A 127,767-nucleotide genomic window follows, 5' to 3' on the forward strand; every position below is an offset into this window, starting at 1 on the left:
TGTCTTGAGCGCGTTCAGGTCCAGGTTGTTAAGACTGCATCAGACAGACAGCTGTTGAACCCCCAGTCTGTAAGCAGACTTGTCACCATCCTGGATGAGGCCGATCAGTGTGGTGTCGTCTGCAAACTTCAGGAGCTTGACAGAGGGGTCACTAGAGGTGCACTCATTTGTGTATGAGCGATGGGATGATGGTGTTAAAGGCAGAGCTGAAGTCCACACACAGGATCCTCGCATAAGTCCCTGGTCTGTCCAGATGCTGCAGAACATGAGGAGCATGAGGTGACTTCACACAGCTCCAGTGATCGGTTGAAGATCCGTGTGAAGATGGGGGCCAGCTGATCAGCACAGGTTTTCAGACAGGCTGGTGAAACGCTGTCTGGGCCTGGTGCTTTTCTTCTCTTGTTTTTTCTGAAGACCTGGCACACATCATCCTCACTGAACTGAATTTTAGGTGTGGCAGAGTCAGGGATTACAAGAGGTGAGAATTGGGCTTTTTCAAACCTGCAATAGAACTCGTTCAGGTCGTCTGCCAGTTGTTGATTCACCACAGTGCTGGGGAATGGGGTCGTGTAGTTGGTGATGGCTTTCAGACCTTTCCACACTGAAGCTGAGTCGTTAGAGGAAAACTGAATATGTAGCTTTTCAGAATAATTCCTCTTTGCCACTCCGATCTCCTTTTCCAGTGTGTATTTGGCCTGTTTGTACAAGATTCTATCCCGATTTCAATGAGCATCTTCTTTGGCCTGACAGAGCTGGCTGGGTTTTGAATGTGAACCATGGTTTATCATTGTTGTAAGTTAAGTGAGTCCTGGTAGGAATACACATATCCTCACAGAAACTGATATATGATGTTACAGTCTCTGTGAGCTCATCCAGGTCGGTGGCAGCAGCTTCAAAAACAGTCCAATCAGTGAGAGAGAAACAGGCTTGTTTCTGTATGGCAGTTGAAGTAATGGCATCCAACAGTATAGTGAAAGCACGTGGTTTTCAGCCTTATGCAGGCAGATTAGAAGGATACAAAAAAGTCTATATTCATAAATATGGGAGTGTGTTGGAAGCAGGAGATTTAAGGAGATTTGTCCGTTCAAGAAACCGCAAAACAGTTGGATTTATTTTGTTTGTTTTTGCTTGTTTAATTCTAAAGCTGTACATGCACTGATACTTGGGTTTGATGGACTGTACCTGTATTCCCTCATTTTTGTAGTGTGACGTCTCTGAGTCTGGCCTATCAGGATCTGGAGCTCCAGAGAAAGAAGGATGAGAAGAAGCTGTGTGGGCTTGACAGCAAGAAGAAGGAGCAGGCAGAGAGGCTTGGAATGGGGTTCTCCAACAGGAGGTCAGGGATTTTTATTCAAGCAATCATCCTTATATTTGGTATAGATTTTCATGCAACAAAGGTGTGGCGTTTTTAAATTCTGTACTACTGGAGGGTTTTTTCTTTTTTTTTTTCTTTTTTGCAAGTTATTTGCAATTTACTGATCTCTAGACAGGTTGGCGACAGAGTATTTTTTTTTACTTAACTAGGAGTTGAAGAGCAGTACCATGTTATTTATATGTATGGTTTTTTTTCTGAATTTCTTTCCTTTTTCCAGTGGAGTATCTCACTCTGTTCTTGCGGACATGCAGACAATTCAGCAGGAGAATCCCACTATTTCCCAGTCCTCCTCCCGTTCCAGGAAGTACAGTGAGGATGATGATGATGAAGAGGGCTACTTCTTCATTAGGTGAGATTTAAGTCACTTAATTCACAAAAAAAAAGTCCCATGAACTTGAACTGAGGTTTAATTTTCTACAGCACATTTGTAGTTGACACACTTGAGACAGAATTATGATTCATGGCAGGATTCAATTGAAAATAGCTGTTCAGTAATATTGCCTGTTTATATGCTTCTACATCGGATTCGGATGGCAGTTTAGGATTAAAGATTTGTAAAAGCTGGCTTTTTAGATATCTATCTTGCGATACTCAGACTGATGGCTTAATCAGCAAACCTTTATTTGTACATCTAATTCAGAATTAAATGAACTGAGTCCAGTCTCACTAAAAATGTCTGTCTAATTTAGCAGGATGTATAATCTTCCCAATTAAAGTAACGGGATTATTCTCCTTTTGAACAGTTAAATAAATAGTTTGATGCTGTAGAAACATTACAGTGATGCCTCGAGATACGAGTGCTTTGACATATGAATTTTTTGAAATTCGAGCTGTGATTCGAGCAAATTTTTGCCGTGAGATACGAGCAAATTTTTGAGATATGAGCATCCGAGCCACCACCGCCGAAACAAAGATCCCCAACAACCACGTGTGCTCTGTTTCCCCCGCCTCAGCTTCCCGTGTCTCACTCGGTTAAAACAGCCTTTCCACTGCACACGACAAACGACGGCCGATAAAACGGAAGTCATTCATTTCCTATGGAGAGTCACAAAGGCACTGTGTGAGGTGCCGACCATCTGCGAATCCGTAATTTTGGATCCCTTTTGAGCGTTGGATCCGTTAAAAAATTTTAACTTGTGCGACTACACCGCATCCGATATGCCGACCAGACGGGTTTTTATTAAAACGACCGGCAGATGTTAGTGAGGAAAGAGTGACAAAAAAGGCAAAAACAAGTGAAGAGAAAAGTGATGAAGAAAATTAAGCAAAATTAATGTAAATAAAAAAGAAATTGTAGCAATTAAATTCAGTTAAGAGACTTTCAGTTAAGTTCGTTAATTTTAGTGAAGTTTAGTTAAGTTCCATTTAAGTGTAAAGTAGCAGTAAGAGTGTACAGTAGCGAGAAAGTGAACGAAAGTGAAAGTGACATTCCTCCTGTTTAATTCTCCCTCAACCTCCGTGCGCCTCTTCCGTAAAGTAAAACCAGTAAAAACTTTCTCTTTAATTAATGTATGTTTTATACAATATTTGTCATTTATAAATACAGGTACTGTACGTTTTTCATATTCAAAACACACAAAACATCTGGAGTGGAATTTTGTGAGTTGGAACAGATTAATGGGATTTCAATTCATTTAAAATTGTTTTGAGATACGAGCAATTTGAGATACGAGCAAAGTCACGGAACGAATTAAACTCCTATCTCTCGGCATCATTGTACACATTACATTATCATTTATAATTGTGATGATCTCCACTGTGATCTTTTCCCTTAGGACTTCTTCCAAGTATAATAATGTTGAGCCCCAGTCAACTGATCAGTTCTTCTCCCAGTGGGAGGACATCAAAAAGAAAGAAAGGAAGAAACCAGAGCCTGATATTTATTTGAGCTCCAAGACTTCATCATTTGAAGACAGGTTAGCGCTTTCTTCAATATGGCCACTGTAAGGAATTTTCATGCTTTAGTGAAACAGTCATGTGTGCTTTTATTTTAATTACAGGACTACAGCGAGGAGAAAAGCAGAGCCAGGGCAATTACCTGTCTCCGATGATGCCCAGAAGAAATTTGGTGGTGCAAAAGCCATCTCCTCTGACATGTATTTTGGTAAACAAGACGACGCTGAGGTAACATCAGATTACAAGTCACTTTGTGTGTTTGTCACAATGGTTCAGTGGAAAGTTGCCGCAATGTTATGTATTAATAATGAACATCTTGTCTCATTCAGTATGAAGCAAGAACTCGACTGGAGCGTTTCTCCAACAACTCAGCCATTAGTTCAGCAGATCTGTTTGATGAGCAGAAGAAACAAACTAGTGAGTGAAATAACACAAACAACAGGATATATTCATAATTAGAAAATATCTCTGAGCTCATTAGAATCCCAGTTATGCCACAGAATGACAGGAGAACAAAACTGACATGCTGGTATTACTCTCTCTACCCTGACATTTAGACCAACACTAGCCCACTGTGAGCTCATGTATGCAGAAGGCATTGTTTTTAAAAAAAAAATCTAGAAGATGGCTTCATGCTTTTTGGAGGAAGCACATGATTGCGCCATTTTTTTTAGCTGGTAACTTTTGTATGATGGTGGAGATTTAGTTAGTGAGTTGCAACTAAAAAGCTCAAACTGCAGTTAAAAATTAGCACTGTGCGAAAAGAACAGACTTTCAATACTCCTGTAAAAATGCATTTGGCAGTGTTACAAATGATCACATTAGTTTGCGATCAGCTTAAACCCATCTTGTCTGAGATAAACTAATAGAGATAAACTGAACATAGCACAGCTCAGACTGGATGTATCTTTCATCTTCCAGGTTCTTCATACAGCCTGAGCAACGTGCTGCCCAGTGCTCCGGATATGGCCCAGCTGAAGATGGGTGTCCGCTCTGTGGCTGGCAAGCTGTCCGTCATGGCCAGTGGAGTGGTTTCAACTATACAGGTCTGTTCCCTTTTAAATTACACTTCTTAATCCCAGGACTACTATGTGTCTCTGGCAGATCAAGACTGCTTAATGCAGAAATTCCTGAAAGCATCGTTGTCCAAAGATCATTGTTAAATGAATAGAGGAAGCGTTAATGTATCTATCTTTGGTAATGCAATCTATATATCAATAAACTTTTTGCAAAATGCTCTCATGAAACTCAACATTAAGCAGTTGAAGATCCAGGTCTGTCTGTGGCTTTGTGCTAGTCCTGTTTTTTTATTTTTTTTATTCTCACAACCTTTTAGCACAGAACATTCTCATGTTCATCATATAGTAACAAAGAGGTAGGAAATCTGAACCTGGCATTATGTAAATTTTAACCTTTGAAGAGGAGATAAACCATGGATACTTCCATGACAGCATGTATATTATTACATACATGTGTGTATATGTACATATATATAACCAGCTATGAAAAACAGTGAATTTATCGTTTGGTTAAATTTTTAACTCTTACTGTTGTGTACGTTGATTGATCTAAAGTAAATAATACAAACTATTTTAGTGTAATCATTTCATATTTCATTTCATATTCACAATTTCATATTTCATAGTGGCAGTCTTTACTTAAGCAATATCACACAATCAGGGGTCAAGCATCAATCGCTTATTTACCACTAACATTTTTGATGTCATTCGTTTATGATCGTTCATTTTGTACTGATGATGTTTGTTCTCTTTTGCAGGATCGCTACACATGAGCATATAGAGTATAGGGAAAGAATCAGACAGCCTCTCAGTATAAAGGAGAGCAACAGTATGCCAATGAGTAGGTCCCACATGCATTACAATCAGATATAATGCATATATTGTATGTAGCTTTATTGAGTAGATATGTAGGAGGTCAATTATCCGTAGAGTTAAACCCCTAGCTCTATTGGGAACCGAAGCAAGGGGCAACACGAAGAGCTGCAGGGTTTTTTGTTTTTTTTTAAATTGGCATCGCTTTTTGGGCACTTTTTGTTAAATGATAAAAAGACAAAATATTTTTTTTGCTTTTGTAAATATTTTTGTATTGTTTACATATTGCTTTTGACAATGTTACACAAGGATTATACCAGATTTGTCATTTTTAAAAAGAAAGCTGATCAGAATGGAGCTTTGTGGGATTAAACAGCTTTATTTTTGTAGGTGTTCCTATATCTGTGGATAAAAGGGAAAACTCAGTGCTAAATATGATTGGATATACATGTTCCAATATTTAATGTCTATTTATGGCTGATAGACAGAAGAATCCAACTGTGGTCCTGTCAAGTCACAAGTTCAATTCACTGAGAGCAGATATACAGGACTAGAGATGGGTACTCTGTTTATGGATTTATTTTGATTTAAGATAACACAAATTGACATAACAGAGCCTATTTACACCTGCTTTTTTCCTTGCATTTTGTAAATGAGTTGTAACATATTCACGTGATTCACACATTGCCAGATTTTCAATTATCCCGTTTACGTTGTCATGCAATGTTATATCAGTTCACATACACTTGTCCACCAGCTTCATGTGTCATTTCTTATTTTTAGTTCTTTCATCCAAAAGATATCTGCTGTTTGCAAATCATAATTTTGTGAGCTTTTTTCAGCCCCACAATTGGCAGCTATTGATCACTTCTGTTTTGTATTAGAAATGTATTGTAACGGATTAGAAAGGGTTTTGTTTGTCAAATTTAATTTGGGGAGGCAGATATATTTACAATTGCACAATATCTAACTTAAATACATCTCAGACTTTTTTTAACAGATCTCATTTAGACACATTTATGGTTTAGACACATTTAAGGCTTTCATTTGCATGTAAAAAATACCAATCAGGAATATAAGATTGATACTTCAGCTGTGTGAAATAACCAAGTGTAAATGTGCTCTTTGTCAACTGCCCTTGTTTTAAAAGTGGTGAATGTTTCCGCTTTTGCTTGCCTTACTATCTTTTTTGTTTATACTGATAGATTCAGTTATTAGTTGCATGGGCATTTTTATTTGCTTGATTTATAAGCTACTTTATGCACTACAAATTATAAAAAAAAAATGTAAAAGGCTAAATTGTGAACACTTTATGCTGGGGGAAAATCCTAAATACAGTGAATGCTGCATACACACAATTTCTTCTAAGAAGAAAGACTAACAGATGTGTGGAAGTTTTCATTTAGAAGCCGTGTGTAGCTTTATGCTTTAGCCAAAGTAAGCTGGTAAACAGCATTTGCACTACATGGGGTGAACATTTGCTTATAGAGTGCAAAAACTATTCATGCCATTGCAATTATAATAATAGATTATTTGAACTGTCCTTTTGATCAATAAAAGTTAAACTTTTGTGCAAACCCTCCTTGTGTAGTTTGTTTGAGTTCCAGGGGAAGAAGGGAAGCGGCTCCACATAAGTGTGTTACTTTGCACAGGCTAGAAACATTTTTATGTTGCCGTATGAGCACCGAGATCATTTCCGAGTCGGAAATCAGAACAAACTATTAACCAATGATTAGATTTATTATGGAGTGACTGTAGATAGACAATGTTAAATATTGTTCATGAAATAAATCTCTGCTGAAAGGACCATTGACTGAATTAAATGTGTGCATCCTGTAAGGAGACATTTTTATGGAAGCCAAACTGTTTTTATTAAACTGTGACTGGAGGCAGAAAAACATTATTATACCAATGAATTATTAATTACTACAAATTAGTACAAATTATTATTCATTTCTGTTTCTTAACTACTGTATGTAAATGGTTCTGCAATTTCTGGAGCTCGCTCCCAAAAATTTCACTCACTATGGTACATGACTTGAGAAAATTTTAATGGGGGGGCGTTGACGTCACTGCCATTAACGCGCGTGCACGCGAGGAGCCGTGCGCGACCCCGCGAGTAGCTGGAAAAGGCTGCTACGTGGCTGCATGGCGGCTGCGTCCAACATCTAAAGTGCAGTTCGACCTTTCCGAAGGAAAATACTTCAGCAAAATGCCGAGCGACGGAGTAAAACAGAGGAAAGGGAAAGCACAGAACGGAGATGCAGACACATCTCCATCTGGAAAAACTTCTCAGTGTTCTTCAGTAGATCTCAGGACTGCAGTGAGTTTGTTGTCTTTGAGTGCCTGCTTTCTCCTCGCCTGGTAAGTCTACAGTTACTCAACTAGATTTGTTGTGACAAACTCTGAGGCTGGCTTGTAGGAGCAGGTATTCCCAAAGCCCGGTATGCTGGGGGTGCCAATACTTTTGGAGGCGAGCGGATACGAGCATGTGACGTCACCCCAATACCCGTGATGCAGTTCCCCTCGTTGTTCTGAGTGTTTTGATATGTCACATGTCAATGTTGTGGAAAGTTTTTGATTTTGGGGGGCGGGGCTACACGTGAATGCACGTGATGTCACCCGAATACCCGTGATGCAGTTCCCCTCGTTGTTCTGAGTGTTTTGATATGTCACATGTCAATGTTGTGGAAAGTTTTTGATTTCACATATTTTGGGGGCGGGGCTGCGGGACAACCGAAAGGCCAGTCAATTCACCAATATTTAAACATTTGTCCAGAGTATCACCCTAAAGAACCTGGCCGAGTTTGGTGTAGACAGCTCGAAAGCTTGCCGAGTTATAAACCTCTAAAGTACCGTAAGTTACGGTACTCGGATCGCTTAGAAAAGCAATAGCAACAAGCTTGAGGCTAGTGTCTACGACATATCTGTGGCCAGAAATCCCTATTCTTAATAATTTTTTTGTCTAAGAAGAATAAGCAAAACAGAATAACTAGACGAAGTTGTAAATTGTTCTCTTAATATAAAGATAGAAAACATGCAGGAAAATCTAAAAGTATGAAGATGCATCCAATAGTTAAACACTAAATGACGATCTAGGGAGAGTTTTGGTGGAAATTTTAATCAGTTTGCTACCTCATGGCATTCACGTCATCCATCCATCCATCCATCCATCCACGCTTCTTTATCCTGATCGTGCTCATGGTTTATCTGCTGCCTATTGAAGGATTTTTGTTTTGTTCTTTCGTGCGTAATTAACACCTGACATCCATGTGTAATCAACATCTAATGTTCCTGTGCCCCATCTGTAGTTAACATAATGGCCTGTCTGTAAAGCAATCACCTGATCAATACACAGGATGGCCCTCTGTCCTGTCCATTGTACGTTCTCCACTAGGAGGTTCTAACTGTATCTTATAATTATCTGAAGGCCATTTGTTACCAGGTAACAAGTCTGTTCACACAGTCAGTAAAGTTCCAGAAGACTGCTATGCTACATGAACATCTTCAATAAACACTTTTCCCCTGAAATTGGTCCAGCTTACTTTTCTTTTACGCAATTAGAAGCATTCTAGTACGTCGGCGAGCCACTCGACGACCGTGCGGCCAAATTCAAGGAAAATCTAACACTACTATGGGAAAAGTCCCTAAATAAAATGGCACGCACACATTCAACATACACAACACACAAAAACTAATCATTCATCCATCCATCCAGTTTCTAAACCACTTTTACAATACAGAATATCATATAATTTTGGGGGCTCTGAGCTACATACAATTTGGTCCATTTCAGACCTATACACACATTCCAAACTTAAAACAATTTAGTCACCAATCCACCTACTGTTGTTGGGAAGTGGGAGGAAACCAGAGAATTCGGTAGAAACCTATGTAGACACACCAGGAGAATCAAATCTGCGAGTTGGCGACATTACCCACTGAGCCATGGTGCCAGGCTCATGATCAAAATAATAATAATAATAATTTTTGTCCAAACAAAAGCAGGAAAGCATTGTCTATTGGAAAATATGTTGTGATCACAATATATATAACGTGACATTTCTGTTTTTTTCTCCTTCAGGGCCATGCTTCAACAGAACGCAAGGTTTAATGAAGTTGAGGAAAAATACAGGCATTTATATGAAAAAGCAGGTGATCTGCTAGCACTGGAGAAGAAATTCAATGCAGCTTCCAGAAAGGTTGGTATCTGATTTTAAGTACAGCCTGTTTATACAGGGAAGAATCTAGTTCATTCTAGTTCATGTAGTGCAAGAATCGAAATGATCTACACTACTAAAGGCTTCAATATTCACTTTAATTTAGCTACTGATTCATCTCACTAGACATTACATATAGTCTTATAATACAAAATGTAAAAATAAAAATAATAAAACAAGAATTTAAATATTGAAATAATTGAAGTAAAATTCTGTCCATTCATTGATGAAGCACCACCCTGTAGTGTTTTTTACACTCTGTGAGTCAGATTAGTATGAATTCTGTTATTAATCACTATGAAAAGTGTTTAGGTTGAGACGTGCTGGTTTGGCATGTATAGTGCTGTGATTGTGAATGTGACACACAGCAGAACCATAGCCAAACACCCTGTCTTGTGTTGTGGGTGCAGTTGGAGGCCTCTGAGGACCACCTGAAGGGGGCTCTCTCCTCTCTCACTACGTTAACAGAGTTGCAACAGGAAGTCAACTCCCTCAATGGCATTGTTACAGCTATGCACGAGGACCAACATGCATCATCACGTCGCCTCCAAAGTGTGAACGATCGCTTTTTGAACGTGACAGAGACGTGGCAGGGAGGACTGGCCAACGTGACCGAGGACCTGACGACTCTGAGGTACGAGTCCCACTCAGTTCATGGTCGTGTAACGGAGCGTGTTAACGAAGCTGAGGAGCATCTGCGCGCTCTTGTCAAACGTCTGGAGGAGCTAGAAGACAGCACGAAGAGGAACGGGCGTGTGCTGGATCGCACAGAGGAGGAAGATACCAAGAGCATCCAAAGGCAGCTAGACTGGAACACCAAGCAGGTGACCAGGTTTCAGGAGCAGCTCCTGTTGCTCTCTAAGAGAGACGAGGAGCTTGAGGAAAAATTGGTGGAAATGGAGCCACAGGCCAAAAAATGTCAAGCACATCTTCCTGTCGTAGAGGATGCAGTCAGGTCCATCCTGAGGTTAGGTGCTGACCTAAGCGGCACTGAAAGGAGGCTCGAGGATCTCACACTGCAAGTGGTGGGCACTGAGGATAGCTTGATTAAGGTCCTGACTGAGATTCTGCAGCTCCAGCAGACCCTTGATGATCTGCAGGTGGACAACAGCGTGATGAATGTGAGAAATGAGCTTGGAGTTGTGAAGGATGCCATGAAGGAGCTTAAGCGTGTGCATAGAGAAGATCTGGATTTTGGAGGAGAGGATCCTGAACACGGAGAGAACGTTGAGGCATAGAATATTAATCAATTAAATGATTATATAAAAGGTTTGGAAGGGAAAGGTTTTCCAGAATCATCAGAAGATCCCAGTAAGAGTGCAAGAGCTGAGGAGATCTCCTTGACTGAGTAAAATAAACTGCACTGATGTTATCTAAAGAAAATCAAAACTGCCTCAAATCAAATAGACATTTTTCATTACTATGTTTGTTCATGTACCTGCCCAAGATGTAGGTCACTTTTATATGTAAATTACTTGTTTTTTTAATGGGCTTTTACATTAAAACACCCACCTATAAACATAATAATATTAGATCATGTTTCATTCTCCTTTCCCCAATCTCAGCCATCATCAAGTGAATACACTCATAAGATTCACTTGAAAATCTCTTACATTACAAAAGAAAAAAGCTACGATTTCATTTCATGTGGTCTTTAACATTTAGGCCATGTGGCAAGATGCAAGCATAAAGATTAACAAAGTGTATGTCAATGAATGCCTTTATTTAAACATTTACTTTGGTAAAGCACTGAGTAACCATTACATCCCAGTAATGAATTTCCCGTAAACCTCAAACGAGAACCTCACTATGTTGTAAGTCACTTGCCTTAATGCTCTTTAAATACTGTATAACTGCAGCATTCACTTTGCACACTTTGCATTTGTTTTTAATGGTTCATTACCATTTTATTTCATTCTTCTCTACTAACTATTACAGGCTCCAAGAGGTGACTGGACACAATGATTTATCTGTAGTGTTTATTCTGGTGAAGCACAGATTACAATATCTCAATGTCTCATATATAAAAGTTAGACATAACTAACCCTAGTTAGCCCCAAGAATGCATACAAAATGTGTACAAATGTGTTCGTTTTAATAAATAAAACATTTATGGTCTTGCAGTGCAATTTTACAGTGAGAACATACCCTAAGCTGCCAGTTTATTAGGTACATCTGCAGTATACTAATACATTCATTAGTCACTATTCAAAATTTTTTTGGACTCTCTCAAACTCATTTAACAATGGAAAGGGACCAGTTTGGTTGGTGGATTATTCTCTGTGGTGGTTAAGTGGCTAGAAATTGACACAGATGAGGAAAGTAAGAGTTCTAATCTCAAACTGCCAACTAGATAAACATGTCCAAAAAAAAGAAGTGGCCAGTGTGCGTATACATCGTTACCATAACGCTACCATGTGTACCTAATAAAATGACCAGTGGGTGTAGACATAAGGTAGATGTGGCTAATAAAATGTTATCTGAGTATAGTGATTAGACCCGATAAACAATTAACACACACTGGTGTTTGTATTGTCCAGACATATTACAGCAAATATTCCACTTTACTGTATTTACTGTTTTAAGTATTGATATTGTTGCAGTGTACAATGTATACAAATAATGTACAAAAGATTTCCCACTTAAATAAAAAAAAAGAATAAGAAAAAGAAGTTTATTGAATTGTCTATACTATGGTGACTACTGTGTGTATTATATGAACATATTGTTGTTTTTTTTAATGCAGCATTGCGTCATTCCTCTAAATTTTAACTATAAACTCCATATGAAATCTTAGACAGAAAACACAAATATACATATCGTGCTTTGGACTGTTTAATTGTCGTTGAATATCAAAATGGCTTCTGATTGTGTTTCAGCCTCTGTCTATACTCTCTCCTGCTATAGTGTGAGGATGTCCAGGAGCAACTGGCCAACCAGGAAGTGCAGGTGCCCCTGTCCCAGCTGAGCAGCCTAAAACAGGAAATGGCCCAGCTGAAGGAATGGTCTTCAGGCCTCATTGAACGACGACAGCAGCTGCACACTAACCTGGCCCAACTTACACAGGCTGTGGAGCGCATAGAGAACCGCACTACTGCTATCTCCAGTGATGTGACAGCCAAAGTAGCCTCAGTTCGAACAGATGTAAGGCGCATGGGGGGCCTGGAGGGTGATGTGGAAGGTCTCCTGACCAAGACCAATGAGCTTGAAGAGAAGGTCTCTCAAGTCGAGAAACTCATGGCCAAACGCATCGGGGAGGTGCTAGCAAACAGCATTAGTCGTGTTGCAGACCTGAGGAGCCTTATGGAGAAAAACACAAAGAGTCTAGAACAAATGCGCAAACGCATTCCAGAACTTTCCGTCACTGACACGAAGCTTGCAGAGCGTATCCTGGCTCTGGAGAGCGGCCGAGCCAAGCTGGCAAGGACAGTAATGTTCGCAAGCGACCTCCGACCCAAAGTTTCCACCATCAAGAGGGACTTTGCCATGCTGGAACCACAGCTGGTTGATTTGACTCTGAGGATCGGCCACTTGGCTGAAGACGTCATGAAAAGGGAAGAAGACATTTCGCAGATCAAGGAGACTTTAGCAAACTTTGCAGTAGTCAAGAAGGACCTTAAACAGGCTCAAGAAGTCTTGACAGTGGAAGTAACTACTGATGTTCCACACCAGATTGACCTCAGACAAACAATGAATCACCCAGAACTGTAACATACACTGAAAAACTAACTTCATTTTAAAATTGTTTATTTAAAATACTCTGGTTAATTAAGATGATGGAAAACTGTTTGGGATTAAAGTGTATCTTTAACAGGGGTTTGGCATGAAAGTCTTCGTACATATACTGATTTGCCACCATCGTTTTAAATCCATTAATATGCCATTGTACCACATAATTATCAAATACAGATAATAATTAGCAAATAATTTGAACACCCTTATTTCCAACAAGGTTTCATTAAAGTTTTCAGTTTCACAAGCTAAAAGTGTGATAGGACAGAGATGATGAAGCAACCATTCATCTTAACTGTTTTATCATGATCTGCTTTATCACAGTGAATCATAAACCATCTGGCTTCAAGGCAAGAATAAACACTGGATGACCTGGTATGCATGTATGCAGTCACACACACTAACATCTAGGGACAATTAAAGTAGAAAATCCATCCTCTGGTATGTTTTTAGGAGGTGTGGGCAACTCGTGAAATAACCTAAGCTCAGGATTAAACGTCTGGAGCAATATAATCGAAACAGTATTTTTGACTGGAATATAAATGTGGACGCTCGCTGTTTATGAATTATTTGCAAATGTATCAGTTATTTCTTTAGTTTTTTCCTTTAAGATTTATGTCTAGGTGAATGGTGGTTTTCTTGCTTGAAAACTTTTTCTTCACTCAGTTAAAGGTCAATATTTGTACATTCGAAGCTACAATCATGCTAGTCATAATTCAGTGCACATAGTGTGCCTATAAATTAAGTAAAGATATAACTTATAGCCAGAAACAGATGTAAACATCTGTCCTCGTGCACCATTTGTCCGTCCCAATCAGAATTGATTAATCACTGAACGGATATTCTTTGGGCGTAGGACAATATCAGGTATACCTAATAAACTGGATAAAATATTTAATTATGCAATTGGTCATTTTAAATCCATCCAAGACATTTTTATGAAATTTTAAACCCATTTCACAGGGAAATGCTTATGATAATGATATGATATAGTACTATGTAATATGATGTAGTAACTCAAGTCTGTGACATGCAATAGTGATATTTGCCATGAGATTTTCAGCTCAGCTCTATTTCTTCATATAATGCAGCAAAACTGCTTTAGTCTCATACTGACTCAGTCTTTTAATAAAATTTATTTTTTACAGTGTGTGTTTCTTTTTTAACAGTTTTTATTTTTACTAGTTTTGGCCTCCATTTGCTGTGTACTGAGTAGCCCGAGTCAGAGGAAATGGAGGGAGTTGGTTCTGCAGCGTAGTTCCCCGACCAGCCAATCATTCCAAGCCACCATAATACATGTAAAGCTGTAAACCAATGGCAAGTGACGTTGCATTCCATCTCTAAAGTACGGTATCTGTTATATGAAAGGCTTAGTGCTGCAGATGCCGCACATTGCTCTGTGACAACCTGCTTTCCCAGAAAGTGGGTATTAAACACTGTGTTCATGCATCATGAAATGTATGGCCTCTGAGATCACTAAAAAAATATAATTCAGAGACATGACAAGTCTTGATAAAAATACAGGAACTGTATACATACAAAACAGACGTCTTCACAATGTTTTTATGTTTTAAATATTTTACTGGAAAACTGAACACTCTTGACACATTCAAAACATTAAGAGCAGCTGAGATTGGAAAATGTCCATATGAAAATAAGTCCATGAAGAAAAAACAGTGCAGGAAGTATATTTTTAGATTCACAGAATTACAGTCCATTGACTGTCCTTTTCCTATATCATATTTTACCCCCTACAGGTTTCAACTATAGATTGCATTACTCACTGCCTGTCCTCTTCCTCAAGTGACACTTCCTCAACTCCAGTCTTCTCCTGATCTAACTCGTCTGTTACTGGGTTGTCTTCAACGGTCTCTTCTGTTACTGAGTCTTCCTCAACTACCTCCTCATTTGCTTCCTCTTCCTCAACTACGTCCTCGATTGCTTCCTCTTCCTCAGCTACCTCCTCTGTTATTTCCACTTCCTCAACTGCTTCCTCTGCAGCTACCTCTTCTGCTGCTTCGTCTTCTTTCTGACCAACATTCTCCGGCTCGTCATTTTGTAGCTCCTCGGTTTGTATTACTGCCTCTTCCAAGGTTTCGGCTTCTACATCATCATCCATCCTTTCTTCGTCTGCTTCTAACCTGGTATTAGTGTCAGCCAAAGCTTCTATGCTGGCCTGGAGCTCGCCGAGGCTACTTCTTAATCCCCCCAGCTCTTCTTTGAGTGCCTGCCTCGCCTTCTCAGCCTCCTGGCTCTGGGAAGCTAATGAGCTCTCATGAGAATCATATTTGGAGAGAAAGGCCTCAACCCGGCTTGCCTGCTCTGTAGCTGAGTTTGCTAAAGCTTCTATACTTTCTTCTGTGACCTTCAGCTTGGACTCCAGGTCATCTGCCCTTGTCTCAGTTTTAGACAGTTCTCCTCTCAGGTCTGTCTGGAGGTTCTGAAGGGCCTGGCTGGTGTGAAGCTGTTCATCCACCACATTCTGGATCCGGTCAGACATGGCCTGCACAATGGCTTGTGATGCAGATACATCCTGCTTCAGTGAGCCAGCAGTGGTCTGCACTAGAGACCTAACTGACTCAATTTCCTCAGACAAGGATGCCATTTCGTTGTTCCTCGTTTGCAGCTCTGAACTGACTGACACGATCTGTTCTCTGAGAACACCTATGTTGCCCTCTGCCACCTCGTTTGCAGTGTGGAGGCCAGCCACAGCAGTGGTAATGGACAAAAGCTCATCTTTGAGATTACCAGGCTCATTGTGTTCTTTCAGTTGGATTTTCAGTTTACTGAGCTGGGCTTGAGCTTCTTCCTGAGCACCAGTGAACTCGGCTACACTGTCAGCGATAGAGCGGCTCAGTTCAGCCAGACGCACCTCCAGAGTTTTCTCAAGGGAGGAGAAATCATGCTCCCGTGCCTGTTTCACTTCCCAGATGCCCTCAGAGAGGTCGCGAAGGATTTCGTTCTGGAGTTTCTGGAGCACTTCCTCAACCCTCCGTGTCTCTGTTTCTCCCTTAGTTAATGCTCGATTAGTGCTTTCCAGTTCAGCCTGAGTACGTCCCACTGCAGCCTCCAGACCCTCCAGAGAAAGCTGCATAGAATTCACCTGAAAAAAAGAGATACAGGCTGTATGTCATGTTGAAAATAATTACACATATATCATCAGTATAAATGCATGTATCCATTCGTTTTGGTTTTGTGTTGACATTTCTTGCACTAAAGATTGTGGAGCATATGGCTATTAACACTACTGAGCATAACATTATGTTAACAAAAAGCCAACTCCTATAGCCTCCACTTTGTGTAAACAGCATGCCTAAATAATTACTCATCTCCACAAGTTACATAATTTGGCTTAGTATCTCCATCTGATCATAACGTGTGCAAGGATATATTGAAGACTGTTTAGCAACCTAAAATGATCTGTAAATAAAGGTGCAGAAGTGCAGTTTAGACTGTTTAAACTGGAGGCTGGCATTTGGGGGAAAACTATGCAAACCACTCGGCTAAACCACTCTTTAAACTGGACAGGAAACTGCCATTGCTTTTGAACTGGCTTCATAGAATTAACTTGAAAAAGAGATACAGGATGCATATCACGTTGAAAATAATTACACATATACTGGTGTAAAAAAGTGTTGGCCCCCTTCCTGATTTTTTTATTTTTTGCACGTTTGTCATGCTTTAATGTTTCAGATCATCAAACAAGTATTAGTCGAAGATAACACAAGTAACCACAACATGCAGTTTTTAAATGAAGGTTTTTATTATTAAGGGAAAATAAAATCCAAACCTACGTGACCCTGTGTGAAAAAGTGTTTGCCCCTGGACCTAATAAGTGGTTGGGCCACCCTTAACAGCAAGAACTGCCATAGTTTTTGACTACGACTGATTATTACACACTGTTGATGTGGCAGAGACGAGCACACAGAGAAGGAAGGGGGAGTATTTAAAATGTCTACTCCAGTGTAAACCGGTCTGAGGTGTTTCCACAGGCCTTTGGGGAATGAATGAGCTCAGGCATTTATCCATTTTTTGGTTCAATCTCAGTCTTGCGTATTTCGAATGGTATTTGGATTTTGTGTATAATAAAAAGTTTCAATAATGACTTTTTCTTCACTTTTTATCCTAAATGTATCTGTACAAAAAAATTTTTCCCACCAGCTCATCAGGGACCAAATGGAGGAGGGGGTGTGTTTGATCTGTCTCTAATTCCTGAGATATTTATAGCAAGCACTTTAACAATTTATATTCATAATAAACCAAAGTGAAGTGTTAAAGCAAAGGTTACTCTACCTGTTGGAGAGCATTTTCTACTTTCTGCAGCACCTTGGAGTTTTTCTGCAGAGCTTCTTCACCCTCTGCGCGGATCTGGTGCACTTCAGTCAGCACCCTTTGGAGATAGAAGGAGGCAAAAGCGGCTCCGGACACTAAAACCAGGTAAGACAGGGCAGACAGAACTTTTGTGAGCTTTCCTGAGCTCGATCTGGAGTTTGGAGAAGTTTCTGCTTTACTGAGTTTGGGGATTTTCTTCGACGCATCATCCTGAGGACTAACAGCTGGTTTGTCGTTGGAGTTTGCGCTCTTGTTTTTGTTCTTGGGCGGCATCTCTTGTCCGGTTTGCTCTGAACACTACAGTATTGTGTGCGTCTTGTTGCACTGAGTCTATATGGAGTGGATGCAGCGTATCACGGAGCGCGTCGTGGCCGCTACTGCAGCCGTGGCACACAATCCGGGTTGCCATATTTAAAGGGGAGTTTTAAATCACGCGCACCAGACCAGTCAAGTTGTTTGGCTCCTTTTTAATAAAGAATGAACGTTATGGGGAAAAAAATGTAAAAATCAATCTGAATTGAAATAATTAATACTGAATTAAATCTGCATACTATCTCAGAACCCTATAGGACTAAGTAGTACTACATAGAGCAAAGACAGTGCTATAAGGACTAGATACATAAAGTGCAACCTGGTGTAAACAGAGCAGGACAAGACAAAAAAGACAGATAAGACAGTGCAGTACAAAAGACAAGAAGACAACAAATGACAATACAATACACAAAAGACAAAACACAAAAGACAATAAACAGAAACAAAGCCGACCAGTTTAAATACTGTATGTTCAAACAATATTGCATGTGCAGTAATACTAAAATGAACAGTGTTATTGCAGCAGGTCCATGATAATGTAAAGGATTGTGCATACTGCTTGTATGTTGTGGTTGTGCCATGGCCAAAAGTTTCCAATAGGAAACTGCATTAGACAAAATGTAGCACATATAGTCTATCATTTACATCACTTTTGTTTACATTTGAAGTACATATTATGTTCTAGGCTTCTTATTAACTTGATTGGCAGTTTATCTACAATTGACTCACCAGAGGCACCAATGACCTCTGCTATTCCCAGTAGTTCATAAGGTTTATTTTTCTCAGTGCACATGTAATAAATAGTAGTACATGAAAGAATGAAATTAAATTAGTTATGAATTTATATACTAATTGCTAGTAAATAAAGTTGGGATGAAGAAACATCAGACTGAATGTATCATAGGATTTTGTCCGGTGATTCTTCTGAGCCAGTCTTTTGGTTTAGTTAGTTGTTACCATGACATACGTAAATACTTTATATACAGTGCATATATCAGTTGCATCTGTATTACACACACAGATAGAAGATGAATGGTCACCTGTTTTGTAATTGGCTGTGATTTTATGTGTTGTCATATTAACTGTGAAAACAGAACAAATGAGAAACAAATACTTATGATGACAGAAATGACAATAAAATGCACGTGTATATATAACCTCAAAATGGTTTATCTAGGGAGTTGAACTGACCATCTCCAATGTCTAGATATTGTCTACTATATCTTGCTATACTTGAATATAATATATCTGGCAACATTGGTGATGAAACGCGAACGGGGCGTTCCATGTGCGCGAGCAGCTGCAAACTTTTCCAACCCTGAAGATTATACAAGTGATCTCTGAATCTCAAAAGTTTACATTGGCAACACAATATAATCAAAGCAGATCTCTTTCATATAGTGTGGATCTAATCTTCAGAAGGGCGCTGCAGTATGGAAATATTGCACATTTTTAAGTTTTTCCCTGAAACTCAAACTTGAGTATTAAAGACAGATCTAAAATAGATAATGTAAATTATTGTAAATCTTAAGATGACAAAGAAAAAGGAGAGGTTAGGATACGATTATTTATAAATTATTATTATGTTATTTACAGGAGGTACAGGGCAAGTCATACAGGAAAGACTGCAGATAAATAATAATAATAATAATAATAATAATAATAATAATAATAATAATAATAATAATAATAAATGATATATGTGTCCTATAAATAATAATAATATATTTGTCACCATAACGTATGAAATGAGCTTCTTGTAAGAATCAGGTAGTGGCATGGTTGTAAATGAAAAGGCTTTTGTGCAGGATATGGGCTGAGAACAAGCTCAGTTTGGCTCGTGCGGTTTTTCTGCCCCTCTGACGTGGCAAATTCCTGCACAGATGAACTGCACTATCATCTTCTTAACGAAAGATCACTAACAACATTTCACACAGTGGTGCAACTGAACACTGTAAGCCTCAACACAAAGAGCTATGAAAGCATGGAGATGTGCAGCAACTCAGATTATAGAAACAAATTGATTTTTTTATTGCACCATTCTGAGTAAACTCTACAGACTGTTTTGTGTGAAAATCCCAGGAGATCAGCAGCTATAGATATATTTACACCATATTTTCTCATGCCACCAAGATCACGTTTTCTACCATTTCTGATGGTTTATGTGAACATTACCCAAAACTGCTGGAAAGTATTTACACTGCACAGCTACCAAAAAACTGCAGGAATAAGTGTGCTTACAGATGTTCCTAATAAAATGCTCTTATTTAGCTATCATGTGTTATCATGTCATTGCTTTGTATGTTACAGTGTTGTAATTTTGTAATATCTGCATGAGTGTTTAACAGTTTATCTTTACGGTAGATATGTAAAGAAGTTGTCTTTTTTTTTTTTTAAGTTTGATTTATTCAATTCGATCACTATCTTACACAAACCACCACAATACACACAATACAATGATCATTTGCATGCCCCTGTGCACAAAGAAAGATCCAAAAAACACATCGTTTGTTTGATTTTTGAGGGAATATAAGAACTTAAGTGTCCTGCAGCCCTGAGCCCTGTCCTCATCACCACTGAACATCTTTCAGATGCAGTGAAACACCATATTCATCCCAGGCCTCATCACCAAACATTGTAAATCTTCAGATATCAAAAAGAAGGCATTTGTTTGTGCTTATGTTTAAGCACAAACTGGTGTAGACCCTGGTGTAGAGTCAACAACCTGTCTCTGAATGTTGATAAAACCAAAGAGATGGTTGTTGACTTCAGGAGAGGACAGAGCGAACCACTCTCTGCTGATCATCGACGGATCATCTGTAGAGATTGTCAAGAGCACCAGATTTTCTTGGTGTTGATCTAGCAGAGGACTTCACCGGGTCACTCAACACCAGCTCCATCACCAAGAAAGCCCAGCAGCGTCTCTACTTCTTACAAAGGCTGAGAAAAGCCCATCTCCCTCCCCGTATCCCTGACTACATTTTACGAAGGGACATTGAGAGCATTCTGAGCAACTGCATCACTGTCTGGTTTGGAAGTCTCTCTTCCCTCTATGATGGACACTTACACCACACGCTGCATCCGCAAAGCCAACAGATTGTGGATGACACCACACACCCCTCACACACATTCTTGACCCTCCTGCCGTCTGGAAAAAGGTACCAAAACATTCAGGCTCTCACAGCCAGGCTGTGTAACAGTATCTTTCCAGGACCTGAAGTGGGACACTCACATTGGCACCACTGTTTAAAAGGATGTACTTCCTTAGCCAGTTAAGGAAGTTTAACCTGACAAAGGAGCTGTGGAAACAGTTTTGCTCAGCCGTCATCGAGTCTCTTCTCTGCACATCAATATCTTTCTGGTTTGGCTCAGGTAGAAAATCAGACATCACAAGACTAAAGAGAACGATTCGGACAGCTGACAGTATTATTAGCGTTCCTCTGCCCATCCTTCAAGAACTGTATATAATCCAGAGTGAGGAAAAGGAGCTCATAAAATCACTCTGGATCCCTCACATCCAAGTCATCCACTTTTTGACCTTTTACCATCTGGCTGGCGATACAGAGCCCAAACACCAGCACAAAGGGGCACAAGTTTCTCACAACAGTTTCTTATCCCAGCCAATGTATCTCATAAACAGTTAAATGTTCCCACCATTATGCAATAACAATGTGCAATAACCTTACATTTAATTGTCACCATCTCCATCCTAGTGCATCCCTGCATATCATTCTATTCTATTCCATTGCATTCTACCATCTATATCACAACTGAACATACAGTTTATTTATTTTAGAATTTCTTCTTCTTATTATTATTATTGTTGTTGTTGTTGTTGTTATTTATTTATTTACCTATTTATTTATTTTTTATATTTTTTTACATGTGCATTTTTTGTATTCTCATCTTGTTGTCTCTGTGTACTGGACGTATTATTCTTATTATTCTTATTATTATTATTATTATTATTATTATTATTATTATTAATAATAATAATAATAATAATAATAATAATAATAATAATAATAATAATAATAATAATAATAATAATAATTCAGATCCAAATTATATCTGTCTAATTTATCTGGTGTGAATTAAAAGTAAACAGTCCTGCAGGGGGCGCGCTATAAACCTGCTCTCGTTTTGCAGCCCCGAAAATAAAAAAAATGCAGGAGAAGAAGAACATTCGCACTGTGTCTCGGACATTGTGCATTAAATCAGAGTCTATATAAAATGGGTAAACATGATTTAAAAATGGAAATTGTGATAAGTGTGGTCAAGCAGAAACAGTAGAGCATGTACTTATAGAGTGTGATGCATATGCAGGAGCAAGAAATAAATTAATTCAAGCACTACGATCGTTTGGTATAAATGATTTCTCCCTTCGGGTTCTATTAGGAAACGAATCAACAGTTTAGGATATTCCAGGAATTAGTTGTTTTCTTAAAACAAAAAAAAACTGATCAATAGAATTTAACATACAGTTGTATTAATAATTTTTAGTTTATTTATTTATTTATCTTCCAAACCATTATGCGCTCCACACTCCAGTCCAGTAGGTGGCGGTAAATGCACCTAAAGTTGGTTTGCCATCCGCCAATAAAAATCAGAAGAAGAAGAAGAAGATTCGCGCCATGTGAAAAGCTGTGAAGTAACATGACAATGGCGTCGTCAAGCAGAAACGGAAACAAACAAATTAGTGACGAGCAAATCATCAACCGCTGGAGCTTCGACTTTTACGTTTCTAAAGCTTTCGAGGCGTTTAGAAATGAAGACTATGAGAACTTCTCCCAGCTCAGGAACCTTATCGAAAGTAAGTTGTGTTCAGAGGCTAATGCTAAACTAGTTAGCTAGAGCTTAGTTAACTAGTTAATGCTAAGTAGTTAATACTAACTAGTTAGCATGTAAACTTCACTTTTTATTTTGCTTTTTGTTTCCTGTTTATGAAGTCGAATATAAAACAGAAGCGTTATACAGCAGAGTTAGGATATAAAGTTAGTCAACAATAACAAGAACAGCTTAACTGTAATCTCTCCTTGTAACTGGATAGAATTCTGACTTGTAATTGGTTAAAAAATATTTACTTATTTGTTTGTTTGTAAATCTGCCCATTTTTTTAAATAATGTACTTGTTTCCAAGCACTAACCCATTTAATTGCATTACAAGTATAATCAGGTGAGTCCAATAAATTGAATTGCTTCTCAGAATCAGAATCAGAAAGATCTTTATTACGAGGAATTTTAGTGACAGAAGCTCCACAGTGTAACAGGATGACATTGACAAGACAAGAACACACGTGTGTGTGTGTGTGTGTATGTATGTATATATATATATATATTAGACTATTCTTCTTGTGTATTAAAGGACAACTCCATACTGAATGCCTTATTATTATTTTATTATTATTATTATTATTATTATTATTATTAAACTCCAAATGTAATCTTCATTGTCCATAATAATGATTTATGATCATTTTGTAAGTTCTCTTTCATCAACATGTCAACTGTATGGGTAAAAGTTTGCTGGAGACATGACCAGGACATCCATAGTTGATTGTCAGACATCCTTTTCTATTATAATGACCTACAATCCTCTGAGAAGACTTTCTTCTGCATTTTAGTTCGCGCTGTGAAGAGATTTGAGTTGATTAAGCCCCAAAAGTCGAGGCAGTGATGTTTGGTGCTCAGGTCTGTTCCTGTTCATCCCCAAGGTGTTCAGTGAGGTAGAGGTTAGGTCTCTGCAGGACAGCCCATGTTGTACGCAAGATTAGTGTCATACTGGAACAGGTTTATGCCTCTTGGAGGGGAAATCATACAGCCTCAGCACACACAGACATTTGATACAATTGTGTGTTTCTAACTTTTGTTTAAACAGTTTGAGGAAGAACCAGGTTTGGGTGTGACATTCAGGTGTCCTCAAACCTTTGACCATATAGTGTCTGTTTTTACTTTGATTAACATCTTCCTACTTTACCTGCCATGCTGTTTAACTACCTACCAATAATCGTGTCAGAGCAATGCAGCACTGCTTTACTCTGTCCAGCTCAACACATTGGTGTTTGTGTACTACCTGTATGTTTAAAATAAATACAGGTTTGGTGGTCAGACCCATTGATGGACACACTGACTTGACCATCAAACTGCGATTCATGCAGTTCCTCTCACGGATAAACGACGGGGACAATCTTGGTAAGTGATATTCTATTTAAAGTGCATCTTATTTTATTTATTTCACTTCTCTCATTGCTATTTTTTATGCAGATGTTACATTTCAGAAGCCTCTAACACCTTTAGAATCAGCACTGAGTGTGCTGGAGTCTATCTGTACAGAAATGGATGTTGCCCAAAACTTACTTGAACAAGTTCACACATCAATCAGGGAAATGGTGAGACCTCAGTACTTTCTAAAATGTGAGACAAGGATAACTATAACAGATGATTGATTTTTAAAAATGTATCTGAGTTAAGTAAAAAAGGTAGGAAATGTATACATTTTCAAAATGGGGATGGGGTAGCTCAGTGGTTAAGGTGTTGGGCTACTGATCGGAAGGTCATGAGTTCGAACCCCTGGTCCACCAAGCTGCCACTGCTGGGCCCCTGAGCTAGGCCCTTAACCCTCAGTTGCTCAGTTGTACGTCACTCTGGATAAGGGTGTCTGCTAAATGCCGTAAATGTACTGCTACAGGCCACTTGGGGTTGAAGTAAATAACTAATCTCTAACTGCAGTACAGTACTACAATGTGATTTTATTGAATAGTGTGACTTCAAGTTGTCTTTTTTTTTTTATAGAGATTTATTTTATGTGAGAAAAATGAGCACTTCTATTTAGGTTTTAAAAGAAAACTCTTTTTTATAAGCAAAGAATTTTATTTAAGTTTATTTTTGCAGATTTTACTTAGAATGCTCCTTGACATATACAGACTATCCTATAGTGACTTTAATTCCCAGCTTTTTATCATCAAATTGAATGTTTTGTTAATTAGTTGTTGCGTTATTGTTGTGTCTTGACTTGGTGCTGGAATACAACGTCAAATCAGGTGTCTGTCTGTATTCCAGCTTATTGTTGTTTGCATAAAGAGCAAACAATTTGAAAAAGCTCAAGAGATGCTGCTTAAACACTTTCCCAAAGGAATGGATTCAGCTGGCAAGGTAGATAACTGCTTGTAATATTGTTTTTGTAAATACTGACATTGTACTGGGCTACAGGTCCAGTTTAGGAGAGTTCACAGACATTCTTAGACTTTTAAACAATGTATTTTCTTCAAATATATTAATTTCAAGAATAATAATGTAATTATCTTCCTGTTTTGTAGAAAAAGCTGTATATAGATCTGATGAAAAGGCGATGCAGCAAGCATTCTGTTCTGAATATGAATTCATACAGTGAATTCAAACAGGACATGCTGGATTTCATCGAGAAACTCTACCCCATTCCCGAGCCTTTTCTAGTCAAGGTATGGCTTTGAGGCTTGATGGCCGTTCTCTAGTTCTTCAGCTCACTGACAAATGTTAGATGTTGTTTTCTCTTGCTGTGTTAAATGACAAGCTCTTAATAACTGTGGTTATTCTTTTGAGTCTTGACTTGTCTATATTTAAAGTTTAAAGGGATGAAACTCACTGTGACATTAAGAGCAGCTTATACAAGTAAAGAATTATGCAGTTATTTAGAGTTGCCTTCCAGACTGCTTGCTGTTGGCTTTTGCAATACAGGACTGGACAAGTACATTGAAGCTTTTACTTGCCTGATGGATTAACTAAGAAACCTTTCATTTATATCCCAGTGGTGATGGTGGTTTGTACTGTTAAGTTTAATTAATTAATTTCATCATTTTGTTAACGAATGTAATATGTCACTATATTTATAATGAATCGTTTTAATATTATACTAAATAATCACAATGATTATTTTAAGTGAGATCTTCCAGCACTAGTTGAGCTCCATGAGGAAATGACAATGTCTGTCAACATTCCTAAAACAAAAGATGATCTTCTGACTGTATCATCACCATCCTGATCATTTATAAGTGTGAAAACTAGCATTGCATATAATACATAGCCTTCAGTGTCATTGTTGTGGGTTTAAAGGTTATTCTTTGTAGTGTCATGCTGGTCAACATTCATTTACCTTTTTTTTTTCTTTCTAAAGATGGTCAAGTTATCGAGACAAGGAAGGACTGTAGACAGTGGGGCTGTACATAAGCCTCAAGCTGTTAGGACTACCAACGTGCAGTCATGTACACAGGACCATGCTACCAGTGAGCAAACAGGCAGTGCACAAAATTCTCCATCTAATTCGCAGCGGAGCACACCGGCCAAAAGTAACCTAAGGTGTGTAAATAATTACTGTCTGAATGACTGAATGTTACTGTAAGCAGATATGAGATCCTGAGTAATTGTACGAGTGTTACTTTAATCGATTTTGATGATAAAATATATTTTTGTTAAATTTAGTTTTACAGAAATTAAGGTGACCCTGCTGGCATTCCAGAGTCACCGTAATTTTGGTGTAGAATCCACTCTTTAATGAGCATTGGATTGAAAATGATTTATCTTTTCTTCTTTATTTATTTTCTTCTTTCAACAGTGCTTGTTCCCCAGCTCTTTTGGTAACAGTGCACCTGACCCAGGGCAACCTGAAGGCCATCTATCCACAGCTTGCTGAGCACTTTTCTGTCTCTGTCCCCTTCAATCAGCTGGAAGATGAGGTGGAGTGTGAAGCACAGCAGGACAATGGCACGGATCATAACATGGAGTTTTGTCTCAAACTCGCAGAGACTCCACTTGAGTTTTTGGAAGAAAAGGAGCAGAGTGTATGTGAAGGACTCCCCAGTGACAATTTGCAGTCTCAGCAGCGATGTGTTGGCCACTGTGTACAGTCTGATGGCAGCGACCAAACGAATGTGACTCAAAATTACTACACAAACCAACATGTGCAAAAGGAGCAAGAAAGATCAAAGGACACACCTTTACTAATCGATACACATGTCCAGCATCCACCTCTTTCTTCTGCTGAGGATGACAAAAGAAGGACTTCTGGTGTTGTATCTGCAGTGAGTGTAGCACAGTTAGTAATGGAGGAAGACAGCGTCTTAAATCAAAACGAAGCCTCGGATTCTCAACAGACTCCCAGTCCACTGCAGCTGCACTCTAATGGAGAGGATCCACTCAGCTCGCAGTCTGTCAGCTCTCCACCGGTCCGGAAATACCGCAGACCAGCTTCTTGCAGGTGACCCACTAATACATGATGTATTGCCATTTGTACTGTCAATTTTTTTTTAATAACATCTTTTTGTTTTTAGCCTAGGTCTGTGCTCATTTTGCTTTTTTCCACTGCTCACAACTCCAGATTTAAAGCCTATTGGATCATTCTGTAATTGCATTTTATGCCATGACCAAAACAAATTTGTGCAAACGCAAGTAACTTCAAAATTAAAGAAGATCGAGTACTTAATTATTACATTAATTTCAGCGTATATTTTTTCCAGCTAGATTTTATCATTGGTTTGTTATTAATTCTGATTTCAGCTCCCTCATATTCTACCTATTGTTGTAAAACAATACATTTTGGCTTATCACAGGAGAAGTATTCTCATTGAGCCACAGCCTGCTTCCCACCAGCAGCTTGACCAGCCTCAGAAATGTTCCACCCACAGCAGAGCGCAGAACAGCCCTCCTGCCCAATCCACACCTAATAAGGAAGGTCAGAAACAAGTAAAGAGGTGAGTCTCATTTAAAAATACATTAAATAAGAAGTTTCACCCAGTTCTAGAGCTTGTGTTGATCAGTGACTTTGTTGAGTTGTTGTATTAGTAACAGATTTCTGTACTTCAGGCCACACACACGGAGCGTAAGTGAAGAAAGTGTAGAAAGCATTGTGCTAGACTCTCCATCATCAGGAAAACGGACTGCGACCACATGTAAACGGTGTGTATTTGCTTCCAAACTGTCGGTACACAATTTTCCAGTGTATTTCGAGAGATTGGTGTCATCCAAAAGCAGCTAATTGCTGCTGATGGTCAGTTAATGATTTAGTGTCATTGCAAATGCTGTAATCGTTGTAGTGAGATCTAAAATAATGTTTATCTAAAATGAGTATTCATATGTGATTAGTATAAAGTAATGTGTTTGGGGCTGTAGGAAGCATTGGATGGATGTCTCTGGAGCCCAGGAAGAGTGGAGTGATGAAGAGTCGCTGTTCTCTGTTTCCACTAAAACAACTGAAGGTCTTGAAGTTGAAAAAATATACTATTATACATCTTGGACAATATTATGTACAATTCTTGGATGTTCTGACTTGCTTATGGAAAGGATCATATGTTTCTTCTCATGAGCAAAGTAATAATGCAGTTGCTGGACTAGGATCTGTTGTATAATCCTGATTAAGGCTGTAAAAACAAGATTCTTACTAAAATAAAGGACTATATCAAAGTTTAAAGTGGATAAAACGTTAAGAAACAAAGTGACCATTTGGAAAAGAGGCTTTGTTGAGTAAATTTGCCTTCTGCCTTTTTTTTAAAAGGTAAAAGATCAAGTAATGGCCATTCCAAAAGGAAGGTGAGTGAATTTCATTCTACATGCAATGGCACTTTAAAGTCTTATTAAGCAGGCTTTCTCATGCAGAAAATGTCTGTTTAAAATAAATCATAAATACTTCATTTAAAAAATCTTTATTTTCTAATCATTTCATCTAAACTTTATTTAACTTATTTATTTTTTCCTCATGGGAAGTATCTAAGTGATGCCGTCACGTTCAGTGATTTTATTTTTTTTTTACTTTTAAAGATGTATGTGTAAAAAGATTTGTATCGGAATGTAAACCTTTTTATAGCCCAGACCATTCAAAATTGCAATATATGTATGCAATCATGTGAAACTCATGAGATATGTTGCCCAAAATAATTCATTTTTAAAACATGAAAAACAAGTTTTGGGTAAAACAGCAGCAGAGCAATGGACTACTGAACAACTAAGGAAAGATGAGCAGTTTTTATTAGTTTTACTGTTATAAAGTAAAATGAAATAAAATCCTGTATTTGAAAAAAAAAATATCACACGAAATCCATGAAATGCTTGATTTCAGTCCCAGAACCTGGCGTGAAACCTGTATAATTTCCTTCTGTTATGTAGGAGATATTTGCTCAGGCGTATGTTTCTGTTGCAGAGATGGAGCGATGAAGAGTCTGAGTGGGTGAAAAAAGGAGTGGCTCGTTATGGTGAAGGACGATGGGAGAAGATTAGAAGTGCGTTTCCTTTTAAAGGACGCACCGCAGTTAACATCAAAGACCGCTGGCGCACCATGCTAAAATTAAAGATGGTATAGAATTGTAAATAAGACAATAAGCAAATAAAACAAATGTTGAGAGATTTTTGTACACGCACTCACTGTGCTTTATTAGTTTCACCTCCCACCTTTGCAAGTATCACCAACTTCTCATCCATGCAATTATCTGATCAGCCAGCCATGTGACAGCAGCGCAGTGCAGAAAAATTATACAGATGTGTCAAGATATTGGAGAGTTTGAAATGAGGATTAACTGAAGCGCTAACCTAACTTGTATCTGCATAGTTTTTTTGCATTGTGTTGCTGCCCAATGGTGTAAAGGTGCTCCCAGTAAAGTGGACAGTATTTTGGAAGTTAATGAGCTCACAGCTCATTTATGTTAACGGATTTGAAGATCTTTGTTTTTGTGAAGGCTGGGTAATAAACAGACTATGCTGATGTCATTAGGGTACAACAAATCTTTTGTGTTTCTCCGAAAAAAGAAAAAAGAAAAACCCAATTAATTAATTTATTTATTTTTCTCCCTCAGCAGTTTGTGATTAAATTCTGTACCAGTTAGGTCTGCATTTTACATGAACCCCAAAGTGCCCCAGGTAACAAAGTGGCTGTTTTTTCTATATATTTATAGAAATGATTGTAATGTAATTAAAAATGAAGTCAGGAAGCGAAGACTGTTCAAGTGCAGGTTTCTTGACGTGTCTTATGTTCAACAATTGTTTAGATTCAGTTGTCTGTAATCTAAACTTGGATATTATATACATTTGCATAAATTTACTTTGTGAATACCTGTGTTTGACTAAGTTTTACAGTGTAGTCCTTCAGAAAGGAGTACAGGTCTTTGTCCCTTCGCTGTATTGTTTTTTTTTTTTTGGTCCACAGTATATGATTAAAAACTAATCATGTATAACACTGATTGCATGTACTGTTCCATTCTGTCAGATTCTACAGGCTTGTAATGTGAAGGTTTACACGGTACACTTCAGAGAGCACTGTTGTGTAGTAAAAGAGTAAAGCCACTGGCTAAAAATCTTAGTTTAATATCACAGTCAGCAAATCAATCCGAACATAGACATCAACCTCAGGAACACTTTGTGGTGTCTACAAAATCATCATATCAATATGTACCTACAAGGGATAAATAACTGAAGTGACAATGAAATACCTCCATGTTCAGCGTTTATCATTTCCTTTATTTGTAAACCCCAGTTAAATTTGTTTGTCTGGCGACGTGCTACATAGGAATATTTCTGGTGATACTACATAAAGTATACCGTGTTTTTAATGTGCTTGATGTATATCAGTCAGCTGTGTGAATAAACTTACTAAACAAAATTAAACACTTAAAAGTGCTGCTATTGAGAGGTTAACTGTATATCTGCTTCGCAATATTTATTGTTGGAGTCTGATATGAAAAATATATATTTGTAGTATGTTTCACCAACGACAGTAAAACAGTGTCAGACGGTGAGATGAAAATAGTTTGTAATTAAAATGAACTCGCTTTAGTTTGGAATGAACAAAAATTAGAATCAAAAAAGTGTAAACTTAAAAGTAAAAGTCCAGTGTTAACACTCGCATGTCTTTTTCTCCTCTGTGTTTGTGGGACTGTTAATTGCTTTGGTGTTGGATTGCAGTAATATGTGTGGAGAATCCATGTAATAACCGTCCTCCTTTACAGCCAGTCCATTGCTTGCCAGTAGCTCACGTGCCATCACAATGAAGGCTTGATCCACATTCTGGGCTTCCTTTGCTGAGGTTTCCAGTGCTACTACAATTCCTTTTTGCTTCGCTAGTGTGCATGCTTCATTAAACTCAACCTCTCTCTCAGACTCCAGATCACACTTGTTACCTGCAAATGTAAATAGATGGGTTAATTTTGTGCATTTCACAGAAGATATACACTATAAAGACATGGGTTATGATGAGTACAGTTTTCCTAAGGCCTAGGTGGCACCGGATATGATGAGGTTAATTTGTAATTAATCACCTGTAAAACTCTGGATATAAGAATTCTCAAGATGCAAGAGCTGTTTTAAACTAAACTTACCTATGATGGCCATTAGGACATTGGCAGCTCCATACTGCTCCATCTCTTTGATCCATTGTGGTACAGCATTGAACGTGGATTTGCGGGTGATATCGTAGGTGATCATAGCTGCATGAGCACTGCGGTAGTAGCTCTGTGTGATGGTGCGGAAACGCTCCTGTCCTGCTGTGTCCCAAACCTGCATCTGTGATAAAGGACATGAAGTTAGACTCTTCCAAGAGAAAGTCCCAGAAGAATCTGCATGTGCAAGTGTAAGGAAGGAAAAAGCTCCTGAGAGAAATCAGTTCTGAGATTCTAGGTCATGAGTGGTGTCACTGTATAAGGTTTTACCCTTTGTTGAGGATATCTGTAATCCAGGTTAGTCTAATAATCTGCCAAGTTCAGCAATAATTCCTAGCCTAATATTCACCAGCGCCAATGTTATTTTACTAAAGTGATCATTCCTTTTTTCTTTTTTTATAATTGCCATACTGAGATCTACAACATCATTACTGTATGCATTATTATGCATTACTTACCATTACTTAAGTTTCCAGTTACCAGCACTATAACAGCTGTAAGATAAGATAAGATATAAACTTTATTGATCTCCAGTGGGGAAATTCATTTATCACAGCAGCTCACAGACAGTTTAATGATCTATCAGACTGTGGCATGGTCAAGCCTGATTTTTCAGCAGGGTTGTCATTTTCACATCTGTCATCTCAGGAGATTTGGTTTTGCCTCGGTTAATTAGTGGAACTTCAGGGACTTTTACGTAAACAGAGCAGGGTAATAAGTGCTTTCCTTTAAATGTGTTTGGTGCAAAGGTGGCTGGCTTCAAATACCTTCATTCATCTGGACAGTTTCCTCTGTACATTAAGGGGAGAAATAGATTGTGTAGTTTGTAGTGGTATTTAGATATTGTGAGAAAACTGCGTAAGAAAAAGACCTCAAATAACCTGTCAGCTGCTATACACATCAGGTTTTATTTATTATTATTTCAGATTAGTTTCAATATACTTACTGAATTATCCATAGTAGTTAATATGCAATAACATGTTATATTATATTATTTATGCCATTTTGAATGGTTCATAAAAAGTACATATAGCATTCCTGTCATTTTGTAGGGGTCTGAAGATGAATAGATGTGAATTACTGCTTCATGTGCCTCACATCCCACTGAGAGTTTGCAGCTCTCTGAAGACCTGCTGTGCTATAGCAACCTAACACACCTGCAACTTTCACACCAGACTCTATCCTAAACCGTGTCCCATTCTCACCTGTCTGTGTTCTCCTATAGAGCTACTTTTCAATATTTTATGTGATATTATATCAGTATTTTTTTAATGTTAGCCTTTTGTGATCAACCTTCTATTCCTTCTACCTTCTAAGCCATTACATCACCTCAGTAAGACACCTTAAGGATTAAAGTAATAAAAAGTTAAATATTAATAAAAAAAAACCTAAATAATCAAATACTATTTTATTTACTTCATACTTCTGTTAGGAATGCCACATGGAAAATCACCGGTTCTGCCTAATCAGGGTTTAGCATAATTCCCTGTTCATTACAGCATGAACAAATAAACGATATTTCCTCTAACTCAGTTGAATCTAATTTAGTCTGTTAATATGATGAATATGCTATTTTAGATGGGAAAGTAACCCAGCCTGATAATAAAGATTAATTCTGAATAATAATTTCCTTCTTGATAAGCTAACTTAGCTTATACACGTCAGACATTGTTTCTAAGTCTGGGTGTGTATTTCGCCCTACAATTATCTCTCTGACTGCACTGAAAATCTGGTTTATGGCAGTCAAAGAGAAGTAAACTGTACCAAACAAATGTTAAACTTTCATTTACTCTAACATTGGGGTATTTGGTGTTTGGAAATGTGATATATCCTGGCGGTCCAGTATTCTATAAGAATAATCTGTAACATTATCCTCTAACGGTTATAGATTTCACTGACATCTGAATGAATCCAGAGCCTGTAATCCTGTACTGCAAGTGACGGTTGAACATACCAAAGATTCCACTCTTTCAGTCCCTGAATGTTAACACATTTTTTAAACTCTAACAGGTGAAAATACTCAGCATTAGATAACTCTGTCACTCACGCTGCTCACAGACAGATGTCTTACTACTGAATGTAACCAACACACAAAATCCTGCCTATTTCAGTGGTTGGTTAAAGCATGGTCAGTTAAGAGACCTTAAGGTGTGCAGGGGAACAATGTGGGATGTGGGTTTACAGTAAACCTGTAGAGCAGGTTGGTTGTTAGTGCTGCTGGTTTGACAAGTTTGTTTCAAGGTCTAAAAATGACTTTGCCTTGAATGGACGCACCTATATAGTGATAAATACCTAACTTAGCAGAACAAGTTCCGCAACTGAAGTTGTTCCCTTTTTGATAAAACTTTAAAATTAAACACCAGAAAAATTGTGCCATTAAAACAAGCACATCTTAAATTAATTAAACTGACCTTTATTTTTCTGCCTTGGATGTTGAGGGTTCGAACAATGAAGTCCACTCCGATAGTGCTCTGCTGCCTCTCAGAGAAGTTCCCAGTCTTAAATCTCTGAATCACAGATGTTTTTCCAACATCTGTGTCTCCAATTAAAATAATCTTGAACAAGAAATCGAAGCAGTCTTCTTGATCCATTCCAGCGGGCTGCTCAGTCAGACTCGCACATCCAGTCCAATGTTCAGTGTTGATGCTGGGATAGAAGAGGAGGCAATGATTATGATGCCCTCTATCAGTAAATTCAGAGTTACAGTATGTATAAAACACAAAGCAATCTACCTGTAAAAACAAGGTTCCTTGCCATCTTCAAAAATACTGGGGAGGTCTGAAGAAGAATATGCCTTTGTAGAGATGATCAAAACTATGTTGACAACTTTCCGACATCTACCTGTTTCTCCTGACTGACTTGTGCTCTCTGCTCCTGCTTGCTCTTCCTCTGTTTCACTCCACCCATCTCCATCCATACTTGTATTTCACCTGTTGTTGTTCCCACCCAGCTGACACCAGCAAAGCTCCACCCATGACTTGCTGGGGTATTGTAACGTAATGCACCACATGTCCTGTAGAATGCACTATGCTCTAACAACAAAACAGGAGCTACTAAACAAAGAGTTGTAGACAGGTTGGGTGATGTCGATTACTGAGAGTTGAGCTGTACCAATGTAATAAAAAAAAAATCATATAATGCTAATTTGTTAGTCTACAATAACTGTATCCTGTGAACACTGGGCCGGAATACACCTTGGATAGAATAAACACACACACACACACACACACACACACACACACACACACACACATACACACAATAATAATATCATTAATAATAATAATAATAATAATAATAATAATAATAATAATAATAATAAAAGAAGAAGAAGAAGAAGAAGAAGAAGAAGAATGGTAATAATCATTACCACTTAAAACAGCATCATAATATAGAAACATGTCAAGTAAAAAAAAGACATTTGTGGTAGAAATACCTTTTTTTTTTTTTTACCTAAATAAAATACCTAATATTAATAATAGATAATAATTCTATATGACTGGAATAATTGTTTCTGTGATTTACAATCATTTTTAATTTGTAAGCTGTTGTATAAAAGCAATAGAACACACAAGGTTGTATTATCAGCTTTGGCTCGTCCCTGAGACCAAAATCACAGCTGTGTTGTTATTCATGATAACATCTCCTATTGTGTAAATATACCTTTATTAACTTATGTATAAATACATTTAAACATTAAGGGCAGGTCTATTCTAGGCTTAACTATATAATGACACCTCCCAAAAAAAAGACATTCAGATATTTTTCTGCTAAGTGTTAAGCAAAAAATAAAAATAAGCAAAATTTCTTTGATGAAAACATCTTTGTGTCTTACTGTTTGAAAATACAGGCTAAATATAATCACTAATTATGTTTTGCTGGTTTATGTTACGAATTACTGGCATCGTTTCAATGTGGCTTTAAACTTAAAGCTTTTAATTTGTTCTGTATTAGAACAAAAAGCGTATGCGAAAACATACCTGGCAATAAAGATCTTCTGATTCTGATTCTAAAGCTTTTAATTTGAAAAGTCACAGCAGTGGTTTATGTTTCTACGTCACTTTATTTTCCCCACCTATATTCAGATAAATTCCGCCTTCATTGCTACGATTGGTTGTTAGTCCAATGAAAATTCAGACTAAATACTACAAGCCAATACATTTCTTGAGTTATTATAAGTATTACCCAATCGGAGTGTGAAGGGCGGGGTTTAATGAATGTGGGTAGGGGGAAAAAAACATACCGCTTTTTACCATCTTTAGTGTTTCACGCGCTGCAGGTTCCTTTCTTCCCGGTGTGTGCGCGCGCAGCTAAGTCTAACCAGTAGCAGCCATGGTAAGTGTCTGTTAAAAGCAGAAATATAGATATCTAAGTTATATTTGCCGAGTTTGGAGAGTGGAGTAAGGTGCGGAATACACGTGAGATGTCGGAGACGTGGGAGATGTGTAAAGTGTGACGTTTGTAGGGATTTAACTAGCCGACTACACCCTGACTCGTTCACGCGCACATGTCGGCCTTTACAGTAAAGTTACCAAGAAACGCAAATTGCTTGCACGTGCACACGCAAAAGACGAGCTAATAAACATACATTTAGGTTTCGTTATTTTTCCAAATTTTGCTTATCAACACGTGTTTCTGTTACATAAAATAGCGTCTGTACTAAAAGGTTAGCGGCGCTGCTATCGCTAGCTGTCAGTGTCCATTGTGTTCATATTGCAGCCGGTTAGCTTAGCTTGGTAGCCGGCTAGCTTAGCTTGCTGGTTACAATGCAGCATGTTTTAGTTCACACTTTATCAAGATTTGTTCTGTTTTGAGAAAATAAAAAGCAAAACAAACACACAAGCGACAAAATAAAAACACTTGTCAGGCTCGTTATCACCTTAATGTCTGTTTGATTTGAGATATTAGCTGCATTAGCAAAGCAGCTAAATAGTGAGCAGAGTTAACGGAACATTCTAGTGGTTTCTATGGAGCTACAGAGCTGTGATGGAGTCAGTCATATAAAGAAAGAGGGTAAAGCACACAATGATAAATTAAATCGTACCGAAATAAAAGCGGTTTATTGGGGATTACAGAAGTTCCTTCATAATCTCGGGTTACCAAATATTACGGTTTATATACGGTGATTTTTTTTTAGGAGTGTTTTATTCCCTGGTGCTCTTCACACCATTGCTTTTGACTAGCACTACAGACCTGAGCTGATAAAACTAAAAATAAACACACACATCTCTGTCCAGAAGCCTTTACGCATTCTGTTGTTTTTGTCTATTTTGAGCAACCCAGGTAATTAGATAGATAATTAGATAGATGCACATGATGTATAGTAACAAGACTTTATAGAGGGAAATACAGAAAGTGCTGAACCACAGGAAATAAATGTTTTGCAGGGTTGTTGTGTAGTAAAGGACTAAATATATACACGCATTAATTTTTAATCTTTTTATCTGTATAAATCTGTATATATCAACAATGTGTTAACTTTTCATGTAAGTTTGAGTTTAAATTTGAATAACAATTAAATTTTGTGGTATTGAAGAACCTGCATGTATCTCTCATAAATGTGATCGTGTCATTTGACAGGCCTCCATATCAATGGCCCCGATGAACATCTTTAAACATGGAGCTGATGAGGAAAAAGCTGAGACAGCTCGCCTGGTGAGTTCTTCAAACTGAACAGCTATGTACTATGGTCAAATGTGTATGAACACCTGACCATCACTGTGGGGATTTGTTGATTTGGACACGAGCATCTGTGAGCTCAGGTACTGCGGTTTGGTGAGCAGACAGTTAGTAATCCAGTTCATCAGTGGACTCTCCAGTGCTTTCACTCCAAAAACCAAGTCTTCATTTATCCTGCTTTTTGTGCAAGGACTTTGTCATTCTGAAGCAGGTTTACAGCCTCTTAGTTTCATTGTAGGGAAATTGTAATACTACAGAAAATGCGAGTGTAATTTATAATTGTTTTTGCAAATTTGTGGCAACAGTTTGGGGAAGAACCACATCTGGGTGTGACATTCAGGTGTCCGTAAATGTTTGCCTACGTAGTTGTTTGGATCATAAAGTAGAATCATTAGGATCATATTAATTTACAGAGCCACAGCTTATATGATTGCTCCATGGCAGATGTAAATATCTTTGATATTTGTATTTATTTACTCATTGCATGTACAGTTACCGTGTATCTCCTTTATGTTTGAATCACTTTAATTGTCTCAAGCATGTCAAGCATACAGAAAGGAGGCGATCACTTACACAGTATATCTGACACACACTGTCTAACTGATCTGTGGCTACAACTAAAGCCTTAAAGTGATATAGATTTTATTGCTCTGTTTATAACAGTTGACTCTGATGCTGAAAATTAAATTGTTTATGTATTTTAGCAGGGTTTGCTAATTCTTTTCCTCTTTATTCCTAGTCTTCTTTTATTGGTGCCATTGCTATTGGCGATCTGGTGAAAAGTACACTCGGACCAAAAGGAATGGTATGTAAATGGTTAAAATGATCATTGCATACTTAGTATGTGTAACTATATCTCATTTTTCTTCATCACCTGCTCATATTTTTTGCAGGACAAAATCCTCCTAAGTGGTGGACGTGAGGGATCTGTTACAGTAACCAATGATGGAGCAACCATTCTGAAAGCCATTGGTGTGGACAACCCTGCTGCCAAAGTGCTGGTTGGTGAGTATGGTGTCTGTGTATACAACAGATCCAAATTAACTTTTTTCTCAGTGTAATTTTTTCAGGGGGGGCAAGATAAATGTTAAACTTTCAGTAGTGTATCATTGTAGGCTTCTCTACATTGTCTTTTTTTCAGATATGTCTAAGGTCCAGGACGATGAGGTTGGAGACGGCACTACTTCTGTCACTGTGTTGGCTGCTGAACTGCTCCGGGTGAGTGAGGCATTAACTCTGAAAAATCTTTAGTCATTTTATCATCTGGCCAATCTTTTCCTAATGGTTGGCTGGTCAATTTGTATCTGTGATAATCTTGAAAATATTTATTTGAATGTATATTAATACTGCCTGTATTATTATCTCACTAGTGGATTAGTTTGATTTCTTGTTTCAAAAGCATTGTAAAAATGGGTTGTAAGGTGCCTGGAGATTCTGTGTCTCTTTTTATAGTTTAGATTTTTTGGACGCACTTGCACCTCTTTTAATATCTTATTTATGTTAAGGTCACTCAGTGGTGACTTTTTTGTTCATTATGCATTAGGAAGCAGAGCTGCTAATTGCCAAGAAGATCCATCCTCACATCATCATCTCCGGCTGGAGGAAGGCCACCCAGGTTGCTCGTGATGCCTTGAGGGAGGCTGCCGTGGACCATGGGTAACATCAACATCTCAGCATTAACCATCTCATAAGTTTGACAATAAATGCAGAAGAATGAATGTGTTGATGTTTGCTTTACATTGCTGCAGCTTTGTTTTCATGTTGGTTATATATTACTACTACTACTCCTAATAATAATTATGTAAAATGTTAAAACTCATTACGAACTTTGTGTTAAAGCTTTCTGCATACAAATAATTAAGTTAGTGTAACCCTAGCCTTCATAACCTATGGTATCTGCATCTTCATAACAGAAATGATGAGGTAAAATTCCAGGAGGATTTGTTGAACATCTCCCGCACCACGCTATCATCCAAACTGCTCACTCATCATAAGGATCACTTCGCCAAGCTGGCAGTGCAGGCAGTGCTCCGACTGAAGGGCTCTGGCAACCTAGAGGCCATCCACGTGATTAAGAAGCTGGGAGGCAGCCTTATAGACTCTTACCTGGATGAAGGTCTGAATCTAAATAATTTTTGAGAAACCTGAATGTATGTGATGTATATTCAGTTTGGAATTGTGACTGATTTTTATATGTTGTTCAATACATGCATTATTATGCAGGATTCCTACTTGACAAGAAGATTGGTGTTAATCAGCCCAAAAGGATCGAGAACGCAAACATCCTTATTGCTAACACTGGCATGGACACAGACAAGATCAAGGTACATCTTTAAATCTTACACTGCCCTTGTTTGTTGTTGTTTTTAGCACCCCACACCTACTATTTATTTATTTTTTTCCCCCATTCATTTGTTGGTGTTTGGTTTCTGTAGATCTTTGGCTCCAGAGTACGTGTCGACTCGACAGCAAAAGTGGCAGAAATTGAGATGGCAGAGAAAGAGAAGATGAAGGAGAAAGTTGAGCGCATTTTAAAGCATGGAATTAACTGCTTCATCAATAGGTACAAGGTGTACACTTGACACAACAATTCACATAGGTCTTTTGACAACTAAGAGGAAAATGTGCCTCAATAGGTTGATTCAGCATTTTTACTGAAAATGTTTCAGTTCTATGAAGTTTATAAACACTATGAATGTGAGGCGAGTAACATTTTTCGACAATTTTCTCTTGTCTCCAGACAGCTGATCTATAATTACCCTGAGCAGCTCTTTGCTGCTGCTGGTGTCATGGCCATAGAACACGCTGACTTTGCTGGAGTGGAGCGACTGGCATTGGTCACAGGTATGTAAATGAAAGACTAAAAAAAAAAACCATGCCAGAAAGGAATAATAAGACTAGATAGGTTCAATGAAATACAACAGGGGGAAAAAATCCAATCTCATAATCAGAGTTGACACAAGAGTTTGCAATTATTTCCTGCAAAGCAAAATGGTTTAAAGCTTTCTATTTAATTACGAATGCAAAAGCACTGTCCAAAAAAAAAACAAGCAGGTGAACATTTCTGTGTCTTGTTTTTTTCCCCTCTTAATGGGATTAATTGTCTGCTGCTTTGTTGGTTTAACACTGGATTATTTCCTTTCCAGGAGGTGACATTGCATCTACATTTGACCACCCTGAGTTGTTAAAGCTGGGCCACTGCAAACTCATTGAGGAGGTGATGATCGGAGAAGACACGCTCATCCATTTCTCTGGTGTGCAAATGGGTAAGTACTTACATTACGGTTCTGTTTTCTTTCTTCATTTTTTAATTGTTAAATCACACATTTCAACTAGTATGTTGTCCAGATGTTTTGTCTGTTTGTAGTTTGTAATAGTGTTTGGATGTCTGCAGTCATTTAACACTCAACATGAACAGTGCTAAAGACAGCTTTGCTTGAAAAGGCTTATACAAAGGACGCACCGTGTCATTTGTAAGAACAGATCTCAGGGTTATGAGCTTTGTTACTGTGAAAAATTGAAGAAGTCTGTAATGCTTTATGGCTGTAAATGCCAATCAAACTGTTTTATGCCTTATTTGGCTTTTCAGGAAAGGTAGCTTTTCGTCCTGCTGTGCATGGAGTTATTTTCCATGGCATAAAACTGTGAACAAACAACATTTCTAAATGTGTTCCCCCACAATTTTTTTAAATTAATAGTCTAGAAAAACATGGACATTATATTAAATGTCTTCAATTCTAGTACGCACTTTGCATACACTTCAACAACCTCTCCATAAATGGTATCATCATAAACTCTGAGCCTTCTATATAGGTGATGCATTCTGTGTGTGTCTTGTAAGGTGAGGCCTGCACTATTGTTCTGCGTGGAGCAACACAGCAGATTCTGGACGAGGCTGAGCGTTCTCTCCATGATGCCTTGTGTGTGTTGGCTCAGACCATTAAAGAAACTCGCACAGTCTATGGTGGAGGTAGGTGGAGATCTTGAACATACTACTTTACTTAGTTTCTCCTTTTTTCTGTTTTAGGTCCCTATTATATGATTATTTAGTCAGATGTTTGTGTTACTATAATTCAAGCTTTATGTAAAGTTTTTCATTAATTACAAAACAAAAACACCCTTTGCCTTTCTGATAGGTTGTTCAGAGATGTTAATGGCTAGAGTGGTGTCTGACTTGGCCAGTAGAACTCCAGGAAAAGAAGCTGTGGCTATGGAGTCTTTTGCCAAAGCCCTGAGAATGGTGAGATTTAACGAGTTACTACTGGGTTCTTTACCACAGAGACATGCTCAGGGGATTGTGTCCTTGCATAAAATTTACTACATGAAATTACATGATGTGTTTATTTGAGAGGTTACTTCTAACCAAGCTGATGTAATTAAGTGTATATGGTACACTTACAGAAGTTATTATGCAAGCTGCAGCTCAGGAATATTAGCTCAAATAATTATTTGTCCCCTAAGGAAATTTTTATTCAACTTTCAGATGCCAGAGTTGAAATACTTTGTTGCTGCTTCATGTTTTTTTTTTTTTTTTAACTGATATTTAAGTTATAAGGTGGAAGTTCAGAGTCTAGGGAATGTTTGTGCCCAGTGGTGTAGTCTAGTTTTTTGTAGTGAGTATACTGTGATCCCCCCCCCCCCCCCGCCTCATATGCACCCATCCTAGAGCGACACCCCATAGGCACCACCACACTCACTAATGCATAAAATATGCATCTACATGTAATTGAGAGCATTATTAAAGACTGCTTATGTGTTATCAACATTCCAATTTATTATAAGCAACAAAAGACAGCTGATAAAACCTGTGCTCCAGGTCCCATATTCATATAACATTTAAGGCTACATGAAACTCTTAAAGGTATAGTTCACCCAAAAATGAAAATTATTTCCACACCCTCAGTTTGCTCCAAAACTGTATGAGTTTCACCCATGGCAGCACCCATTGACTTTCACAGTAGGAAAAAATATAGACTATGAAAGTCAATGGGTGCTGCCAACTGTCTGATTACCAACATTTTTCAAAATATCATCTTTTGTGTTAAACAGAAGAAATAAACTCGTACAGTTTTGGAACAAATTGAGGGTAAGGAAATGACACAATTTTCATTTTTGGGTGAACTTTACCTTTAAGAGCTACATTTAGCCTTAAATGTTATATGAATATGGGACCTGGAGCACAGGTTTTATCAGCTGTCAATTTTCAATGTACATTTAAGAGTGAACAATAAACATTTGTTCAGCATTATCACCAACACTCTTTCATTGCAGAATATTATGAACTGGAAATGTCCCCCGAAGCTGCTGTAGCTTTAGAAATCACTCAGTGTAGTTTGAGTCTGCTTTCATTTCCTTTTACATTAGTTAGTTAATTTCAAATTTGTGCCAAAAAACACCGCCAAGCAACTGATTTTCCTTGGTAGGTGACGTCAGATCAGGTCACAGGTCACGGAAGCCCCGATGGTCCAAAAACATTAGTGATTCGCAATCGCAACCACAGTCTGTGTTCGCAACACAGACGGGGTGAATTTATGAATGAAAGTTCTGTCACAAAACGATATTGTTACGTATCCTCACGCTTTTCAAGTGGGTATACGGAAATCCTTGGCCTTTCCTAGTGGGTATAATGTGGTGGTGTTTCAAATTTCCACTACTGATTAGTCTAACGAACGTGTTTGTATCCTAGCTGCCGACTATAATTGCGGATAATGCAGGTTATGACAGCGCAGACCTTGTGGCTCAGCTGAGAGCAGCTCACCAGGAGAATAAGATCACTTTTGGTCTGGGTGAGTTCTGGAATATTAACACAAACACACGTTGTGATTTTAATAGCAAATAAAATTAGTTAGCAGTTTGTTTTTCTTGTATTAATAAATGTTATATTTTCTGTAAGCTGCTTCTGATCTTTAATCTTGCCGTGATTCAGACATGATGCGAGGCACAACTGGTGACATGGCCGAGCTGGGCATCACTGAGAGCTTCCAGGTGAAGAGGCAGGTGCTTCTGAGTGCTGCAGAGGCAGCTGAGATGATTCTTCGTGTTGATGATATCATCAAGGCTGCACCAAGGTACGTTAAAACTGCTCACTCTGTGAATCTTAGAATAGTGCTCATGTACTTGAGTCACTGATTGCTACTATGGAAACATCTTGCTGGCGCCAAATTGTGTGTGTGAAGCCAGATTCAGTTTTACTTGTTGCAGCTTGCACAGCTAGTTAAAGGTTCTGAGTTCACAATGAGTGTCTGACCATATGTTATGACTCACAAACTGCAATGTTTTCTTTCAGAAAACGAGTACCAGATCACCACCCATGTTAGAACAACAGAAGAGCGTGGAAAGCAGCCTTTGTATTTATTACCTGCAATGACCTCCTTCTTCTTTAGGTTTCATGTTAATGTATAGCACAGTTAGCACTGCAGAGGCTGCCTGTGTCCTGCCACTATTCAAACGTGACCATGATATTCTTTGTTTACCCACTAATAAAACTTTAGAAACTGTTTTTTTTTTGCCTCCCCCCCTCATTTTAGCATATTACATAATGCAGAAAATACTGAAAATGACTGAATTGAGCTGTATTGATAGTTAAATAAGACAACACAAAGTCATAACACAAATCAAATAAGATGTGTAATGTCAATTTGGCCAAACCTCTATATGAATGCACTGTCCAAGTGTATTCTTATAAACTGTCAAATTCTGTCATTTACTCGTCTGTACACAGGAGATGACAAATATCTTTATAAAATGGTAATATTGATTGAAATCCTGTCTCTTATGATGGTTTTTTTTTTTTTTTGGTGAATTCTTTTTTTTTTTTATTGCAAACAGTCAAATAAAAATACAGAATCCCATTTTGGTTTTACATTAAAAAGGAGTAAAGTAAAAGAATTACAACAATACCAATAAAGGAAAGGAAGTAAAGAGAAAGAAGAAAACAAACCACTGCCTACCCCGGGTCCTGGCCCTCTTAAATTATCGAATACAAGTCATTTTAAATTCACAAAAGAAGAAAATCTGGCAAAACCTGAAGGCCTACAAAATAAACGATTGCCATTTATGAAAAAACCTGGAGGTATTACCTCTTATTGTATATTTCATTTTCTCAAGCTTAATAAAAAACTCTGTATCCTTTAGCCATTGTGAGTGAGATGGTGGGACAGAGGACTTCCACTGAAGAAGAAGGTGACGTCTGGCCAACAATGATGTAAAGCTAATAACTTATTTTTGCATACAGTTTAACTGAGATGCTTCACCTGGAAGTCCAAATATAGCAATCAATGGGCAGGGTTGCAAATGTACTCCCAGAATAGTGGACATTGTATTGAAATAACCCAATAATTATATAGTCGTGGACAGAAAATAAACACGTGACTCAGGTGACATTGTGAGTTAGAGCATCTGTCACATTTGTCCTCGATATCTGGGTAAATTTGAGAGAATCTATATTTAGAAAAATGCACCCTATAAATGACCTTAAACAGGTTAAGTGCGAGACGAGCACAAGAGACATTACCAAAGCCATTCACAACATTATCCCACCACCCGTCCCCAAGCTGAAGTCCCAGCTCTCCTTACCAAGCAGACTTTGTTTTGGAGGTTGTTTGGTCACAAAAATCCAGAATACGTTTATAGATCTCAGAAACAGCACCTTTTTGTTGTGATTTATACGTAAGCAAGCATTCCCACTGTTGGAAAGGTGGAGCTGAGGGAAAGCCAGGAAAACATTTTTGAACAAAATGCCTATCTTGAAAATTTCTAAAGAGGTGGCTGGTGGGTAGCAAATACAATGACGACAAATTAGCAAAACTGTTAAAAAATCTAGTAAAAGTCAAGAAAACAGTGTATACCTTTACCACACTGAGAAAAAAAGAATTTAGACACAAAGGGGGAAAAAAGATGATTGCTACATAATGGACCTAAAGTAGAAAAAAAATCCTAAATTGATTCCAGATTTTTAAAGTATTAAATGCAACATAATTTTTAACGTACAAAGAAGTTTTAATTGGAAGAGAAGAATATATAAAAGCAGGTATAGAGGATTAGGAAGAACATGACTGGGCTTCTAACTTACACCATACTAAATGAGGTGACTCAACCCAGCACCGTATCTTATGGATGTGTGCTACCTAGTAATAGAACTGAAAATTTGGTAGTGCCAGGCCAAATTGTCACTCTCTGGGGTAATGACTTACGCCCCCTGGGACATCCCCCAGACCAAACGAAAGCATTAATCATTTTATCTAATGAGTCAAAGAAGTGTTTAGGTAAGAACTATGGGATTGTTAGAAATAATAAAAGAAGTTTAGACAGAACATTCAGTTTAATAGCATTAATCTTCCTAATCAGAGACAAAGGCAGACTATTCCACCTATGAAGGTCAGACTTCATTCAGTTCTCAGAAAAAAGACCTGAAAATTTGTGTCACTTTAATATCAAGGTAACTAAATCCGGTGGGACTGATTTTGAAGGGCATGTCCAGATGCTTAAGTTGCAAAGCAGTTGTGTTGATTGGATAACATTCACTCTTCTGAAAATTTCATTTATATCCAGAAAAGGAGCTGAATGTATCAAGAGTGGATAAGATACCAGGCAGACCAGATACAGGGTCAAATACATAGAGCAACAAATCATCTGCATACAATGATAATCTGTGTTTGATGCTGTTCCTAATGACAACTTTAAACAAAGTAGAGGATTGTAATGAAATGGCCAGTGGTTCAATACCCAAGGCAAATAAAGATGGAGAGAGGGCAGCCCTGAAATGTCACACGTTTCAATGGAAAATACTCTGACTGAGCGCACATTGTTTGTTTGAATGCTGGCTTGAGGTGATGTATAAAGTAATTTCACTCAACTAATACATTTATTACCAAAACCAAATTTTTTTTTAATACAGCCAATAAATACTCCCACTCTACCCTATCAAATGCTTTTTCGGCATCCACTTGTTAGAGCTGGTTAGTACATATAATTTTTTGGCTTTTAATATTATTTTATATTATTATTTTATATTATTATTATTTTATTAATTCCTTTGTGTGCCATGTTTAAGTATGCAGAATACAGTGTTCAATGTCATGACCACCTGAAATTAGTCCAATGTTTATTTAACACTGTTGAGACTGGCTGGCATAGTCCAATGGTTCTCAGCTGAGCTAATGTCCTCTGGGTCACCTGTTCTGTATGAAAGTGTTATAAGACCTGCTAAGAGAAATACATACTGACAAATAATGAAGATGAAGCAAATACTGCTGCTGCTCTCATCCCTGTGCTCTGTTTATGGCCTTGTGAGGTAAGAAAATATTCAAAATGTGTTGTGTAGAGATTTAAGAGTTAAGGACTTGTCTATGATCATGGAAAAACAGAAACAACTGCGATGCCCAAAGTTATAGGTAATGTTCGATATTAATTAAATAATGGTTGATACACATATGGAACTAAGGGTGCCGCTGATGAAGATGTCCACTCTGAGAAGTCATTTAAGAGCGAGTAACCAGCTGATGGACTTTCTGAAGGAACACCACGTGGATGCTTTCTCTCGCCGATATGCCCACTGTTATCCGTCTAGATTAGAATCTCTGAAACCAGGAAAAGCAGCAGAGAGACTCTTCAACTTCATGGATGTGAGTGCTTTAAAACAATGCAAAGTTACTGAAGTAATTAAAAAGTTGTCATGAGCTAATTTTCCAGAATTTTTTATTGGCTCTAATGACTGGCTGAAACCATGACGTAATAAATATTTTTAAACAGTGGAGCAGATAATCCATTTACTTCTGTTGTAACATATACATGACTTCTAGCAATAGATCCACTCTGAATTATTGAGCTACAAATGCTCATACTTCTGTTAAGCTTTGCATACTGGCGTGATTCTGATGTCTATTTCAGGCCAGTATAACTAAGCACATATGTTGGATGGTATGTTGTGAAGGCACAGTACTATGGACAGATCAGCCTGGGAACCCCAGAGCAGAACTTCACTGTGATCTTTGACACTGGATCTGCTGATTTGTGGGTGCCTTCATCTTACTGTGTCAGTCAAGCATGTGGTAATGTACACATTTCTATTTGTATCAAAATGAATCCTAAACATTTTTAATGTTTCACTTAAAGTTTACCTTAATGATTATCCCAATTATTGCTTTTGTACTGGTAATTATAGCATTTTCTGTACTGTGAATTTGTTTAATTTCAATGTGTAATATGTACAAAGCGAGAGAGCTCAGTGTCTCATTGAGCCAAATCAGTCCATTTTTTTTATGCTAGTGACCTTTGATTTTGGGTCACTGTGTTTCTGTCCTGGCACAGCTACACATCACAGGTTCAAGGCAGTGGAGTCGAGCACCTACATTCATGATGGTCGAATCTTTGGCATTCACTATGGCTCTGGACACCTGCTGGGCGTGATGGCTAAAGATAAGCTGACGGTAAGCCACAGATGCTGCAAACAGGAGGCTAATAAATAAGGCCTGGTAACACTTCTGTACTTTACAGAAGAAAATAGAGGTTTAAGTTAATAACTGTATTAATAAGGCATTCTAATGAGACAGACCATTATGTGTCATTTAGGAATGTGGACTGATACTGACTATAAAAACCCTCAACAAATGCTAAATTATTTTATTCATGATAGAGTTGCTTTATTTATTTATTTATTTATTTATTTATTTATTTATTTATTTATTTATTTATTGCTTAACTTGTTTTGTTGTTCAGTTTACAGGGATATTGTGTACCTCTGCTGAGTGTGTGTTGTGTAATGGTGCCATGTTGTGTAGGTGGGCTCTATGATTCTGCCGGATCAAATGTTTGGGGAGTCAGTGTACGAGCCAGGCATGGCCTTTGTCATGACCACGTTTGATGGGGTTTTGGGCCTTAGTTACCCATCACTGGCGGAGGAGCTGGGAGCACCTGTATTTGACAACATGATGAAGCAGAACAAAGTGGAAAAGCCCATGTTTTCCTTCTTCCTCAGCAGGTGAGCATGGACATGCTGTAACGAGAGAAACAGACTGTGTAATAGTGGGACCATTTTTGACCAAATAGTGGTAAACTGGTAAAAGTTGTCCTATATGGTTATTTGTAACAATCTATGGCATTGCTTTTATATGATTTGATGATTCTTTAATATTAACTTCTATGATACTAATGGTTGAGAATTGCTGACTTACTTTTCTTTTTCTTTTCTGTTTTAATACTATACTATATTAGATATTAGTCACATTACATCGCCACAATGACTTTGCATTCTCCAGTTTTGTTTGGGTGATTCATTTTAGAATAACAGCATGGCTCTAATTGTATCGTAGACACATAATAAAAATGGATTCAAAAATCCGTAAGAACTGTTGTAAGAGATTAACAAATGCATTAGTGTGATGCTTTAAAGTTCCAAAACATTACTAAAAATGAGTGAAAGAATACACTAAAGTTAGGTAGTGGTACAGATGTTTAGATGTTTAGATCAATCCTCAGACCCAACAGACTCACAAGCTGACTCAAAGATATGGATTGTGTTTTGCAGGAATGGCAGCAGTACCAGTCTGGGAGGTGAACTGTTGCTGGGAGGTATGGATGAAGAGCTCTTTATTCCTCCCATTAACTGGCTCCCAGTCACTCTAAAAGGCTACTGGCAGATCAAAATAGATGCGTAAGTTTATTGCTTAATCATACACTACAAAGATATCTAAATAAAATGACACGCTAGTGGAAAGATGGCTTATATATGTTAGATTTGATAGTTCCCTAATCTGATTAATATTCTATAGCAGCATCCCTGGCAGTTGCAAGACAAATAACAGTCTTCTTTTATTGCACTCTAAAGTATTACTGTTTCTATGATAATAACAAACTCACAGAGATTTTTAACATGACAACCTGAATTTTCATTTCATTTTTGTCTTATTATTGGCTTATTAATTTATATTTTTATAATTTTAAATTGTTTGATGCATTATTAATGACTATAATTGCTGGCAAATTTGTGTAGTATAAGAGCAATAAAGCAGGTTGAGATTGAAAAATAATCACCTTTGTCAGGATTGATATTTTCTTGTTCCATCGTGCTTTATTCCTTACCTAACACACACACACACACACACACACACACACACACACACACACACACACACACACACACACACACACACACACACACACACACACACACACACACAATGTGGCACTATATTTCAGCACTTAATTTTCCCCCATTTGTTTTTAGTGTCATGGTTCAGGGAAGGGCTACCTTCTGTCACTCACACAGCTGCCAAGCGATTGTTGACACGGGAACGACTCTCATCTCTGGGCCGACAGCGTACATCCTGATTCTTCAACAGCTCATTGGAGCTACACCTACTGCAATAGGAGAGGTGACATTTACTTTAAATTAAAGGATACAAATTTTTGTTTACAACACCATGCCATGTAAAAACTTGAAATAACTTGAAAGACATTTACAATTGCTTAAAAAAAACTGCCTTTCATTATCTATAGTCTGTTCAACTTTTTTTTTTATGCTTTCTCCACTGTGAAGAACAGGTCATTTTGTGAAGGTAAGTCTGTGTGGTAATGTGGAGAAAGGTTCAACATTGTGGATCTATCTTAACAATTTGTTTGCATTGAAAATAATATTTTAAAATATAGATCTGTGTTACATTGACAATACACGCTGTCCTGCCAGCACATCATCAGGGCTGTCTTTGCATAAACAGACCTTTCGTTTCTTTTTGTGTACTGGCACCTGAGAGAGAATGAACACATGACCTCCAGGTTACAATGCCGCATTGTGTCTTTTTTATTCTTTCCTACATCATGAGCAGTAAAATCAAACAGCCTCTAAAGAAAATACACCAACATCAATGACAGATTATAAGTAAAATAAATAAGGCACTGTTCTGGTAATTAGATTTATAACATAGCACTGTTGATCAAATCTAGGCAGATGGTGCTGATTAATTTCCTATAACAACAGCCTTGACAATAATTCTGGCTATAATTACAGGTATATATTAATGCTCTCATTCTAGTAAACTTGTTTATATTGTAACAGCTCATTCATAGTGACTCATATGATGGACACATTCATCGATCACTCATATGAATCCAATCTTGGCGACAGGGTCATCACACATGCCGGTGTCAATTATTTTCTTATGACAGCACAACCCATGGAGTTTTATTCCTTGTGGAGCTAACACATCACTCACATTAATGAAATCATGTTTTGGATTACAGTATCTGGTTGATTGCTCCAGGATCAGCAGTTTGCCTGTGGTGTCTTTTGTGCTTAACAGAGTAGAGTATGTCGTTTCTGCAGATATATACATCCGCAGAGTGAGTATAACACACACACACATACATACTCAGTGTATATACACATACTTAAATACATGGTACATACATTTAATATTACAATTCTCAATTTTTTCCATGTTTAGGATACAATAAATGGAAAAGAAATTTGCATAAGCGGCTTTCAAGGGACAGATATCTCGTCTCCATTTGGACCTGTCTGGATTCTTGGGGACATTTTCCTCTCAGAGGTTTACAGTATCTATGACAGAGGTGAGGATCGGGTTGGCTTTGCTCAACTCTCTCACAAGGTCAAAAGTGTCTCCACTCAGTAGCAGTGGATGTTGGGCTCCATCGTTTCCTGGTTCTCAAGAGCAGAACACTGAAATATTTCATCTTTAAAATCATGTCTTTGAATGCTGTCAGATTTTTTGAAAGGCAAAGCGATTGACATTTTGTGATGACTAATAAATGAATAATTAAACTTATATTTAATCTCCCAGCAACTGTCCAGGATGAGTCCAGACTTCTTCACTTCCTCACTAACTGCATACTTTTTTATTAGTTTAAATGTAGTTACTGAATCATATGCTTTAAGGTGATTAGCAGAACAATGTTTAACACAAGATTTGAGGAATTTCTGTCCATCTGGTAAAAAGATGAGGGCTGTTTCTTAAATGTAGTTGGATGTAATTCAGATTATTTATTTGAAGCTATGTGTCTGAAGCTATACTGGTGTGTCCTGTATGCATGTTAATCAGGAATTATTTCTGTTTTCGCTGCCAATTTGCCTGTGTCTTTTGGCAAGTGTTGTCTAATGAATGGTTGTGGCCTTTTATTGCATACACATATATTTTAATTTGAGATTTTCCTGCTAAAGCACATCTGACCCAAGTTTAACTATACTTTTTAATGTGTGTTTATCATTATTTATTATTTATTAATCATGTTTTATAGCCATCGACCTAGTTAGGACTCGCAAGTGATTGGCATCAATGAAATATTCAAATACACAATATATTGTAGAATAGTCATTTACATTATATTCTGAATTAACCAGGATTTCATGTTTAGTGTGGCTTCCAAAAAGTTGCCTACTTCATATTTAATATATTACGCTGCAATGTTATACTTCCATTCTTCCACAAATTGCTCTGACTCGATTTAGACTGATTCATTTTACTGTTAAATATTTTGGTCTGTGGGCAAACCTAAAGCTTAGATCAGCTGAGACCCAGTCATTACTGCTGGTCTCGGTATGTGAGTTTTTTCCCTTCACCTACTGTATCCACTTTAAACCACCACATCAGGCTGAACACAAAAAGTAGGATTGAGTCTTGGGACATGGTACAATTAGTCAGGACAGGAATTTGTAGGTATTCTGTGACAGTTCATAGAAACTAAACAAATGGATCCAATAATGCCACAGAAAACTAGCGACGAGAAATAAGATTAAATAATCATATAAACAATTTACATTGTGGAGAGTCAGTCGGTTCAAGTCGAAGGTAATCACTTAATTATACCTGATTGGTGTTGTAGGATTTCATAGATGATGGTGCAAGGTCCTGATTATTCAGGTTATTCTGATCCTGTTCCTGGTCACCACAGCACATCAATTGTTCCACATATTTTTAATTGGCACAGGTTTTATCCTGGATGCCCTTCCTGACGCAACCTACCCATTTTATCCCTGCTTGGGACCTTAAGTCTGTAGGTTCCATTGAAATACTCTTCCTGTCCACATGGTGGACACATTAGCTAGTGAACTCTGGAAAATACAACAAGCAAAGCTAAAGGAGAAGCTGCTAAAGTGGAAAATCATGCTCTGTATTTTGACTTTAACGTCATTTAATCATTGCTTTTAAAAAACAGTGTTATTACATTTTATAGACTCAGAACATCAACATTATATGTCTGTAATGTTGTTACTAACCTGACAGCTATTTACTGTTACTCAGTAAATACTGAGACAGGTGCACTGAGTCGAATCAGCCTGATTCATTTTTATTCACTTTTCTAACACAAGAAAATGATCAACTCAGAGGCCTGTTATCACCTCCATGTGTATTATTGTTGTATAACTATGCAGTCATGAGATGAGCGTGCTATTCATTAATACAACCGCAAGCTGCCAATAATTCCAGTGTTAATTAGAGTTATATTTTTAGCACAGAATTAGCAAAAACACAAAATTGGGTAAACAAGATCAACGCTAAAGGAATGAGGACATTCTGAAACGATGGAAACAAATGAAAACAATGTTCTGAAAGATCAAATGTGTCGGTTTTCTTGGTTCATTCTCTTTGTGTTTTTCAGTTTTTTTTTTATGGTTTCTGTCAGTTCATTGTTTCTGAAGGATGATGTAAGTGCATTTTTTTTATTGGAGTGCTACTTCTGGCTGTAATCATTCAAAGTGTTTGTGGACATCGTTAGTAATGATAATGTTTAGAAGAAGCAGAACAGATAAAAAAATAAAAGAGCAGAAATGGATGATAATAAAAATGGTTTAAATTTAAACACTGACAGGTGAAAATATCCTGGCCAACATTTCAAAAACAGGAACAATGTCACAGGAAGCCATCAGCGTCTCGCCCTCAGCCTACACAGCACGTCAACACAGACGAAGAGATGTGGTTGCAGCCGGCTGCTGTCCTCAGCCTGAGCAAAAATGACCTCAGCCTGACCTTCAGCTCAGGTTATTGTCTGTGCATGGGTTTCCCCCAGATTCTCTGTGAACTGGCAACAAAAAAAATTGTGTATGTGCAATAGCATCCCATCAGGGTTGAATCTGTCTGCCTTGAGTCCAGTGTTATCAGGATCCAGCTCAACTTTGACAATTGTAAAATCGTACTGATAGTGAATGGATGAATTAATGAAACATATTTGAAATATGAGTGGGACACAAATGATATCTCTCTCACCGAATTTTTGGCTTCATTAATACTGGATACAGTTATATTACTTGTAAAGCCATGATGTGGATATTCTTACATTCTGGATACTCACACTGTAATGTGCAGCAAACTGAGAAAAACTTTAGAAGTGTCAAATAGCAGTAAAGCTGTGTGTCTTTAAAATTGAGACAGTTGGAATCACCTTACATTTATTGATTCATTTTCCTGTGTATCTTTACATTTCCATGTGTGTGTGCTGCAGCAGCTGTCTCTCTGTGTGATAGAAGCAGGAAGAGTCCTGGACCCTGCTGGGGCTTGAGCTCCCCTCTATCCTCTTGGAGATAATCCAAGCCGTTTCTGACTCACAGTCCTGGATGAAAGCAATGGTTCGGAAGCATGCCGTTTATATGAGAACTAATTCTCACCTTTAAATATCATCTTCCCACATAGAGAAGCAACATCTCTATGCTAAATTATTTATTAAGCTATTTTCCAGGGACAAAACTGCTTTTACTGAAACAGCTGGATATTTTCTTCATATATTCTGACCTCTGTTGTTTCTCACTGACTTCTTCAGTAGGTTCATTCTTTTCTGCTACAAAAATGAATGTCTGTAGCAATGTATTATTGTCCATAACAGCCTGCAGTTGGTAGATGACACACTTAAACGTGTGCACTTGAAATTCATTATCATTTATTAAAAGACAGTCATTATCATGACTATAAAAGCAGAGAAAATATGTAATCATAGCTGACCTCTGATTTCCATCTCATGCTCAGCCCACACATGCTCTCTCTATGATGCATGACAGCATATTGCAAATACACCTCAGAATGGTGCATTGTTTAACTTTGCTATTTGTTTCATATCAGCAGTAGCTGAGAACCTTTTAATGGATGTTTAATGAGGTGTGAGTCGGAAGCTAAGTAATATATTCTGATGTATTCACACAATGACAATGAAACTCAGGAAGCTTTTGCCTACACAAACACACTGGTGTTTGAGAGCTTCCTGAATTTAAAAGTCTGATGATGCTAGACTGACAGTGATGTCACTTTGAGATGGTACGGACTAGAACGGCCGGCAGTGCTGTGATGTGTTGTTTCAGTAAGAAACAGTTGTTGTTTTTTTCTGAAGGGAAATAATGTCCTGAAATATAGAACACAAATTCACAAATATATTATATTCACAAATATATAACATTTCAAGACAAAAAGACACTGATTATTGTGTACTATGAGTCCTTACCATCTCTATAATTTACTTTGGTTTTGCACTTTAAGTCTCATTCTATACAGTACCATAGCATTGATTTTTCTGTACATGATTGGCCAAAAGGTTAAACCTTCTAATAATTCACTATTTCAATAATCAGCTACTTCACAGGGACATAATACAAGCCTAATAAAAACAGGTAGTCTAGGGAGTTTTAAATGTGCTTTAAAATTAAATGTACTTATTTACTTACTTCTGTTCATGCATATGTTATTATTATTATTATTATTATTATTATTATTATTATTATTATTATTATTATTATTATACTGTAATTGCAGTGACCCTAACTTATTTTTATGTTATATATATATATATATATATATATATATATATATATATATATATATATATATATATATATATATATATATATATATATATGTATATGTATGTATAAGTTAACTATCCAAAGAATCCTTAAATCTAAAAGGGAAGTGATATCATATATAATCTTTAACTATTTTATTAGCTCTATGTAAACTGCACACAAGGCATACCATCTTGACTTTTTTAAATTTCTGCATTATTTATCAACAATAACAGCAGCAGTGATTACTACTACTACTAATGTACATTTAGTTTTATTCATTTAATAACTGCTTCTATCAGTAGCCTCATTCAGGTGAGCCCGAAATCAATACAAACACAAACCTGAGTAGGTGAATGTTAAAGGTTATGTTTGCAATCAGTGTCATTATGAAATTTTCTATAAAAACATACATGATCAATACTACAAACCCTTTACCACCGGGTTTACATTTTTCCATCAGCTGACATTTCTCTACTGACAAATATATCAGGGAAATGATCTCTAGTGCTCATTTGACTCTAGGGTAAAAATTCACCTTTTTTTTCTTTCTAAACTAATATTTCATTGATTTTGCCTTATCAGAATATACATTGTCAGGGAGAATTGTAATGGGAACAGACTTTGTCCTGTGAAGGGGAAAAACTCATTTAAATCAACACTGGAACATACCATCCTCAGTAAGCCCCTTTAGTGCTGTTCTCTTTTATCTGGCTGAGGACTTTAGCAGACAGATGGGGCCTTTTGTCCTAAGCTGGGAAGCATCCAGGAGCTGTCTTCAGTGTTATTGGCTGAAGGATGCTATGTGACAGTCCAGGCATTCTGCGATGCTTTAGACGTTAATGTTTATGACAAGCGTAAGTCCAGCACAACTGTACAGGTCTCAAAATCTCACTTGAATTCCAGAGAAATTCCTTTTTTTTTTTTTTTTTTACATTAGTGCTTGCAATTTTTGTATTTGCCCTTTTTGGAAACAATTTGGAAACAAGCAGTTGTGTACCAGTCTATTTATTTACACTGTATTTGCTGTCATAATTAATTTGTGAATGATCTTCTTGCTTTTATGGGCAGCTGTCTGCAGTCCGTCTCAAGCACCCCATAACAATGATGGAAAGACTCTCCGCTGGAACATGACATACAAATCAATTTTGGACTCTTGCACTGGTTTTGCCACCTGATGCACTTTTAGGGAAAGCATAAAATTCACAATTCACATTCAAATTCAATTTATTTGTATAGCACTTTTAACTATTCCTATTGTCTAAAAGCAGCTTTACAGAAGTATGGAAACAGAAGAGAGAGAAAAAATAAATAAATATATAATAATAAAAAATAAGGATAAAAGTAAATAAATGAAGATATAAATGAATTTAAAAATTTTGAACTTAAAATGTATGATACTATATCTATTCCTATCCCTAATGAGCAAGCAGGAGGTGACGGCAGCAAGGAAAAACTCCCTTAGAGGATAAGAGGAAGAAACCTAGAGAGGAACCAGGCTCAGAAGGGAACCCATCCTCATTTAGGTGACACTCTACAGTAAATAGTGGAAATGTAGATAATATCCTTTCTACAACAGTTTATAATAGTGCAACCAAGAGCTCCTGAGGACCTGATTGCTGAAAAATAAAGACAAGACCATACAGCTGACTGACACAACATTGGTTCAAAAGGAGGCATGACAGCAGATCAATCCCTGGCAGGGTGACCACCATGTGACGAGCCTCCAACCAGGGGTAGAACATCAGGATTGATGTTAGCTCCGTAAGAAGAGAAGTTCAGATTAGGTAAAATATGCATGCTAAAATATCTATAACCCAGAAAAAGTGAATAACTTTACTGAGCACTGAGGTGTGTCATGAATACTTTTTGGTGATGTGTCTACATGCACTGCCATACATTGCTGTTTACTCTCAGAAATAATGGTACTGAAACCCTCTTTTCATTTTTGTTTACATGGTATCAATAAAGGCACATCTTTTATATACAAAATTGGACCCTAAGGCCTAAGGTTCACTTCAAAAGCTATATAGTGTAAAATGTGGCATTGATTACAGTATAGTGAAGAACATGAGAGAGAGAGAGAGAGAGAGAGAGAGAGAGAGAGAGAGAGAGAGAGAGAGAGAGAGAGAGAACAAATATCTTGCAATGATTTCATAGATAGGTTTAAAATAAATAAAACTATAACCTCAATAATAACAATTTTTTTAATATGTAAAATACTGTCAAACGAAAGAAGAGCTATGCCCAACCCATAACATGCATATTATCATTCAAAATAGCAACATGAGAGCATCATGCAAATCACCTTGATATTTATTGCTGTAATTCCATACAGCAGTGATTTGTAGATTAATTAAGAGAATAGTGAATAATTTAGAATAATTTGTGAAAGATAAATTACTGGACTGATTATTAATAACCTCGGATGTCAGTGGAAATTGTTTGCTTATATTTTACTTTTTTTCAGCTATTTCTCCTTGTACTGACGCGCTGCGGAGAGGATATGAGGTTTCAGCTTATGGAAAGCCAAACAGTTCATAAACCTCGTCCTTCTAAATACAGACACAGTGATTGATTTGTCACGTCAAATGTGCGTCAGTGATATAGAATTTGGGCTGTTGTCATATAAATTAGGATTTCTGACAATAAGACATAATTGGAAAATGTATAAATGGTAAATGTGAGTACAACATATCATGGTTTTATTGGCACGTTCTCCACAAGAACCGAGCTTAAGTTCAGACCCAAATATCAGATAATATGGGAGACGGCTTTTATTAGGAAATTAACTAAACTAATAGACACAGGACAACATTAGGGAAAAAACTCTAATGAAAATACTGAATAACAAATCACAAACCAGAAAATGGAAAACAAGGACTCTAATAAGATAGCAGGTATATATGAGGGAGGTAATTAGAGATTTTTTTTGTTGTTCTTTGAAATCAATTTCTTGTTAATGTATGCAGAAAAAAATTCTAATACCGGGTCTCAAATTTGGCCTTTTTCCCATAGACTCCCATTATAAACTTTGGAGGTTTATAACCCGGCAAGCTTTTGAACTATCTACACTGAACTTGGCCAGCTCCTTTAGGGTGATACTCTGAACTAAGTTTTAAATTGGTGTACCGACTAGCATTTCAGCTTTCACTCGCCTCCAAAAAGCAACAGCCTTTGCGAATACTTGCATTGTCAAAGCCAACATCAAAGTTTGTAGCGACGAACTTTACAAATCTAGTTCATCATTAATGTTTATGGAAAAGTACTGGGTTTGATTATGAATAAATGTATTATTATTATTATTATTATTATTATTATTATTATTATTATTATTATTATTATTATTATTATTATTATATATTAAAACCTTATTACCTATAACAGTGTCTTCATATTTTTTTTTACAATGCCATAGCCTTAGAACCATTTACTTATACTTTTCAGTCCACACATCTCTGCACTGCTATATAATTTAAAATTATTCACTGTGCATACATACCTATATTTATATTACATGCTGTACATATGTTTACATATGTACCTATATATATTACATGCTGTACATATGTTTACATATTTATCTGCACTTGTCTATTTGCACTAATTGCTACTCTTTGAACTTCTGGTATATGCCAAACTGCATTTCGTTGCTGTGTACCTGTAGTATGCAATGACAATAAAGTTTTGCATGTTCTCTAAAGACTCTATAAAGCAGTGACGATGCTCTCTGCATGTGAGGGATGGCATGTTCTCTCTTCCCTGTCAATCACATTGACACTAGGCAGAAGTGGCCATCTGTGAGTTCATGTATGTTGAAGAGGGCAGTGCTTTCCTTTGTGTCATGCTTTCTTGTTCATTGTCTATAATTTTGGTATTTTTGTGAAAGTAGTCTAGTTGTAACTTGTAACGTTTTGTATTTTTTTATATTCTCCCACCACACAACTGATAACTGCCTTCTCTGGCATGAGTCACTGCTCTTGAGCAGATGACTCTAAATGTCGTCTGATGAACCATATGGCTTGCCATAATGAGTGAAGGCTCGGAGAGCTGTGCTGTGCCCTACTTTCATAGTGGAGCGATGCTGGGTTGAGAGGCTTGGTAGGAATCTCCCAGAATGCCCCGTGGAGGCAGCGACTAGGGCAGGATGCTGCCTCTGTGCTGCTGTTAGCCGGTTAGCGTCGTTGCAGCGCGCGCGCTGACATTTCCAGCTTTCGACCAGGCGCTCGTGGAGGTGACCGAGTGGAGTGGAGGGCGCGCGCGCGACAGTATAAGACCTACGCTTGGACCAGACAGACAGGTAGGGGGTCCACCGCCGGACGGAGCATGGACCCCCTGATCGCCCTAACGTGCACGCAGGAGGAGAGAAGCGAGACCTTTAGCGGTCGCCTCGGAGCCAGCGGCGGGGAAGCGGGAGAGCAGCAGCCGGACTGCGCGAGGGACGAGGCGGCCGCGGGGGACAGAGAGGAGCCGCTGGAGGAAAAAATGAAAGGTCTGGCTTTCAGGAAACAGACTTCATACAGGTGAGTGTTTAAAATGGTACAGAGAGAGAGAGAGAGAGAGAGAGAGAGAGAGAGACAGACAGACAGACAGACAGACAGATAGAGAGATAGAGAGATAGAGAGCGAGAGATGTAGACAGACAGAGAGATAGAGACACACAGAGGCAGACAGATAGAGAGAGACTGATAGAGGGAGAGAGATAAAGGGAGAGAGACAGACAGAGAGACAGACAGAGAGAGAGAGAGTAATACAGAGAGAGAGAGACAGATAGAGAGAGAGACAGACAGAGAGAGAGAGAGAGACAGACAGAGGGGGACAGAAAGAAAAAGACAGAGAGAGAGGGAGAGAGAGACAGACAGATAGAGAGAGGTAGAGAGAGACAGACAGATAGGGAGACAGAGACAGACAGACAGAAAGAGAGAGACAGAGAGAGAGAGATAGAGAGTGAGACAGTAAAAGAGAGAGACAGAGACAGATAAAGAGAGAAAGACAGATAAAGAGAGAGAGAGACAGACAGATAGAGAGAGACAGGCGCATTATCCCAGGCGCAGACCGCAGCACACAACAAACACTAGTGCGCTGTAGGACAGAAGGCACGTGAAAGCGTCTGGATCAAGGCGAAGTAATAAATAATATGAAACTATAATAAAAGACAGGCTTTAAAGGCTGTAATGCACCATTACACTCGATGTGAATGTTGCTTTTATTGCAGCGCTTTATCGTGTCGTGTACAAATAGAGGTGTTTTCTGAATATTGATTTCACCCAGTCTCTCTCTCTTAGTATGTGTGTGTGTGTGTGTGTGTGTGTGTGTGTGTGTGTGTGTGTGTGTGTGTGTGTGTATGTGTGTATGTGTGTGTGTATTTCCTTTTTTGACCTTAGCTTTCTATTGGGCTGTTTAAAGAGACCACATTGTCATTAGGCATAAGAAAAAACACAACAGGCAAACTTCAACCCTCTGCTGTACTGTAGATCATTTGCTGTTTATCAGGTATTCGGTTATGGTAGTAGAACATGATCTACATTAATTGGCTGTATTAATAACTAATTAATAACTAATTATATATGTATTTACACATCACTACAGTTAAAGCCATTTGCACAATACACAAGTATCGTAATATTAATGCTTGTTACTGGAACTAACAGGGAACATAAATCCTATGAAAATTGCAGCATGAAACATCCAATGTAAATAAATAATTTATAAGAAAAAAGAAAAAGGACTTTTATATAAGAAATGACAATACCTCAGAGAGACAATACCTCAATACCTGTGTGTGTGTGTATATATATATATATATATATATATATATATATATATATATATATATATATATATATATATATATATATAGAGAGAGAGAGAGAGAGAGAGACAGAGACAGAGAGAGTGAGACAGAGGGAGAGAGACAGATAGAGAGAGACAGCGAGAGAGATAGAGAGAGACAGAGGCATATATATATATAAATGAAACACAGTTGCTTGAGGATGAGGATGTCTATAGTAGTTATGATCCATCTGAATTGTGCACGTGTATCCTAAAAAAGTGACATTTGTACTTTACCCAACTAAACCACTAGTGATTGATGACTTTTATTAAAAGCACTTGTTTTGTTGTCAGGCGTCCATACATCAGATAGCAATAGCATGTAATGGTATGTAGACTTGTGCTTGGAATTCAGAAACTTACTTAAAATTCTCGGAAGAGTTTATTTTCTGACACGTCCTTCAAATGTCATCTGTGTTATTGTTGTAATTGTTCCAAATCTTTCCCGACGTGCACACGCTTTGTCTGCAACAAAAATGAGTAATGTGACAGATTTGATGGGGCTAAAATTCTACAAATATCCTAGTTATAATTCTATTTATATTACACATCCTACCCATGGTCAGTCTTTTCTAGTCTGATTCGGGCTTTAGTTATAAAATGCATGATAGTAGAATCTATACGGGACTAATATCTTTGTATTGTGTTAATTATACAGTGGTAAATAAAGTTATACTTTTTATAATACAGGATCATGTATGTAGAGGTTACTCTGGTGGTTTAGTGTGTGTTCTCTTCAGCAGGTCATATATGCTACAGTCTCATTGTGTTAGTGTAGTGTAGCTTGGGGGACATTCTGCCTCCACAGAAGAATTTATAACCCTGGAAGAAAATTTTGCTTCACATTTACCAATAAAAAATGTTTGATGTGTTTGTAGAGTAAGACTGATTCTGTGCTCTGGTGTGGGCAGTCTGCTGCAGAAATGATTTAAAGCATGTGTTTATGTGGATTGAATCGATATGGTTCATCGATTCAGTCCATGGGAAGGATTGAAGACTTCACAGCATATTGACAAGCATACTGTACCACCACCTACAATACGCTCTTTATTCTCATCTCCTACTGCAAGCTATAGTGATGATGGTTTTGGCCCTCACTTTAGTTGCACACACCTGTTCAACTGACCAGAACAATCCTAGAGGACATGCATGAATCCTGTTGCTCTCAGAGTCAGCTGGCTAATCCCTAAATTCCATTTGAGTGACTTTTAAGGGCTTTTCCAGTGCAGAATATAGCAGTATCGTTGGTACTAAAAGAAAAACGGAACTGTGCTTTATTCCCATTGGCCATAGTCCAGAAACCAAGATTTTTTAAACATGTTATTGGTTTATGCTTTAAATTGGTTCCAACTAGACCTAATGGTTAATAGAAGGTGATTGAGGATCCTTGCTTGGTTCTCATTGATTATGTCTACAGATGAGTTTGTATTTTTACACAGAATTTCAGAAGACAGCGTTTTGTATTGCCTGACAATAAGTTCATGGGACCACAGAACTGTTGTTAATCAAACAATCAATGAATCAGTGATTTTTTTTTTTCTTCATAATGGAATTAATGATTATGTACACCACAACATGTTATGTGACACCAGTGAGCACTGTAATGGTAATGGTGTCTTTCTACAGCCATCAATGTTATGGTTTCTGTTGGTAGATGAACCGGACCTAAACTCTCAAGGTTATTTGGCCTAGGTCTTCTGTGCAGTTCAGGATTCATGTTGGATTTTGCTTGATTTTCTTTGTTCATTTGATCAGTGACTAGATTTCTTCATCAAAATTGATATAAAAAGCTATTAAAAGTAACTAGTAAAAGGAAGTTTGCTGTGTTTAATCAAGCTTGAAGATTGGTCTTCAGTGAAAAAAGAAGTTCAGAAGACTAGCAGTTGTTTTACTGTTGGCTGTTGTAATAAACAGGAACTAATAGCCTTATCTCAAATAGCAAACATCTATTCCCAGCTATTCTTAGAGACCCCCTGCCATTAAGCCGTCCTCCACTTTTGTTACCGACTGTCATAGAGAGTAGCAGTCATCAGTCTGTCATTTCCAGCACTTGACCAGATCAGTCTTGTTTTCTTTCCCGCAGTCTTTTTCGAGTGCAAATGATCAAAGCCATCTTCACCTCTCGATTTTCAATTCAGATTAGATACCAGATGCAAAAATCACAAGCAAACAACGTGCAAGAAAGAAGACAACACCAGAACAGCTTTATACATGCTATGTCTCTGATTACATCACATTGTTCATTTTAGTTAGCCCTGTCTAAACCTGAGCAGAACAGAGGACACTTTGAACATAGAAGACACTTTTTTTTTGCAGCCTTAAAAGAAAGCTGTTAATTAGATTTTTATGATTTTGGGATTAAAGATGTCCTTTCTAACTCTAACTGACTAACTCTCATTAGTCAGGGGAAGATGTGTGGAATGTCCAAAACAGAAACATAAATGTGTGGCTGTATTTGCATCATTAGGTAGACTGCAGTCTTGTTTGTAGATTTTGACACCTTCAGTACAGATTCTCTCAAGCTAACAGGTCGTTAAACATGGATTAGACTTCATTGTAGAGAAGCGTTCAGTGTCGGCCCAATCCCTCTCAACCGCTGACATCACAGCATGAATATTTTACAGGCTGTGTAACATTTTCTGATCCATTTAAAGTATGAAACAACACAGTGTGTCTAAAAGAAGATTACAGTACATGTGTAATGTTGTTGCTACTGCACTTAAGAATAAGTTGAACGTTTGGATGTAGTATTTCTCGACTTCAGTTCAGAAGACCCATTGCCCTACAACAGCTCCAAAGTTACTAACTCAACATACAAGCTCCAACTCAATATTTCCATCTAAAGCATTTGGCAGGCACCCTTATCCAGAGCAACTTACGTTCATACAACTGAACAATTGAGCGTTAAAGGCCTTGGTGGTTCTCGGATTCAAACCCACAACCTTTCGATCAGTAAGTAGTGACCACACCTTTAAAGTGCTCCACAGAACTGGAGCTCCATTGAATAACAAAAGATCAAATTCCACCCAAATTAAACTATATTATGCTATATTCATTTTTTTTCCACTTTATATAAAGGTACTTTTCCATTATTAGTGGAAAAACCCCCACAACATTGTGTTTTATGCTAGATATCTACCAATTCTACAGCAGTGAGAGATCACTGAATGTCAGGCTTTGTGGGTGTATAGTTTAACAGGTCAGCTAGTGGTGGGAGGTTTCTCAGAAGGCTATAAATATAAAAAAACAGAAAAAAAACTGTGGATTTTAGAATAATCATTTCTTCTGACAGACATAACCTGCAAGTTATTTATACCATGCAGATTATTATAATTATATAGGGGTTAAGGTGCTCAACTACTGATCGGAGAAGGTTGTGAGTTTAAATCACCCACCACTGCTGGACCCTTGAGCAAGGCCCATTACTCTCAACTGCTCAGTTGTATAAATGAGATAAATGTAAGCTGTGCTGGATAAGGCTGTCTGCCAAATGCTGTAAATGTAAAATAAGGAGTCAATTAAAGTTTGAACACAGGGGTATGGCAACAGGTATAAAGACTGCTGGAGATGATTGTGAAGTAGTACTTTGCTTGAGGTAACACTGCATTCAAGCAGTGTTTTAGATTTAGTATATGTGTTTCCTTGTAGAGAGAATTTAATAACCCCTAAATGTCACCTTGTATTGAATTGTTAAGCTTCTGGTGATGACCGTACTATGAGGCAGCGTGTGTGAGGAGAGGTTGCATCCTGAAGGCTGGTCCTCCACAGCACACTGCAGCACAGGAAAGTGGGTTTAATAATTTATTACTTACAAGTGTTGTCTCTTATCAGTCCAAGTTTAATGAGGCCCCCAGTGCATTTTGGCATCTCTTAAATCGACCACAGTGCTCACTTTGGCACTGATTTTCTTTGCTATTTGTCTGCAGAAATGTGGAGCTCCTTCCTGTGGGCGCACTAGTGGCCACTCCACTTGGATTTGGTCGCAAATCTTAATTTCTTTTGAATGTTTGCTCCCTTAGGCTTTCTGGTGTTATTTTTGTACTGGCATGATCAAAGTGTATATAGCAGAGAGTAACTATTAGGCTGTATCTTTTAAGTTGTTTGTATTTTAAGCCTCCAGGATGCAATATAACTGAACCCAAAATAGTTCTCATTACATGACATCACTCTGTGTTATAACCCATAATTTATCGCACTCTGTTGAAGAGTCCAAATGAAGTCCAACAGTGAGCTACTTATAAAGTAATAATAATTTTAGTGCATAATTTAAAAAGTATAAATATGAAATATGCATAAATATGAAAAATATTCCCGTATTAAGCCATAACTGACATCTCTTTTTCTTTATTGAGGAACAGAATGAAGCTAAGGTCTCTGTTTGATTTTATTCCCCTTTAAAAATAATTCATATTGCATTGACACTATTCAGTGAATTTAATTCTTACAGTACTGCAGTCTAGATGTTTCACTTACAGGGTATCATTACTCTGTGTGTATCATTTCTTTCTTGGTAAGGTCCAAATGTGCCTAAAAATAGAGTAAAAAGTGTCATTTCATTTTGCCAGGTTAAGGCTAGGGATAACTTTAGATGAAGGAATAGCAGTAATTATTAACATTAATAATACATATTATTAATTCTTTCTATCCTTTCTCTTTGTTATTTTTTTTTCTCTTTCACTCTCTCACACTTTGGATGACGAGGATCTATTTTGCTTATAGAAGAAGGGCCACTACACCACCTTCTGATGACACACACACACACACGCATGCACGCATGCACGCATGCACACACACACACACACCCACACACACACACACACCCACACACACACACACACCCACACACACACACACACACACACACACACCCACACACACACACACACCCACACACACACACACACACACACACACACACACACACACACACACACACACACACACACACACACACACACACACACACGTTATTTAAATGGCTATAATCTGTCCTGAAGTTGGATAACAGAGCGAATGAGCACCTTTAAAAAACCAGCACAGCTCCAGCCCTTTTTTTTTGTACTGGGACTGGGACTCTGCACCCTGATGAGACACATTAAAAGGATTGGATCCTTTCTTATTAGGCTTAATACTGTAAGAGGTTTTAGACTTGCTCCCCTCCTGCTTTAATTTCAGAGGTCTCTGCTCTTCTCCGGGCAATGATCCATCCTTTGTGTGTCATTCCTGCTGGGTAACTGACTACCAGTAATGCTCAACCGGTCTAGCTCTGTACATTTATGCACATGTTTGTGTGCCATTCTCCCCCTGTGTCCTCCCTCTCCCTCTGTTTGCCTAGGCAAATTCATCTTGGCTCAAATGCAGGAACTCAAATCCTGCACCTGGTGTTCTGGCAGCAGATCACCTGCAGACAGCAGCCCTACTGGAGGTGCAAGCCACTCAATCCCATTCATCTCTCCCTCACTTCTTCTATGTCTCCCCTCTCTGCATGTGCTGCTCACGTATCCCACAGTTCTGGGACAGCAGCTCTGCTCAGCATCACTTAGCGCTTTAACAGTGCTGTGAAATGTCACACAGGATGGAAAAGCACTTGTTTATATTGTTGTTATTGTGCCTTGACTATGCGACAGCAGTGTCTGGCCTCACATTATCCTCTTGCTCCATAAATGTGCTGCATTTTGAAAATGAGAGCCAGTTTTTTTCCCCCTTCAGCAGCAGATGGCCTCTGGATTGTGTTAAAGTGCTGTGTTCATCTAAGGCAAACAGGGAAGGTGTCAGAGGCAAAATGGAGGCTGATTTTGTTGGATGTGATTCTGGATACTCACACTACTAATCTCAGTGCAAAGTGAAAACTCAAAGAGAGAGAAAATAGAGACAGAAAAATTAAAGTGAGATATTCACTGACATGAAACTCCCACTCACTTATTTTATATCTCTCCTCTCATATATGTCAATTGCGGGGTTGAAAACACTCTGGAAATAGCTGCTAACCAGGATTGAGTTCATGCTCGAAAAATAGATTTTGCACAGTATTTCATTTTTAACATTTTGATACTCATTGGTAAAGAATTGGTCTAAATAGCTTTTTTGTGCACCTCTGCAGTACCTCTATTTTTTGTTGTTACTGTATGTTGTACAGAAGCCAATTCTGTTAAATATTAATTTTTAACTTTTCCTAGTGTCACAGTTTTATTTTCTGGGTTGCCAACCTGTCTATACAGTTTTTCATTTCTATATGAAAATGTTATTTCAGGTTAGCCTACTTTAAATATGTAAATACCCAGTGAAGTAAATACCTACCCATTACCATCTGGGACAACTCGACCCTGTACAGCTAATGTCCCATTTAATTATGAAATAAATTCCCGATTTCCAGATTACAGATTTATTTAATGAATACATTCCAATTAAGTGTTAGGCTTATTTACATTATTTACAAGTTTTTTTAAAGCTATTTTTAACATAGGCCATTATACCATTGTATAGTATTATATTACATATATTATATTATCATACTATTGTGATAATATTATAAAACCATTGTAGTGTCATATTGGGTATGCATCATTATAATTCATAAGGCTATGATAATGTATGACAAAGGCTATATTTAATATTTTTAATAGTTTTCTGACTTATATTAAAGCACCATAGGAAAACTATGGTTCTAATGCAGTTGTTCTATACTAACCCTAAAATATGAGGGTACACAGTACACTGTGGTAAATATCATAAACGAGATCAATGCCTTCTATAAAGGTTGACATAATCACAAAACTCTGAAAAGGTCCTCAATATTGAACCTAAACCTGAATTGATTAGTGGCTTGTGGCAATGAAAATGTGGAATTGTGGAGCAAGACGTCACAGCCGCAGTATTTTATGACCGTTTTTATTCTTTTCCAAATTAATACAGCCATCAGTCATCAGTGCACACACCTTCAAACAAACCTCAGCCAGGTGTCCTGCTGTGCACACAATGATGCACGGACACACACACACACCCTGTACACAGTATAACTATTAATGAAAGGTTCTCGTTAGTAGATTGCATGACAGACGGCCTGAGATTTATTCATGATTTTAACTTTGAAACCTGTCCGTATCCTAGAGTGCGGCGTAGTTTAACTGATTGCTAGAAGAACGGCAGGTAATCTGACCTGCCGAAAAGGAAGTGTGGCTTCATGCCTATTCATCCTATTGTAAAATTCTCAATCATGTCGTTATGTTTATACATTGGCGGCATTGTTGTATTTTGACAGTCTAGAGGCGTTGTGGAAGTGTAAAAGTGTAAAAGCTCTGAAAAAAATATAGGATTTCTGCCTCTGAGTTTGTGCAACAATCGAAAAGCCTACTAGTTGAATAGTAAAGCTGGAGAGCTCAGTAGCGATGAGGTTTCTGTAGACAGGACTAATCTGACTGAGCACACAGCTTCTGTGTGTGTTTCCACTGGTACACATCATCCCACTGTCATTCTCTCTCAGCACTAATTATAGCACGTCCCTTATGCTCTCCAGCTGTGGTCTGTGGTCTGAGTGTGTGTGTGTGTGTGTGTGTGTGTGTGTGTGACTGTGGGTGGGTGGGATCATAGGCTTAACCTGCTCGACAGACAGCGCAGGGTTGTGGTAGCCTCATTTAATAGATGATTAATTCATTTAGGCAGCTAGGACCTCAGGTGGAAAAGATGTGAAAGGAGAGTGTCATGTCGCTCTCTAAGGATCACAGAAGACCTCAGGAGCAAAATAATTAGAAGCTTTATGGTGCAGGGATCTGATCCATACTGCCAGTGTATTCACAGCACTGTCAGCATTTAGACAAACACAAACAGCGGACATTATGACAGGCGATCAACACTGGAAAAAAATCAGCATTGTTTTTTGGTTCTACCAGGCACCATCAGTACTTCCATAAAATCTTTAAACATCTAAGTTTTTATAAAGAGGCTGGGGTTTCTGTTGGGTTCTCTCTTTTCTTACAATCTAATCTCATCTACTGGCAGTAAATTTCCTTCAAGGTTGTATGAGTGTGTGAGAGTGTGTGTTGCCCTCAGGCTCTGGATTCAGAAGAAAGATTTTTACTGAAATGAATGACTACTGGCCATGGGATATTTTTGCTGCAAGCTGAAATCTTGATAATTTTTTGGTCTGTAATGAACTAAGCAAATATTTAAGACAAATAGGTGCATCAGTGAATCAGAAGTGAACTTTAGGAAAATGAACTTTAATATTTTATCATTTTACTTTAATATGAACTGAAGAATGAACTTTACTATGGACTGATGCATTTTTTCACTGTATTAGTCATTTTCTCCAATGACTGATCCAGTATCTAATTTCTTCTGATCATAAGAGCAAAACATGGGTTGTTGGTCATAAACTGTGCGATGTCATCTAGGTATGAATATTGAGTTTTATATTTATACTCTGTTTTCTGGTCACAGTCATAATACATCTAAACCTTAGGCTGCCTGTAGTGTCAAGGGGAGACTGACATAGTACATTAGAAAGAAACTGTTTTCTTGAAGAAAACAATTCAGGGCTTGGTGTTAACCATTGTCATTTTGTCATTCTTCAGACAAGTCAATTACATGTTATTCACTTGTCCAAGTTATGTGCCTGCAGAGAGTGAACTTTGTTTTTTCAGTAGTGGTGTAAAATATTCTTCAGTTTTTTCAAACAGACCCTTCACCACGTTTTTGCACTCCAGCTGGTGCATTTGATTTTTTTTTTGCCCCATATGCAGAAGACAGAAGTGTATTGCCTGAATATGCCTGAAGGCTCTTGTCTGCTTGACCAATGAACATGCGCCGTAATAGAAGAATATTTTTCACTTTGACAAAAAAATAAATAAATGAACTTCTCTTCTTTTCTTTTCTGTTTAACAAGTTGCTTTAAATTCACTCTTGCTTTAAGAATTACATGATCAAAAGTTTCTGTTTCTATGTTAGCTAAAAAGTTAACAAGTAAGACAAGTAAACATAGACTAATGACATAGCTGGGAACGTGACCTTAGAATTTGGCAAATTATGTGAAGGTGGCATAAAAACAGCACTATGATACCAGTACAGGAAGATGGTTTGACCTAGTAAAAATAGGACGTAATAACCAGCTGCCATCGCTTCAGTATTATTGATGTTAGCAACAGTGAATGTTTTTCTATACCTGTAAATCATTTTCACTATGATCACTATGATTCATAACCAAGTTACAAAACATAGTCTAGCTTTAGTCAGTTAGTTTTTACAACTAAACTACAACTGTCTGTCGTTTGCTGCTTTACCAGACTGGGTTGCGAAGGCTTGAAAAACAATTCAAAAGTGAAAATGCTTTTCATTAATATGTATTAAAGATAAAAGCGCTATACCGCTGTTGCCTGAGGTAAAGTTAAACTCAAATCCTGATTGGTCAAGCTTGTTGCTAAGTAACTGCTTGTTTAAACGTGCACTTTTCTGGTTTCCGGTTTTCTGGTTCACTTGTCCTGGACGAGTACAGTTTTAATGTTGAACCATGTAATGAATCGTTTTGGAGCATTAGTAATCGTTAGTCAACTCTAAAGCTCTCATCAGCTCTAAAATAGGAATAATCTATCCCATCGGTGCACCTGGGAACATGTGTGTCCTGTTAAAAAAGAGAATAAACAACTGCATCTGTGTTTCTGTAAAACGTCCTATTCACTATATATGCTACAGTATATATGATCACGACACATGATGTAATTTAATGGCATGTTGAAACATTAAACATAAATCTTTGAATGAAATTCCTTATGCAAGGGATATAAACTTGTACCAGACTGAACTCATAACATATGCAGTTTACGGCTTCATAAATATTAGAGATAATTCTACTACTACTAGCTACTGTATTAATCTATTAAATCCCCAGACCTGTTGGTTTAGACTTCCAATCCTCTCTTTCCTACTTCACTGTAGTTACTGAATAATGCATTTTAGTTACTAACAGAATGCTTTAAGTCGAATATCTGAATAATAAGCTTGGAGTTTAAGTATTTATAAGAAAAAGGAAGTGGTTATATGGATAAGGAGAAAGACTGAATGCGGATGTACGTCTCGGTCAGAGGGTCAAGCTTTATTTAGTACAGAATTTTGTTTGATGTTTGGGAGTGTTGGAGTCAAGCTTGTGGCTATGCAGGTTTGCAGAGCAGCTTCAAAAATGGCACTTCACTGGGGATCATCCAAGACCTGAGCTACACTCTTCTCCTGTCACGGTGGCGCAACTATTTTGAGCAGATGGAGAGGTCAGATACGGGAGAGATGTGTGCTTCCGATGCCTCCCACGCACACAGCACCCAACAAGGTTAATTATGGAGGTGTCAGCAGTCAGAAAATAGGAGGATACAGGAAAGAAACATAGATGGAGAGAGAGAGAGAGAGAGAGAGAGAGAGAGAGAGAGAGAGAGAGAGAGAGAGATGGTTGTTCTACAGGCAGCTTCCTACGTAAACTGCAAATGATGCACCTAATCTCTCACTCTCTTTCTTTCTCACTTTTTTACTTCTCTCTCTCTCTCTCTCTCTCTTTCTCACACACACACACACACCCTCTCTCTCTCACACACACACACACACACACACACACACACACACACACACACACACACACACACACACACACACACACACAAAAGCACAGGCCTTCACAGATAGATGTAATTTTACACTCCGTTCCCACACTCTCCCACTCGCTTGACATTGCGCTCACTGAAACACAGCAGCACAACAGCCAACACACACACACACACACACACACACACACACACACACACACACACACACACACACACACACACACACACACACATATACAGGATTCTGTCACATGCAGTACAAGATATTATCACATTTCTCTACATGCAACAGACACTTCAATTAGATAACTGCATCCATAGATATTTACACTGTATTATTATCTAATATATGTTATGTAACATAACTGATAACAATTCATGACGTGTGTGTGCGTGTGCACTGTATTTTGTTATGTCTACAAAACTGACCTGCTGGCTTCCTCTTATTGTTTTTTTTTCAACGTCATCATCATCATCTCTCTGTCTCTGTATATATAGATGTTTATATGTAAACAGAAGAGAGAGAGCTTCTGTAGATCTCTACAGCAATGATCTTGCCAGCAACTTAAAACACACTGTGGACTCAACAGTTAGTTAAGCAAAATGAAGTCAGTCTATTGTGAACATTAATATTATTAATAATAATTAATGAATATAAATTTATAAATGATGATAAGTTTTGTAAATCATTGTAATAAACAGATCATGACTGATCAGTAAATCATCATTTTTGACATCGTATTATCTTTTTATCGGATATTGTGCTACAAAATTTGGTACTGGTACTGAAATAAAAAAACCTGGAGCAGCACACACATCACATTCACACTTAGAGGCAATCTATGGTAGCCACCCCACCTACCAGCATTGAACACTACCCTGAGCCAGGATTTGGAAGTGTATGATGGCAACACCCACTGTGCCACCATGCCTTCAACAACATACATAACACATATGAAACATTATCAGTGCATCAAACTTCACTGCAGATATGTGTGCATGATTTACAACAGTGTATGTCAAGCAATTTTAAAGGATACAGTGACAGAATCAATACAACTTGTGTCTGTGTCTATCTGAATCGTTTACGTTTACAGCATTTAGCAGAGACTCTCTCAGCATGGCTCTGTGTTTGAAATAAATATTTTACTATTATTTTACTTCATCCAGTAATGGAGGAATGGCTTCTAAACTTGTTATTCCCAGTAAAGGAGACGTGGCCTCTAAACTCACCAGATCCTGCAAAGGAGGTGTGGCCTATGCGCTGCTCAGGGGTCTCTTTGCTAATTAGTTCTAACGATGAAGGTGTGGCCTTTTTCTTGTCAATACTAATGAAGGAGGTGTAATGTTTGTTTCTCAGTTAGAAAGCCACTTAATACTATAATGAATAATATGGTGCTTCATTGTACATAGCTATATTATCCTGTATAACTCTAAACGATAGTGTCAAATTGCATTTACACTTCAGATCTTTGATAACCAATCATGATTTACATCATCATCATCATCATCATCATCATATCATTTACACCTAATATTCACGCTGCCTTCAAACACATGAACAATACAATAGTTATAGCTATTACAGGCACTGACAATCATGAAATTGATAGAACAGTATTAGAGCCAGGCAGCATTTACAAGCATGTGGTTGATGGTTGCGGAGCCAGAAACCCCTCAACCCTGTCTGAGGAATGTGAGACAGTGGGGGCTCGGTGTAGCTGGAATCCTCTCACTCACTGAAGGACAGAACTCCTGTAAGCCACAGCATGCGACCTGCTGAGGAATGAAGAAACAACTGTGCTTGAATCCGAGATAATTAGGACAGTGAGCGAAAGACTTGGAGGGTCAGCTGTTGAAAAAGACAGCAGAGGGTTAAAGGCTACGGATGTGAGACGTTCCTGAGGGAGACAGAGATAAAGAGACGTCTCACATCAACTTTTTAATTATTAACATCCACACAACATCCATCCGGCATCAAACTCTTACTCGTGGCTCCATGGCTTTGTATGTGTGTATGTGTGTGCATCTCTACCGTGTGACCTAATGATGTTCCATATTGTTAGCTAGGAACTAACTAGAGGAAGGAAATGATAGTTGGTTAACTGTCGCATAGCTAAGTCTCAGTTTCCTGTCTCAGCATGTTCATATTTTGAAATCCTGATGGATTTGGTTCAAATTTTTTCTCAAGTATATAATAGGGAAGTGGCAGTCATTTTTAAGAATGTCAGGCCCAGAGACAAAATTATTTTATGTCTGACTCCGTGACTAATTCCAAACTAGTTTGAAGTTTGGAAAATTAATCTTTGCCAACTTAGCTTTAGAGCCTTTTAGATGCTTCTGAAAATTTGTGATGTAAGTCCAAGTCTAGCATATGTCTCAATAATTACCAGAACCAGGTTGGGGTGCAGTTAAGTTCAAATAGTTTTGATTTTTAATCCATGGCATCTTCATTATTCTGTGTAACTGTGTAGCTGATATTGTTGTGTGGACCCATATTTATTATTATCACTAACCCAGTAAAAGATACTGATTTGATGATCAGATGAGTTGGTTTGGATTTTGGCATCTATAACTCATTTTCCTAGACTAACTGATACAAAAATATCTCCTGATTCCCACTGGCAGACAAAGGGGGAACACCTCTCCAGCTGAGATCCACATATGTTATTTCTTCTGCGCCGTATAGAGGGAATGAGTTGGGAAAAAAAACAAAGAAGTGGCTTATGCTATAAATTAAGATCACCAAAGAACGCTGTAAACAAAGGCATATAAATATCCTGAAACTACAAATTGGGAGCAGGTGACCCTAATGAGCATGGATGCAATGGGCGGGTACGGAAAATGGGAAGCCAAAAAGGTCAAGTACGATCTAATTTTGTGTGTAGTACTGGGTTTTTCTTAAGGAATATAGATATGCTGAAACATATATTTTGCTTATGTTTTACTTTGCAAAGTAATACTTTTACTACTGTTTAAGGCAGCGGTGTCCAATCTTATCCGGAAAGGGCCGCTATGGTGCAGGTTTTCATTCCAACCAAACAGAAGCCACGCCAGAGTCTACCAAAAGAACAACGAGAACAACGGATTAAACAGGTGGAATCAGGTGTGGCTTCAGCTTGGTTGGAATGAAAACCTGCAACCACACCGACCCTTTTCGGATAAGATTGGACACCGTTGGCTTAAAGGCTGAAGCGTAATGATTTGACCAATGACTTGGTCACTAACCCTGACATCCAATTAAAGGTAACATTAATGACAGGTTTTTGTTGCTCAAATCTGTCTATTGAACCTCAGGCTTTTATTGAACACAGTGAGATGGAAATTCACACAAATACATATGGGAAGCTTCGAACATAGTCCACCACAACATGGAAAACACGCCTAACATAACAGTAAAGGTGAAATAAATCCAGTGGAAAATCCAGTAAAATGGAAAAACAAATTGTACTCATTTTTTTTAACTCATTAGTTGATAGTGAGTTTTTTTTTATTTATAGCCAGATATAAAGATGAGAACGATAAGACATGCAAACACTCCTATTGTGTCATTCATTAGGATATGCAGGAGAAGGTGAAGGATTGAGGAAAGGAAGAGGGGAGAGCTAGGTGAGTGGAGAATGAATGTGTGGCACTGTGTAGTCTGGCTATAAATATCTGTGTGTGGTGTTTTGGGAGGTTGGGGGAAAAGCCCAAGCTTCCTGCCTGCACACACCAGACCATCAGGAAGGTAGCATGCACGCACACACGCACACACACACACACACACACACACACACACACACACACACACACACACACACACACACACACACACACACACACACACCCACACCCACCTATATGCTGACTCTGAATGTATGTACCTTAATTATGTATGTATCCTACTACATAGAATTTTGACTTTTAGTACAGATCCATCCAATTAATTTGGCATAATTACACCATCTGTACATCTCTAGCTGCACAATTGAAAACAATAGACAGTACTGGACTACTGCTAGCTGTACTATACCATATTACACCCACAGGTTGTATATAAAATTTATGGTGCCAACAAAATTGTCATGATTATGCAAAAGATGTATTATTATTGTTGTTATTATCTATCTATCTATCTATCTATCTATCTATCTATCTATCTATCTATCTATCTATCTATCTATCTATCTGTCTATCTGTCTATCTGTCTGTCTGTCTGTCTGTCTGTCTGTCTATCTATCTATCTATCTATCTATCTATCTATCTATCTATCTATCTATCTATCTATCTATCTGAGGTATATGTTTTAATCTGTTTGTTTATGTGTCTTCTGGTAGGTGAAACATTCTACATTTAATTGACCAAATATGTGTATGTGTTTGTGTGTGTTTGTGTGTGTGTGTTTTGCCTTGAGATAAAGCGAGGTTAGCATCTTGTGCCCAGCATTACTGGAGCCACCATAACCCTGATCAAAATAAAGCATTTACTGGAGATTGAATGAACGAATGAATGAATGACACAGCTTCTGTGCAGCAGTGAATACGAAAGCGACATTATTAAATGTACCTGCCAGCAAAGAAAATCCTCAGTATGCAACAAAAAGCTTAAATATGATGCGTGAAGCCCAGCAGATAGGCTGAAAGGCATCTGCTCTCTGTTTCCCTGGGTTTTGTGATTATCACGCTCCATCTCTATGTTAGAGAGGCCTGCATACACTAAACTTCATTAAGCAGGAATAATGGCATGCAGTGAAGATGTAATTACCATTTTAGTTGCTCATGAAGCTGCTCATCACTTTACTACAGATGCTATCTAAGCTCAGAGAGTGGAAGTGTTAGGAAAGACGTCCATTCTGATAGGATGACATGGAATTTTAGAGTGTGTGGAACATCTTTTGTGCGTACTAATGTGTTTCTTGTGCAGTTGCTTTGTCAGAATGATCAGATTCAACCAAGACATGCTAGTTTTAAAAGTGGAAATATATAAAGTAGAATTTTCTTTACAAGGTCTTTATACAAATCCCCTTTCCCCATTCTTTCTCTGTGACCTGGTGACAAGTTGGCTGATATATGTGTGTGTGTGTGTGTGTGTGTGTGTGTGTGTGTGTGTGTGTGTGTGTGTGTGTGTGTGTGTGTGTATACTTTCTGGCTGTGTGTGTGTTTTTCCTGCCATTGTGAGTGGGTGTGTATCAGATTGCAGTGACACCTTCCATGGGCAAAAGAGAGAGAAATATGTCTCCGGCCGGTACATGCAGATATCCCATGTACATTCTCCAAGCATAACCCTGACCCCACCCCCCCCACCCCAACACACACAAGATTTGTATCAGACAATAACACTACTGCTTTTTTTTGAGCTGAGTTGTTACAGACATAATTTCTGCCTTATACACAATGGCATTTCTGAAGGCATATATTCTCTTATTTAATTAAGGAGAGTCGTATTGAAGCATAACTATATTTCAACCTATAATAATTATCACCCTATCCTCAGTGGTCCATGTCTCCATCCTGTTTCACTTCTTTTGCATTCTGTCTCTGTATGTCCATTCATTCTAATCCTACACTTAGACTTTTCCAACTCTGTGTAATTAATATACTGTATATAATGATGCCATGACTGTGTTTTTTTTCTACAGTATGAGTACGGGTCATTAAAATAAACAAATATACATTATATTCACTGGCTCATTACCTTGTAACACAGTTTTAAGTGTTGTAAATACAGCCTAAATCCAACACCAGCTGTCCCACCCCTCATGTTTCATGGACACTGATATACTTTTGAGTGTTTTTAAGCATTCAATGTGGGATGTAAATTGCTCAGGTCGTCGCTATATGCCTTTTTATGTGACTTATCTGGTGTGAATTCTATGTGATAAGTGTTCCAGTGACAAGATGTTGACTAGTAGTGCGCTATTACGCCTGTCTGTGTCAGGCCTCACAATTTGGGAACAATTACCAGCGTTCAGCTTCTCTGTCCTATTGATTACCCCCTGTAGACTACTTAAGGACCTTTTGTGCTCACTCACAATGTCTTGCTGTTCTGTTTTACTGGCTCACAATAGTGCTACATAGCATATTATTAATAACACACAAAGTATGAGTACATTCTTTTGACTTTAGTGACGTGCTTTGTACTAAGGCTAATATGGCAATTAAAACCAATATACAGGCAGGTTTATTTTTCGATCATTAGAGTATGTTTTTCAGAATAAACTTGTTGCAACTGCATCTTTGATCAATTTTTTGCACTATTAACGATCTCAATATTTTGAATAAAGACATAGGGCCCAGAAATTTAGTTATTTTGTATGTACCACAGAATTTATTACCCTTCTTTTACACCAGAAAAATCTCACACACACTATCCTGCTTCAGTCACTTTATCCTGCTTAGGGTATTGATGGATCTACTCTGGGAACAGTGTGTGTGTGAGTGGGAATACACCCTGGATGGAAGGCCAGTTCATTGCAGGGCACACAGATTTACATCCACCGATAATTTTGGGTGGAAGGAGGAAACCTGAGAACTCAGAGGAAAACCACATGGACACAGGAAGAACACACACAGACCTGAGCTCAGGATTAAATCAGGGACCCTGAAGATATGAGGTAACTTCTGTACTACAATACAGGAGGTAGCGATATTTTACATAAATTAAAAAAAAAAAAAAAGTATTACATAGAACTGGGAAAAGGGTTCTTTGCATAGAAAAGTTGCTCATACAGAACAATTCTAGGTTTTAGGTTTAATCTGTTATTTCTCACAGTGATTTCAGTGTCTTGGGAAATGAAAGGCATTACTAACCTTTTGGGCTGCTCATTTTGTGAATCTAATTGCAGTGTCCAATCCTGATTACTGAGTACTGCGTTTGAACAGCATGTCAAAGTATGGGTTTGATCACAGCTTTTAAGTAAAGCACTTATCCTTGTCCTGCTTCAGGCAGTCAGCGGGTGGTTAATGTAAGTCACTTTGACTAACAGTTCAGCTAAAAGTCTGTATGTAACTGTATGAAACGGCACTGTAGCACAGTGTACCCACGCTCAAATATATGCCCATAACTTCCTCCACACAATGACTCAGGTTCAGCTCGGTGAGCATCAGCTTACGCTGCACTCTTATTTTCTTAGTCTTGCATTGACGCAGTAAATTTTATAGATTGGCGCTGCTGGCTGGTGAGATAGAGCTGAGGTAAATGCCAACATGCTTTTAAAAAGGTGACTGCGAGATCTCTGAGACTGCTGCTACAATGCTGATGTCAGCAACGCATCTCTTACAGACAGCTTGTGTGGGAGTGCTTCAATAATGCACTTCTCTTCATCAATGTACCTGAAACTTTTTCTTTCCCAACATGTAAACTTTTTCAATTTTTAAACCCTTCCACCATGTCGACCACGTCAGGGGCACAGACCAGGTAATTACAGTATTTTCATAAACATTGATATAAGGCTAAATTGAAAATTCAGTTGAGTTGGTGTTTTAAATTAATTTGTACCTGTACCTATGTTTTGTCTGTTGATCTTTCTGCAATTTATTGGAGTTTGCAGGCAGTTTTACCAACGTACTTCAGTGCTAAACTTCCTGAGAGTGAGCACAAGCACAATTACATCTTTATACCCTGACCAACATCACAGGCTTTCGTTAATGGTAACATTACACACTGTACACATACACAATACACTATACATCAGTGGTCCCCAACCCCGGTCTGTGGACCAAATGGTACCGGGCCGCCCAAGGAACATTAAATTATTTCCATTTTATTTACTGTGGTGTATTACTCTTGGGTTTTTGTGACTTTTCATGGACGAGAGGTTAACCGGGAGCTGAGAGACGTCACCTAAAGCCGCACCAATACCGCGCATGCGCAAAATGTCATGATATCGGGCCGGGTTTGGGTGACGTCTGGAGCTGAGCGGCTACAAGCGGCAGTGGTGTTGTAGCTTTGGTGGAGAGAAGGTGTGTATCGCTCTTCTCTCTGTTCACCGGTACTTTGTCATGTTTAACAGTGCTTCGTGTATGTGTATATTGTGTTTGCTCAAATTTAACCCACAAATTAGCAAAAATGAGCACGAAACAGACGTCGTTAGAAAGTTAGAAACTCTGCCGGTGTTCTGGATTTAAAGTCATGGCAGAATACCCTGAGATCACCCCTGAGATACCCTGTGCCACCACAGCACTTAAATCCCTATTGCCATTTCCGACATGCTATCTGTGGGAAGCGGGGTTTTCTGCAGTGACGACAACCAAAACAAAACAACGGAATAAACTGGACATAAGCAATACACTTCGGGTGTCATTGTCTCCTATTACCCCAGATGGAACCGTCTCTTTGCAAAGAAACAAGCTCAGGGTTCTCATTGATTTAGCGTTGTATTGAGTTAAAAAGGTTTAAATACAATTAAATTAAAAATTGTTTAAATGTTTAAATACAATTAAATACAATTAAATTAAAATTATTAATTATAATTTAATTGTATAGCCGCCACCCCCACCTCCCAGCTGTCCGCGGCGAAAAAAAGGTTGGGGACCACTGCTATACATGATACATCATACACTGTACATATACATTAGTTTACACTGTTCTTTAATCTATATTAACTTATATTTATAAACTGATGGACAGAGGTAGAATAAGAGGTCTTTATCTATTATTAAAATAGTTTACTTGATAGCAAGTTGTTTGCTTAACTGTCAGGTTAGAGGAGATGATTATACGGAATTATACAGCTTAGGCTACGTTTTAAAAATGACCTTGGCCATTTGAGTTTAATTTACAATTGGGCAAATTTGGTGAAATGTTAGTCTTTCAGGTTTAACAAAGCTCTAAGAACAGTTCAAAAACCTTGAGGCATGCCTTCATAAAAAATTATGCGATGCTGTACGATCTTCTGTATTATTAGATGAAGATGTAGCAGAAAACTGCACTATTCTCATCTCAGTCCATTTGGACATCTCAGTCCAATGTGCGCTTATATTGCCTTGTTATTTCTTGATTATGTAATTTATGTTAATGTAAAATGAGCATTTTAATGTAGCACTATTTATTCTGAAGTCTTTGATGTGCTACTGTGTATTATTATAAACCACAACCAACCTTCCCACAGTAACATTTATTAGGCTTAACAGTGTAGCACTGATGATTGGAGTGCTGCTTCATAGACTGTCTCTGTGTGTATATCTTCAGGCAGATAGCATTTGATAAAAGAGCGGTGATTGAATTAGCACAAGTCACAAATTTGCCTCTGGTGCTAAAGTAGATGAAGGCTCATGTGAGAGTGTGTGCTACTGCCTTCTCAGTGTTGTTTAATAAAGGATCGCCTGTAGCGCTTGCTTTCCTCCACCTCCTGTGCTGCTTGTTACCAGTGTCCAATGTTAGGTCACGACAGCGGTTTCACATATGCACAGCATGTTGCAGAAAAAAAGTCTATATGTATGTGTATGTGTATATACACACACACATACATAAATATGGAACTTTATCTGCAGAGTTTACTTGTGTAGTGTGTAGGAGTGCACAATAAGGAACTGAGAGAGCTTTAGGGACTAATGGGCTAAGATAAGGGTTTTATACAGTTGAAATTGTAAAATTGTTATTAGGTTTGTGGTGTAGCATGTGTAGTATGAGCATATGCTGAAGATGAGGCTTTCCTGTTCAGTCTGCTGAAGGCAAACCCTGTCACTGTGAACACACTGGCCTACTTTAGAATGCAGAAAAAGTAAGGTAAGCTCACTGCCTCGGAAAAGTGGAATAGTAATTTAACGAAGCCAGTGACGATAAAGATTTGCTTGTATTGGCTTGGATTGTGTGTGTGTTGCTGGGGTGACATCACAAAAATGAGCTGTAGTGAGCTATAGACAGGGAAAAAATTCCCTCTGGCCTTATCGGTCACACTCATTTCATAGTCTGCTGGCAGTGTGAAATGTTTTAGTTTGGCTGAGCTCACTGCTCTTTCAGTATTAACAATTCTCTCTCATACATATTCTGTAGCTGGGCTGAACCTGGTAAATGTTACTCCCTTGCTCATGTGTAAACATTCATGTAGAAAGCTGCAGGTTAGCTCATTACAAAAATGCTTTGAGGGAGATTATCATCTCAGCCAAAGATGTCATCTGTCTTAGACTGTTTTTGGTAATACATGATTTATCATTCAGCAAAATTCAGTTGAATATTTTGATAATGGGAATTGTGGGATGGCTTTGTAAAACTACAAAAGTGCTGTCTTAAGAGTCAGCTACTCCAGTATGTGCCTGTATCATGTAGGGTTATCCAGTTTGCTTTATCTAGGTGAACCACAAATACATAAGCTCTGGTCTTCTGTAGAAAATAATAGGTCTGTTTATATGGTTTGGACAAAAAGAGGACTCTGTGAAAAGGCTAATTATTCATTATTAGCGTTTACTCCAGACTTTTTCATCACCTATTTCTAGGTCACAGAAATAAGTGTAGGTCTCAGGTTTATGCTTAAATAATAGGCAGTAATGCTTGACTGGAAATAGTGCCAAATTTAGGAAGTGTATCATTGTACCATGTAGGATTGTCTTGAAGAAAGTTAACTAGGTTGCATAATGAGTCTCAAAATAGCCTCAGCACGATGCTGGAATTGATCCTGCAGGTTGCCTTTCGGTGAGTGACGTGCCGCTGATGGGGTTGAGAGATTATCCTGAGCTCCTGTGACACCCACTATCAGCCTCCATGCTCCCAGGTATCCGGCATCAGGTTTCGCCTACACGGTGGGATACGAAGTACGTGTTCAGGTATGCTGGAGTGGATGTTTGATGTTGGTTTTCCTACACTCAGGGCTTAGCTCAGTGTTGGTTATGGCTGTTGCGCTCATCTCTGGAACGAGTCAACAAAGTGCAGAGAGGGGAAGACCCTCAGTATCAAGGAGAACAAGGCACGTTCTGTGGTGGTGAGTCACTGCTGTACTACACAATGTTGCTGGTAGCTAAGTGTCAACTGTCTGCTTTAATGATTGTGGTTCAGGAGTCAGTATCTGAAACTGATCCCTGGAGCCCTGATCTTACACAGTGTTCCACAGTGAGGCAGCTGTAGTTCACTGACTTTATGAAGATAGATAGGGAATAGATCATACAGTACAATTCAGATCAGAGTGTGGAGTTATTTTGCGATTGTATCTTGTCAACCTGCAAGGTCAAACTTGATAAGCTACAGCCAAACTAGCTTTTTCATAAAGTAACAAGCTACACTAAAAGCCATTAAGTAAAAGTAGTGAATTACACTAATGCTGCTTTGCTTTGGACAGAGCCTATAAAAACAGATTTTCTTCTATTGGTAAACCACTGTTTGTAAGCAGCAGTAAAAAAAATGCTGACCTGTATAACAATTACCATAAAACAAACAAACAAACAAACAAACAAACAAACAAACAAACAATCTCAATAGATACAGAGATAATTCAATCTAAAAATGCTTTTGGTTTACTAACTTAGCTATCTAGTTAATGGACATACGGTATTAATCCATATAACTTTGATTTAAGCAGCTACTTTTTTCTGCTTGCTGCGGTATTATATTTACATGTATTCGTTTTAGCAGATGTTTTTATCCAAAGCAACTTCAAAAATAAAAAAAAAGAAATAAAATAAAATAGATAGTTACCTATTTGCTTTTCTTGCTCTATTTCCTCCCAACAGTTTGTTTTAGACTGATAGTATTCATACACCGTCACCTAGTGAACCAGGATCAATGTATTCAGTGATAGAGACTACCATAAGTCACCCTGGATAAGGGGATCTTATAAAGGTTTTTTGTTGTACCACTGTCACAGACCTAGATATAACAGTGGAACAGACATATCATTAACTTGAGCGATAGATGTATAACGGATTGATAAGTGATAAACTTAACCAACACATGGATGAATGTGACATATAGGGTAGATAAAAATGGATAGATGGATAAAGCATGATTATAAGTATAGATAGCTTAATAGCAACATACATACAGATGGATATAACAGATTTATAAAATAGGTGATGCAAATTATAAAGCATACAGTAGGTGTTCAAATGGCAATCAGTACATAAGTAGCAATCAAAACTGTAATAAACAATACATAAATAAAAAAAGCAGGACCGACAAGACCAGTTCCCACTGAGCGCACAGACTGCCGAGGGAGGAAGAGAGGGATCAGATCATATTGCAGAACGTGGGCAGACGATTGACATAAAAGAACCGGACGCGTTCACAGCCCACACAGAGCAATGCTCCCTAATTGCCTGAGACAATGCGCGCAAGGACAGAGATTACCATGCTCACAGCAAGCTGGCCTTAAATACACCGCTGGGCCTGCTGTGTCTGACTGTTGCTATGGTAACTCAGGAGGGGTAGCATTACTGCAAGGTATGATGGGAAGTGGAGGGGGATAAAACACAATAGCTTCTAAATTGAACTCATAGCTTCACACATTTACTTTCTGACTTTTTCCTCTCTCTCTCTCTCTCTCTCTCTCTCTCTCTCTCTCTCTCTCTCTATATATATATATATATATATATATATATATATATATATATATATATATATATATATATATATCATTTGCGTCTTTTTGCAAGTCTTATAAGGCAGGTTTGCTGTGGAGAAACGTTGTATACAGGCACAGGCATATTCTGTTTGTAATATCCATCTGAGAAGTGAGACCAGCATCAGGCATTATATTACTGGATCTAATTTAGTTAAAAGAGCTCTTCCTGATCACTGTCCTTCCTTTACACTCGCCCTCTCTCTCTCGCTGTTTTCCTCATTTTCTCTCTCAGCAGTTATGTGACATCTCTCTTCTGCGCTTGCTTTCCATTTGACCTCCTGTCTTGCACTTGGTTGTATGATTGGGTTGAACTATATAGTAGCTGGTTCTAATGAGCTGTGCATTGTGACCTACACCAAAACCTTTTCACAAAGCTTTTCTTGACAAGTGTGTAAAACTGTACGATTATCCCAATTACCGTGCTCATATTAAAATCATTATTACTTGCCACTATTTGGCAGCCAATTTAGGAGCTTGGTACCACATTTATCAAGCTGGATATGAAGGAATTTTTTGGTGATTCTTCTACAGGAGCATATACACAAGGAGTGTGGAATACATCCAGTAATACATGTGAACCACAACTGATGAGCTGTGAATTGTAGAATTTATATGATTCTCTGCAAACTTATAAATAGATAATTAAATATACAGATCATTTTTTTTAACATCATATTATTCACGATGACTGAAAGACTGGTCGATTCCATGCACTGTGAAGGAATTTTAGAGGCTTCTGGGATTTGCACACTTATAGCAGATTCATTCAGGGCTACAGCTCAAACTAAATGAACTCATTTACCAAAATATGAAGGAGGCATCTGCAACTGTCTTCATTTTAAAATGGCCTCTCTGTTCAGGTTGTTGCCTCTGACACTAGAATATGGACTGTGTTGTCTCTAAGATGCTCGAACTTCAATCCCAGAATGCCATGCTACACAACAACAAGACCAACTCCAAAACCATTGTGCTCCATGCACACGCCTAGTGACAATTCCAAGTCTTTAATCCAATCCAGTAGATTTGATTTTGAATCTTGTTTTTGTCTTGTCTGGTCAGTCTGCTGATCTGCTGACCTTCAGACCTCCATATTGAATTTTTGTTTTGGATTGTGTACCTAAATACTTAATATACTCTCACCTGCACTTGCATTTGTCTCTGCTGCTTCTCGAAACACTCATTCAGACAGTCAGGAGTGGAAATGAGTCCTCCCACATGTGCACATGTTCACACAGCCAACATCAGCATAACTAGTGCTGCCTGTAACCAGTTTAGTGTAATGCAGACTTTTCAGCAGAGCAACACACTCATAAGCACAGGGCAGGTGGATGTGTGTAGAAAAGCTTAAATACGAACACAGTAAAGTTTAGGATATTACACGGGTTAGCAGCGGAAAGCCACCACAACCACATCCTCTGTATTGCTTGTGTCTGATTGTTTGTGTGTATATATACTTGTCTGACACATTGAACATTAATTATAGCTGAGTATCTTTGCTTCTTTTTTTCCTTTTCAATGGTCTTTTTGTTCATTGTCACTATATCAGTACGACTGGGAGGCCTGTGACCTGGTGGAAGGCTGACGGTTTCCTGTAGGGGATGTCCTGGGTCACTGCTCTCTCATAGAGGAGATCACTGCTCTCTCACTGCTCTCTCACAAACTCCTTATGCCTTTATCTCTCTTGATTATTGCTTTGATTATATTTACTGATCTTAGTCTAGTCTAGTATATCTTTTTGCCACTCAGTGTGTTCAGTGATCAGTCTTATAGACTAGGCATTTGGCTTGTTTGCTACATACTTTGTCTTATTTGGGACAATGTAGACTATCAGTGGAAGAGCTGGGGTAAAAAGCATGGCTGCCCAATGTACAGCTACTGTTTACATATATGGTGTGTTTAAGTAAACTCCAAGGTCATCTGATTAACTGCATGCCATCAAATCGACACTCAGAAACAGTTTCTAAGAGATAGGAATCTAAAAATTTGTTTAAATTGCTTTAGATTTTCAAAATGTAATCTATATAATCAAAAGTTTTAACCATATCAGCCACTCACAAAGCTCTTTGTGTTGTGTGGGGGCGTGTTTCTGTGTATGTGCACACAATGATTAGTTCTCGTCACGATGGCATTTTTCCAGCATGTCTGTCAACCCCTGTGCTGCTATTTTTAACTCTGATGCTGAAGGTGTGTGTGTGTGTGTGTGTGTGTGTGTGTGTGTGTGTGTGTGTGTGTGTGTGTGTGTGTGTGTGTGTGTGTGTGTGTGTGTTTGTACAGTCCTGTAACTGGACTCTCCTCTGTTCTCTTCGAGCGAGATAATTTTAGACGAGCAGTTGGACATTTCAGCAGGGTGTCGGGTGTCTAGCCCACCATCCCGTGTGTGTGCTGTGTATGTTTTTGTCTTCTCTCTCTATCCTTCCTCTGATTGTTTCATATGTGGTTCATTCGTACATAACTGGTTTTAAAGAGCAGCTGATGGCTGTTTCAGATGAGCACTGAGATGAGCAAACTTCCTTATTGAACCTGGACATCCACATGTGAAGACATGCACTTTTTGTTTGCTGTACATGTGAATAGAAATAAAATATTTTGTGTGTTTACGTGTTTTTGGGAGATACCAAGAATATGTGACGAGTATTGGTACTGGGTCTGATGTTGACCGTAAACACTGGATAAGTATCCACTGATGAATTTCATGTTTTGAATGCATGTGATGCATTTTGATTAATACAAAACAGAGTGTGTATGGACAAGACACAAAATGTCTTAAAACTAGCCTGGGACATTTCTCACACATTGGTAACACAACCAGTATCACGCACCTAATATGGAAGTGTATCTAAAATAGAAACATGGGCTTAGTGCAGCTCTAACTAGAGTTCATATATGAGTGCTAGAATTTGTAGCTTTATGAAAAGGCAACAGTTTTTGTGATGATGCTATGGGGTGGCAGCCATGACAAAAAGACAGGCAAAAAACATTAACCACATGATGCTGACTCACAGACACACACACAGACACACACACAGACACACACACAGACACACACACACACACGCACACACACACACACACACACACACACACACACACACACACACACACACACACACACACACACACACACACACACACACACATGGTGGCCCAGAACAGAAACAGCTCTACTGATGTCTGTTGTTCAATACCATATGAGGCAGAGTCTCTCTTACATGCACTGAATGATGAGAGTTTGCTGTCCAAACAGACTGGCCAACAGATTGGTGCCGATCTTTCTGATTTTGGCAGAAGCTAAAGATGCTAGAAGATCATATGAGTGTGTGTGTGTGTGTGTGTGTGTGTGTGTGTGTGTGTGTGTGTGTGTGTGTGTGTGTGTGTGTGTGTGTGTGTGTGTGTCTTTTTTGCTATCTGTTTATCTGAAATATCAAGAGGACTTCATGCAATAAATGTAACCTGATCTCAAGTCAGCACTTTCTCCACCTCTTTTGTTTAATCATGGCCATTTCTTCATACAACCAAACTCACATTTAGTGATAGAAGCTTTTTATTAAGATATATCTTAAAATGCACAAAGCACATATGGTGGTCTCAGAGAGTGCCTAGCTAAATGTGTATGTTCTTTCTTTTGTGTGTGATGCAGGAAAGCCATATCTCGCTCAGGCCTGCAGCACCTGGCCTCAGTCCAGAAACCTCTCCCTGCTGTGACCAACGGACCAGCCAAGGAGCTGCGTGCCACCATCGACTGGAGTGTGAGTCATACAGTACACTCTGCATTTCATGCCTCCTCATCCTACACAAATATAACTCTGTTCCAAGCCTGAAATGCACAACATTGTGTTTTAGCTCCTTGAAGAACTCAAACTCTTGATCTGTACTCTAGGATTGTTATACACTCTGTTCCTGACACAATCTGATTAGATCAGTTTCAAGTTATGTAGATGTTTATAATAAAGGGGACGGCGCATGTACGTGTTAACTGGAACGTTTTACAAACAAATGCAGATTTATTGTCCTTTTGTATAAGTGAGCAGGGACGATCTGTCTCTGTTTGTTTGCATGATTTGCATATTTAGCATTCTGTTCTTAGTTATGTTTCTTAGAGATGACAGGCATGGGAAATGGGTGGAGTCAGTGGGCTACTCATTCCTGCTAGGCTTTCTCTCCTCATAATATGACCAGAGCCAGCATTATATTTACATTTCTGGAATTTATCTCCCTTATCGAGAGTGACTTTTTATTTCAGTTTATACAACTGGGCAGTTGAAGGATAATGGCCTTGTTCAGGGGCCCACCAGTTGCAGCCGGATGGACCTGGGATTTGAACACATAACCATCTGATCAGTAGTCCAATGCCGTAACCACTAGGCTACCACAAACCTCAACTTGAACATTTGTTTGCATTCGTGTGTGTGTGTACATGGCAAAATCTGTAGGATTGAATTAACATCTACAGTCATTAGAGATAATTTAGTACTGTAGGTGTTAATTCGATGCTGGGGATTTGCTATCACGTGTGTGTGGGTGTATGCTTGTCATTTTAAATGGAGTGTAAATTTTCCATTAGTTGGTCTCACTGAGCAGTGTATCGTTTCACAAGAATTGAGTTAAATATTATTGGTGAGTGCTTGGAGCCTTTGTATAGTGTTTCTCTTTATGTGTACAGTGTTTAGTAGAGTGTTTCTTTTATGTTCCTGTGTGAGAGAGATCATAGTAATCATATTCAGGATGTAACACTCGAATCAGTCGATGTGAGTTTCTGCTGCTTAGATGTCAATGAACATGAGAAATACATTACATTAAATACATTAAGTATGAGAGAAGAGACAGTTTTTATCTGATAAATCTAGCATTTTTCCACTAACAAGCTGCTGGTGCTATTTTCAGAATAGAGATATGTGGAAGGTCTCCAGAATTATTTTTTTTTATTTGAAAAATGGCAGCCTTCGGATGATTGGTTTAGTTCCAGCATCAAAATGTTGCTGATCTGGAGCCATGGACTTGATGTCGAGAGGGCAGCATCATTTTATTGCCATGACAACAGCATAAGCAACTCAAGTTATTTAACCGACTTTAAATAAAAGCAAAAAATGTAATGTAACTTGTTATTAAAATGATCATTCAGTGAGTCTGAGGAATTAGTATTGCAGTCCTGTCTGAATGAGTTAATGCTAATGCAAATAAAACATCTTTTGAGCACTTTACTTTAAATCGCTTAAACCTACATCCTGAGATACCTACTTATATCATGAGTTGTTTCAAATGATGGGAGATTGGGCTTTGGAGGGTACAAAATAACGTTAATGCCTACAGTCATCCACCTAGTTTCACAACCCCGACCTCTAGTGACTAAGAAAAGGCAATTTGATCAACATTACAAACTAACCACAGCCCATCAGCTCTAGCATGGGTCAGTTGCAGTGAGAAAGTAAATCAAATCAACCACAGAATGTCAGCTATTCATGCTGTGTATTTTGGGTTGTGGGAGGACGTTTGTTATAGACATGGGATGTTAAACTGATCTGTGAGGTTCAGACTGAGCCAAAAGACCCAAACAACCGAAACACACAAAACCATGTCCAGATATTTGCCTATTCTGCTGAGGTTTATTTATCTCTTTCTGTTGTTTTTCGAACGAGAATGGAAAGAGTTTTCTGAGTATGTGATCGGCTTTAAATGGCCCTCAGCCAATATATTTTATTTTTGGATATTTTTATAAGTTTAGCACAGCATGCATGCTCACAGAACAGATTGTCACCTTCAACATACTGACACGTGTGAACTTTGGGTTTTGGAGCATCTGATATCCTTCATGCACTTTTTCTAAACTGAGACTAAGCATTACTTGTTTTATTCTGTGTTGAACAGACAGACAGCAGTGATTGGTGAGTGTCACACTGTTTGATAGGGGACACTGGAAACGAGAGAGCAGGGGCGATTGTTTGAAACCTAATCAGTATGTACAGTTGCACCGCTCAGGAAGGAGAACATTTTTTATGTAGGAGTGTGTATAACCTGTACAGGATTTCTCTTTCTGTACAGGATGTTATACCTGTGTCCATGAAGTGTGTGTAACCTGTAAAGTTGAGGTGTATGTGTGTGTTTAGGAGAATGCAGTAAATGGGGAGCACCTGTGGCTGGAGACCAACTGCTCTGGAGAGATGTGTTACCTGGGCGAGGAGACGTGCATGGTGAAGATTACAGTGAGTAAATAAGACTACTGTACATAAAGAGATCAAAACAACTCACTTGGTCATCAGTGCAAAGGTACGATTTACCTAATGAGTGTCGAGAAAAGTCTAGAATTTCTACATGTGTTTGCCTGAGTTTGGAGCAAACAATCTTATTTCTGTATTAGAAGATGAACTGCAGTGATGAATAGATGTGTCGTTCGAGTGCTTGTACAATGACATCTATCTTTTCATGAGGTAATACGCATACAGTGTGTGCTGAAAGCCAGAGACTGCGATTAGTCTGAAGAGGATAAAGGCAGGCATGTGAATCTGAATCCACGCTTGCTCTCTGTCAGGCTTTTGTTTGCACTGAGCACGGCACTCTGAAGTGTTAAAGAACTCTTTGATTACCTCTTCAGGCAAGTTGGCATACTGTATATTTTGCCTGAAACAAGCTTTTTATTGCAGGCAACAGGAAGGAAGAGACGGTGATTATATTACAAAGGAAACTATGAATGAAGAAATAAATATAATGAGACAAACTGAGATGACCGGTTATACACTGTGCAGTTTCAGCCGTCTTTTTAATATCACGACATATTATCACTCTGTACAAAAACATCCCAATAAATCCTGTCAGCATTCTGTAACAGATGTGTGATCTCCGTGTCAGATCATATGATGAGGATCCTCTGATGGTAGATCGGCAATTAAACAAAATTACTGCATTCTGTCTTCATCATCAATCAGTGTCCTGAGCTCATGAAGAAAATGGGCTCACAGAAACTCACAAGCTTTATTTAGAATAGTAGCAATGTTATGTCTAAATAATAAAATAAATATAAAAACTTTAGTCAAAATCAGAGTCAAAATAGCTGGAGGTCAGGCAAGGTTCAAACTGGATAAACTAGGCAAGAACTTGAAAAAAAGAAAAAAAAAAACAAGCAGGAATCTAGCAAATTAAAAAACAACAACAGCAAAAAAACAACCACAGACTAACAATCACAGTAATATAATGTTTGCTTATAGTCAGATACAGTGAATGTTTTTGTGTGTTTGTGCAAGATAGGCAACAGATGAGTGTAGTCAGATGTCCGGTGACAGAGTTTGTGTGCTTTGGGAAGTGTAGTCTGTCATTCTTGCAGGTCAGCATGTGTTCCAGTTTACAGACATAGATGACCTGACAGTAATTAGGCCATTTTTTCTGTCCATTAGCATGTGTTGTAACTTTGCACCTCACTGTACACAGGGCTTGTTATAGAGTCCGGTATAACTGAGCAAGTCAGTATTTTATATGATTGCTTTCTGTGTATTCTGATTTTATGTAACCATGTGTCATCCTCCTATTAATTTTAGTCCTATTAGAGGACGAGTATCAGTCACTGAGACATAATAAATTATTTCTGTCCCTTTGTTGTCAACTGTCTTTGGCCTAACTGCCGTTAAATCAGCCGCCAGTGAGCACATTATAAATACGAAAATCACCAACCATTTTTTATTATTATTTTCTTCTCATTACTCAATTTAATTCTAAGCCACTGTCTGTTTTGACATTATTTAACTTGCTCTTTTCACACAAATTGAGAAGATCCTGTGTATATGTTACAGAAGCATTAACAAGCTGAGTAAAAGTGATGTGACATACGGCGACCCATGCTCAGAACATAGCAGTGAACACACAGACACACACGGAGCAGTGGGGCGCCCGGGGAGCAGTTGGGGGGATTCGGTGCGTTGCTCAAGGGCATCTCAGTCGTGGCCAGCCCGAGACTCGAACCCACAACCTTCGGGTTACGAGTCAGACTCTCTAACCATTAGGCCACGACTTCCCCCCAAAAAGAAGAAGTATTTTTATATACAGAAACTATGAAATATTATGTATAATGTACTCCTGCTTTGCAAATTGGCAAATTGCCTGGTACATTAAACAGTAAAATCTCAAGCTGGTGTTAATATTAAACTCTGCTTGAAAGTGAATGTAGGTTTATGTGCAATGTGTCATGTGCTGTTTGGTTCTCTTAAGAAGTCGGCTCCCCGGAGGAAATGTGCAGCGTGTAAGATCGTCGTTCACACAGCATGCATCGAGCAGCTGGACAAGGTAGACATATAATCACCTAATTTAATATCGCTGGGAGTCATTTTACTACCAGACTACAGAAAAGTCAATCAAGGGAATACAACAGTGAACAAATGTCCTAATTTACTGGCATTTCTCTCAAGCTTAAAGTCTTCTAATCCAGTTTTGTTGTTTCTTTGTCTGCAGATCAATTTCCGCTGTAAGCCTACGTTTAGAGAGGGAAACTCTCGAAACATCCGAGATGTACGTGGTAACTTCCAACTAGATGAATGAAGAGTATATGTGTATGTACAAAAGCATATAACTTCCAGTGTGCTCACTGACATTGTTTCTGTGTGTTTGGGAGAACAGAACGTGTTAAGACATCACTGGGTCCATCGACGGCGGCAAGAGGGAAAATGCCGTCAGTGTGGCAAGGTAGGTCACACGAGTGACCCTGCAAGATCAACACAATTAATAACATTATACCACTAACCTCATCAATGCTATTAAATGCTATCAAAATGACCATTTATGGCTTCTTAGCATTCACCAATCACCAAGAGATTGCAAGGTTGTTTGAATCCTCTGTTCTTACAGCCACACTAGTTAACCGTGGGTATGTGTTAATTGTGTATAAAGCAGAGCCTGCTTTCTTCAGAGTATATTTCACTGCATGGGCAGCAGTAGTAAAATGTGCATTGGCTGGCTTCACATATCTCAGAAGATTTTAGTCTGCAGTGTCTGCAGTTGGTAGCTGTTGTGTGATAAATGAGAGCTGACTAGTGGGTGAATAATAGGGGATAAAATTGGGGGATTAAAAAAACCTCGATGGCTCTAATTGAGGCACATGTACAGATGGATGACAGATTAAAAGAAAATCAATACACTTTGCCAGAATATACAAATTTTTTCAGTCAACAGATGCGGCAGCAGCAAAACAAATCATTATGTTTATATGTTTAATTATGCAAAAAATGTATGCAGATTTATTAAAGAGCTTTGTTAGAAGCAGTAATAATGCAGAGAATTGAGATCATCTGGCTTGTTTCTAGCCGCCTCTGTGCTCGCTCATCTGCCGTGTTAGTTAACGTTCCTCTTCCTGTAAAAGTAGGCAGTTCCTATCCAGATGGTATATAATGTGAACACACTTATTTTCTTCATCTGTACACATCAGCAGAATCGCTGTCTTCAGACTCAGAAAATAGTTTATGAAAATGAGTCACATCTCAGATATGAATTCTTCCACTTCTATTCTGTTTGATCTGCAGAGTTTCCAGCAGAAGTTCTTCCACAGCAAGGAGATTATCGCCATTAGCTGCTCGTGGTGCAAGCAGGCTGTGAGTGTTGTTTGAGGTGGAAGGTGACACTGTTACAGACTCCGTGGCTCATGTGTGTACCGGGTGCTGACTCCTGTGTCTGATGCTCTCCTTCTCAGTTCCACAACAAGGTGACGTGTTTCATGCTGCAACAGATCGAGGAACCTTGCTCTCTGGGCGCACACGCCGGGGTCATTGTACCTCCTTCTTGGATTATTAAAGTCAGGAAGCCACAGGTACGGCAGGCCTTGAGTAACTGAGAGCCTCTACATTGTTTGTTTTGAGACAGAGAGAAGCCCTGTGTTTTTAAGACATGTATTTGTAGGAAATGTACAAAAAAAAAGCCTGATGCACCTGCATGTAAAGGAGAAGTGAGACTGAGATTAAGGTCTGTTAAGAGCTCGACTGCATGGTCTTGTCTTCTGCAGCTTGTTCTCAATGTGCTATTGTCCGATATAACAAAACCATCAGGATTTATATGTACTGTATGCAGTCTTTACCATTACATGCTAACTGCTAAAAAAGGCTTGTTGCATTTGCCTCACTTTTAACATGAATTTTATCTGTTCCATTAAAGCTTATAGAATTGATCAAACAACTGTCTCACACCCTCATGGTTACATTCACACTGCAGGGCTAAACACTTTTTTTTAATAATGTGGCACTAGTCTGAATACAGCTCTGATTGACCATTATTAAAAAAATGTCTGATTTAAACGCTGCATTTAAATCCTGACGAATCAAAGTTATGATGAATGATGGATTGTCTTAAAAGTTAAAAAACCTGAGGTTACATTACCACATATAACATCTGTATCACAGTTTTGTAACTGGAATTTAAAAATGTCAGATTCAACAAATGTCAGAAAACTAATTTGTGTAACACATGAAGAAAAAAAACATCAGATTTGGATCACTTTTTCTCGCAGTGTAAATGTAGCTTTTATTAAAACCGTTGAATTTAGTATCACAGCGTTTGACTTTCCAGGCTCTGACCTATGATTGGCTGAAGTGTGAGGTGGGTGTGGCAGTGTTTTGATTAATCAATTCAGGGGTTAATAGAAGGGAAGCCTCTCACACTCAGGCAAAATTATTCTACCAAAAAGGACAAACATTTCTCCCCTTTTATATGTACAGAAAAGATTGATTTTAGGAGGTGTTTTAAGCGTGTTTTTTTTTTTTTTCTTTTAAAGACGATTGGCTTATTCTGGTATTACCTAGTATGGAAAGGGTCATGATGTAATTTACAGGGAATGGCCTTTTCATAGAACACCTTTTACTGGGAAAGAGAGTTAGTGAAGCTAATGAATCTGATCATGTTTCCTTATATAGCTACAAAAACAGGACTGCACCAAAGGTCATTCGTTTCCTCTCTCAGTACTGTTAGGTTTAAGGCTAGTTTGTATCTCTGAACGTGCTATTAGACATGTAGACATGAGTCCCGTCTTTCTCCTGTCTCTCAGAGCTCGTTCAAAAACTCCGCTCGGAGGAAAAAACGGACCTCTTTCAAACGAAGAACCAGCAAAAAGGGCACAGATGTGAGTAGCCACTACATCTCTCAATGCGATGACATCCTTAGGAATGCTGGACATGGACAGATACTTTATGTCATAAAAGGAAAGTTTACACTTCCTCTAAAACTGGAGGTGGGACGACAAGATTGATGCAATTAGTGCCTGTAAAAAATATCTTTCCGTTTCCCTTCCCCTAACTCCTACTCTGAGACATCTGTTGAAGCAGCTTACAGCAACCCTGTGTGTCTGTGAGTGTTTGTGTAGGTCTGTGAGTGTGAGTTTTGTTTATAACCCTCCTGTTTCTGCAGGAGGCGAAATGGCGACCGTTTATGTTGAAGCCTGTGCCTTCCCCACTAATGAAGCCTGTGCTGGTGTTCGTTAACCCTAAGAGTGGGGGAAATCAGGTGGGAAAATATTTACCTTCTAGACAAGACTGATAGAGGAGGAATACATGTTGTGTTTGTCTTATTCTTCCTATGTCTGTTGTCTTACCTTTAGGGGAACAAGTTACTGCAGATGTTCATGTGGAGTCTGAATCCTCGGCAGGTGTTTGATCTCTCCCAGGGAGGGCCTAGAGAAGCGTATGTCTAAAACTCCACTATATTGCCTTGTTTGCCCTGTTAGACCTCTATTATTCTGTTCTTAAAACCTTAACTCTAAAGCATGTAAAGGTGTCAAGTTATCTACAAACAGTATCTATTCATTTAAAGGCAGAAAAAAAGTTAATGAAAAAATGTATCTACCTTGTAAATCATTGTAAAAAAAACCTAACAACGTTTACGTCCTATGCAGCTAATCATTTTCAGCAGGTAGCTAAGTTTTTATTGTGCCTACATCTTAAATGGCTTCAGTGTTGTGGACTGTGTAGGTTGCCTAAAAAGGAAAATCTAGCTACGTATCAGTGACGAGACTATTTAAACAAAATTGAGCCTAAAACTACAATGTTTATCAGGCCTGGGCAATATGAAAGCATAATGTTGTAAATATCTAATGTATAGCAGGCATTGTCAATATTTTATTACTATTGCTATTATTAATTAATGGATTTTTTATTTAGTTAGTTTTAGTTCATTTTAACTGATTTCAGTCATATATAAATATATTGTCATAAATTGTCATATTGCCCACACTTTGATAATAATGTTGGTGTTACAGTACCTACTGTACGTTTTCTTTTTTCTTTTTATTTACTGAAAACACACAGACTGTGCAAACATGGATTTGTTCAATAATTCTAGTCCTGGGTTGTGATTCCTGTCATGCATGGTAGTGTTATGTGTTGTTGCACAGTTGCATCGGTCTTTTTTTTTTGGTTAAGATAAAGCATCGGCTAAATATCAGTGGCAAAACTCTGCAGGTAATCAGAGGCATTTAATGTAATGTAGGAAACCATCAACCAAAGTGAAAGTAGACCAACATCAACTCAATGTCATTACAGAATAAACTTGAACCACTTTATAATTGTAAAGATTAATATGCAAGACTTTACTTTAATCCTCAAATGCATTTAAATACTAAGTCGAAAAATTTGAATGCAATCTTTGAAAGGCTTTAAAAGAAAATATTAGTAGCATCTATATATACAGCACAGAATGTTCCAGAAGTTTCTATCTAGTTTTAGATCATGCCAGGTCCCCACTCGGGTTTGCCTCCTAATTGAGCTGTTTTCTGTGGGCAGTGACGCTCATCCCAGTGCTCAGAGGGACTCTGCTGTTTGTTCTGAGCTGACAGAGGAGCTTAAGGAAAAGAAACAGAAAGAGAGCCATGGAGGGATGAAGCTAGACAGAGGCAGATAGAGCAACACACAAAGAAGGAGTGAGAAAGTGGCATGCAAACACACATGAGACTATACTGAAAAAACGAGGAAACAAAGAGAGAAAAAGAGTGCAAAAGAGGGCAGGACCCAGCTGGTGGTGCCTACTGCTGAGCTTAGCCTGACAGAGCTGTGATTAAAGCTTCCCTGCCAAAACATGCGTCTTTAGCCAGGAGCAGATACCAACACACTGATCGGTCTGCGCCTGTTTAGGAAAATAGAGTAAGAGAATCACAGATTTAACTAATATTATTTGACATTTTTTATTTATGACTCAGGTTGGAATTGTACAGGAAAGTGCCAAATCTTCGCATCCTTGCTTGTGGAGGTGACGGGACGGTAAGTTTTGACTTTAAAATTAGACCTCCCCCTGGTGAGAGATGTGCAGAACAGCAAGCTAGAAATATCCCTTATGATACTACAGCACTGTTTAATTCTCAATTCTCATGATTCTGGAGGAGTTGATTAATTGTCTGTAACAGCATGGCTGATTATATTAATGCACTCGTTCTAATGTATTAATCTCATCATTCATGTGACGTTATAGGGCAGACACTCTATATAATCTAAGCTTAATAATGAACATATAATAATATTAAACTTTTAAATGACTCCATTGCAGGAGATGAGAGAATATAAGAGAAGCTGTAGGAAACCCTGCATGGGGCATACTGTTATAGGGAAATCATTAATACTCTGATCATGTGATACTTTACCACATGACAATCCTATTTCGACAACTATAGGTGTATTCTCTGCTCTCAGCTTTCTAGAATAAACTCATTAGCTAAAGAGCAAGCCTGATCTGGAGTCATGTGAGGAAGGCAGTTGACTGTGCAGTGTAGGGGCTAATTCAGGACCAGTATGGAGTAACACTGCTATAAGTTTTACTTATGCTCTTTGCCCACTCCAATTTATTCAATCTCCTAGCTGAATTTTAGTGTCATATATTATAGAACACCTAGTACAGAATGTGTAGTTCTTATACAGATCACACTGTATCCAGCATGTGTCTGTGTGCCGATTGCTGCAGGTGGGCTGGATCCTATCTGTGCTGGACGAACTACAGATGAACCCACAGCCTCCCGTGGCTGTTCTTCCTCTTGGCACAGGAAATGATCTCGCCAGGACACTCAACTGGGGAGGAGTGAGTCACCTTCTTCCTGACCTCACACTGTAGTTAGCAAAAAGATATATATGAATGATTCATGAACTGAAAACTATTGATTAATAAACAATGTGCAGCCTGGCTTCTTTCAGAGAGCACTCAGTTGGCACTGATGTTAGAATCATTGCCATTCAGAATACATGTGCACTCAAAACAAGAACGGGCCAAAGACGGAACAAAATAAACTTGGAGTTCTAGGTTTAGTTTATTTTCTTGGACGACTGCAAAACCAGCCGCATCATTGGTCTAGTGTGCAATGTGTAACATGGAAAGTGTGCATCTGGCCATTAGTAGTCGTAAAAAAGGTTGACAAAACAGAACTTAAATCGACAATAACCCTGATAAATTCACAATTACAGTCATTCAACTTGTTTTGGGTGACAATATGACAAAATAGACATAATGTTGTACACTTTCAAATGATTAAAAACCTTAAATCAGACAGAGTTTGTGCTTTGAGGTTTGCTTGTGCTACTACTGTTTGTTAGTGTTTGTTATCTCTGCTTATTATTCAGCTATTTATTATAGATATCAATCACTAACTGACGTCAATTATTCAGTAACTACAAAGAATTAAATAAGAAAGCTATACAGTAATAAAAGCAGTAGTAATATATTAATGAGAGTGATGATGAATAGGCTCACTGATGGGTCCTGGAAGCTTTGGAGATTATTTTACTGTATAATGTGTGAGAAATAAAACAGGAGAATGTTATTTCAGTGGTATAAGCAACACCTGTGGAGTTGACTATTGTGTGTGTTTGACTTTACACTGTATAATGCAGCCTGCATAGCCAATAATGAGAAGCCAATAATGCTGCAAGCTTGAACCATGGTACTTCTTGTCCTGTACTTGTATTAAAGAGGTAGCTCACTGGTTCAGGCTCTGGGTTGTTGATTAGAAGGTTTAAAGTGTTTGTGGTTTTCTGGTGACAATGGTTGTTGCACATGATGTAAAGCGTTAAAGCCCTGTCTGTACTATTGTTGTGGATTGCTTAATATAAGGTGCAACTATTAACACCTTCACACGTAACTTTAGTTTCTCTTTAAGGTCAGCTCGCTCTGCTTCACAATCAGCGACTGAAGCTTTGAGCAATGGTATAATGAAAGTCTGTTTCTGATGCTAATTATCACCTCTTCTAATGAGAGAGGGGTTTTTGTGTACCATCTCTGAAGCTTCTCTAGAGGCAGACAGCTTCAAAGCAGACAGAAGGGATGAGGGGGGAGCCTGGGTGAGGGGAGGCACAGGGTTGTCAGCAATAATTATATTTACTAATGAAATGCTGCATTAAATCTGTGTGGCAATTATATTCTTGTGGTGACTATACAGTACACAGTAACAATAACACAATTATCGTTTCTCTATAAATTGCATAAATGAGACAGCAAGGCTTACAAAGCTAGGATTTGTTAACTTGTGTGCTTGGATATTAGGTATAGAAACAAAAACCCTTGTGGTATAATTTGATTTGTTGGCCTTCCAAACATAGCTTGGCTGGTGAAGTAGGCTTGATTATGAAGAGGAATAACTGAGTGATTATTCTCTAAATATAAAAGCCCTTATTCTTAAGTATGTGCTGTTATTAATGCTGCCAGTGGGAGCTGGAAACTAGCAAGCTGTGACCTTGACAAGTCTGGAGTTCTTCTCTTTCTCTCTACTGTCATTTCATGTTACAGGTGAAATAGTGTTATTGGCACCATAATAGCAGTAGGGCACCTGCAGCCGGTCTCTTCTTGTACATTAGAATAGATGCTTTCATCATCTCCATTGATGTGTTCAAGGGCTCTATTTATCCCTTTAGGATACGCTCCCTATTGGTCACCATAATGGCAGGTAATGACTTTCTAAGGGATTTAGAGTGACATCACACTTAATACAGACACTCTCCGTCATCCTCTTTCTCTATCTCTGTCCCTGTCTCTCTCACGCTCTCTCCCTTTGCTTCTTAAGGGTTACACGGATGAACCGGTATCTAAGATCCTGTGTCACGTTGAGGATGGGACCGTCGTCCAACTCGACCGATGGAATCTGCAGGTGGAGTGTTCACCTGTACAGCCTGAGGAGGGGACACAGAAGGTGAGAGAACTCAGAACTGTGAACTGTTATGAACAGCCAGAGAACTGATATTAGAGACAGATATGTAACAGATTTTAAATAAATAATGTGAAAAGTCTAATTATTATTTGAACGTGAAAATTCTTTTTTGACACATACATAAAGTAGACGTAGGGGGAAAAGAATCAATTCATCTTTAAATTTGCCCGTTTTATCTCTCTCTCCAGCTTCCTCTGAACGTATTCAATAACTACTTCAGTCTTGGCTTTGATGCTCATGTCACTCTCGAGTTCCATGAATCTAGAGGTCAGTGGAATGTAACAAAAATTACGAATGAATTGAAATTCATTTTATAGCTCTTTTGCAGCTCAGCCTTTTTTGTCTCTCCTGCAGAGGCCAACCCTGAGAAATTCAACAGCCGTTTCCGCAACAAGATGTTCTATGCAGGGGTGAGCACAACGCTGAATGCCAGAACTCAGATACTCTGGGCTTCACAGAGACAGAGCAATAAGAGAGAGTGGGAGGAAAAGGAAATGAGAGTGTGTGTATGTGTGTGTCTGTCCCCTCAGGCTGCCTTTTCTGACTTCCTACAGAGGAGCTCCAGGGACCTGTCCAAGCATGTCAGAGTGGTGGTGAGTGGCCCATGTCTTCTGAACGGGTGTTGACACGGGTGTTTGACGTGCCCTGTCCAATCCATTAAGCCTTGTGGCAGTGGGGACCACCCACATGCCACACTGCTAATCTTACCCAAGTGTGACATTCTTGCTTAAACAATACTGCCTGTGACTACCACAAATGTCAGTTTTGTGTTCCCCTTTTCCCACTATGTTACTTTCTGTCTACTACTGATTGGCCTCATAAAGTGTGACGGAACAGATCTCACAGCCAAGATCCAGGAGCTGAAGTTCCAGTGCATTGTCTTCTTAAACATTCCCAGGTTTGTGTATGGATTTAAGAAGCAGCTACTGTGCTATTGATTTATTTACTGTTCTGTCCATAAGACCCTCAAGATCCAGCATTAGGAGTGAGTTTGCTCAATACTTCAAACCACCCAAAAATATCATTCTGTAGATTACATGCTGGATAAAATGTCCTAGCAGACTTAAAGGATCTCCATGTTGTCCTTCTATTCTGTTGTGTAGGTTTTATATTGAAGCCTATAATGGATGGTTTGTTCTCGTAACAGGCTCTCAAAATGTAGAACCTCTTTAAACAGCCTGAAACCCAAAGAACCTTGGAGCAGCCATTTTTCCTAAGTACTGTATAGTGTTTCCATCCCAAACAATGCATTTGACTTAACATTTTACAAAGTATTTTCATAAGCGCACTATATAAATGATTAATGTGCACTTTGGCAAAGCTTACATTAGTGCTGATTTAACAACAGCCTCCTTTAGTCCTTGATTTATTAGTGAAGTAGCAGAATGACACAGTAGAGGTGTAACCTTAATTGTGGTACATCATCCATCTGGTGGGTGTCATGCACGGTCAGGGACATGGAGTCAGCAGCGTTGGATGCAAGTGCAGATTTATTAGTGAACGGTACCAACAAATAGCAGAGTTACTGAAAACAAGAAGGAAAAAAATACAAAAAATATAGGGATGCAAGACAAAGCATGCAGATTCAGAAACTGCAAAAGCTTGATGCTGAAGTGCCTATAAACTAGACTTATACAGGGGTGATAAATCAGGGTAAGACAAGACACAGGTCATAGTGATTAGAACATGTGACATGCTGATGGGTAATGTAGTTCACCATGACAGGAAGCTGAATCAGTTTTGATGCATGGCAAGAAAATGCTGCGATGTGATCTACTGTATGATGTCATGAAACATGGGGTTACAAACTTGTACCACAAATCCAGTCATGTGACATAATGCTCATAGGCCTGTTTGTACATGGTGGGAATCACGAACATTATTAAAGTTAATGTATTTATTATTAGGTTTTTAAAGCTATTAGCCTATTTGAAAGTTTAATCGAATTCATCAGTGACACAAAACATGAGGCTTAAGAAATAAAAATAAAATTTGTTCTTTTAGTGGAAAGGACTGGAAATCAAAATGCTATAGTTTCAAAAAAAGCAGAATATTACTGTACACATTAAATTACTGAGTCTAATACTTGAATAGTTGGATTATGTTTATCCCTAGGCTCCAGGTTCTCCATGACCCTGTCTACAGAAAATGGAAGGATGGATGGATTAGGTTTAAAAAATATTGTCTTGGTGGTCTGTGGAATAAAAATTGGCTTCTCTGACTGCAAACGCTTTGAGAACCTGTACTGTTTGTCAAATTTCTTGACATCACCTTTACAGGTACTGTGCAGGGACCATGCCCTGGGGTAACACAGGCGACCACAGGGACTTCGAACCTCAGCGGCATGATGACGGCTGTATTGAGGTCATCGGCTTTACTATGGCCTCCCTGGTGAGTGGCTACTTCATATGCTGGATGTGTCATGAAAGGGCTGGATATGTCTTGCTGATAATCATATGACTGTGTAATCATTGATCCTCCTGGTGCACCAGGCAGCACTTCAGGTCGGAGGTCATGGCGAGCGACTGCATCAGTGCAGAGAAGTGATTCTCACCACCTACAAAACAGTGCCCGTGCAGGTGGATGGAGAGCCATGTCGCTTGGCACCGTCCACACTCCGTATATCGCTCCGTAACCAAGCCAACATGGTGCAGAAGAGCAAGAGACGCACATCTGTTCCACTGCTCAATGAGTGAGACACACACATGAACACAATAGGGCTGTCAAAAAAATGTATTTGAGTATTTATATTGCTTGCTTCTGTTGCTCTTGTAAGCAAAAAGAAAAACATGGGCATCATAATTTTATTACACACTATAAAACTACTGTAAATCATTATTATTTATTTATTTTTATTATTTATTAACATAAGTGTTTTCATGTTTTCTGAAAAGTAAACTTTTTGTCATAGTTTTCTACATAGAACACTATCGGTGTTCCCTCTGTAAGACAAACAGATCCAGTCTTTAGGGTGCTACAGTACGTACCCTACACATTATATGCCTTATAAGCATGCCATTTACAACGTGATTTATAACTGTAAACTGTCACTCTAATGACACAGCTGTTTCATTCAGCTTTGTTGGTTAGATACATGATTTTACCTCATTGACATTTTATGCACAATGCAGCCGAGGCAGCTAGTGAAACATGTTCAAAAAGCTTTCTGCTTATACAGCGGCCATCTTTCAAACTTATTATTAGCTTTATTTTACACCATCAGGAGTAAGTGCCCCAGTATTCAACACAGAAAATCTCACTCTGTAAACTACACTGTTAGAAATAAAGGCTACGTTGTACTCTGTAAAGTGAGTCATTTTAGGTAGAGCAGAAAGTTTCCCTTCCACATCATGTTCCAGGTAGACTCTCTTCAGACACCTGAAACATTAATAAAATATAAAAAAACATTTCTTTAAAATGTACACTATTCCTGGTAGAAATAATGGGTTGAACGAGACAAGATAAAAGAATATTTCAGTCGACTAATTGATGAAAATGTGAACATTATTAAAATTCATTTCTACAACTCTAATGCATGTTTCGTATTGTTGGAACATTTCTCTTACACACACCTTCATACACTTGAGTGGCTTGTTCAGGTTGTGTAACTAACCTGTGTGATTTGAAGCTTGTACCCTGACTTAAGCTCTGCTCCCTGCCTCTGTGTGTCCTGTGTGAAGAGCTTTCTAAACAGTATTGATCTCCATCCCTTTCTTCACTCCTTCACTCTGCAGTGTTTCTTTCTCTCCTGTGTTTTAACCTGTCTGTAATTCTCCACATCACTTTCTTTGCTAATGACAAAACTTCCTTATCCATGTTTGTACCCATCAACCCCCTTCACCCCCCACCTCTGCTCTCTCTTTCTCTCTCTCTCTCTCTCTCTCTCTCTCTCTCTCTCTCTCTCTCTCTCTCTCTCTCTCTCTCTCTCTCTCTCTCTCTCTCTTTCTCTCTTTTGCTTGCTCCTGTGTTGCCTGTGCTGGTGCAGCATTCAGAAAGTGTGCGCAGCTGATCTGCGCCGCCTCTCTGCTCCCCCTGACTCCTTCTCGGTGTAAGTATTGCTCTGGTCCTCACCGCACACATGCTCACACACCCTGCCTCACACTCCTCAGCCATGCAGAGAGAGTGTGTGTGTGTATTTGTGTGTGCACCAGTGTGTGTGAGGGTGGAAGGAGGATTGCTTGTGTGATTGCACAAACTGCACACACAAGATTCACATATTCATTTGTGTAAGTTTTTCTGTAAGTTGTATTTTCCAGACTATAAAACATGTATTTTTATATCACTTTATAGCAATTTATAGTTCAATGGTGTCATTTTTGCATGAGCTTAATTCTAATATGGCATAAATAAATAAATATCTCTGACTATTATTTCACTACATGTGTCAGAAATAACTGGAGCATCACTTCTACCACAACCACATTTTTATAAATTTATAATTTCCAGCATTTACACTACAGTAGGTTATTTCTGACGCATGTAGTGAAATAATAGTCAGAGATATTTAGATAGCTGTAAGAAGTTTTCAAACTGCAGCCAATTCTACATTGCTGATACGCTGCCACTGATTTAATACACAAGCAATTAACAGTTTCTGTGGAAATCACTTGAAATCTGAAATATTCAGAATAGAAAGTGTCACTTCTGACTTATTGTCTAGAAAATACAGTATGTGTGTTCTTGTGTTTGTGTTAATATACATTTCATTCAGCTCCACATAGTGTGATTTAGTGCAGTGTTTTGTGTGGTTATGAAGCGTGTTTTCGTCAAGTACTCGACATTTGTGTTTAGTGTTAAGTATGTTTAACACAGACAAATTTGAACAGTTTAGGTTTTACAGTGTCCTCAGCGATCATACTTACATAAGCCACAGTGCCACAGATTTTATGAACTCTTTCTGTACATGGTGTTTAAATGGCTTCCCCTTTAGGAAAGAGTTGTGTTTTGTGTTAATTATAACAGAATAAAACATTTGGGTTACTTGTCCAACAACCACTTATTGTTTAAGCATTCTTTTAGCATCGTCTCCTTAATTTGAAGTTTTACAGTTTTGTTTTTTACAATTTTTTCTTTTATGACTGGATAAACATTTTTACAGTGGCAGCTGGATGTCAATTGTAATGAAACATCGTCCAAACGCTATTATTTTAAAAGAACCTTCTGCTTATTGTACTCTTTAAAGCTAGTTTTAAGTGGCAATGGCTAACTCAGTAAATCAGATAAATCGAGAGGGTAAACAATGCTGCTTTTTGAAGTATTTATTTTCTTCCCCAGAATATTTGTCAATACATATTTTTCTTGCTTGTGTTTGTGTCTGTGCAGCCCTCATGCAGTGCCTGAACGCCTACGACTGCGTGTCAATCGCATTGGCTGGCACGAATACGAATGCTTGCAGTTGGAAAAGGAGCGACTGCGAGAAGTCTGTAAGAGCCTACTTACCATTTCATCACTTACTGCCTGCAGTGTTCCAGTCATGAAAGATATGGGAAAAAATTAAATAAATAAATTGTTAAGTATTATATTGGGCCACTAAGATATATTAAAAATGACTTTGTAGCTGACGTGGCATATAAAAGATATCTGATATATCGGATTCTTTCCTTGCTGAATACAAACCCCTTCTCAACATCCAGCCAAGCCAAGCGCAGCCACGAGAGGGTAGGCGTTTGACTGTGACTGTCAAAGACTGTAGAGGTTTTACCTCAAGATGCAAACCAGCGGTAACACTCAGGCACTGATAGGCTAGAAAACAACTAAAAAGCCTTTCCTCTTCTAGAAAAAGATTCTTTGGAAAGATGGATCAAAGATGAACTTGTAGCAGAATTATGCGAAGAGTATAGAGTAGGAGAAGAAGGGCTCATACTACATGGACAAGCATATCAATTCCACAAAGCATACCACATCATTTGTCAGAGAGACGGCAGTTGCAGGGTTATGGCATGGGCATTTACAGTATGGTTGCCAGTGGAACTGTGTCACTGGTGTTTATTGGTGATGTGACTGCTTATAGAAGTGTGATAGTAAAGTAGAAATGTAGCTTCCGAAGCAATGATGATTAAGGTGTAATGAACAGGAACGTGCACTTTACTGTAGTTCTTATGGTTACATAGTTGTTTAACACCCCACAAAAAGGCATACGGCTTGTGTATATTTGTCTATTGTTGTAATGAGTTTTGCATAATAGGGATATAATTGCAGCAAAGGGATATTGTTGAGCGTTTAAAGACAGACAAAATGTACACTGCAAGTATAAAGATGAGCCCTCTGTGACCAAACAAAAATTATTTTTGTTCCATCTTCACTCACCCTCACCTATATATATACTAAAGGTAACATAATTCTCCAAATACACCTTGTGGTACTCATTCATTTGAGCAAAAGGCTCAAAAATAGGCCTAGAATTGAACAGGTTAAAGTAAAGAAATGTTCTTAAATGACCAAGTCAGTCACCTGAACCCAAATAAGCATGGATTTCATTTACTAAAGGCAGAAAAATCCACAAACAAGCATCTCAGGAGAGGAAACAGCATTTGGTGATGTCTATGGATATAGATACTATGTACAAAAGTGGCTGTAATTTTTAATTTTTCGTTAAAAATTTTGATTTAGATCTGAAACCATGTCAATCACTGCTTCATTCTAGATTCATTGTTATGTTGTAGGGACACAAAAGTACAAAAACGGTCATTGTCCAAATACTTATGGACCTGATTGTACTGCACATTAGTGACCAATATTAATTGTGTGTGTGCACAGCGACCCCTGTTGGCATCGTGGTGGTAAGAGGAGACTGTGACCTAGAAACATGTCGACTCTACATTGACAGACTGCAGGAGGTGAGAATCTTTCTCCACAGAGGGTGTATATTCATCCAGAGCAGCTGGTCTGCCTTCAGTGCTGATGAATACTAGGGCAATGTGTCCTCTGAGGCACTTTAACTCGCCTCATTATAAGGCAGACTCACTATCAACAAAGACATGCAGCAATTAGCAGTCTCTTGGCAGAGAAAACTGAACTAAAGCTACAATCAGGATGATGTTGCTCTGCCTGTAAATGAACAGTTATTACCATTCTCAGTTTCTATACTTTTAACAGGATAGCTTTACACCTGCTAACAAAAAACAGGAAATATATACAAATCTAAACGATCTAACGCATAATGTTTGTTAGTAAGTCAGTCATTTTTTAAACAACTTTTTTTTTACAAAGAAAACTACAATTGCAACTCATGGATTTGTTCTGAAAAATACTCCAGTAGGAACTATGCAGAAGTAGTTTGGGTGTGCTCATATACTGAAATAATTGGAATGAGAATGTGCTGCCTTGTAGGTCATAGAAGAAAATGTGACCTATCTTACATATATAAGAGTTTTAAATCAGGAAGTTATTGCCATTGATATATGTAGTGATCTGGGAAATCCCATCTGATGTAGCTGTGAATGAACTCAGGCTACGATGTATGCACCTGTACATTCACAGATTTTAATATCCAGCTAGCAAACATAAGTTCCAATTAAAGTTTTAATTGTAAATGAGGACCCTTTGAACGCTCTGTGTAAGACAAACCACTGGAAGACACACATGCTTTACATTCTTCATTCGAACACATATGAGTTTTAGTTACTGTGATATTGTTTAGAGCTAAAATAATCAGGAAAAATTATGCTTCGATGGACCAGAAAAATCAAATAGGCAGTGAATTTGGCAGGTGTTTTAAAGTAAAATTTGAAAGAAACTAAAAATTACTGTTCTAACATACACAGGTGTAATATTGATTATTATATGATATAGATTGCATAACATAGCTAAAAGTAACTTTAGCTAACATATTATGTGTCTCTAGCTAACTTATAAATGGCACATAAACTTTTCTGTGTGTGGTCTGATGTTAGTCAGGATGCACTTTCCATGTGTCATGATAAAAGTTTCATTTAAATGTCAATTTTATTTCTCGTATTGCAAAAGCCAGACCTGGTTTCTGATTCAAAGGTCTAATGGGAAAATACAAGCTTAAAACCTCATGTGAATCATCAAGCCTTATTGCTTGTAATCTACTATTCCCTTCATTGAGTGTTGCCAGATGACCTCTTTAAGCTCTGAACACACAAGGCACACTGACATTAGGTGACAGTTAATTGTGTAACGCATGCTTTCCTTTAAATTCTATTAACCTTTATGTGTAATACCTGCATTCATAGGATCTGCATCAGACGCTTTCTGTTGGCCATAGAGTTCATTACCAGGTAGATATACTAAAATGTTTCAGTGATTCACTAAAGTGATGCAACTGTGTCGGGTGGAGTTCTGCCATGTGGCTTGTTACATTCATTGTATCTGTAGTGCATGAGCACTGACATTAATTTTAACACAGGTTTCTATACAGAGCAAATAAAACGCAGACTTTTGGGGGAACTCTTAAGGATAGTTCAGTCAGGACCACTTGAGTCAAAATAAAGACAATTCTTTGAAATATTTAAATTTTTTATTTGCAAGCTTATGAAATTTACATTTGGCGGTATGGCTCTGTTCTGAATTCCCCTTCCTTTAAATGAGCTCCATGAAAGCTAGTCAGGGAACAGCAGCAACTTCGTGGGGGGACAATCTCCCATTAACCCCCCCCCCCCCCCCCCCCATTTATAACAGAGCCTGCATCAGTGACAACAGAATGACATTGATTAAGTTAAACACAGTTCCAAGGAAGAGCTAGGGGAGGAGGTGGGTTGCAGCAATGCAGAGGAAACAGCCAAGCAGACAGACTGAAAAAAGCATTTAAATAGGGCGCCCTGTTTGAAATGGACCAATAGCACGCTTAGGAATCAGATCAGCTGATGGGCGGGGTTAGAAAATTGACATCAGCTGATAGCCGAGCTTGACTATGTGGCCTGCCTGAACTGACGCTGAACGCTATATTTACTGAATTTCAATATTATATGTGGGCTACATGATAAAAATACATGGCTGTACAAATCTAGAGCTACAGATGTGACATTTCTAGCATTTTGTGATTCATCTGTATATATTTCTAGTATTCATGGTTATCACACAAATGCTATCATTCTTCAACATGCGTTTAGAGCAGCGGAGTCCAATCATATCCGGAAAGGGCCGCTATGGTGCAGGTTTTCATTACAACCAAGCAGAAGCCACACCTGAGTCTACTAAACGCCAAGAACAACGGATTAAACAGGTGGAATCAGGTGTGGTTTCTGCTTGGTTGAAATGGAAACCTGCACCCACACCGGCCCTTTGTGGATAAGATTGGACACCGAAGGCTTAGAGTACTTTGTAAAGTAAAAGCAAACAAACAAACAAAAATCTTATGTCTTGTATATATGCTGTACATGTTGTATATTGAGAATAGGCTGAAAAATCAAAAAAAAAAAAATAATGCTAACAATTATAAGATTTTCATGTTGGGTTTTTTTTCCACTTATTTGCTTCTTAGTCACTAACCAATGTTTAGACAGTGAAATATAATAAATATTGTTGTAGTGCTCTTAATGGAACTTTGAGGAGATTTTAAAAGAATTTGAAACATTGGTATAATGTTTTCCCAAAAATTCCCAGGATGAGAGCGGAGGTTTTTCCTGGCCTGCTTCTGCACACAGACTCTCCACTAACTGGAGTTTTTTAGACTGTGAGTCAGAGCTGATGACTCTTTTTGTATTCTACACTAATTTATGATAATAATAATAATAATAATAATAATAATAATAATAATAATAATAATAACACACCCTAACAATGTTTTCTTTTCTAGCTACATCGGCTGACCGCTTTTACCGTATAGATAAGGCTCAGGTGGGTTTTAGGTGATTTGAGAGTGAGTTATGCTTAGTCACTAGAGTTAATAGTTATGTATTATACAGTTCATTTGTGTGTGTGTGTGTGTGTGTGTGTGTGTGTGTGTGTGTGTGTGTGTGTGTGTGTAGGACCATCTGCATTTTGTGACAGAGATTTGCCAGGATGATCTCTTCATCCTGGACCATGTACCAGCAATGAGCCAGACCAGGGTCCCTGAAATGCCAGACGTTGTGGTGGAGCCCAGCTCAGGGTGAGACTGTCATCAGATATCTTAACAACACAGTGCTGGACAAATCAGTAGCCCAGACAACCAAAGCAACAAGAGTAGATATCTTTACTTGATTTGTTTAAATAACGCAACCTATTGCACTGTGTACAAAACATGGTCTGGAAGTTTGTAGGAACTATTTTTTACTACTCATATATTTTCAGAATTACGATTACAAAAAAAAAATGGAACATTGCAGTGCAGCATAAAAACTGTTAGGTAACTATAATGCACACACAACATTTAGTTACACAACATTCAAGTCTAAAGGAATAAGCTAACATGTGGTTATGACTGTATGACTCTGCACCGCAGCTCATAGCCACAATGGTTGCTGTGTAGAATTTTTCCTGAGCACGGTTGCACAGAAACATCAGGCATAGATAAAGCTACACAAACTCATTCCTCTCAGGGATTCACACACTCACTTCTTCTTCTTCTTAGTCGGTATTAATGCACATAGTTAGCTTGTCATACATTTGAGTTAAACTACAGTGTTTGCTGCTTTTTAGTCTAGACTAATTGGACTTCTGGCCAAATTTAACATGACTAGTCAAGCACAGTGGGGATTTCTCTTGCCTCATGGGCTAGTTAATGTACGGGAGAATATGCATATGACCTCTTTCTACTAAAATTAATCTGCTTATGGGACCAGACTCTGTTTCTAATTCTGTTACTTATTGCTCTTTGCAGGGTTTCACTGACAACAGAAGAACAAGGTACAGTAGAATTGCAAAATTGTTTTACAAACTAAATTGCAGAGGAACAAAGTACAATATAAGGTCAAGCTTTTCATAATAGAAAAATGGTAACACTTCTAATTATTCACACAGTAGTGATTAACACCTGTTTGAAGATGTTTTTCTCATAAATATTCCTAGTGGTTAGGGCCTAGTGGTTAGGGCCTAGTGGTTAGGGCCTAGTGGTTATAGGGCCTAAAGCTTCCAGAAAGTCTACATGACTAAATAGGAGGAGGAAATTACAGAGTAAACTGTAGGATATTTATTTATAGCCACCCTTAAATATTATATTATAGACACCGGCCCTGGCACCAAACACGCCAGTGGGGTTTATAACCAAAAACCTTCATTTCTGTGTCATTTCCAGACACAGTTTCAACCCTAAAGAAATCTTTGGAGTTGTCTTCTATTTACAGTAATTGCCACATGACTGCAATGTGCATGTTCATGTTCAATGACTCATTTCCCTGTGTTGTTGTCAATGTCACAGCTTTGCTGACTGCTGCAAGATCAGGTGACCTGCCCATGGTGAGTCACAAACTGAAACTAGTACTTCTTTATGATGTAACAGTGTGGCATGGCCCTGAGTGAAAAATCTGTTTGCCTTAAAAAGGCAGTTCATGCTCAAAAACCCTTCAATGTGGCTGAATTACAACAATTCTGCAAAGATGAGTGGACCAAAATTCCTCCACAGCCTCAGCTGTAACAGACTCACTGCAAGTTATTGCAAACACTTGATTACAGTTCTTGCTGCTAAGGGTGGCCCAACCAGTTATTAGGTTTAGGGGCAAACACTTTTTCACACAGGGCCATGTACAGTAAGTTTGGATTTTGTTTTCCCTTAATGTTAGGAAGAGGGCAAACACTTTTTTTTTTATATATATACAATTAGTATTTTTCTGTCTTAATTATTCCTTCTTCATTTAACTACACTTTTCTGTCTCTCAGTTGTCTAGCTCATGCAGTAGTGGTCTCAGCTTTTTGGTTAGAGACACAGGAGGACATTCGGCTCTGCACCTCGCCTCTCAGAATGGCCATGATGACGTTGTGAGCTTTATCCTGCAACACGGTAAAGTTTAGTCTATAAATCGCTGTTTTGCACTACATCAGTGCACTTCATTAGGGGGTGATAGAAAATTTGAAAGGATCTTATAGTTCCTATAAACAGTCATATCTGTGGATATCATCGTTATTTACAGTCTTGATGATAACAGGTTTAAGGAATCCTGGTGTATCCCGATGAAGATTTACACAACCGTCAAACTGTCAAATCAGCTGATTATTGAACTTATTTTTAGGCACAGCTTCCCAGGGCAGTTTTGCCGTATCCTACAACAGTTGTGAGTGTGAATTCTGAAGATTTCATATCTGTTCATTTCTAAGCACCTTACAAAGGAATATGAAGAGATATGTGTGATAAAAAGCAGTGCTATTTGGGTGTTGTTCATAATGTCAGTTTCAAAAATGGAAAAAATACATTAACATTAGTTTCACCCAATTTCACAGTCAAATGATATATCTGTCATAGCTGACTTCATAAGTTTAAAAAGTCATAAGATCCTTTCCTGTGTACTTATAGGGAATAGGTATCTATGGTTTAGACATGCTATATAATTTTTGACAGAGAGCTAGATGTTTGCTTTTCCAAATTAAACAGTGATTAAAACCATCTTAAATAAAATTCTCCCAACACAAAAGCCAGTTCATTCAAAGGGAAATGATCCGGGATGTGAAAGACATGCATTTGTTTCTGGTAGCAATTGCTTTTGCTTTGCAACCATTTTACCTAGGTGAACTTTGACTTGTGTCATCACAGAACTTCAATAAAAAAGTAGAGGAAATGCTTATTAATAAATATTGGTTACATCAGACCCTTTGTAGGTCTCACTGCTAAGTGTCACACATCTGGGAGAAATATTGTACTCCCTCATCAAACATACATCATCTGGGCTTGGTTTCTGCTCTCTGCCTGCTAGGATTTTTGGATTTTAAGGTACCATTCCAGCTTTGACCTGTGTGTGCCCGAGGTATAGCTAGAGAACTGGAGTTTGGCTCTGAGCCACCCTTCAGATATGTTCCAGATTCAAATGCATATTCCTGCATACATCAAACAAGCATCATTATAGTATATACTTTTTTAATAACCATGATTATTGTACAATCATTGTGAAAATGTTATTCGGTGTCAGTTACTCATAGCATAGGGACCTAGAGGTAAGAGGCAATTTTCAAATCTTATTTTAATAATTTCAGTTGACTCAATAATGCAGTTATAATGTCAATGCTAATCTTATTAATAAGGCAAGATTGGGTGACAGTATTTTATGCCTCAAATCAATTTCCTCGTCCTCCACTGAAAATTATTCTTGGCTATACCGTCTTTTTGAATGCCAGACATCTTATAGTCCTTGTGACGTAATTCTCATACCTTGGAAATTAACTGTCAGACCCCGGACGGAGGAGGATTGGAGACAGACCCATACGCAGGATAGCTTCAAATGAAAGAGGTTTAATACATAAGGAAGACAAACATAATCCACACTACACAGGGAACTAACGAAACTACTTACTACACGTAACTAGATTATTAATGAAGCCTCGCTGCCTATGGCAACGCGGCTCACATATATACAGACAGGGACAATCAAACACAATGGGGAACAGGTGTGATGACCGGGAGGAGCAGACGAAGGCGGGGCAATCATGTGACAAAAACAACAACAAACGCACATGGCAAAAGTCCACGCTGATCCCTGACATTAACAAAAGAACTAACTGAGAAGTATTCTGTTGATTTTCTGCTCATCATATATGATTTTTAAATATTTCCTGTTTTTGTTTTTTAGTTTCTAAGTTGATCCTGGATCTAACCGACAAAGAGACGTAAGTTCCAACTAACCACTTGCTTAGAATTCCTAATTCTTTACCAGGAAAATTGTCTGTTTTTTTATTTTATTTTTTTGTTTTATTTTTTTTTTACAGCGGTGACACAGCACTTCACAAAGCTGCCTGTAATAGACATTACGATGTCTGTAAACTGTTGCTGGAGGCTGGGGCTTCATGCAACAAAACTAACTTCATGGTGAGTCATTTCCTGTTCAACCTGTACCTTGTGGCACTTTGTCATAAATCACCTGATTTAGAAATAACAAAGCAACAGAGATAAAGCTGAGATTGCATTTTCTGCCATCTGTATCATACTAAATGGGTAACTGTGATTAAGTGAGCCATTTAAAATGCTGTGTTTGAATAATAAAGATGTCCTACGATCATAAGCTCTCTCCAGAAATTAATTTTTAGATACAGTAGGTTCATGTTTGTCACACCGACACTTCTTTATCCTTTTTGTCTTTTCAGGGGAAAACTCCCAAAGACTGTGCTCAGGAAGCTGGAGACACTGATTTGGCCTCCTATCTGGAGAGCAAGGAGTCTGAACAGCCAGCCACACGTGAGGATTTAGAGACGGCTGTGTGAAGAGACACTAGGAAACTTGGATCCTTCCACAGATGCCGGCTTTCACAGCTCATGAAAGTACTGGAGTCCACTTTCTCACATGTAGAGAGAGAGAGAGAAAGAGAGAGATAGAGTGAGAGAGAAAGAGAAGGAAACTGAGAAAGAGAGGTGAGAAGGTCACATTAATGACCTAAAGAGGCCTCGTAGAGACACAGATGGGAGCCCTTTCTAGAGCAGAAACCCTTAAGGAGAGAGAAAAAAGTTATTGGTGCTTCCTGGGGATCACTGTGGGGTTAGAATGAGTTTGGGCAGATTTGCATTGGTATTTATTTATTGCTTATTTATTGATTTATTTATTGAAAGACTGATTGTACTTACTTTAATACACATTGTTTTCCTTTTATGAAGCCTGTGTACTGGTATAGTGGTATGAGGTATTAGATACAATGCAAATAGCACAGTGCAGTTTCCGGAAATGAACGTGGCCATGGCACCATGACGGCGCTATAGAGAGGAGTATCAGGCACACAAGACACTACTGCCTAAGCCAGCTATCTCACCATGTTGTGTATGTGCAGTTGCGTATTTTCATCCATTATTACAATTGAACTGCCAACACAGGCAGGTGAAGGCGACAAGCTTCCTCTCAGGCATGAGGAGTTTGCCACCTTAACCAAATGCACTATTGCCACTAATTGTCAGAAAATATTAAGTACTTACAGTACACCATTTGTCAGACCAACTTATCCGGAGCAACTTACATTGATCACATTTACACAACAGAGCTGAGTTGAGGGTTAGGGGCCTTGCTCAAGGGCCCAACAGTGGACGGTTGGCAGTGGTTGAACCCACAATTAGCGGTCCAACAGCATAACCACTGAGCTACCATTTGCGATTGCCCCGGACCTCCTATACACCTAATATTTTGTTTTGTTGTAATATAAAAAGGTTGCAATGATGTGCCTCTTATTCTAGAAATGTCTTTGCATTTCTTCATTTCAAAGTGGTTGCCTCATCTGAAATAAAAATAAGTCAGTTATTCCATATCAGAACAAGTTAATGTTTGACAGTCCTTCCGTGTGCATGGAAAACCTGTTAACATTATTTATGTACATACAGTACATAGGATTTAACTATATTCTGACATCTGATTTTTTGTTTTGTTTTGCGTGCAGTGACAGTTATTGTAACAGTGAATTATTTATATTAAGAAACAAAAGATCATAATCTGAGCCATATTCAATGCAATATGAATAGATGTCATATGTGCATTAATCTCTTAATTTTTTTTTTTGCATTACATTAATGTTAAAAGATAAATAGTTGTCTAAGGCACCTACAAGCTAAGTGATGGGACTTTTCATTTCTTTTTAGTGATGGTAGAGGATTTGTGTCACCTTTCAGTCATAACAACTTTTTTTTAGTTCATTTTCTCCAACATTCTGTTTCATATTGTGGCAAAATGGGAAAAGTGAGAGCAGCGAGGTTTCAGACAAACGCAGCATGTGCATATCCTCTGATCAGAAAACATGAAACAGCAGCTTTTGGTGTTCATTTTGGTAAGCCTGCAAAAACTAATAGTGGCCACATACTGTTGCATCAAAACAATGCGAAAAATACTAAAATAAAGCATTTGCATGAAAATGGTTGTGATGGAAACTTGTTACACCTGCTGTGAGAGTGGTTTATATATATTACTGATCTGCTGTTATTTTGTATTATTTGTGATTTTAATGTGCATGAGATTTTGTTACCAAGATATTTCTGCTCAATTATGAGGTTATAAAATGGCATTATTTCTGTTACTTTTTTTTTTGTTAAACATAACTTATTAAAAGTACTTGCTTGATATTTTTTTATGATTGTTTAAATTATGGGAATACTTGAATGATGTATATTTTTTCATTTCCAATTGTATATTTTAGTGTCATCACTCTTAGTGGACTAATGATGTGTTAGCTAGGCCTCAAGTCTCAGATATTGGGATGTAAGTCATTAAAGAATGAACACAGCAGAAAGTACACTTGATGTTCATTCCTTCATTGGAAATCATCACATAAATGTACTTTGTTTGATGATTGAGTAAGACAATAAAATGATCCTGTTTAACTCCCACCAGTGAACTTTATTATTCAATTAATAATGTTACACAGTTCTCAAACATCTCTGTGTTTTATTAGAATAATGTAAACTACGTTTTATCGGCGTAGCCAAGGGTCCGCTATTGGGAGCCAATGATTTACACCTTGACATTAAAATTTAATTCACATCACCACAGGTACCAACTTTGGAGATGTGCTTGGCACAAGTGGCTAATCTTTTCCCTTTGGAAAAATTTACACATGATTTACAGAACAAATCCGAATTATTCTGGCTGACACGGGCCCCTTTGTGGGATTTACTTGAACAAGCATGACCCCAACCCTGACCTGTTTTGGTTTGCCCTTAGCTTTTCAATATTCACTCTCATATTAACAATACATCGTTGTTATATTGTTATTAATATGTTTGAATGTATGCTGTGTGTGCTGACTGATTGTTGTTTTGTTTAAGGTTTAATAAGAAATCAATAAAACTATAATAATAATAAAATAATAAATCACAATATATATCTAATGTTTGAAATGATCAGTTATATATTACTGAATTCAGGGTTAAAGTAATAAACAGTTACTCAAAAATAGGTAGTGAAAAAATATGTAGTCAAATTGAATCTTATGACAATTTAAAAAGAGCTTTAAACTAAAAAAAAAAAACAAAAAAAAAACCGCAAACCAAAAACAAATTTGTGACGCAGTTGTGATGTAATTTCCTCGGCTCCTCCTCGCCCGACTATTATAACCTATGAGAGACACTACAGAGATTAACTTTGGACTCCAGTGATACAGGAGCGACATGGAAAACGGAGTACAGGAACAACCTCTGTAAGCGTCTCATACTTTTATATAATGTATATTATTCTTATATATTATATACACATTACATTTACCATCTAACCGGTAGAAGGAAACAGAGCACTTGTCACCAGACCTAGTTGTTATTAGAGACTGTAAACAGTTTACAAAGTATTGTTATTTAGTCATGTGTAAGAAGAACACAGCTTGGTGTTTTTCTGGTTATTTATATATACTGTATGTAAATATTACAGACCTGACTCTTGTCTGGGTGAGTCTTTAAATCACGGAAGTGAAATGTCGCGTATTTATTTATTTGTTTATTTGTTTGTTTGTTTAAATGTATTACTAATGTATAGATCTATTGGATAACTCGAAACGTCTGAATTGTGTGTGTGAGTGTGTGTGTGTGTGTGTGTGTGTGTGTGTGTGTGTATGCGTGTGTGTGTGCGTCTCTGTGTGTGCGTGTGTGTGTGCGAGCGTGTATGTGTGTATGGATGTGTGTGTGCGCGCGTGTATGTGTGTATGGGTGTGTGTGTATGTGTGTATTCGCCGCGCGCGCGCTTGTGTGTGTGAGTGAGAGAGAGAGAGAGAGAGAGAGAGAGAGAGAGAGAGAGAGAGAGAGCGCGAGCGTGTGTGTGTTTCACTTCAATCTGCTTTAATGGCTGTTGGATTTGCCCGGACACATCACTGTGACTGATTCTTAGAAAACTGCCATACAAATACGAATCCAAACACCGGACAATTGGTAAACTGTTGGGGAATTTTAGAGATTTTTTAGCACCTAAACAAAATGGCAGTGTTTTGCCCTAACAGAGAATGAGAGAAAAAATAAAAACAAGCAATAAGGGAGAGAGTGGCACAAAGCAACGACTTTATTTAGCGGTTTCAATATACACTGTAATTGAAACTCCCTATACGAAGTGTGTGTGTGTGTGTGTGTGTGTGTGTGTGTGTGTGTGTGTGTGTGTGTGTGTGTGTGTGTGTGTGTGCGCGTGCGCGCGCGCAATGGTTTTTACAACGTTGTTATAAAAAAAAAAAACACCACATTTTTGTTTTTGACATTTGTTTGTTTGTTTGTTTGTTTTTTTATTTTATTGTTATGTATTGTATGATATTTTTTCATTCTGTGGCGCACAAAGTTAACATTTTCAGACCGGATTTCTCATGTGATCCTTCCGCTCTCATTCCATGTTTTTCACATGTGGAATTTAAGGAAATAACATGGTTAAATGTACTGTCAACATTTTGGCCCCACATGATTGTTACTCACTTAATTAGATGTGAAGAATTATGACTTGAAATGATGCATCTGTATAAGGGGAATACCTTAGTCATACAAAAGGTAACTTTCCCATCCTTACTAAGTGTGTCATTTGGCAGGAATGTGGTATAAATTCTGGCTTTGGGAACTTTACACACACAGCTGCCATGTTTTAGAAGTTGTCTTATTCTTAGGAATCTTCTAGCTTGGAAGCTTATTTACATTTTTAAAACACATTAAACTTTAACTCTTGAGATAAGGTATGAAATCATTTGCTTCATGTAAACAGTTGACAGACTTTAAGTTTAAGGTCAATTAAAATGTCTAAGAAGCTTATACAAGCAGTTTTTACCTTTTGTACAGTCTTTCAGTCATTTTCTCAAAATTCGGTGTTGAATGTTGAACAAAGCACAAAACCTTTTTGGGTTTTTTTGTTTGTCTTTTTCTACAACCAGGAACCAGGCAGAACTGCTTGCACAGATGTTTCCCACAGACAGTCTGGAGTACAAACTCCTTTTGAGGTACGTACAGAAGAAAATAGACAGTCATCCCACCCAAAGCAACAGTGTGGGAGAGGTGAAGGCTGCTACACATCCTCAGAAACACCATAAAACACAGAAAAATAAGAAGCGTAAATTTCTGAAGATCATAAGCTGCATTCGGCCAGAGAGGGAAGATGAAGATTGTGTGACTAGACCTCCTCACAGACAACCGGCAACTGCAGGTTCATGTGAGTATCAGAATGCAACCCTGAGATCACTTATTAATGCTATGGCATATATATTGTTAATTGAAAAACTAACAATTTCTGGCTGTTTCTGGGATTACAATTATATACAGAGTCTGCAGCTTTATATTTGTAGGTCATGAGGTATTTTCCTTATAAACATGGCTCACTAATTAATTTCATTGTGTTCGTAACCGCAGCTGATTCAGACCAGGAAGAAGTTGAACAAATTGTCAACAAGTTGACTAAACTCACAGATAAAGTTCATTTTAAATCTACGGATATAGAAACTGATGGTGACGGTGAGTGTATGTTCTTATTTTTTCACATATCCTGTGCTAGTGATGCATACAGAGCTCATGTAAATGTAGCTATATGACTTAGCAAGGTTTCTAATTCGTATTCTGTATCTACAGATCTTGTGGAGCAAATAGTGGAACTGCTTCGGGAACATGGAGATAAACTTAACGAGAAAGTAAGTCACATTCATTCCTTTCATTTTAATGATGCACTTGGGGGTTGTAAAAATAAATCACTAGTGTAACAATATCTGGATAAAATGTTACATATGAATAAAATAGGATAGTTATTAGAGTGACAGGTGATTAGAGTGACAGGTTTTCAATGAACGAATTGAGAATTTTCCATCTTTGTTCATAGTTAAAAAGGTGGCCCCATAAACAAAAACCTCCCCTCAGTGTTGATATTTCATATTATGCGTTATCGATGAGAAAATACTTTCTTTATTTTATATTTATTTATCAAGGTGGAAAAAAGATCACTGTGGAATTGTACATTTTGAAGTAATTGCTTAATGTCTGTCCATAGATACAAAAGGACCACATGCTTATGAAACAGCTGCAGGACTCTCTGTCATACGGTTTCTTTAAAAAATTGGCCCGTAGCTTTATACACAGACTAAGTCCGGAGGAGCTTCCTGCTACACAGAGCCGAAAGCAAGCTGAGATCGCGATCACCTTTGAGCTGACCAGCCGCCTAAATGCCATGGACTCCCATCCTATGAACCGAGTGCTGGGCTTTGGTGCTACATACCTGCAGGACTACTTCACCCCCTGGGTCAACCAACAAGGCGGCTATGTAAGTACAATACAGTTGCTACCAAGCCATGCCTACTCATATTCTGTGTCTTTTGATTTGTTTGATTTAGATACACATTCTTGTCATTATTTATGAATTTTTTTTCCCGTCTCTTTTGTTTTCTCTTTTCAGGAAAAAGTTTTCAGCACAGACAGTGATGCTAAAGAGGAAGTCGAATAAACCTAGAAGACTTTGATCCACCCCACATTCACCAACACCCCTCCCCCCTCGAACTTCATTAGATTTAATTATTCTCAGGATCCAAGTCACTTGAATAAGAAAAGTATTTTATTAAAAAAAGTTTAATGTTTACATATCCATGATACCAAAGCCTCTGTGAAATAGAAGTGTAGGTATGTGGTTTAACAATGTTTTTTTTTTGTTAATTTTTATAACTAATTAATTCAATGAGTAAGTTGATAAGTAATTTTGTGTTAGATATTTTCATGTGTTAGCGTTTTTGTATTATACCTATGGTTGTATGCAGATTGATTTGTGTGTTTATGAGCAGTTATGTTTTGTCTGTCCGTAGTGTAAGATCTCACAGATCTTATGCATGCAGATTTACAGGGTTTTGGGGAAATAGTAGATTTTTTTCTAGTAGAAAAGCTAAAAAATTTTTTACTCAAATAAAGGTTTTTAAAAAAATCACTCAAATAAATGTTGGACTGTGAAGTAAATAAGTAAATAAGTAAATAATTTAGAATATTTTGAATATAGCCATATTAAAAGAACTATTGATTCTTTCATAAAAAGGATAAAAAAATAATGGATTATAAAATTAAAATAAAAAATTACAGATCACTTATGTACATAAGACATCTTAAGGCACAAATATTATCAAAATTTGTATTATTGTAAGTAACACCCAAGCAACATTTAGGTAGTTGACAAATGACCCATAAAAAGTACTTTTTTTTGGAAAGCATAACTTTTTAAGAAAAAATACATATAAATACATATATATTTGTGGAGTATGAAAACTGCAGTTTCAGAAAAAACACTCATTTTGTCAATGACTTCACATATTTTTTTCACTTTTTCACTCAACAATACTGTAAATGTGTCCTATGGTGTGACATTTAAAAAGTACTAAGAAATTATATTAAATAACATAAAATAAATACAGACAGAATTGAGACAGAATTGTTCACATTATTAAAACATTATTTTCTTAAAGTGATATTTATTTTACATGAAAGTACTAATTAGAATCATTTTCACCATGAATAGATGAATGGTGTCACACCAAAGGACAAAAAAAACTTAACAACTTCAATGGTCTTAAAACATAGTTAAATATTTAAACAATTCTGAGAGAAATACTTACCATGTGCACTTCTCATGGCCTTCATAGGGGTCTTCAGTCACATGACCTTGAGTGGGGTCTTTCAATTAAATGTATTTGTCCATGATATTGCCCAAATTAAAATTAGGTTTTTGCATAACAGGAAAGGACATTTTTTTCTGTGACACACTTTATGAAATTCCTACACTTTTAGAAATGTATGTATACGAAAAGTGATGGCCACTTAGTGAAATAGACACTTGCACAATTATGCCAGGAGTGTTCATTAAGATTTTTAAACATTATTTTCTTTATTTATAAAATGTAATATTTATGAAATAAATATTACATTTTATAAATAAATATTTATAAAATGTAATATTTATGAAATAATGTTGTCTACCGTCACACCATAGGACAATTTTGAGATTTGGCTCAAAGTTCTAAAAAAACTAACAATAACTTGGGTATCAAAACAACAAATTCATATAAAACAGGAAAATGTTTAACCATTTACAGTATTCTAAATTATGAAAATGTGAAATAAATTATGTTTTATCTTCTGTGACAGTGAAAAAGCCATGTCACGTCAACTACCCATTTACAGTTTAGTAAATGTTTTTTGTGTGTTATTTTTTGTTGCACCTCTAATATACAGTCGTATGCAAAAGTTTCGGAACCCCTGACAATTTCCATAATTTTCATTTAAAAATATGTGGGTGTTTGGATCAGCAATTTCATTTTCATCTATCAAATAACTGAAGGACACAGTAATAATTCAATAGTGAAATGAGGTTTATTGGATTAACAGAAAATGTGCAATATGCATCAAAACGATATTAGACAGGTGCATAAATTTGGGCACTCTTGCCATTTTGTTGATTTGAACACCTGTAACTAATTAGCATTGATTAATTGGAACGCACAATTGGTCTAAATTACTAACTACGACTGTACTTAGTGATATACACATTCTGTCCAGTTTATTTGGAACTCAATAGGCGATTCTGGGCTACAACAGGAACAAAAGCAGAGTACTGTATTCCAGTCTTGTGAGCCAAGAACAGGAATCACAGATATAATAAAAAATGGGGGATGTGGTAGCTCAGTGGTAAAGGTGTTCGGAAGGTTATGGGTTCGAAGGTCATGGTTTTGGAAGGTCATGGGTTTGAACACATAATCTGAGCCATATTCAATGCAATATGAATAGATGTCATATGTGCATTAATCTCTTAATTATTTTTTTTTGCATTACATTAATGTTAAAAGATAAATAGTTGTCTAAGGCACCTACAAGCTAAGTGAAGGACTTTTCATTTATTTTTAGTGATGGTAGAGGATTTGTGTCACCTTGTCAGTCATAACAACTTATTTTTAGTTCATTTTCTCCAACATTCTGTTTCATATTGTGGCAAAATGGGAAAAGTGAGAGCAGCGAGGTTTCAGACAAACGCAGCATGTGCATATCCTCTGATCAGAAAACATGAAACAGCAGCTTTTGGTGTTCATTTTGGTAAGCCTGCAAAAACTAATAGTGGCCACATACTGTTGCATCAAAAACAATGCGAAAAATACTAAAATAAAGCATTTGCATGAAAATGGTTGTGATGGAAACTTGTTACACCTGCTGTGAGAGTGGTTTATATATATTACTGATCTGCTGCTATTTTGTATTATTTGTGATTTTAATGTGCATGAGATTTTGTTACAAAGATATTTCTGCTCAATTATATGAGGTTATAAAATGGCATTATTTCTGTTACCTTTTTTGTTAAACATAACTTATTAAATGTACTTGCTTGATTTTTTTTTATGATTGTTTAAATTATGGGGGCACGGTGGCTTAGTGGGTAGCAACATTCGCCTCTCACCTCCAGGGTCGGGGTTCGGCCTCCGCCTTGTTTGTGTGGAGTTTGCATGTTCTCCCCGTGCCTCGGGGGTTTCCTCCGGGTACTCCGGTTTCCTCCCCCGGTCCAAAGACATGCATGGTAGTTTGATTGGCATCTCTGGAAAATTGTCCGTAGTGTGTGATCTCGTGAGTGAATGATAGTGTGTGTGTTCCCTGCGATGGGTTGGCACTCCGTCCAGGGTGTATCCCGCCTTGATGTCCGATGACGCCTGGGATAGGCACAGGCTCCCCGTGACCCGAGGTAGCTCGGATAAGCGGTAGAAAATGAGTGAGTGAGAGTGTTTAAATTATGGGAATACTTGAATGATGTAGACATTGAGACAATGTCTATTGTAAAAAGCGCTATACAAATAAACTTGAATTGAATTGAATTGAATGTATATTTTTTTCATTTCCAATTGTATATTTTAGTGTCATCACTCTTAGTGGACTAATAATGTGTTAGCTAGGCCTCAAGTCTCAGATATTGGGATGTAAGTCATTAAAGAATGAACACAGCAGAAAGTACACTTGATGTTCATTCCTTCATTGGAAATCATCTCATAAGTGTACTCTGTTTGATGATTGAGAAAGACAATAAAATGAGTCCTGTTTATCTCCCACCAGTGAACTTTATTATTCAATTAATAATGTTACACAGTTCTCAAACATCTCTGTGTTTTATTAGTATGATGTAAACTACGTTTTATCGGTGTAGCCAAGGGTCCGCTATTGGGAGCCAAGGATTTACACCTTGACATTAAAATTTAATTCACATCACCGCAGCTACCAACTTTGGAGATGTGCTTGGCACAAGTGGCTAATCTTTTCCCTTTGGAAAAATTTACACATGATTTACAGAACAAATCCGAATTATTCTGGCTGACACGGGCCCCTTTGTGGGATTTACTTGAACAAGCATGACCCCAACCCTGACCTGTTTTGGTTTGCCCTTAGCTTTTCAATATTCACTCTCATATTAACAATACATCGTTGTTATATTGTTATTAATATGTTTGAATGTATGCTGTGTGTGCTGACTGATTGTTGTTTTGTTTAAGGTTTAATAAGAAATCAATAAAACTATAATAATAATAAAATAATAAATCACAATATATATCTAATGTTTGAAATGATCAGAGTTATATATTACTGAATTCAGGGTTAAAGTAATAAACAGTTACTCAAAAATAGGTAGTGAAAAATATGTAGTCAAATTGAATCTTATGACAATTTAAAAAGAGCTTTAAATGTAAACAATTTAACAATTTAATAATTTAAAAAGAGCTTTTAAGGAAATTACATCACAACTACATCACAACTTTGTTTTTGGGTTGCGGTTGTTTTTTTTTGTTTTTTTTTAAGTTTAAAAAAAAAAAAAAAAAAACGCAAACCAAAAACCAGTTGTGACGCCAGCAACGGATCCTCGGATCCTCCTCGAGTGCGTCAGCTGCGTCACAACTTGTTGTGACGCAGCTGTCGGATCCTCGGATCCTCCTCGTCCGCCTATTATAACCTATGAGAGACACTACAGAGATTTGGACTCCAGTGATACAGGAGCGACATAGAAAACGGAGTACAGGAACAACCTCTGTAAGCGTCTCATACTTACTTTTATATAATGTATATTATTCTTATATATTATATACACATTACATTTACCATCTTAACGTTTTAACAGTGAGTGTGTAAACCGGTAGAAGGAAACAGAGCACTTGTCACCAGACCTAGTTGTTATTAGAGACTGTAAACAGTTTACAAAGTATTGTTATTTAGTCATGTGTAAGAAGAACACAGCTTGGTGTTTTTCTGGTTATTTATATATACTGTATGTAAATATTACAGACCTGACTCTTGTCTGGGTGAGTCTTTAAATCACGGAAGTGAAATGTCGCGTATTTATTTATTTGTTTGTTTGTTTAAATGTATTAATAATGTATAGATCTATTGGATAACTCGAAACGTCTGAATGTGTGTGTGTGTGTGTGTGTGTGTGTGTGTGTGTGTGTGTGTGTGTGTGTGTGTGTGTGTGTGTGTGTGTGAGAGAGAGAGAGAGAGAGAGAGAGAAAGAGAGAGAGAGAGAGCGCGAGCGTGTGTGTGTGTGTTTCACTTCAATCTGCTTTAATGGCTGTTGGATTTGCCCGGACACATCACTGTGACTGCTTCTTAGAAAACTGCCATACAAATACGAATCCAAACACCGGACAATTGGTAAACTGTTGGGGAATTTTAGAGATTTTTTTAGCACCTAAACAAAATGGCAGTGTTTTGCCCTAACAGAGAATGAGAGAAAAAATAAAAACAAGCACTAAGGGAGAGAGTGGCACAAAGCAACGACTTTATTTAGCGGTTTCAATATACACTGTTATTGAAACTCCCTATACGAAGTGTGTGTGTGTGTGTGCGCGCGCGCGCGTGTGTAGTGATGGCCAGTTCGTGAACGAATCGTTCTTTTGAACCAGTTCTTTTTAGTGAACTGGATGAACCGGTTCACCAAATCGGACTGATTCGTTCTAAACAGTTCGCGTCTTGAGTCAGCGCTGATCCACAAGTTACTAAAGTTACTCACTTTCGGTCATGCCTGACAGTCGGTCCGACTGTAAATAAACTAATATCCCGGAGTATATGTAACTCCTATACACTGAACTGAGACATGTTGTGCTGAGAGAACTCTGAGCTCGAGCTGTTGATACTGCGCATGCGTGAATTACTGAACCGATACAGCGAATCATCAGTACACTGAACTGAGAACTGTTTCTTTCGGACGCGTCCGAGAGCCAATGAGCTGTTGATACTGCGCATGCTTGAATAACTGAACCGATACAGCGAATCATCAGTACACTGAACGAACTGTTTCGGACGCATCTGACATACTGTTGATGTTGCGCATGCGTGAACCTTCAGAGCAAATTATACATATTGGGATATGTATAGTAACTAGTCATAGGCTATTAATTAAACATTTTTATAAAAAAAAAAAAATCAATATATGTCAATATATGTCAGTTAATTTTACTAATGACTATTGTGCAGGTTAGTCTGTATTGCTATATGCCGCTATTTGTAAGTTGATGGATTAGTTTATTAACTTTATATCTTTAAGACAAGTAAAACATCCACGTTTGCACATAAATGCCTGTACTTGGTGTTTTAGTTGCAAAACCTAAATGTAAGAAACATATTCAACTAATGCAACACCAGATTTTTGTTTTTGACATTTATTTATTTATTTATTTATTTATTTATTTTATTGTTTTGTATTGTATGATATTTTTTCATTCCGTGGCGCACAAAGTTAACATTTTCAGACCGGATTTCTCATGTGATCCTTCAGCTCTCATTCCGTGTTTTTCACATGTGGAATTTAAGGAAATAACATGGTTAAATATACTGTCAACATTTTGGCCCCACATGATTATTACTCCCTTAATTAGATGTGAAGAATTATGACTTGAAATGATGCATCTGTATAAGGGGAATACCTTAGTCATACAAAAGGTAACTTTCCCATCCTTACTAAGTGTGTCATTTGGCAGGAATGTGATATAAATTCTGGCTTTGGGAACTTTACACACACAGCTGCCATGTTTTAGAAGTTGTCTTATTCTTAGGAATCTTCTAGCTTGGAAGCTTATTTACATTTTTAAAACACATTAAACTTTAACTCTTGAGATAAGGTATGAAATCATTTGCTTCATGTAAACAGTTGACAGACTTTAAGTTTAAGGTCAATTAAAATGACTAAGAAGCTTATACAAGCAGTTTTTACCTTTGTACAGCCTTTCAGTCCTTTTCTACAACCAGGAACCAGGCAGAACTGCTTGCACAGATGTTTCCCGCAGACAGTCTGGAGTACAAACTCCTTTTGAGGTACGTACAGAAGAAAATAGACAGTCATCCCACCCAAAGCAACAGTGTGGGAGAGGTGAAGGCTGCTACACATCCTCAGAAACACCATAAAACACAGAAAAATAAGAAGCGTAAATTTCTGAAGATCATAAGCTGCATTCGGCCAGAGAGGGAAGATGAAGATTGTGTGACTAGACCTCCTCACAGACAACCGGCAACTGCAGGTTCATGTGAGTATCAGAATGCAACCCTGAGATCACTTATTAATGCTATGGCATATGTATTGTTAATTGAAAAAGTAACAATTTCTGGCTGTTTCTGGGATTACAATTATATACAGAGTCTGCAGCTTTATATTTGTAGGTCATGAGGTATTTTCCTTATAAACATGGCTCACTAATTAATTTCATTGTGTTCGTAACCGCAGCTGATTCAGACCAGGAAGAAGTTGAACAAATCGTCAACAAGTTGACTAAACTCACAGATAAAGTTCATTTTAAATCTACGGATATAGAAACTGATGGTGACGGTGAGTGTATGTTCGCGAGATTGTTTTTTTTACTTCCTTATTTTTTCACATATCCTGTGCTAGTTATGCATACAGAGCTCATGTAAAAGTAGCTATATGACTTAGCAAGGTTTCTAATTCGTATTCTGTATCTACAGATCTTGTGGAGCAAATAGTGGAACTGCTTCGGGAACATGGAGATAAACTTAACGAGAAAGTAAGTCACATTCATTCCTTTCATTTTAATGATGCACTTGGGGGTTGAAAAAATAAATCACTAGTTTAAGAGTAACAATATCTGGCTAAAATGTTACACATGAATAAAATAGGATAGTTATTAGAGTGACAGGTGATTAGAGTGACAGG

The 127,767-nt window shown here is 37.9% G+C and overlaps 11 protein-coding genes across 17 annotated transcripts in view; 9 read left to right on the forward strand and 2 right to left on the reverse strand.

Moving 5' to 3' along the window:
- The window catches only part of arfgap3 (ADP-ribosylation factor GTPase activating protein 3), an 11,861-nt gene extending 5,181 nt beyond the window's left edge, over window positions 1-6,680 (forward strand). Inside the window, exons 10-16 of the mRNA XM_027151634.2 lie at window positions 1,205-1,336; window positions 1,593-1,724; window positions 3,151-3,291; window positions 3,376-3,499; window positions 3,601-3,688; window positions 4,193-4,317; window positions 5,049-6,680. Coding sequence (XP_027007435.1) covers window positions 1,205-1,336; window positions 1,593-1,724; window positions 3,151-3,291; window positions 3,376-3,499; window positions 3,601-3,688; window positions 4,193-4,317; window positions 5,049-5,063 — 757 coding nt within the window. The 3' untranslated portion in view covers window positions 5,064-6,680. The remainder of the gene's footprint in view (window positions 1-1,204; window positions 1,337-1,592; window positions 1,725-3,150; window positions 3,292-3,375; window positions 3,500-3,600; window positions 3,689-4,192; window positions 4,318-5,048) is intronic.
- A 485-nt stretch (window positions 6,681-7,165) lies between these two features.
- LOC113645733 (inhibitor of nuclear factor kappa-B kinase-interacting protein-like) lies at window positions 7,166-11,992 on the forward strand. Its single transcript, XM_027151550.2, has 3 exons — window positions 7,166-7,467; window positions 9,188-9,305; window positions 9,734-11,992. Exons 1-3 carry the CDS (start codon window positions 7,316-7,318, stop codon window positions 10,559-10,561), a joined length of 1,098 nt encoding a protein of 365 aa, XP_027007351.1. The 5' UTR covers window positions 7,166-7,315; the 3' UTR covers window positions 10,562-11,992.
- LOC113645659 (inhibitor of nuclear factor kappa-B kinase-interacting protein-like) lies at window positions 11,637-13,034 on the forward strand. The gene is made up of 2 exons (XM_027151381.2): window positions 11,637-11,645; window positions 12,231-13,034. The coding sequence occupies exons 1-2, from the start codon at window positions 11,637-11,639 to the stop codon at window positions 13,032-13,034; spliced, it is 813 nt and encodes a 270-aa protein (XP_027007182.2).
- Window positions 13,035-14,615: 1,581 nt separating this feature from the next.
- Window positions 14,616-17,784, reverse strand: ckap4 (cytoskeleton associated protein 4). Its single transcript, XM_027151549.2, has 2 exons — window positions 17,349-17,784; window positions 14,616-16,158 (listed from the first exon to the last, which is right to left on the reverse strand). The coding sequence occupies exons 1-2, from the start codon at window positions 17,658-17,660 to the stop codon at window positions 14,836-14,838; spliced, it is 1,635 nt and encodes a 544-aa protein (XP_027007350.2). The 5' UTR covers window positions 17,661-17,784; the 3' UTR covers window positions 14,616-14,835.
- A 4,520-nt stretch (window positions 17,785-22,304) lies between these two features.
- On the forward strand, window positions 22,305-29,064 carry terfa (telomeric repeat binding factor a). Of its 2 annotated transcripts, none has more exons than XM_047803817.1 (12): window positions 22,305-22,512; window positions 23,796-23,891; window positions 23,964-24,088; window positions 24,759-24,851; window positions 25,016-25,156; window positions 25,849-26,030; window positions 26,287-26,928; window positions 27,281-27,421; window positions 27,519-27,626; window positions 27,840-27,925; window positions 28,222-28,256; window positions 28,864-29,064. In XM_047803817.1, exons 1-12 carry the CDS (start codon window positions 22,356-22,358, stop codon window positions 29,020-29,022), a joined length of 1,965 nt encoding a protein of 654 aa, XP_047659773.1. In that variant the 5' UTR covers window positions 22,305-22,355; the 3' UTR covers window positions 29,023-29,064. The 2 variants fall into 2 exon arrangements, with proteins under 2 accessions (XP_047659773.1, XP_047659774.1); XM_047803818.1 differs by having other exon boundaries at window positions 27,534-27,626.
- A 936-nt stretch (window positions 29,065-30,000) lies between these two features.
- LOC113645594 (ras-related protein Rab-19-like) lies at window positions 30,001-35,190 on the reverse strand. The gene is made up of 5 exons (XM_027151296.2): window positions 35,071-35,190; window positions 33,823-34,284; window positions 33,502-33,736; window positions 31,031-31,214; window positions 30,001-30,832 (listed from the first exon to the last, which is right to left on the reverse strand). The coding sequence occupies exons 2-5, from the start codon at window positions 34,005-34,007 to the stop codon at window positions 30,549-30,551; spliced, it is 888 nt and encodes a 295-aa protein (XP_027007097.1). The 5' UTR covers window positions 34,008-34,284; window positions 35,071-35,190; the 3' UTR covers window positions 30,001-30,548.
- A 77-nt stretch (window positions 35,191-35,267) lies between these two features.
- Window positions 35,268-43,268, forward strand: cct2 (chaperonin containing TCP1, subunit 2 (beta)). Its single transcript, XM_027151295.2, has 16 exons — window positions 35,268-35,425; window positions 36,671-36,745; window positions 37,509-37,574; window positions 37,663-37,774; window positions 37,911-37,987; window positions 38,313-38,425; window positions 38,683-38,885; window positions 38,993-39,093; window positions 39,205-39,332; window positions 39,510-39,613; window positions 39,916-40,035; window positions 40,611-40,739; window positions 40,906-41,009; window positions 42,456-42,555; window positions 42,696-42,837; window positions 43,056-43,268. The coding sequence occupies exons 1-16, from the start codon at window positions 35,423-35,425 to the stop codon at window positions 43,084-43,086; spliced, it is 1,608 nt and encodes a 535-aa protein (XP_027007096.1). The 5' UTR covers window positions 35,268-35,422; the 3' UTR covers window positions 43,087-43,268.
- Window positions 43,269-45,899: 2,631 nt separating this feature from the next.
- On the forward strand, window positions 45,900-50,564 carry nots (nothepsin). Its single transcript, XM_027151679.2, has 9 exons — window positions 45,900-46,061; window positions 46,212-46,392; window positions 46,701-46,818; window positions 47,078-47,196; window positions 47,548-47,747; window positions 48,294-48,419; window positions 48,993-49,140; window positions 50,006-50,104; window positions 50,209-50,564. Exons 1-9 carry the CDS (start codon window positions 46,000-46,002, stop codon window positions 50,395-50,397), a joined length of 1,242 nt encoding a protein of 413 aa, XP_027007480.2. The 5' UTR covers window positions 45,900-45,999; the 3' UTR covers window positions 50,398-50,564.
- Window positions 50,565-58,554: 7,990 nt separating this feature from the next.
- dgki (diacylglycerol kinase, iota) lies at window positions 58,555-116,000 on the forward strand. 5 transcript variants are annotated; one of them, XM_027151693.2, is made up of 33 exons: window positions 58,568-59,068; window positions 87,126-87,234; window positions 89,590-89,685; window positions 91,679-91,753; window positions 91,919-91,975; window positions 92,084-92,149; window positions 92,983-93,051; window positions 93,150-93,266; window positions 94,494-94,568; window positions 94,853-94,948; window positions 95,043-95,125; window positions 96,636-96,696; window positions 97,391-97,504; window positions 99,477-99,602; window positions 99,809-99,887; window positions 99,975-100,030; window positions 100,151-100,213; window positions 100,445-100,518; window positions 101,900-102,011; window positions 102,113-102,312; window positions 103,606-103,668; window positions 104,943-105,043; window positions 106,377-106,456; window positions 107,819-107,863; window positions 109,188-109,257; window positions 109,381-109,421; window positions 109,553-109,674; window positions 110,386-110,411; window positions 110,923-110,960; window positions 111,381-111,501; window positions 113,279-113,315; window positions 113,415-113,514; window positions 113,790-116,000. In XM_027151693.2, the coding sequence occupies exons 1-33, from the start codon at window positions 58,872-58,874 to the stop codon at window positions 113,904-113,906; spliced, it is 2,886 nt and encodes a 961-aa protein (XP_027007494.1). In that variant the 5' UTR covers window positions 58,568-58,871; the 3' UTR covers window positions 113,907-116,000. The 5 variants fall into 5 exon arrangements, with proteins under 5 accessions (XP_027007499.1, XP_027007496.1, XP_027007497.1 ...); XM_027151694.2 differs by having other exon boundaries at window positions 91,682-91,753; XM_027151695.2 differs by lacking the exon at window positions 103,606-103,668 and having other exon boundaries at window positions 58,564-59,068.
- A 656-nt stretch (window positions 116,001-116,656) lies between these two features.
- LOC113645788 (apoptosis facilitator Bcl-2-like protein 14) lies at window positions 116,657-120,544 on the forward strand. The gene is made up of 6 exons (XM_027151641.2): window positions 116,657-116,809; window positions 118,499-118,773; window positions 118,971-119,072; window positions 119,187-119,245; window positions 119,599-119,868; window positions 120,001-120,544. Exons 1-6 carry the CDS (start codon window positions 116,781-116,783, stop codon window positions 120,046-120,048), a joined length of 783 nt encoding a protein of 260 aa, XP_027007442.1. The 5' UTR covers window positions 116,657-116,780; the 3' UTR covers window positions 120,049-120,544.
- Window positions 120,545-124,479: 3,935 nt separating this feature from the next.
- LOC125139537 (apoptosis facilitator Bcl-2-like protein 14) overlaps window positions 124,480-127,767 on the forward strand; it is a 4,390-nt gene continuing 1,102 nt past the window's right edge. Inside the window, exons 1-4 of one of the 2 annotated variants that reach the window (XM_047803789.1) lie at window positions 124,480-124,637; window positions 126,824-127,123; window positions 127,321-127,422; window positions 127,560-127,618. In XM_047803789.1, coding sequence (XP_047659745.1) covers window positions 126,874-127,123; window positions 127,321-127,422; window positions 127,560-127,618 — 411 coding nt within the window. In that variant the 5' untranslated portion in view covers window positions 124,480-124,637; window positions 126,824-126,873. The remainder of the gene's footprint in view (window positions 124,638-126,823; window positions 127,124-127,320; window positions 127,423-127,559; window positions 127,619-127,767) is intronic. The other variant, XM_047803790.1, reaches the window with a different exon arrangement.

Source organism: Tachysurus fulvidraco, chromosome 19, assembly GCF_022655615.1.
Source record: "Tachysurus fulvidraco isolate hzauxx_2018 chromosome 19, HZAU_PFXX_2.0, whole genome shotgun sequence".
NCBI classification, from domain to species: Eukaryota; Metazoa; Chordata; class Actinopteri; order Siluriformes; family Bagridae; genus Tachysurus; species Tachysurus fulvidraco.

Coding starts and splice junctions, on each gene's coding strand:
- LOC113645733 (XM_027151550.2), top strand. CDS start 7,316: ATGCCGAGCGACGGAGTAAAACAGAGGAAAGGGAAAGCACAGAACGGA. Junction 7,468..9,187: donor GCCTGCTTTCTCCTCGCCTG/GTAAGTCTACAG, acceptor TTTCTCCTTCAG/GGCCATGCTTCAACAGAACG. Junction 9,306..9,733: donor TCAATGCAGCTTCCAGAAAG/GTTGGTATCTGA, acceptor TTGTGGGTGCAG/TTGGAGGCCTCTGAGGACCA.
- ckap4 (XM_027151549.2), bottom strand. CDS start 17,660: ATGCCGCCCAAGAACAAAAACAAGAGCGCAAACTCCAACGACAAACCA. Junction 16,159..17,348: donor TAGAAAATGCTCTCCAACAG/GTAGAGTAACCT, acceptor TCTTTTTTTCAG/GTGAATTCTATGCAGCTTTC.
- terfa (XM_047803817.1), top strand. CDS start 22,356: ATGACAATGGCGTCGTCAAGCAGAAACGGAAACAAACAAATTAGTGAC. Junction 26,031..26,286: donor CCGGCCAAAAGTAACCTAAG/GTGTGTAAATAA, acceptor TTCTTTCAACAG/TGCTTGTTCCCCAGCTCTTT. Junction 28,257..28,863: donor ATGGCCATTCCAAAAGGAAG/GTGAGTGAATTT, acceptor TTTCTGTTGCAG/AGATGGAGCGATGAAGAGTC.
- LOC113645594 (XM_027151296.2), bottom strand. CDS start 34,007: ATGGATGGAGATGGGTGGAGTGAAACAGAGGAAGAGCAAGCAGGAGCA. Junction 31,215..33,501: donor TCCAAGGCAGAAAAATAAAG/GTCAGTTTAATT, acceptor CCTTTATCACAG/ATGCAGGTTTGGGACACAGC. Junction 30,833..31,030: donor TGTCCTAATGGCCATCATAG/GTAAGTTTAGTT, acceptor TTACATTTGCAG/GTAACAAGTGTGATCTGGAG.
- cct2 (XM_027151295.2), top strand. Junction 38,426..38,682: donor GAGGCTGCCGTGGACCATGG/GTAACATCAACA, acceptor TCTTCATAACAG/AAATGATGAGGTAAAATTCC. Junction 42,556..42,695: donor TAAGATCACTTTTGGTCTGG/GTGAGTTCTGGA, acceptor GCCGTGATTCAG/ACATGATGCGAGGCACAACT.
- nots (XM_027151679.2), top strand. CDS start 46,000: ATGAAGATGAAGCAAATACTGCTGCTGCTCTCATCCCTGTGCTCTGTT. Junction 47,197..47,547: donor TGGCTAAAGATAAGCTGACG/GTAAGCCACAGA, acceptor CATGTTGTGTAG/GTGGGCTCTATGATTCTGCC. Junction 47,748..48,293: donor TTTTCCTTCTTCCTCAGCAG/GTGAGCATGGAC, acceptor TGTGTTTTGCAG/GAATGGCAGCAGTACCAGTC.
- dgki (XM_027151693.2), top strand. CDS start 58,872: ATGGACCCCCTGATCGCCCTAACGTGCACGCAGGAGGAGAGAAGCGAG. Junction 100,214..100,444: donor CCAAGCATGTCAGAGTGGTG/GTGAGTGGCCCA, acceptor GGCCTCATAAAG/TGTGACGGAACAGATCTCAC. Junction 109,422..109,552: donor ACCGTATAGATAAGGCTCAG/GTGGGTTTTAGG, acceptor GTGTGTGTGTAG/GACCATCTGCATTTTGTGAC.
- LOC113645788 (XM_027151641.2), top strand. CDS start 116,781: ATGGAAAACGGAGTACAGGAACAACCTCT. Junction 119,073..119,186: donor TATAGAAACTGATGGTGACG/GTGAGTGTATGT, acceptor CTGTATCTACAG/ATCTTGTGGAGCAAATAGTG. Junction 119,869..120,000: donor TCAACCAACAAGGCGGCTAT/GTAAGTACAATA, acceptor TTCTCTTTTCAG/GAAAAAGTTTTCAGCACAGA.